At 34.8% G+C, this 129,569-nt stretch overlaps 5 protein-coding genes across 33 annotated transcripts; all 5 read right to left on the reverse strand.

The window, feature by feature from the left end:
• Nucleotides 1–2,694: 2,694 nt before the first annotated feature.
• Nucleotides 2,695–101,505, reverse strand: LOC126717097 (disease resistance protein RUN1-like). Of its 25 annotated transcripts, none has more exons than XM_050418337.1 (10): nt 100,592–101,505; nt 98,138–99,239; nt 97,683–97,955; nt 96,784–97,581; nt 95,716–96,663; nt 95,226–95,394; nt 92,334–92,465; nt 92,044–92,121; nt 91,393–91,540; nt 89,846–90,318 (listed from the first exon to the last, which is right to left on the reverse strand). In XM_050418337.1, the coding sequence occupies exons 1-5, from the start codon at nt 101,080–101,082 to the stop codon at nt 95,896–95,898; spliced, it is 3,432 nt and encodes a 1,143-aa protein (XP_050274294.1). In that variant the 5' UTR covers nt 101,083–101,505; the 3' UTR covers nt 89,846–90,318; nt 91,393–91,540; nt 92,044–92,121; nt 92,334–92,465; nt 95,226–95,394; nt 95,716–95,895. The 25 variants fall into 25 exon arrangements, with proteins under 25 accessions (XP_050274316.1, XP_050274293.1, XP_050274303.1 ...); XM_050418344.1 differs by lacking the exon at nt 91,393–91,540 and adding an exon at nt 90,471–90,541 and having other exon boundaries at nt 92,044–92,126; XM_050418343.1 differs by lacking the exon at nt 91,393–91,540 and adding an exon at nt 90,471–90,580 and having other exon boundaries at nt 92,044–92,126.
• On the reverse strand, nt 22,062–28,361 carry LOC126719261 (disease resistance protein RUN1-like). The gene is made up of 5 exons (XM_050421834.1): nt 27,719–28,361; nt 24,307–25,408; nt 23,853–24,125; nt 22,957–23,751; nt 22,062–22,856 (listed from the first exon to the last, which is right to left on the reverse strand). The coding sequence occupies exons 1-5, from the start codon at nt 28,210–28,212 to the stop codon at nt 22,062–22,064; spliced, it is 3,459 nt and encodes a 1,152-aa protein (XP_050277791.1). The 5' UTR covers nt 28,213–28,361.
• On the reverse strand, nt 45,846–51,151 carry LOC126719262 (disease resistance protein RUN1-like). The gene is made up of 7 exons (XM_050421835.1): nt 51,145–51,151; nt 49,854–50,013; nt 47,522–47,837; nt 47,282–47,464; nt 46,443–46,600; nt 46,043–46,170; nt 45,846–45,973 (listed from the first exon to the last, which is right to left on the reverse strand). The coding sequence occupies exons 1-7, from the start codon at nt 51,149–51,151 to the stop codon at nt 45,846–45,848; spliced, it is 1,080 nt and encodes a 359-aa protein (XP_050277792.1).
• LOC126719263 (disease resistance protein RUN1-like) lies at nt 87,152–90,066 on the reverse strand. Its single transcript, XM_050421836.1, has 3 exons — nt 90,007–90,066; nt 88,400–88,665; nt 87,152–87,644 (listed from the first exon to the last, which is right to left on the reverse strand). The coding sequence occupies exons 1-3, from the start codon at nt 90,064–90,066 to the stop codon at nt 87,152–87,154; spliced, it is 819 nt and encodes a 272-aa protein (XP_050277793.1).
• A 566-nt stretch (nt 101,506–102,071) lies between the features above and the next one.
• LOC126717099 (uncharacterized) lies at nt 102,072–110,740 on the reverse strand. Of its 5 annotated transcripts, none has more exons than XM_050418362.1 (12): nt 108,476–110,740; nt 108,242–108,392; nt 107,125–107,465; nt 106,902–107,052; nt 105,938–106,278; nt 105,709–105,841; nt 104,995–105,335; nt 104,785–104,917; nt 104,091–104,335; nt 103,866–104,016; nt 103,049–103,392; nt 102,072–102,765 (listed from the first exon to the last, which is right to left on the reverse strand). In XM_050418362.1, exons 1-12 carry the CDS (start codon nt 108,806–108,808, stop codon nt 102,262–102,264), a joined length of 3,168 nt encoding a protein of 1,055 aa, XP_050274319.1. In that variant the 5' UTR covers nt 108,809–110,740; the 3' UTR covers nt 102,072–102,261. The 5 variants fall into 5 exon arrangements, with proteins under 5 accessions (XP_050274319.1, XP_050274318.1, XP_050274317.1 ...); XM_050418361.1 differs by having other exon boundaries at nt 103,049–103,386; nt 105,709–105,859; nt 108,476–110,739; XM_050418360.1 differs by having other exon boundaries at nt 105,709–105,859; nt 108,476–110,739.
• Between the last annotated feature and the right edge of the window lie 18,829 nt (nt 110,741–129,569).

Raw genomic sequence — 129,569 nt, forward strand, 5'->3', positions numbered from 1 at the left:
AATAAGGAAAATGGGTTGGCAAACTCTAAAGTACTCTAAAAAGAGAAATCCAGCATCTTTTTGTCAAATCCAGCATCACAATGTCCACATTTGTTCAATCAGCACATTCCAAACTGCCAATAACATAGTTCCTAGCAGCAACCACAAACTTATTTTGGCATGAGAAGAGAACCTACCTTATAGCCTTGAACACCTCCCAATACTCTCCCACCAAAGCGAAGTCACTTGAACCTATTTTCTTTTTTAATTTGGGAATTCAAAGCAAAGAAGCAGACGACTAAGGTAGCTTAGCTCAGATGTACATCCCCACAAGATGATGATAGGCTCATAGAGAAGTGTGAATCTCCTTTCCCTTTCCCACCTGGATACTGAACTAGATGCCTCTTGTTGCTCTAACAATCCCCTTTATACAAACCCTATAATGCTGAAGATGCCAGTTGGGGTTCTGTTCACAAGAACTGAGGATTTCACAGTGGAGAGTGGAGAGTGGAGACATAAGCTGAAGTCCATCTTGCCCTATAACTGTATCTCTTAAAAACAAAGAAATTAGACAAGAGTCAAAAAACAAAAAACTAAAAAAGAGAGCATCCAGAATGCAATCCAAATCAACATTCATGTATCACAAGTTACACTTTGCCATTCTTCTCAATAGACCCATATCACTGGCTACCATTGTGTTCTTATTTCCAAAAATAATTTAAAGAAAAAGGATAATTTACAAATGAATTTTTTTCCAAATTTTCAAAGGTAAGAAAAGTTAGTTTCCTAACTTAAATAACCCATTACCTATCTCACACATCCATCCTTCCACCCATAAATCCATATATATAAAATATTCAAAATATGTTTTAACTTTTTAAATATTATGCTTGTATCTTAGAAGAGGACATGCCAATAACCGCTTAACCGCATATTGTTTCCTTCATAAGATTTTAAGCTACTCCTAGTTAAATGCTGCCAAATCCCGCAGGCCTTGGTTGGCAACTACCACTCTACCCATTCAAATCTCATAAGAAAATTTGCTCAACTAATTAAACCAATAATTCAAATTCAGTACAACTAATCTCTTGAGTATGACCAAGAAATGTTGATCTTCATCAATATAAAATATTATTTTCATTTTGGATTTACTTGTCCATTAAGTTGCACAAGTTTGTGCTTTTTGCTAAAAGAATTTTGGAAACATCTTTGCCATTAAAACGAATGCAACTTAGCAACAGATCAAATTACTAATTTCTTTCATTAATCCTGCTCTTTTGTTTGCATTACAATATCCTTTCAAATTGGCTTAGTGCTCCTTAATGATGAGCAGTTTAATTTAATGAAAGAGAGTGAGAAGTGACAAAGATGCAAATCAAACAAGACCACTAAAAAGGGAGACATAATTTGGCATTCAACAACTCAAAAGAAATCGAACAAAGATAATGCAAAGGAAAACAATTTTAAAGTAACAAATAAAATATTGTACCAACAATTGTCTTTCATTCTTAGTTGCATCTGAATGACAAAAGATCAAGAATACTCTACATACCTCTATTGATCACCTGATTTACTAATAATCTCAACTCTTTTTCTTTTCATGGTAAATCATGTACTAATAGGCCTTGCCTTAACTGAATAAAAATCTGACACTTTATAGATGTCACAAAAACACCATGATAAGAATAACTACACAAAACCCAGAAATAACTTGACCCAAACATAGATGTTACTCAATCCAGGTATTGATAATTAAAGGTCAGTCACATACAAAAATCTCCTCCTTTAATTAAGATGTTGTATGGCCTAATATTGAATGAGAAAGAAGAGGAATCCAGTCTAGCAAAAAATAAATAAAAAGAGCAATCCACATTGCTATTGTGAAAGAAAAATTTTGTTCATACTAGAACCATGTCCAACTAAGAAAAAAAAAAGCTGAGAAAAAAAAAGTATACTAAAAACAAAATTGTTAGTTCGAAGTCTGCAGAGTTTAAATAAAAAGAAGGGTAGCTTGATTCTTAAGGCAACATCTTAAGCAGAAAATGTATAAATAAATAAATAAAAGTCCAACTAGTAAAAACACCGACCCATGAATAAGATTTCTCACTTGATAGAAGCATAGTTACATATTTGTTTATATACCTAATTAGAGGCCATCTTCTAGGAGTGACAACTCACCAATACCAAGTATTGTTACCCTGCAAAGCAATAAGCCATGTGATGATATTTATTGATCATATTACTAATTTGCTTTCATTAATATTCTTTTCTTTCGCATTACCATATCCTTTCAAATTGGGTTGGGACTCCTTTATGAGTGAGGGCATTAATTTAGTGAAAGAGAGAGAGAAGTGATAAAGATACCCAAAGATGCAAATCAAACAATACAACTAAAGAGGGTGACTTGCTTTGTCAATGAACAAGGCAGAAGAAATTGAACAAAAACAATGCAAAGGAAAACAATTTCAATTTAACAAGAGTACCTTGCCATATTTTCTAGGAATTTGATCAAGAGGTTCTTATTTTCTTCAAATGTGGATATGGATTGAAGTTGGAATCATAGTTTACAAAGGGATAGGCCATTGAAGAGGAAGCTAAATCAAACCCATCTCCAACAGTTGAGTCAGATCCCAAATCCAAGTCAGACCCATTTTTCACATCTATTGGAAGCCCTGAATCAGTTGGCAGAGAAAGGTTAACATTGTGTTACAGCTGAGTCAATATATGAAAAGCACTCCGAGTTGACCACTTGGTATTGTACAGCCTACGCATTTAAGACAATTAAAATCATAAACTATTCAAATAAAATAAGAAACCATGATTTTTCCCTTTTTGAAGGGAGCAAAATCTAATGAAATGCTTAGTTCTCCTGAATGCTTAACCCTCAAACGACTTTGAAATTGTACCAAATTTAACAGGGCAATGACTTTATGAGTAGACTATATAATTCTAAAATTTCAACCCAGCGATCCACTCCTACTCCAACTTCTGAATTTTTCTTTTATATATATTCATGATACACAGTGCATTGTTTTGAATTAAGTCTTCTAGCAGAAAATCAAAGGCACCGTGACCATTCCATCGATCAAACCTTAACTTCCTAGCAACATTCATTCAAGCAGTCTATTTCAGAACTAATACCACTGAGCCCCTTCAAAAACCCATAGCTAAAATGCTTAACTAATTAAAACCAATAATTCTAATCACTATAGGTAATCTCTTGACTATGGCCAAATAGATGTTGATCTTTGTGAGTCTAAAAAAGTATAGGCATTTGGACTTTATTTGTCCATTAACTTGATAAATTTAATGTTTTTCTCTTAGATAATATTGGAATCTCTTTTATCCTAACAAGAAATAGAATTCAACAACAATATGACTATCGATTCTGCTTTTTCTTTGGGGTTCTTTGTCACTAGGTTCTATTTCTCTGAATTATGAAAAAAATGCCATTTAATTTAGAGAAAGAGAATGGGAAGTGAGAAAGACCCCCAAAGATGCAAATCAAGCAATGCAAAACACAGGAGCGAATTTTCAATGGAAAATAGTTTCAATGTAAAAATAATACCTGGGCATATTTCTTCGAAATTTAATAAAGAGATTCTCAGTTTCTTTGACTGTGGATATGGATTGAAAATGGAGTCATCTTTTTAAAAAGAGATTGGCTATTGAAGAAGAAACTAAATCAAACCCATTACCTTCAATACCCCCAAACATAAGTCAACCCATTTGCTATATAAGTACAAGTTGAAGGGTCTCTTGCATCTAAGTTCGTTAAGACACTAGAAGTGGAGCAAGGAGGTTGTGAAGGTGTGAACATAGTGTATTCATCAACATTTTGAGAATTGTGTTGGATGATAACGGAATTTTGAAGAGGAGCGTATTTATTGTTATCATAGGAGCGCATTCATCATGTTCGTTAGTCTTTGGTCTTTCTTTTGACGATGCTTGCTTCGCGATCTCGTTTGCTATCATGTTCTGGCTTCTGGGGATCTACACGAATTCCACCCTATCAAATTCTTATGTTAAGTGCTTCGTCAGCCTGAGATATTTTTGCATTCTCTCCTCCTTTGCTTCATATTCCTCCTTTATCTGCCCTATTACCAGCTTAGAATCACTAGAGGAGCAAGCTTTTAGCTCCTAGAGCTTTTCCGACCCTTAGCCCCGTCAATATTCCCTCGTATTCGACTTCGTTATTGGTGGCCAGAAATTTTAGTTGGACCCTGTATTTAAGCATTTCTCCATCTGGGGTGATGATGACGACCCATACTCCTCCCCTCTTTTGGGCTGACGAACCATCAGTTTGTATCGTCCATTGTTCTGCTTCGTTGGGAAGGCTATCCTCGTCTGGGATGGTGAACTCGGCGATGAAGTCCGCCAATGTCTGTGCTTTAATAGCTGTCCTGGGGTGGTATTTAATGTCGAACTGGCTAAGCTCGATTGCCTACTGAACCATTCTCCTTATTGCCTTGGGCTTGTTCATGGACTTCTTAATGGGTTGGTTCGTCGTTACCAGGATGGGGTTCGCTTGAAAATAAGGTCGCAGTTTACACGAAGCTACTATTAATGTGAATGCGATCTTCTCAATTCTCGAGTACTTGGCTTCTGCCCCTGGGAAAGCTTAGCTGACGTAATAGACTGAGAGCTGTTTCTTGTCCTCTTCTCGAATTAGGGCTGCACTCACAGCTGTGACTGATACTGCTAGATACAAATACAAGTTTTCCCCCTCCTTGGACGGACTTAGAAGGGGTGGATTGCTCAGGTAGCGCTTGATTTCTTAAAAAGCTACCTCACATTCATCAGTCCAAGCAAAAGCTCGCTTCAATGTCTTGAAGAAGGGTAACCGTCACTTTAGAGACGAACCTGTTGAGTGCCGTTATCCTTCCTGTGAGCTTCTAGATTTCTTTGACGGTCTTTGGTGACGTCATGTCAAGTATGGCTCACACGTTCTCTGGGTTTGCTTCTATCCCCTTTTGGGACACCATGAACCCTAAGAACTTCCCCGAGACTACTCCAAAGGCACATTTGCTGGGATTCAACTTCATCTGGTACTGCTTGAGCGTGGTGAACGTCTCTTTGAGATCGTCCAGATGAGCAAGCTCTTCTTTACTCTTGACAAGCATGTCATCCACATATACTTCCATTTTTCTCCCGATCTGCTTATTGAACATTTTATTCACTAGCCTCTGGTAGGTTGCTCCTGCATTTTTCAGCCTGAAGGGCATTACCTTATAGCAATAGAGCCCTTAGCTTGTGATGAAAGCAGTTTTCTCCTGGTCTTCTTCGGTCATCTTTATTTGATTGTACCCCGAGAATGCATCCATGAACGTCAGTAGTTTATGCCCGGCTGTGGAATCAACCAACTAATCTATCCTTGATAGAGGGAAACTGTCCTTTAGACAAGATTTGTTGAGGTCCGTGAAGTCCACGCACATTCTCCATTTTCCATTCGCTTTCTTCACTAGGACAACATTTGCGAGCCAATCTAGGTAGTAGACCTCTCGAATAAAGCCTGCTAATAACAGCTTGTTGACCTCATCTGTAATTGCTTGATTTCGTTCTAGAGCGAAGACCCGTCATCTCTGCTGGACGGGCTTCTTCTCGGGGTCCACATTCAGCCTATGCTGGATGACCTTTAGGCATATACCTGGCATGTCCTCGTGACTCCATGCGAAGACATCCAGGTTCTCTTTAAGGAACTGGATGAGTCTTGTCCTCATCTCGAAGCTCAATGTCGTCCATATTCTAGTTGTTCTTGCTAGTTCTCCTTCGACCAGCTTCACTGTCTCCAGGGGTTCCACTTTATCTTCTTCCTTCTCCTTAATCAACCACGTATGATTTTCTTTTGCAGCTAATACGGCCTGATAACATTTCTTGGCCAGTACTTGATCTCCTTTTACCTCACCTACACCGTTTTCTGTTGGGAATTTTACCTTCAAACAATAGGTGGACAGAATTTTACCTTCTAGTAGTTGAGTGTGGGTCTCCCAATAATCACATTATATGAGGGACAGTCTACTACCAAGAAGTCCAATTGATGAGTCAATTGCCTCGAGTAAGTTCCCACTATGACCGTCAATGTCACTATACCTTTAGGATACACTCTGTCTCCACTGAAGCTGATGAGGGGAGAGTCAAATGGGCGTAGCCTTCCTGGATCTAGCTTCAACTACTGAAAAGCAGAGAGGTAGATGATGTCCGCGGAGCTGCCAATATCCACAAGGATTCTTCGGGTGTTGAACCCTTCTATCGTTAACATTATGACTAAGGGGTCATCATGAGGCTGCTTCACCCCTCTAGCATCTTCTTCAGAGAAAAACATGTCCCTGTTCATTTGTCTTTGTTTCATCAGGGGCATCTTGTGGACACTATTCACCTACCTTTAATATGACTTATTGAGGGACTTGAATGACCCTCCTGTGGATGGCCCACCTGTGATCGTCTTTATCTCCTCGATCATGCTTGGTGGATGTTGGGGCGTACGATCCTCATCCCTTGGTGAGGCTTCACGCTTATCCTTGTCATCGTCCCTAGACCTACTATGCTCCCCCTTCTTCACAAATCTCTGCAATTTCCCTTTTCGTATGAGCTCCTCTATCTGCTCCTTCAAGTCTCTGCAATCCTCTGTGTAATGGTCGTGATCCTTGTGGAAACGGCAATACTTCTTCTTATCACGCTCGTTGGGTGACGAATGTAATGGCCTAGGCCATTTGAAATAGTGTTTATCTTTAATCTGTACCAAAATTTTGTCAACATGCATAACTAAGGGAGTGAATTTTACCATCCGATGAGCTTTTTCGTCTTTCTTTTTACCCCTATCATTAGTCTGACGATCCGAACGCTCCTTTTTTTTTCCTCTACGGTCGTCTTCTTTCCTTCCCTTCTTGCTAGTTTTCTCTTCGTCTTTTATCACAACTAAGGCGTCCTCAGCATCCATGTACTTCTGTGCCTTCAAGAGCATTTCCGCCATCGTTTTTGGAGGATTTTTCTCGAGTGAGACCACGAACTCCCTAGACTTCAATCCGGCTTTAAAGGTTGTTAGCTGCATCTTGTCATCAATTTCGTCTACCTCCAAAGTTTCCCGAGTGAAACGCTTTACGTACGACCTCAGGGTCTCCTTCTCTCCCTGCCTGATGGTGAGTAAGTGGTCTGCTGGCCTCCTCAGGCACTGTCCTCCAATGAAGTGATGTAGAAAAGAACTGCTCAACTACTCGAAGCTGTTGATAAATGATGTTGGTAACTTCATGAACCATTTCCTCGCAGCTTCTTTGAGAGTGGTGGGGAAAGAGCGACACAATATTTCATCAGGGGGTTGTTGGAGACCTATTGTCGTCTTGAAAGTGTTGAGATGGTCCAGGGGGTCTTTAAGTCCGTCAAACGGTTCAAGCTAAGGCAAGCGAAATTTTGACGGCACTGGGCATTGTAGGACTACCACTGTAAAGGGTGAATCCATCGTCCTGACCATTCTGTCCAAGTTTTGATCGGTTTTCCCTTTGATGGCGTTCCTTAACTCGTCCATCTCCTTTTTCATTTCCCAAAGAAGATCTGAGCTCGATTCATCTGGAGTGGCTCGCTTTCGACGGACCAGTTCTCCTCTTGTTGAAGTCGCAGCCTCATCTCATGGTTCTACATGGTGAGTTCTTCCACGCTAGCTATAAATGCTTGGATTTGCAGGGCTAGTGCTGCAAGATCTTGGTTGGACTCCATCTGAATTTGGGAATTGACTGGAACCACGCTTTCGAACCTTAGTGCAAAAATGTCGTCCCCATAGATGGCGCCAAACTGATGATATGTAAGATCGTTAGCCCTGTTGGTTCTTCAAATGGAAATGAATTCTAGTCACTATCCCTGCAATCCTAAGGCAAAGTCTCTCCAAAAATGGTCACCGATGTGGTGCCTGCCACAATGTCTTCAATGCCAAAGTCAGTATACAAAAGCTTTTTGTAGAATAATAAGAGAGTGCTGAATATCAAAGTATTTTTGAGTGAATCATGTGTACCTTCCTTGTCTCTGATCAGTGTATATATACAGCTTCATGGTTTCTAGCCGTTGGTGCCTTGATTGTGGTTTTAGTGTCCTTTTTGTACGCCTCAAGGCTCATGAATATGGGTTTTGATGAGGTCCCAACGGTCTGCCAACTGATTGGTAACTGTCCGAGGCATTGAATGCTCTTATTAATGACTTGCCTGTGCTTGTCCGTGTTCAACCAAGTTGGACGAGTATATTTGATGAGGTTGTCCAGGGAGGAAGGTCTCGTCAGTCCCAACACTTATGCTTTAATTTTACATTGCAATATCAGGGAAGTTTCTATGTTAAAAGTTCAACCATATATTCATGTGTTGAGAATATGGTAAGTAGTAAATAGCTAACTTCTTATCAGTACTATTCTTTTTTTTTTCTTTTTTAGAAACTTGTTATCAGTACTTTATTAGTCAATCTGAGTTTTTTCTTTTTTTGGAAATAGAAAATTTTATTCAAAAATAGAGAAAATCACAAAGGAGAAAACAAAAGAGCCTCTCCTTGAGAACATCGCTCATATCGGGGGGACGGGGCAATTGAAGGTGAGTTGTAACAACTTTTTTATTTTTTTTTTTAGATAGTTACAATAATCGAACTCTAAACCTCTAAGCATTTTGTACATAAAGAAGTGTCAATTAAGTTACAAGACTCTTGATAAATGAATTATAATATCTATCAAAGGTGAGCATGCATTTACCCATAAGAAAACAACTTTTTTTTGGTAAACCATAGAACCCTTTTTTTTCTTTTTTTGAGAAGGACCATAGAACCCAACTTATATGATGGTGAGAGTAATCAGTAATGTTAGGAAGGGGTAAAATCAACCACAAACCTAAACGAATCAATCAAAAAAGAAAAAAAAAGAAAAAAGTAATTTACATTCACTTATTATGTTATTTAATTGACATTAATTAAATTCTTGTCATATCTAATTATAAGAATTTTTTAAATAAAATTTGTTATAACTTTGATACAAATTTTATAATTAAAAAATTATAAATTAATATGATAATAAATAAAATTAGTATTATTTTGACAAAATAATATATAAATGTTTGAACTATTTTTCATTATCAGTAACAGATTTACGTATTAAAATTTCTAATATCACTGGCACCATTTTTCTCCCAAGATCAAACAAAAGTGGATGGTGCCAACTCCCAAGGACACCTTTTTTCACGCAATCCTACAAAGTTCAAAGAGAGGGCCACATGTTTTTTTACTTTTGTGGAAATGTAGCTTCTCTTTAGTCGTGCACCATGACTCGGATATATCAAGCAAAGAACTTTTTAGTTTTTCCCACAAATTTTGCGGTTCTGTTAGGATATCATTTTATAATTTTCCAAATATCAAACAAAACTAGATGAGTGAACCAGGGATACCCATACCCTCTTGCCCGCAATCCTACAAAGTTCAAAGAGAGCCCCACATGTTTTTGACTTTTGTGGAAATAGAAGGCCTTCGTGTGTTTGGACGTAGAGGGAAAGAAAAATATTTAGGTTTGGTACACTGAATGAGAATTACGATAGGAATTGTAATTTTTATTATTAGTAATAAAGTGTATTATAATGTAATAATTAAACATATTTATTAGTCTGGTTGTGAGTTATAACATTAAAGTGAAACTCAACATTTATTTTAGGAAATATCTTACTCATACAATTATATCTCCTTAAAAATTGTTAGTTTTAAATTTAAGAGAGATATATGTTATTTTTTATAATTTTTTATTTTTATAATTGTTAGATGTATATGGAAAGTTTGCTTATTTAGAAATATATTAAGTTTTGAAATTATTGCACTTATTAAAGAATGGCTAATACAATCTTTTAAAGATGAATAATTATTTCTCATTTTGAAAAATATCTATTCATAAGGAATGACTACTCCTTGTAATAAAAATATAACCAAACTAAAGAATAACTAAATTATAGAAATAACTATTACATTACAGCGTTTATTATAGTCTACCAAACATGCCTTTATTAATGTGTTTGGACCCTCTTGCCCGCAATCCTACAAGGTTCAAAAAGAGCCCCACATGTTTTTGACTTTTGTGGCAACAGAAGGCCTTCGTGTGTTTGGACATAAAGGGAAAGAAAAATATTTATTCATATGGTTGGATGTAGAGGGGAAAAAAAATGAAAGAAAGATAATAAAAAAATTAGTTTACTACTTTATCCTTATAAATTATAAGTTAATATTTAATTATGAAAATATAAATGTAATTTCACAAAATATTTAAAAAATTTCATGTGTATAAGTGTAAGAGTAATTTTGTGGATTTGGAGGAAATGATTTTCTTTTAAAATATATATATATATATATATATATATATATAAATTGGTGAGACCCATAAAAACCAATTATTTCCATATTTTATTTCTCTCATCTCTTTCATTACATGCAAAGGAAAAAGAATTCTTTCTCGTTCCATCTATAATTGACCATGTTTCAAATTTTTTTTGGGGGGGGGGGGGGGGGGGGGGGGGGATATTGACAGCTGATTTTCTCTTTCATTGAGATTCACAAAATCAATTCTGCTAAAAATAAAATGAGTGAAAAGTCATTTAAAAGACTGAGTCCCTATGGATCTATAGTATATCAATATGTTAGCTAAAAAGCCAAGATATATATATATATATATATATATTCATTTATTTGATTTTTTTTCCCCTGTGGATAAAATTTTACAAAAAATCTTATTACACACTTTATCTACACTACATTTTCTCTTTCATTGAGATTCACAAAATCAATTCTGCTAAAAATAAAACAAGTGAAAAGTCATTTCAAAGACTGAGTCCCTATGAATCTATAATATATCAATATGTTAGCTAAAAAGCCAATATATATATACATATATATATATATATATATACATATATATATATATATATATTTGATTTTTTCCCCTGTGGATAAAATTTTACAAAAAATCTTATTACACACTTTATCTACACTACATTTTAATTAAAATTATAAAATCAAGTTTTAAAAAACACAAAATCAATTCTGCTAAAAATGAAATGAGTGAAAAGTCATTTCAAAGATTAGGTTCCTATGGATCTATAGTATATCAATATGTCAACTGAAACGGTAAAGATCCAGATCCGGATCTATGGAAGAGAGAAAGGCTGTATGCCACGAGAAGGATTCACAAATGTCTCTCTTTGTTTTTTTGTTTTTTTGTTTTTTTTTTTTTTTAATATTTTTATTTAGCGATGTGGGTATGACAATTTTGTGCCTTCTCTCCACACTTTCTTTGGGCTTTCTCTAACATTTTTTTTTTTTTTTTGGTCGGGCTAGATTGTACTGACCCATTAGTATATAAGATAGTTCCGATGTTTATGCTTTATTTTAAAAGAAAATAATTCCCCCTTTTATTTATTTATTTATTTTTAAATTTTATTTGTTTATATTGTATCCAAAGTCACACTAAATTAACCTTAATAGTTAATACCACAAGACTTTGTTAATCAGTTATTTTATATTTTTATTATTCAGATTTTTGTGTAATTTGTTCTTTTGGCTTATAAAAAATGACATCTATTGCCTCTTGATATAAGGATAAATTGCTTAGCTCATAGGGGTAAAAAGCCCCTAGATTATCCGATAACTGGTTCCGGTGATCAGTTGCCCACAGGACTTTGATTAACAATGAAGATTGTTATATAGTATGCTATGCGACATATAACTAATCTGAGTGGAGTTCTTCTATGTCATAAAAAATTAAAAAAAATGACATCTATTTATATAGAGTTCTATCCAACTCAACAGAAGCCTTGACCATCCAAAAATTATCTTAGAATTATGATTGATTGAGTATAAAATAATATTTTATAATTTATGTTATTTTTCCTTTCTTAGTTGAATTAGGATTTTGCTAGCTTTCTTGTTGAATCAAGATTTAGATTATGCTCTTTCCTTTTTCCTAGTTGAATTTGGATTTTTTTCTTTTCCCTTCCTCTAGTAGAAAATAGAAATAGAACTATTATATATTTTTCTAAAAGTGGTAGGAGAAAGTCTCTTCTTATAAATACTTTTTAGAATGAGGTGGTGATTATTATTTTTACAGTTTCAATGTAATAAATAATAATAGTACTTGTGTATATTTCTTCAAATTTTAGTCAAGTGATAAATCAGTCATTGTCCACAGAGTGATGGGCCACTAAAGAAAAACCCAAATTAAACCCATCATCATCCCTTTGAGTCAATACCCAAATTTAGCCAACCCAAACTTAAGTCAGATCTATCTGCCATATCCATTGGAAGCCCTGAATCAGATTGCTGAAAAAGGTGCCTAGTGTCATTAGTTACATAGGAAAGTTATGAAAATTCTATATTATTAGCCTTCTAAGACATTTAAAAAAAAAATGGTGATTATTCTATCCATGAAATAGAATAATCAAACCAAAAATTTAGAGAAAGCCAAATCAATGTTTGATACAGCTGAAATTGAAAGAAACCAGACAAACGGATCAGTTTGAGTAAAAGCATTCCCATTTCAACTTAAACACATATTAGTACTTACATCATCACCACCATTAGGATCAACGTTAACTTTGGTTACCACAGTTAAATTTGCTATTTGGTTAGGTTAAAACCTTTAAATGAGGTGGAATGTTGTAGACCTTAGATTTGTTTTAGACAGATCCTAAGTCCTAACCCTTAACTGGACACTCTCAATTTCAACTGAAACAGTAAAGATCTGGATCCGTGGAAGAGAGGACCCACAATTTTATGCCTTATCTCCACACTTTCTTTGGGCTTTCTCTAACATTATTTTTAGTGGGACTAAATCGTACTAACCCATTAGTATATAAGACAGTTTTGATGTTTCTGCGTTATTTCAAAAGAAAAAAATGCTCCCTTTTATTTATTTGTTTATTGTAAATTTATTTATTTATTTTGTATCCAAACCCACACTATATTAACTTTAATATTTAATACCCATCAGACTTTGTTAATTAGTCATTTTATATTTTTATTATTCAAATTGTTATATAATTTGTTCTTTTGACTTATAAATAATGGCATCTATTGCCTCTTGGATATAAGGATAAACTGCTTAGATCATTAGGAGTTAAAAGTCCCCGAATTATCTGGTAATTGGTTTTAACATGTGGGGTCAGTTGCCCATAGGAGTTTAATTAACAATGAGAATTTTATATAGTATGCTCTACGACATGTAACTAATGTAAAGTGAAGTTCTTCTATGTCATTAAAAAAATGACATCTATTTGTATAGAGTTCTATCCAACTCAATGGAAGCCTTGACCATCCGAAAATTATCTTAGAATAATAAAAAATTTCTGATTAGTAAGTACAATGAAGGGAATGGGGTTGCCGACCCAACTGATGTTTTGATATATTATATTAATAATAATATTTCTTTTTAAATAAATAATTAATAATTTTTTCCCACTAAGACAAGAAACGTAAAAGATTTGACTTTTGAGGTTTGATCATCATCTACACTAAAAACTAATTGTTGTCTTAATATGGTAACAAAGAGACAATCATCATTGAAACTCTTTTTAAAAAATAAAAAACAACAAAAAAGTTTATACACATTATTTATTTATTTTGTTTGATTAATATATATTTTTATCAAATTCCTATCATCTCACTCAGTGAAAAACACTCGCTAAATAGAACTGCTCTATTTCATTGAACGAGAAAATAAAATGAGAGAGAATGTACAGTCAATACTCAATAGGTTACACCTCTGCTCTATATATATAGTGAAACAGAGTAAAATAAGAAAGAAAAGGGAAAAAATGAAGAAGCAGGGGAAGAAAATAGCTGTAAGTCTGTAACAGAATAAAAGCAACTTTTTCTCTCATTAAAAAAAAAAAAAAAAAAAAAAAAAAAAAAGAAGAAGAAGAATAAAAGCAACTCAACCTCTACAAAGAAAATGACAAACAATCAGGCTTTATTATAACAGGAAATTAAACTGGTTTCTTACTTTAGCGTGTATCTCATAAGCAAAACGGCACCGTTTTGCACTTGTTCATTAAAAGTTGAACGACGACGTTTCATTTAAATGAGGATCTCTGGAGTAAAACGATAGCGTTTTGCAGCCGCCTTTCTTTGCTGAGATCGGAATGAGAGTTGAGAATGCTCGATGATCTATCTTCAACAAGTTAATGCTTATATTCACATTGTCGCATCTCACTCAGTAGTCAGTACTACAGATCCCATCAGGCTCAATACCAAGAAGACAAATGCAGTCACGATTCCCATAATCATTTCCATAAATATTGGTTGTTCTGTATCGTTAAAGTTGTTCCAACTCCAAGCCCAACAGGCTATAATCAAATTCCCCACATTCCAAACATTGGCTCAACTATACATTATATTGAGCTATGTATAGCCTATAGTCTTTGGCACAATTATACGAATGTGTATGCGTGTGTGCACACTTGTTTACCATACTATGGCGTGCTCAGTGCGAAATGAAATGGTAAAACCCTTTAACCTAGCAACATTAATAATGAGAAAAAATAGCACCTTGATATAAGCTTCCCAAACATCATCATCATCAACTATCACTGTTTGCTAAATTTCATTCCAAGCAAAGCCATTATAATTGAGAATATCTGTAATATCAGTACTCTTTCATCAAGCTCCAATATTGATCTTTTAGTACATCTTTGTCACAAAGGAGTCCATTTTTTTTTCCCTGAATGATGCATTCATCCGGGTCCAAGCTTAAGCATTTGTATCTATGACCAATCTTATTCCCTCTGTGCAACTGTTCTAACATAAGATCAATAAAAGAACGATCCATTTCCCTTGTCCAATTTATCCTCAAAGGATTATTATTAGCAGGGAACTGGTAATCCTCTTCACCTAAAACTTCAAAACTAAACTACCATTACATGAGAGAATTTGTTCTAGAGGCATATGTTAGAAAGAAAAAATGAAATAATAATGTTTCTTCATATTATTTAACAAATACAATAAATTAAAGCATTACATGACATGGGTAAATTCAATTCTTTTGTATTAAACTTCCCAGAAAACTGAGTCAAGTAGTTGTTTTAGCATCAAATTAATACTTTTTTTGCAATGTTGGCAACAAAGTAATGCTTATCACAACACAAAAGTAGGGTATTGACTAGCTGCCAATTATCAATAGTTGTGCACACCCTAACAGGCCTCTTTGGTCTTTCCAAGGCACTTGCCTAAGTCAATAACCCCGGTCTTCTAATTTTCGGCAAATAGGTTCTTCTTTTTCACATTTAAATGTTCATGCTAGTGAGTTATACACATGAAAAAAAAAAAAAAAAGGATTTTTTCTTTTCCTATAGTTCCTAAGCATTTGGACAAAAACTAAATGTTTGTCTGATCAAAGCAATTCCAAGCCCAACAGGCACATTAAACATTGCCCTAGCAAAGTAGCCAGCCATGGACATTCCTGCTGACCTGCCTTGGCAACTTCCATATCAGCAATCAGATCCCTCACTGAATTTCCCAATTTTTAGTGCTGTGAGCCCGACAAGTGCAGGCAGCAATTCCAGAAGTGCTCCAAGCAATGCAAGTCAGTTAAGCAGTTCCCCAGAAGTAGTGGATATTCAGAACACAATCATACCAATTGCCATGAGCAGTACAGGCATCTGCTCAGTTTTTGGGGGGCCTCTTCCTCTATTATGAAGTGAAGAACTGCAAGAGAGGAGCTGGCCAAGATCAGTATCAACTAGTGAGAGAAGTGGGTATGTGGAAGGGGGAAATCAAGGGGATGATCAAGTGGCATGAATTAGTTGCAAGTATTTAAATAGCCTAGGGGGCATAGAGCAATATTGGTTCATGCATACAATTTTCTCCATTCTAAAAGTGTGGTTTGCACTATTGTGAGCCTTAAAAGAAACGAGAGAGGAACCACTCATACTTGAGATTGCATATGCAATTAAAAGAGAACACCAGCACCTATCAATTAAACAAATGTACATTATTTCTGTAAAAATAATGTGAGGACTGGTAAGTATATGTATGTCCTTTAGCTTATACATGCATGCATGTAGAGTTTCCCTTCCATATTGCATTTATTTCCTAGTTGATTAATGAAGTAAGAAGTGAAATGAACTAAAATCACTTCCAGAAAAATAAACCGTCAGGCCAGTCCAAAGAAGTATTCACAAGGCCATGTAGCTTGTGCTCATTTCTCTGTAACATTTTTATTTTTTTTTTATTTTGTATCTGTGTGTCTATTTGGGGGGGGGGAAGGGTGTTATGGGCGCTTATTTCTCCTCTAATATGAACAAGTTTGCAAACATGTCTTATCAACAGGAGCTACTTAAGTCATAACTGGCTTTGCTTACATTCAGCAGAAACCATTTTACTGATTCTTGTAGAAAGCAACAAATGGTTGGTGATCCAAAGAGTGGCTAAAAGCGAGATGCGAGATGGGGGTATATAAATGTTGGAGATAGTAAAGGGTTATTTTCTAAAAAAATTTATGAAATTCTAGTGGGGATAGAGCTCCAGCTATCTTTGCATAGACTAATAAGAAGGAAAAGGGGGGAGGGGGAAGTTTGGTTACCTATAACTCTTTCCTGTTTAATGCACTACCTAGAAAAATAAATAAGTAATTAGATCTTTGCTTAAACAAGATAATCACTACTAAAAAAAGCTCAATATAAGCACAATACTAGTAGCATACATAAAAATGCAAATGACAAATGCAACATTTCTGCAGATCCATGGCGGGATATAAAAACACACCCATATTCACTTCTTGACTCATCGTCAAGGTCTATATCACGACTTGTTCGGCGGTTTCTTTCATCTGATGTTGTATTTGCATGTATCAAGCACAATTCATTGAAGACCATGAAGGCTTTATTCTGTACAATTGCACCTCCAGGTGATCCTGCATGTGTATTATGTCAGTTCACTATCACCCCAAAGGTAGAGGTCAAATCAAAATGTGAACAAAAAACGAGTGTAACAATCACTTGCATTGACCATTTGTTTAGTATCATCCCAAGAAAATCCATTTTGACTAAGGACGATTCTTTGTGTTTATCCCTATTTTTCTACCGTCTTGCATCATGTCTCATCCTTTGTCTCTCTCTCTCCAATGACACCATTTTATGTCTTACATCTAAAATACTTCACTTCTATTCTTTTTTATTTTTATATTAGTGACGTGACAGGTTAAGATCATTTTGCAAAGTATTCAATAAAAACCCAAAATATGTTTGAATAAATTCCATCTATATAACAAGCTAATCAAATAATTGCCCATGTATGTGCACATATGTCAAAGCAATAGTCTTTCAATCTTGGTGCCACCTGAATAACAAAAGCCATAAGAATATTATAGGTACATCTGACAATCTTGTCATTTGCTAACAAGCTACTTTTTCTTTTCATTTTATGGTAAGTGGTTTGCTAATCAGCCTTGCCTGTACTAAAGCAAAATCAGACACATTCTTGATGTTGCACATACACCATTATAATAGAATCTGCAAATCCCAGAATTAATCAAAAAATAGACACCAGTCAATCTGGATGCAGAAAATCAAAGGTCATTAGCATCCAAAAATCTCCTCCTTCTAATTAGAGTATTGTATAGCGGTTATAGCCTAATAGCAAACTACTAAGAAGATCAACTCACATTGACAGTGCAGAAGAATAAGATTTATTTTCAACTTCCAGCAGAAACAAAGCTACTACATCTTGATTTGATGCATGGAAATTTAAGCACATATTTATCTGTATAAAAGCCTTTCCCTGCCTTTTTCATTATGTTACCAACTCAAAATTTTTGACAAGCTTCTCTAGTTGTAATTATGAACCAAACCCAAAAAACTCTTCCTTATCACTGACTAGCTAACATGATTACAAATGCATGCACACAAACCAATAACTAAAGCTTTCTAATAATAACATTTAAACAGGTACCGTTAGTCTCTTTCAAAGAAAAAAGGGTACTGTTAGGGATTAAAGACAAGTGCATCTGAGATGGTGCATTTCCACCTCCAAGCTTATGTCAGGACAGGACAAGAAATTTTTTTGTAGAGAATTAGGCTTTTTTTCTTTGTCCAAAATTTTCACGGTATGACATGATACATAGAAAGTAACAAAACATAATTATCAAATTAAATCACAAAGAAGTTGCACGTCAATATATCTTACATATAAGCCACATGGATCAGCATATCAAAGATAGAAGATAAGTGGGTTGGCAACTCTTAAAAGAAAATTCCTGCCCCCCTTTTGACAAATTCAACTTTTTCAAACCTCAATGTCCAATCTGATCAAAGCAATTTCCAAATTGTCAAGATAAAGATCCTAGCCACATCCACAAAAGTAATTTGGCAGAAAGAGATCCTATCTTACAACCTAGAAGACTTGCCAATCCTTCTCCAACCAAACCAATTTTGAAAAATGACTCAAATGAAAATTTTTTTGATATCATAATAGTACCTTCTCATTTTTTTTTTTCAGTCATGAAGTCAAGTTTTAAACAAGTTCTAGGCAAGAATATATAACCAAGACCGATGAAAGGTCACCTTGGAATTCTCTTTGAATGACTGGAGTTATGGAGGAAAGAACTTGTTTGCTGTTGTGGATCTTGTGGGAGTCTGATGGTCCTGAAGTGGTGGTATGGTGTGATGGTGTGAAGAGTGGTTCTATAGGAGAAAAAAATGGATACGGGTTGAACAAGAGAAGATGAAAGAATGTAATTTGATGCCCCTAAAACGAATTTCATCGTAAACAATCATACATATATAACTTAAATAAATTTAGAATCTCAATACACATAGTAAAAAGCAACTTTAATTTCTCAAATTTAGTATGAAGTACTAACATAATTATTGTTTTTATATGTAAAGTACAAACATAAATTTTGAATGGAAAGAAGAAGAAACACCAACTGCACAACTGTTTGTCTTTTTCCCTCCTTTTGTTATCTGACTGAATCAAGCCTATAAAAAAAAACTCCCTTCCTGTGAGCCCTTAAAAAAATATTCCATGTCCTCAGCCTGCAAAGACAGAATCTTTTCTATTAAAACTCAACAGGGAGAAGATCATATAAATACCTATAAAGAAAATATTGTGGTGCTGGTTTGCACAGAAAAGAAAAGAACAGAGAATTTACATCAAAATAGAGGAAACAAATTGTTAATTCAAAGTCTGAAAATTTTTAATAGAAAGAAAGGGCTTAGTAATGAGTTCTAAGGCAAAAAACTTAAGCAGAAAGTTTATCAAATCTATGTTCGACCAGCAAACAACTGACCCATGCATTCAATTCCTCACTAGGCAGAAACATCATTACAAGTTATTTAAAAAATCAGGTTGGAGGCCAACTTCTAGGAGTGACCGGTCACCAGGACCAATAACATCCTCACCTTTCAAAGAAACAATCTAAAGCCTTATACTTACCAAGTAAATGCAAAAGCATAATTCTTCAAACAGATTGTGAAATAGAAATTTTGAAAGAACAACCAATTCATAATCTTGCAATTCGTCTGCATGTTAAGACAATTAAAATCATAAAATAGTCAAAGAAAATAAGAGCCATTATTTTCCCCCATTTTTTGATGGGAGAAAAATTTATTCCTAAAATTTTAAGTTAATCCTAGTTAAATGCTTACTTCTGCCAAATCTGGCAGGCCTCAGTAGCCAAATACCACTCTGCCCCTTCAAAATCCCGTAGAAAATATGCTTAAATAATTAAGCCAATAAATCCAATTCAATACATGTAATCTCAAGTATGACCAAGTAGATGTTGATCATCATCAATATAAAATATTATAATCATTTTAACCTCACTTGTCCATTAAGTTGCACAACTTAGTGCCTTTTTCTAGAAGCATTTGTGGGAACTTCTTGGCCATTAAAAGCAACAAAACTCAGGACAGATCAAATTACTAATTTCTTTCTTTAGTTCTGTTCCTTTTTTTTTTCTTTTTTTTTTTTTTTTTTTTTTCTTTTTTTGCATTACTATATCCTTCAAGTTGGCCTAGTATTTCTTTATTAATGAGTGTGTTAAATTAGTGAAAAAAAAATGGAAAAAAAAAAAAAATGGAAGAAGAAGAAGAGTGAAGTCACAAAGATGCAAATCAAACAATACAACTAAAGAGGGAGATATACATTGGCATTCAACAACTCAAAAAGAAATCAAACAAGGATGATGCAAAAGAAAACAGTTTCAATGTAATAACAGTACCTTGCCATGTTTCTTTGAAATTTGATCGAATGAAGAGGTTTTCATTTTCCTCAACTGTGGATATGGATTGAAGTCGAAATCATCGTTTACAGAGGGATAGACCAATGAAGAGGAACCCAAATTAAACCCATGACCAACAGTTAAGTCAAATCCCAAACCAAAGTCAGACCCTTTTGTCACATTTATTGGGATCCCTGAATCTGATGGCAAAGAAAGGTTCTCAATATAATGAGGAGGTTGACTTTCTGTTAAATATGAGTCATTATATGCAGTGTTCAAAGAGATGGGCAATTGATGATAATACCAAATCACAGCCATCATTGTGAAAGCCCATCAAACTTGAGTGAAGCCCCCTATTTGTATCGTCCATTGAAAGCCCCAAAGTTTCGACACTGTTGAAACTGTAAGAAGCTGGCAAAGGAGGCAATAAAGTTGGCCTGCCACCATCCATAGTGTTTGGGATAGTTTTCGGAGGGTGACATTGACACTGTTTTTCTGGTGTATCTTGTATCTCTGAAACACTGGTTATGTTCAAGTCAGAAATAACTAGCATATCCCTGATTAGACCATCTGAATTGCTCGAATGCACTGAAGAAGCGCCCACTGAATACATGGAGCCACCACCTTTAAACATTGGAAACAGTTTTGAGATCCGCACAAACATGAGCAGCTACTTGCTACTAATGGCCTGTGCCAACGAAAAGTACTCCAAGTTGGCCACTTCGTATTGTACAGCTTACGCAGGATAAAACTTGGACCTTGGAGAAGATACGGTTCCTATTCAACTGCGTTTAAGACAATTAAAATCATAAATATTCATATAAATAAGAACCGTGATTTTCCCCTTGTAAAATCAACGGGAGCAAAATCTATTCTTGAGATTTTAAGTCACTCCTGGTGAAATTCCTAGTTCTGCCAAATCCTGCATACCAGACAAATTTGTAAAATTGTTTAACCCTCAAACAACTTTGAATTGTACCAAATTAACAGGGCAATGACTTTATGACTGGACCATATAATTTGAATTTGAATTCAACAACAAATCAAATGTCCATCGATTCTGCTTTTTCTTTGCATAAATGTCCTGTCAAATTGAATTAGTACCCCGTATGAATTTAGAGAAAGAGATTGGGTAGTGACAAATCAAACAATTCAAAAGAAGGAGACATACTCTAGCATTCAACAACGAAGAAAAAAAATCAAATAAAGACGACGCAAGATAAAATGGTTTCAATGTAAAATTAATACCTGGGCAAATTTCTTAAGAGATTCTCAGTTTCTTTGACGGTGGATATGGATTGAAGATGAAGTCAACTTTTTATAAGAGGATGGGCCATTGAAGAAGAACCCAAAGCAAACCCATCACCATTAATTGAGTCAATACCCAAATTTCGTCAAACCCATTTGCTATATCCATTGAATCAGATGTCAAGGAAAGCACCTAGTGTCATCAGGGACTAGAGGACATTGAGGAACTGCTGCATCCGAGTCCGTTGAAACTGCCATGATCCTTATGTGAACCATTAGAAGTGGAGAAAGGAAGTAGTAAAGGCGTGAGCTCTGTGTCAACAGAGTTATCATCAACATTTTTAGAGTTATCGCCAGAAATAGAATTCAGCAACAATACGAGAAAGACTCTCAAAGATGCAAATCAAACAATGCAAAACATAGGAGCTAATTTTCAATGTAAAGATGATGCAATGGAAAATAGTTTCAATGTAAAAATAAAGAGACTGAAAATGGAGTCATATTTTTATAACGGGGTTGGCTATTGAAGAAGAACCAAAATCAAACCCATTACCATCTACTGAGTCAATACCCAAACATAAATCAAGCCCATTTGCTATATCCACTGGACGCCTTGAATCAAATGCCATCAAGGACTAGAGGAGGTTGAAGGGTCTCCCGCGTCTGAGACTGTTGAGACACTAGAAGCGGAGCAAGGAGGAAGTAAAGGTGTGAACATAGTGTCTTCATCAATATTTTGAGAATTATGTTGGATGATAACGGAATTCTGAGGAGGACATATGCATTCCACATGTACACCCATCCTAGCAATCACAGGCGCGTATTTTCCATTTCCACTTGTCCAATGAGAGATTTTACATGAAATCTCAACGTGATTCCGACCACCTTGTATCAAGTCTCCGAAATTCCTCTGTAATCGGCTGTGAGGTTCACCGTAAAACCACAAATGATCACACTTCAAATCATAAAAATGCCCCGTAACCATGCAACGTCGCCTACGGCTATCGGTAAAAATGTGGATATCACAAACCCAATCAATTATATCATCACAAATAGAACCGTACTTATCATTATTAGTAGAACTATCCTTCAACGGAACTAGATGAAAAGCAACACAAACAGCAATTGATAGAAATTCAGGACCAACCCAAAATGATATGGAACTTTCAATGCTTTGATGATTAATCCAATTCGGAATCTTCTTTCCTGGTACTTTAATATCATATATATCTCCACAATCAATCAGATGCGTATCTAGAGTGGGAAATAACTCATCTTGAATTGCCATTATCTTGGAGAGGGAGACATGGGAAGAGTAATCAATTTGATGCAATAATTTGCAATGTGAATGCGAATCCATTAATACATTGCCTTTCATAGCTGAACATTTCATATTTGTTGAAAGCTCTAAATTTCTTCCAAACTGCAGGAATTTGGAGAAATTGAAGTTTAGCAAATCTAGTAAATGTATTGGAAAAGGTAACCAAAATTGTTTCTATTATTACTTTAAGAGAGAGAGTTACCTGAAGGATTAATTTTTTTAATGATTCTGAATTCACCGAGATACAATTTCGTGCATCTACTTGTCTTATACTTTCTGGAAGCTTTGGAATATTCTTAAGGAACTTGGAATCCTTAATTAGAAGCCAATTTAATCTATTAAATCTGATAATGCTTTCTTGGAGGTTCAAATCATCACACCCTGATAATAAACATTTCTTTGAATGGGTGAAACAAGAAGTCAACTTTTTTAGAAAATTCAACTTTGGAAAACAATATTTTGAAAAGCCACCGTAAGAATTGCATGCTGCTTGTCTACCAATCCCCACACCCTTTGGAAATTGGACATTACCAAAAAGCAAGAGATTGCGAAGATGTTGCAATTTATAAATGCTACTTGAAAGCTGACACGAATAGAAATAGGAACCTATATCTAATCGCTCAAGCCCAGTGAGATTCCCAATTGATGGAGGAAGCTCTCTAATGGCAGTGAGTGCCAGATTTAGATACTTTAAATTTTCCATTTCCTGTGGAATATCGGGGAATCTCTTAACCCTTTTGCAACTACGAAGATGTAAATATTTAAGAGATTTCATCACAATACAGCTTGGAAGAATTTGAAGTTCAACGCAACCCTGGAGGTCCCAGCTTTCGAGCTTATCAAGATATCCAATAGAGTTAGGAACCTTGACTAATTTTCTACAGTTTTGGAGATCCAATTTCTTTATGTTTGGAGTGGCACTCGATAAGTCGGACAATTCCCTAATGTATTGATTGGAATTGAAATTCATATATGTCAAGTTTTTGCATTGTATCCTCTGTAGAAAAAGAAAATCAAAATTTTTAACTCCAACAAACGTTATTAAAATATAGTTCAATAAAGTAATAATAATTTATAAATAAATAAAAATGATTATACCTTGAAAAGCTTGCCCAATGTAACCCGACTTTCTGGCATGTTGAGTGCAATGAGTTTTTGAGGATCAAAATCGGACGGTAAGGAAGATAAAGGAAATCCAGACCAATCAAGAACCCTTAATTCATTAGGAAGATATTTGAGACCTCTACAAATATTTACATTACTAAACATGAGGAACTTGAGATTTTTCATCTTTTCAAGACATTTAGGTTCTAATTTCATCTTTGATGGTTTAGGTGAGCATATCATTATGCCTCGAATTTTTTCAGATCCCTAATTAAACAAAGCATCAAGTCAATCACTCTATACAATAAAATTCACTAAAAGTATAACGATGGTTAAATTTAAGCAAGAACTAAACTATTAAACTTAAATTTTCAACATTTAAATGGAAAATAATCACTACATTTGCCATTTGAAAAAAAGGTAGAAAATGAACCAAGAAAATGCATACCGTATTTTGTGTTAGTACTTTATGAACATCCTCATAATACCATAACCTACTACGCTCTCCAGGCATTTGTGGTGATTCTCGTCGAATAATGTCCCTACCCATTTGTTGTAGTAAGTCATGCATCAACAATCTATCATATTGATCAACAGTTATTACACACTTATTGATAAGTTTTTGAATTCCATAAAGTGGATGTAAATCACAAGCATTCAATATATCCATGACATACTCCTTAAAAAATCCCTTAAAGAAGCATGCAATGTCAAGGAAAATATCTTTTTTAGTTTCATCCAATCCTTCATAACTTATTTCGAGTATTTTTTGAATTTCTTCATTAGGAATTCTTTCATACTTATCTACTGCACTTCTCCATTGAGGTTTTGTTCTTCCATTCAAATCAGCACCCATTATTACTAGAGCTAATGGGAGTCCCCTGGCATATTGTATAACTCTATTTGCAAGTTCCAAATAATCTTCTTTAGGTTTGTTGCTTTGGAAGGCATGCATACTAAGGAGTTCCAGAGCTTCCTCTTGATCTAATTCCTTAACCTCATAGGTTGAACAACATTTCCTAAGAGTAGATACCAAGTGTTTGTCTCTTGTTGTTATAATGATTTTGCTTCCAAAAGCAAACCAATCACATTTTCCAAGCAAATTTTCTATTTGGATCCATTTATCCACATCATCAAGAACTAAAAGGATCCTCATAAATGAAAGTCTTTCCTTTATCATATTGATTCCTCTAGATCTATTACCCACCTTTAAATTTGTATCTCTTAAAATCTCAAAAAGAAGTGTCTGTTGTAGTTCAATTACACTAGCATTTGTCCCTGATCTTTCTCTTAAATTTTCTAAATAACAAAATCCATCAAAATGCTCACAAATTCTATTAAAAATAGCTTTTGCGATTGTTGTTTTACCAATTCCACCAGGGCCATAGATACCTATTATATGACCATCATTTGACTCAATATCTAAAAGAATGGTCTTTACACGATAATTTATTCCAACAGGGTATCGTGCAACAAATAGTGGTGTTCGATTAAATTTAGAATTTGAGATCTCTTCAACAATTCCTTGGATAAATTTGAACTCGTTGCAACTGTCATTCACATAACATTAAAAAATATTTATAACGAGTTAGACTAGAAAATAGAAATGTGAAGATCAACTAAATTTAAGATATTTGGCTTGTGCATAAAAGTTTTAAATATTGACAATTAAAGTAAGTGGCTTGTATTAATTCCCATATATATGACATTCAATTTAAACATAAATATGCTTGTATAACATAAATTGAAATTAATAGGATATTATTATAGAAAATTTATTCATATATATAATTTATATGTGTTTATATTTAAAAATTGACTAAATATTAAGATACTTGAGTTGATTATTTGACTACTTATTTTAAGTTTAAAAGTTAAAGATTTAAAAGACCGTAAATAAAAGTGTAAAATTGATGGAAAGTATGGTTATTTGATCAAATTGACATAACATTAAAAACCAAACCGTTCGAGTAAAATCATGTGTTTTGATATATATATATAAGCCAAAGCTAAAGTTTCTGTCATTACAATCCGAACTTTCTTATGGTTTACCAATTTGATAGTTCAACCCTTGAATTCGGTGAGATTCTGAGTACTATACGTCTAGAATGAAGTTTCATTGAAAATCTAAAAGTTACTGATAATTGAAACTGGTTAAAACTCACTTTTAATACTAGAACTAAATTATTAGGGATATTTTTGGGAAATTTTTTAAATAAATAATATGTAGGAGAAAGAAGCTCCTTTTATATATATATATATATATATATATATATATATATATGACACTCCTATTTAATTAGTAAGGTTTATTTTACTTTTTTAAAATCCTTCTATTTCAACATTGCTAGCTAATTAATCTCTATAGTGGGATGTTTATCCCACTTTGGTTGTGTATGTCTACTGTCCACTATTTATAACCCCAGTCTACAACTACAAATGTTAAGCATTTTTGTAGTTGTACTCTGGTTATGTAATGTATTATAAACCCGGTATAAAACACTATTATTACTATTTTCGTGTGTGTTCTAATAAGTATTACTGTTTACTCAAAAAAAATTAGGATGTTTATCCTACATTGGTTGTGTGTGTTTAGTGTCCGTTGTTTATAACCACAACCTATAACTACAAATGTTAGGCTCTTTTGTAGTTATACTTTGGTTATGTAATGTATTATAAACTCGGTTTAAAACACTATTATTACTATTTTCGTGTGTATTCTAATAAGTATTATTATTTATTCAAAAAAAAAAAAAAAGGATGTTTATCTTACAGTGGTTGTGTATGTCTAGTGTTCGCTGTTTATAACTCCAGTCTGGATTGAGATCTTCTAGAGTTCTTAGGGTACTCTACTGTATAAAGTTCTATTAATCTTAACCATTAATTTATAATAAAAGGTCCAGATTTTTCCATATCATTAATCCACTAATAAATCCCCTAAAATAATGGTTTAAAAAATAACTACTCATAAATGATAATTATTACCTTACCTCTTTTGCCTAAATCAGGTCTCTAAGAAAACGTAAAGTCATCTTTTCCTTTCCCTCTTCATTTTTCAATTTGTTCCACAAATTGTTTTGGTTGTTAATTTCAAAGCATAGGTTTGACTGAAATGGGACATAGAAAAATCATATTTTATGATCCTAAGTGCCAATCATGTACTTGAAAAGAAAAAAAAAATGCATATGCTTAATTTTAATAAAATTAATAGAAGACTAAAAAAATTGGAATGAAAACCCAAGTGTCTCTACCATTCATATATCATATATATATATATATATATATATGCTTCTTGGTCTATGTGCATAATAATCAATTTTATAAATATCCAAATTTCTTTTGCATTTAATGCTGCAATGTCATAGCCACTATTTGCATTTAAGGTAATAACTATCATTTATGAGCAGTTATTTTTTTAAATCATTATTTTTGTAGATTTGTTAGTAAATTAATGATATGACAAAATCTAGACCATTTATTATAAATGAAAGGTTCAGATTAAAAGAACTCTACATGGTAGAGTACCCTATGAACTTTAGAGGATCTCAATCCCTCCAGTCTACAACTATAAAGGTTAGACCCTTTTATAGTTGTATTATGTTTTGTAATGTATTATAAACTCGGTTTAATACACTATTATTACTATTTTTGTGTGTGTTCTAATAAGTATTCCTGTTTACTCACAAAAAAAAAAAAAAAAAACCTCTACAATCATAGATATGAAGAGAAAAAAAAAAACATAATTTGACCAAAAGACTAACACTAATAAATTAGTGGTAATTGTTGTTTAACAATAAAATTAATGATCATACTAGCCCAATGAAAGTTATACAGTACAATAGTTGTCATCAAATACATACCTATGCTTGTAATGCCAACCCGATATATTAGCGGTTTCATGGAGAGCTTTTCTCCATCTTTCCACTTTCTTGCTATCCTTAAGTTTTCTTTCATGTTTAGCTAGGGCTTCTCCAAACTTTCCATTTTGGCTACGTATTTTTGATGGATCCACCTTGTAAAAAATAGGTCGCACCAATTGGTCATTCTTCTTACACTCAACAATCTTGGCAAGCTCATCCAAACACCAAGTGGATGATGCATAGTTTTCAGAAAATACAATTATTGACATCATTGAATTCTCAATGGTTTTGAGAAGCTTTGTAGAAATTTCTTCTCCCCTTTGAAGCTTATCATCAATGAAGGTGTGAATACCTCTCAAACACAAAGCCTCATACAAATGGCTTATAAAACCAAAACGGGTATCTTCACCTCTGAAACTCAAGAAAACATCAAACTTCTTGGGTTGGTGGGTGAAAGAAGAAGATGAGCCTCCTTCGCAAGTCACAAGAGCCATTGAGATTTATGAGCAAACTGTTGTAAAGATCTAAAAGGAGGAGAAAGAAAAATGTGAAGGGATTGCAATATAACTCAGGAAAGTGAATGACAAATTAGGAAGAGGGTGAATGCAAGCAAGAGGAGCCTTTAAAGGTGGCTTGCGTTCAGTGTGTCCTGCAACTCTTTGACCTTTAAGTGCCATATTGATGCTTTTTACATTGTTTTTGGTGTGGTCAATAACTCTGGAACTTTCCAAGAACCACCTATGCGTTTTTCATCGCAATATCATGCGACTTTCCGTGTGAACTTTCTAATCACAATTACCGGTTATTGTGGTCAAACAAAATGGTAATGTCTTATCTTATTAGTCATTCGGAAAGTGGTGTAATAATCAAATGGTAATAAATGGAGATATGAAAATGTTCCACACGTTTTTGACTTTCTGGAAAAGTGGCTATCTTTAGTCTAGCAGCATGCCAAGTAAGACTTTCCATTTAACTACAGATTTCCCCTCCTTCTCCGTGACATTGATGGTGGACAGAAGAGACATGGGAAGGGAAAAATTAGCTCTAACATGGACATATATAAGCCCATTTTACTGTCATATATGCATTAATTAAAATATATAAAACGTGCAACACATGAGATTCAATGTATTTTATTTGGGAACAAATATCGATTGAGAGTGTATTTCATCAACATTCTAGGCAATCAACCAAAAAAATAAATTCAATTCCCTTTTTTTTTCCCCCAATTTCAACTAGGAAATCATACAGGATATTGCATAGAAAAAATGCCTTTACATATATTATCGTATTTTATTTGCATTGGAAAAACTCCACACAAAAAAAAAAAAAAAAGTACTAAAATTATATCTCACATTTACAAGAAAAATAAACGCTACTGACGAAGCTTTTTCAATAACCACTTCCTCCGTGCTGTGACATCCATGGCCACAAACATCTTGGCCTTTCTCTCATCTTCTAAAAGTTCACAAGCCTCCAAGAAGATCTCATCATCTATGTTAGGAATGGTTTGAAGTGCTGCAACTATACAATATATAGAGCTGTAGTCTTTGTCTTCCTCAGTACCCAAATATGTTTTTACTTTTTGGAAACTTTATGAGGTTGCTGAAGGAGCAAATTTTCGCTTTCTTCTCCCTATCTCCATTCAATTTAGGAGATACTATTAGATCAATCTATTTTTTTTATCTTGTGTTGTATTTAGTAGAATTTCACGTACAATGATTGTGAATTGATATTGTATATTTTGTATCCAATAGTGATTTTCAAAATTATATACATAATAGCAATATAATGAAAAACTTAGCATAACTAATATCATAAAAATTGCTAGGAAAAACCATTTTAGTACCTTTAAATGTCCGGATCGAACTAATATCCAGTATGTTTTATAAACCAAGTTAACATCGATAACATCACTTCAATTTATCATTCATGTGCATAAGCATGACTTACATACTAGTTTTACATAGATAAAGCTATTAAACTTAAAGTCAAAATCCCCCATGAAATGAGTAATTTGATACCAATCTTTTGATCTTTTGACCATTTACAACTGTAGAGTGTTATAAAAGTAAATTATTGTCAAACAATGTCTTAGAAGGGAGATTCGGTGGCTTTTTTCTTCAGTTTGTAAGCATAAGCCCAAGCCCTGCTAAAAAAATACGTTAAACTAGAATGGACATACAAGTAATTTTTGTATTAATACAACGAAAGGGGCTGGTAAAACGAAGAACTCTAAACTCAGTAAATACCCTGTTATGAACCGCAAAACACTTGCACCCACTGCTTAAGCAAGTCAAAACTGTCTTCCACAATCACTCTCTCTCTCTACAGCTTGGAAGAAGCTTGCCAACTATCAGGAGGTGTGCACACTCTAACAGGCCTCTCTGGTCTTGAGATTGCAAAGCCTGAGTTGTTTTATAAGCACCTGGGTACCTACAAAACAGAGAGATAGAGAGCATTAAGACAGATTGCATAGAGCTTTCTAGGAAAAATTTGCTAAATAGCATCCAATCAAAATTATTTAGTTATGTACGTAGTATTTTTTTTTGAAACTCGAGTTCCAAGTGAAACTCGAGTTTGGCCCAGTGCTTTTTTCCTAAATTATAAGTCAAAAGTGCTGATGGTGAGACCAAATTTTCCATTGAACAGTCTGACCTTTTCAATCCAAGCCTTAACCACGAATCCATCACCAACTTTATTCCCATTAAGCACTTGGTATCGTAACAATTCAATGAGGTAAAGATCCATTTTTTGTGTCTGATTTATTCTCGGACATTCACCATCAGCACAGGAATGGCGTTCTTTTATGCACCAACAGGAAAGATAAAATTTATTTATGGGGGAATAACAATTCATTTAACAAAGCATTTAAGAATGCACTTGCCTGGACAGGGCTATTCATTGCAACATCTAATTGGTAAAGTATTTTTTATCACAGATTGACTAAAATGATCAAAAATACATGTGAAAATAGCAATAGCTAAAGCTTCAAATTAACTAGGGATGACAAGTGGTTCTGAGAAAAGGGACCTCCTTCTCCAAACCTATGTCAAGGAAAGACAGGAAATCTATTAGAGAAAAGCTTTTTTTTTTTTTTTAATTCGATTTTACAACTATTTGATTTGATTCTTAGAGAGGAAGAAAATATAATTTATCAAATGAATCAAACAAAAAAATGGAAATTGCAATTCAGTTTATCTTTACATATTTACCACATGATGATGATAGGTCCATAGAGAAGTGTGAATCTCCATTCCCTTTCCCACCTGGAAACTGGATTAGATGCCTCCTGTTGCTCCTACAATCCCCTTACTCAAACCCCTATAATGCTGAAAATTCCAGTCAGGGGCCTGTTCACAAGAACTGAGAATTTCACAGTAGAGAGTAGAGACATAAGCTGAGATTTCACAAGTGTCACACAAGTACACAAAAAATAAAACAAAAGAAACCATGCAGAATGCAATCTAATCAACGTTCATGTATCCCAAGTTCCACTTTGCCATTCTTCTCGACAGACCCATATTACTGGCTACCACTGTGTTCTTATTTCCTTTTTTTTTTTAAATAAAGAAAAGGCTAATTTAAGAAAGAATTTTTTTTCTTTTCCAAACTTTCTATGGTAAGAAAAGTTAGTTTCACACAGTAGTGAAGTGATTTGTATAAGCATTAAATTTTACAAAAGGCGTCTTCTCATTCTTATTTTTTTAATATAGGGATAATTTAAATTTATTAATAATTACAAATAACTGTACAATGGAGGCATTTAAGCATTGTATGCAGGGTGGAATCTCCTCCAACCACATATAATCCCAACCAAATTTAAAGCAAATGACAGAGATTTCTAATCCATACTAATATATTCCAAAAAAAAATAAAAGGTTTACACCATTTCATGATACTAAACTATTTCTTACTTATCACCAAATTTTGTAGATCCATTACTCCTAGGTTGGAGCATTGCATGAATTTTAATAATTAATTCTATTATTTATTTTACCTTGTCATTTTCATAAGTTCCCAATGTCGCTTAAATTTTTTTTAGTATCAATGTAAGACTTGTGCAGATTATCAAAAAAATATTATAGTGTAAGACTTGTGCAGAGTGCACATTGGAAATCTAAGTCATATGCTTAAAAGACCATTCCATAATTATATATGTTCATTATAATATTTTTCAACAAGCTATTAAAACCTAGAAGGGTATGTAAATGAGTTGATGTGCTATGGTAAATTTTAGAATTCCTAATACAGTTCTTGTTTCAATAACTCCAAATACAAATACACATCTCCCTCTTCCTTCATTAACTTTGAAAAATGGCTTATGTACAAGTCCTTTCACCATCTCCAAAGTAGAATTTTTCTTCCATAAGCCATTTCCTATCTCACATATCCATCCGTATATCCATAAATCCATATATATAAAATATTCAAAATAATTTGCTTTAACTTCTTACATGTTATGCTTATTGTATCTTAGAAAAGGACTTGTCAATAACCTCTTATTGTAAGATTTTAAACTACTCCTAGTTAAATTCATATTTCGACCAAATCTAGTAGGCCTCAGCTGGCAACTACCACTCTGGCCCTTCAAATCCCATAAGAAAATATGCTCAACTAATTAAACCAATAATTTCAACTCAGTACAAGTAATCTCTTGAGTATGACCAAGCAAGGTTGATCTTCATCAATATAACTTTTTTTTAAAATTTTTTTTTTTTTTAATTTTGGCTTTACTTGTCCATTGAGTTGCAGAACTTTATGCTTTTTCCATAAGAATTTTGAAAACTTCTTTGCCATTAAAAGGAATGCAACTCAGCAACAGATCATATCACTAATTTCTTTCCTTAGTTCTATTCTTTTGTTTGTATTACTACATCCTTTCAAATTGGCTTAATACCCCTTTAATGATGGGCATGTTAATTTAATGAAAGAGAGTGTGAAGTGACAAAGATGCAAATCAAACAATACAACTAAAGAGGAGAAATACTCTGGCATTCAACAACTCAAAAGAAATCAAACAAAGATGATGCAAAGGTAAACAGTTTCAAAGTAATAACAATACCTTGTCATGTTTCCATGAAATTTGATCAAGAGGTTTTAATTTTCTTTGACTGTGGCTATGAATTGAAATTGGAATCATCATTCACCAAAGGATAGGCCAGTGAAGAGGAACCCAAAATAAACCCATTTCCAAAACTTAAGTCTAATCCCAAATCAAAGTCAGACCCATTTGTGACATCTATTGGAAGCCCTGAATCAGATGGCAAAGAAAGGTGCACAATGTCATCAGGGACAATCTAAGTCATTAGATGATTTGCATTAATAGGGATAGGCAGTTGATGACAATACAAAATCACAGCCATCATTGTGAAAACCTTTCAAACTTGACAAAACCAAATCACAAATGCATTCTATACCCTATCACTTCTTTAATTTTTGTGCTTCTGAACGTTTGTTTACTTACCACTGATGGAAATGACAACATGATATTAGATCCAATGGGAAAGAGACTTCCGTCTAGGTATATGATTAGGGGCCTGCATTTGGTACCCCCACCATATCTACACATTGAATGACATGATGTAAAAACACACCAATAGACTCAAATTAGTTAATGACTTTTCAAGACCTTTGCATGCACTGCTGTCTCGCCTCTCTTTACTATTTTCTCTCCACTACCCAAAAAAAAACACATTGTTCTTTGACATCTAAAACTTCACATATAATTACAAATCATTTAGGAAAGTCTTAATATATAAAAACAATATATCTTTGTGTAAATTCCATCAGTTAACTAACAAGTAAAATATTATACAAACGTCTTTCATTCTTATTCCCACCTAAATGACCAAAGAACAACAATGTTCTATGTACCTTAATTTACTAATCATCTCATCTCTTTTTCTTTTCATGGTAAGTCATTCCTTAACTGAATAAAAATCTGGCACTTTCTAGATGCTGCAAAAACACCATGAAAAGAATAACTACACAAAACCCACAAATAACTTGACATAAACATAGATGTCACTCGATTTGGGCATTGATAATGAAAGGTCATTCACATACAAAAATATCGTCCTTTAATTAAGATGTTGTACAGCCTAATATTGAATGAGAATGAAGAGCAATCCAGTCTAGGGAAAAAAAAGAAAAAGAAAAAGAGCAATCCACATTGCTAGTATGAAAGAACTAAATTTATTTTCAAATTTGACTAGAAGCAGATGCAACTACATCTTAACGCAATTCAGGAAACTTTAAGCACATTTTTACTCATACTAAAAAATTGTCCAACTAGGAAAAAACAAAGCTGAAAACAAAATGTTAGTTCGAAGTCTGCAATGTTTGAATAAAAAGAAGGGTAGCCATGATTCTTAAGGCAACATCTTAAGTGATCAGAGGCCTAGCTACCCCGGATTAGTCACAAAATTTTTGGTTTTTCTCTATTGTTATGGGAGGTTCCATTTTCTTTTTTGTCGAGTCCAAGACTTTGGAATTCTCCCTTGAGGAGGGAGGTAATTATCACATGTTAAGAATTTTGGAGAGAAATCAGGATTGTCTTCGATCAATTTTCATGGGCAAAGAGAGTGCAAATTGTTTGCTAGCTATTGTGGAGGATCTCATGTCCAATGTAACTCCTAGAAATTTCGCATGAACCTTCAGGGATGGTGATAAAGTATTTATTCTGCAATTGGGTTCCAATGCACATTGCAGCTTTTTTATGATCTCAGAACTTGTCCATGGCCGTCGGAAAGGCTTTATCATGGTGCCGGAAGGAAAATTGGGTAATGGGTAGAGAGGATTTGGGTTTCATCTATGGAAGGCTATTGCTCCTGAGACACTAGCCGTCAAACCGCCATCACAATTTGTCTTGAAACCGACAGTGGAGAAGTACTGACAGCAAAATTCCAAATCTATTTTGTTGGCAACAGCGGAGGGTGATTGGAGAGATGGTTGTGGTAGCAAGAAAGGAAAGCAATTAATGCCAAAATTTCAAAATTCAAAGAAAACAATTTTGAGCAATCAAAACCATGATTCGCCCGATATGGATGCTCAGAAGGAAAGAGCGATGCTTGAGGCTAAAATTACATTTGAGTTTAAAGATAACTTTAGCAGCTGTGGCACTGTTTCTCTTTTAACGTTGGATGTCTGCTTGAGATTGGATCATGGGCCGGATGATTGGTGGGAAGTTAAGTGGTCCAGAGTCCAGGAAGTGGGCCAAAATGTAAAGCCCACAGAGGGTTTTTTTTTAAACCCACAGCTCCCTTCAAAGCCGAACCTTTCAAACCAGTCAACACTTTTAACCCCAAGCCCATCTCCATCTGGCAGCCCAAAACAAAAAAAGCTCACCTCCTCTTCTTTTCCAACTCGTGAGACCCAAAACCCAAGGAACTCTTTGCCGGATTTTATTAAAAAATAACTATAAAACCCAAACTATATTATTAGTTAGACAAGGTTTGAAACAAATTTCATTTCTAACAAATCGAGTCCAGAGGACTCGATTTTCCTCTGAGAAAATCGAGTGTGAGACACTCGATTTCCAAGTGAGTATGGAAATTGAGTGTCTGACACTCGATTTCCAAGTGCAAATTCACTAGGCAAAATCGAGTGCAGAACTTGCCTAACTAATAATATAGTTTGGGTTTTATAGTTATTTTTTAATAAAATCCCTCTTTGCCATTGGTCTTGATGAGTTCTGTGAGAGTTAATAAGAGCTCCAATGCAGTGGTTGTCAAGCGATGCATCCTCAAGTTGATCTACATAGCTCACTGACGCTAGCCTAGTCGATGAAGGTCTTTGACAAAGCCGATACTAAGATTCTCAGCTCCGATGAGGCTAATGAGACCAAAAATGAAGAGAACTTGCAGCGAGACAATCCAATTGATACTTCAGGAGCATTTTAGAAATGCTATCAAGAAATGGGGGAATTTGGAGCAGTGGATGCTTGAATTGAGAGACTAAAGGAGGGTGGCGGTTCCGATTCAAATCTCCTTGCCGCCGGGTGAAGCCACAAAGGTTTTGGCAGAGCTAAATCAGAAGGCCTTAGTTTCGTCGAAGTCTTCAGACTCTTTGGAGGTGTCATCAGCTTAGTTTGACAGGGATGAAGTACTTGTGGAGGATTGGGTTTCGAACACCTATTCAGAGGATGCTAAGCTATCTAACGAAGGGTGTTTGCTGCCTCTAGCAGTGGAACCACTAGTCTTTTCTTTACCCTTAGCCATGGAAAGACAGGAAGTTATGGGTATGGAGAGTCCAGTGAGGGAAGAACCTTACTCAGAGTGGTTCCAAAGTAGATTCAACGGGTTTGATAACTTCCTGGGCATGTCTCTAAAAGGTTTGGAAAATCAAGCAACCAATTTTTTGTTAGCTGTTGAGGTTGAATTACATCATAGGGATGCTTTGGAGAAGAAAGCACGTAACTTAAAGAGGTCAAGAGTGATAGGTATAAGATAGTTGGAGGGTCTATTTAGTTCTATAAATTATGGTTTTACTTCAACTAGGCGCAGTGGTAATAATAGGGAGTAGACTTTCTTTGTTTCTAAATGAATTTGAAGTTGATTTCTTGGAATATCAAAGGGTTGAATAAGGTTGAGAAGAATCTTCAGATTCGTAATTTGCTGTGTACCTAGAGGCCTGATATTGTATGTTTGTAGGAGACTAAACTTGAACAGATTACTAGAGGAATTGTTCGAAGTATATGGAGTTGTCCATATGTAGATTGGTTGTACCTAGGTTCTAAAGGTGCTTCTAGAGTTATTGTATTAATGTGGGATCGAAGGGTTGTGGAAAGGGTGGAGGAAGTGGTGGGGTATTTTTTTGTTTTATGCAAATATAAGAATGTTGGTGATCAATTTGAGTAGGCTTTTACAGGTGTATATGGGCCAAATTTGAACAAGAGACGTAGGAAAATGTGGAAGGAGTTGACTAGATTGATTAGTTGGTGGGATTTTCCATGGTATCTAGGAGGTAACTTTAATATAATCTGCTTCCCATTAGAGAGATTAGGGGTAACAAGTTGTACTTGGGCTACGTAAGGATTTTCTGATTTCCTCTCTCTTCGTGGGCTGATGGATATACCCATGGAAGGGGACCTTAATACTTGGTCCAATACTTCCTCCACTTCTAGAATAGATCGGTTTCTTTTCTCTCCGCTCTTGGTGGATCACTTCACTCTGTTTTCCCAAAAAAGGCTGTCCAGAGTACTTTCAAACCACTTTCCAATTTTGTTGGAGGGGGGGAGTCATTGGAGAGGTAGAATTCCTTTGCGTTTTGAAAATATGTGGTTGAAGGTAGAGAATTTTGTTGACAAAGTGAAGGATTGGTGGGCATATTATTTGTTCCAAGGAACTTCTAGTTTTATACTAGCTAAGAAGTTGGTAGCTTTGAAGTTGGATCGAAAAAAGTGGAACGAAACGGAGTTTGGCAATGTCCCTTTTAAGAAAAAGCAACTGTGGAGCAAGTTGAATGATTTGGATGTCAGAGAGGAGACTCATCCTTTAACAGCTGAGGAAAAGTTTGAACAAGTTAATCTCCATACTGATATTGAAAAGCTGACTCTTTTAGAAAAGATTAGTTGGAAGCAGAAGTCTAGGGTGCTGCACTTGAGGGAGGGGGATGCCAATACCAAAATTTTCCACAGGATGGCTAATTCTAATAGAAGAAATAACGGTTGATGGCAGCTTGTCTTTTGACTAGGGTATGATTGCAAATTGTATTACCCAATTCTTCATGAATTTATATTCTAAGCAGCAAGTTGATCGACCATTCCAGATGTCTTGATATTTCCAATGATATCAGACGATAATGCAGAATGGTTAGAGAAACCTTTTAAGGAGGCAGAAATTTTTGATGTCATACAAAATTTTAATGGTGATAAATCGCTTGGACCAAATGGCTTTTTCCAAGCTTGTTGGGGGATTCTCAAACCTGATCTTATGGCTATGTTTCATCCTTTTTTTTGCTAAAGGTTAGTTTGAGAAAAATTTGAATGCAACATTCATTACTCACATCCCTAAAAAAATGCAGCAATTGAAGTCAAGGATTTTTGCCTCATTAGTCTTGTTGTGGGGGGGGGGGGGTGGTTTATAAATTTATTGCTAAGGTCTTGACCACTCGACTTCGCACGGTCATGGAAAATATAATTTCAGCTTCACATAATGCTTTTGTGAGGAACAAACAGATTGTTGACCATGTACTTATTACTAATGAATGCCTTGATAGTAGATTGAAAACTGGTTTGCCATGCCTACTTTGTAAACTAGATGTAGAGAAGGCTTTTGATCATGTAAACTGGGGATTTCTTATGTAGTTGCTAGAACAGGGTGGGTTCTCTGCTAAGAGGAGGCGGTGGATTTTCTTTTATCTATCTAGTGGATTTTCTTTTATCTATCTACAATTTGCTTCTCTATTTTGATTAATGGCTCTCCTTGTGGGTTTTTTTGAGAGCTATAGAGGGTTGAGACAAGGTGACCCATTGTCTCCTTTGTTGTTTATCTTGGTTATGGAAGCCCTTGGAAGAATGTTGGATAAAGCTGTCCATGAAGGTCGCATGTCAAGCTTTAATGTGGGTAATTTAGAGGGAAGATCCATGGCAGTGTCTCTCTCCTCTTTGTGGACAACACTCTAATTTTTTGTGATGCTAATCTAGATCAGATTTTGTTTCTCTATATGATCCTTATTTGGTTTAGGGCAGTCTCTGGTCTAAAGATAAATATGGGCAAGTTAGAGTTGGTTCCTGTTGGTGTGGTGCATAATTTTGACTTATTGTTGAATGTCCTTGGCTGCAAGCAAGGTACTCTTCCAATGAAATATCTGGGTCTTCCTTTGGGAGCTAAATTCATGGATAAGACAATATGGAACCAAATTCTAGAGAAGATGGAATGGAGATTAGCGGGATGGAAATGTTTGTACTTATCCAAGGGAGGTAGAATCACTTTAAGTAAGAGCACTTTATCTAATTTACCCACTTATTTTCTATCTTTGTTTCCTATACCTGCTATTATGGCTAATTAAATTGTGAAACTTCATCGGAATTTCTTATGGGGTGGCATTGGTGATGAACCCAAATTTCACTTGGTTAAATGGGCTACTGTTTGCTCTCCCATTTCTTTGGGTGGTTTAGGGATAAGGAAGGTAAGATTTTTTAATGAAGCTTTACTTGGGAAGTGGCTATGGAGATTTGGAATTAAGAAGGCTGCCATTTGGAGGCAAGTGACAGAGGTGAAATATAGCAGCGTATAGGGTGGCTTGTCACGACCCAAACCCATGGAACATGAATTTAGATGGATGACTAACTTGCTGATCTTACAAAACTCAATAAACATAATTAATTTACACATAATTCAGTAAACTCCAAATAAAAAAATGCTCGACAATTTAGAAATAATCTCCAAATATTGTAAAATCTTAAGTGAAATAAAAATAACTAAAAATCGTTAAAAGCTTCAAGCATTATTGACATCGCCAAAAAACTCCCACGCCCTACCTTGCACCTTATGAAGAGATCCAAAGTTTCTGTTTCCCAACTAAACTTTAATCTGAAAATTGTAATTGATGGGGTAAGCCACACATCTAGTAAGCAATTATACACAATACACAACAGAATAAAGTCAAGCAAAGCACGAGTATTTTGATTTTTCACAAACTCATTCAATAATATCAAATACAATTATTCCAAAACATATAATGAACCACTTAATACATATGTAATCAAATCTTAAAATAATTCGAAAACACATACAAATAATTTATCAAAGCACAGTATCATATATACACATATCACATATTCTCACATGCAATCCTGTGAGCGGATACCAACATCTACCCCCTCCTGGTGAGGGATCAATACTTATTCTCACATACAACCTTGTGAGCGGGCTTACACATATACCTGATCAATTTTAAAAACATTTATTTTGAGTCACATATCATAAAAGCAAAGTTTATTCAAAATAGAATAATTTTCTTCATATTAACAATTATTCCAAATATAAAGGCATATCGAATATCACAATATCGAATTGAAACATAAATCAAAGGATGCTTGACTCTCTTAGGGAATGAGTAGGAACTGAGGAGTTTATACAAGTATTTGACAATTTTTGAGTAAATCTGAAAATTCAATTTGCCAAAAGAAACATTTTAAATACCATTTGGAGAATAGGAATATGACTTTGATATCACTTGGTTTTACACAAATTTAAAGAACAAGAACCTTTTTAGAAAATTACATCGAAACTCAATTCTTTTCAGAAAATAGTTTAGTTTAGAAATCATCTTTTAAACAAGATTCAAACATTCAAAATGTTATTTAAAATTCAAAGTTTCTCTTTAAAAAATTATTTAAAAGTCGAATTTTATCTTTCAATGATGTAAAAATGCTTTCGATAAACTTTAGAAAACGTAAGCTTAAAAACATAACTTTTGAAAACCTTTTAATTTCTAAGAACCTAACCAACAAAACTTACGTATATTATGCATAATTACTTACAGCATTTGAATCACTCTGAAAGTCCAGCTGAAACACCCTTTAAATAGTCTCAAAAATACTCTTAAGTAGGACCTATAATCAATCATGGAAATTACTTAATATCCTCCACAAAATATAAAGCTTATTGAACTATGCAAATTGTTTCAAGAGACTTGTACTTTGATGAATCAATTAATAACACTGATGCAAGGAATCTCTAACCAAAAATGTTTCCTTGAATTTATCATACCTTAGAGGCAGTAACCAATATACTGTAAATCAGGATTTGATATATGTCCCAACGAAAAGTAAACTCTTATACATAATTTAAGCTTTATAATCATGACTTTTGTTCTAGAATCAAGTTGTAAGCACCCTAGGATTTAATATATATAGATATATATAACCCAAAGAAAGTCTTGTAATCCGTGGCTTTATAATCCCGAAGTTAAAAAAACAAAACAAAAACAAAACGTTAAGCCCATCTAATCTATATAACCACAAGGAAACGTAAAAGCCATGTTATCCTTGAATTAGGATTTGCAACCTAGGAGTTAATATATATATATATATATATATATATATATATATATATATAAAACCCAATGAAGAACGTAAAAGTATCTACGCGAATTAAGATTTAAAACCATGACTTTTGTTCTTGAATGCCAATTATAGGCAACTTAACGTTATAATGTAAACAATCCCCTTTTAAACAATCTACACATCACTACCGATTCCATGATAAGGTTCTAACCTTTTAATTCTTTGATTCTAACAAATGAGCAATCATACCTTAAACAATTTGGTTGCCTCTTCAATTGTATGTGTTCTAAACTCCGAGTGAAACAATACACCTCCTAGCCTCCTTAGTGGTGAAACCCTTCTTACTATGAAAACCCTAATTTATCTCTTCCTCTACCCTATATTTAGCGCATCAGAGATGTGAGCTTGGTGGGATAGTGGGCTGGAGTTACTAACAAAAAGTACTTATGGCCCATCAATTTATATATATATATATATAATAACCTCAAATAAAGATATGTGAGGTATTAATGGCTGGTGTACTAGGTCCATATGATGTTGATTTGTGGAAAAATATTAGTCAAGGATGGCCTTCTTTTTCTCATCACATTCTATATGATATTGGGGGTGGTTTTAGGGTGACCTTTTGGCATGACTGTTCGTGTGGTGAGACATCTCTTAGAGTCAGTTATCCTGAATTGTTTAGATTTTGCCAAGATAAGGAGGCTAGTGTGGCTAAGCTTATGAAGTCCACTAATGGAGTCCTTTTTTGGGATGTAAGTTTCTTTAGGGGTGTGCATGCTCGAGAATTAAAGGCTATGTCAGGTTTCATGGATACCATATATGGTTCTTTAGTAAGGGGGTTTAGTGATGATAAGATTTGTTGGAAACCTAATAGAGATAAGGGGTTGATGGTTAAGGATTGTTATAGTATTTTAGTGGGCTCTAATGATTACTGTTTTTCTTGGAAAATTATTTGGAAATAGAAGATTCCTTCTCGAGTAGCTTTCTTTGTTTGGAATGTTACTTTAGAGAAATGCTTAACGATTGACAATTTACAAAAAAGGAAGTTTTGAATATTGGATTGGTGCTACATATGCAAGTTTAATGGTGAATCAGTTGACCATCTCTTTCTTCATTGTCCGGTTGCTATAGATCTATGGTCTATGGTGTTTGGTTTATTTGGAGTAAGCTGGGTTATGCCGCAATCTATTGTGGGGCTTCTAGAATGTTGGCAATGCAGGGCTTGATCGTCATTGAAAAGGGTATATATGGTTAATTGTTCCCCATTACTTATTGTGGTGTCTTTGGAGGGAGAGAAATAGTAGGTGTTTTAAAGATAAAGAGAGATTTATACCAGACCTGAAATTATTTTTCTTTAGAATTTTATTGGATTGGTTGGCTGCTATGCAAAACCAATCATTCTTTTCTTTTCTTGATTTCTTAAATTCTTGTAATTTATGTTCTTCAATTGTTTGACCCCTTGTACACTCCCAGTGTACTAGGGCATTCCATTTTTTTAATATTAATAAAACTTATTACTTATTAAAAAAATTTATTAAGAAAATGTCCAACTAGTAAAAAAACCTGGCCTATGCATAAGATTTCTCACTTGGTAGAAGCATAGTTACATATTTATTTAAATACCCAATTAGAGGCCAACTTCTAGGAGTGACAGCTTACCAATGCCAACTATTCTTACCCCGCAAAGCTATAAGCCATGCGATGATATTTATTGAAGAGGAAGACAAATTAAATCCATCTCCAACCGTTGAGTCAAATCCCAAACCCAAGTCAGGCCCATTTGTCACATCTATTGGAAGCCCTGAATCAGTTGGCAAAGAAAGGTGCCCAGTTTCAGGAGGGACTTGAGGAGGTTGACATTGTGTTACAACTGAGTTATTATATGAAACGTACTCCGAGTTGGCCACTCGGTATTATACAGCCTAGGCATTTAAGACAATTAAAATCATAAATTATTCAAATAAAATAAGAAACCATGATTTTTCCTTTTTCTAAGGGAGAAAAATCTATTCCTGAGATTTTAAGTCACTCCTAATGAAATGCTTAGTTCTCCCAAATCCTTAACTCTCAAACGACCTTGAAATTGTACCAAATTTAACAGGGCAATGACTTTATGATTAGATTATATAATTCTAAAATTTCAATTCAGCGATCCACACCTACTCTAACTTCTGAATTTTTTTTTTTTTTTTTTTTTTTTTTGATAGGATGAATTTTTCTTTTATATGTATTCATAATAAATAATGCATTGTTTTGAATTAAGTCTTTTAGCATAAAATCAAAGGGACTATGACCATTCTATGGATCAAACCCTAACTTCCTAGCAACATTCATTCAAGCTATCTATTTTAGAACTAATACCACTGAGCCCCTCCAAAAACCCATAACTAAAATGATTAACTAATTAAAACCAATAATTCTAATCACTATAGGTAATCTCTTGACTATGGCCAAATAGATGTTGATCTTTGTGAGTCTAAAAAAGTAAAGGCATTTGGACTTTATTTGTCCATTAACTTGGTAAATTTAATTTTTTTTCTCTTAGATAATATTGGAATCTCTTTTATTATAACAAAAAATAGAATTCAACAACAATATGATTATAGATTTTGCTTTTTCTTTGGGGTTCTTTGTCACTAGGTTTTATTTCTCTAAATTATGAAATAAGGCCATTTAATTTAGAGAAAGAGAATGGGAAGTGAGAAAGACCCCCAAAGATGCAAATCAAGCAATGCAAAACATAGGAGGAAATTTTCAATGTAAAGATGACGGAATGGAAAATAGTTTCAATGTAAAAATAATACCTGGGCATATTTCTTCGAAATTTAATAAAGAGATTCTCAGTTTCTTTGACTATGGATATGGATTGAAAATGGAGTCATCTTTTTAAAAGGGATTGGCTATTGAAGAAGAAACCAAATCAAACCCATTACCATCAATACCCAAACATAAGTCAACCCATTTGCTATATAAGTATAGGTTGAAGGGTCTTCTGCATCTAAGTCTGTTAAGACATTAGAAGTGGAGCAAGGAGGTAGTGAAGGTGTGAACATAGTGTCTATATCAACATTTTGAGAATTGTGTTGGATGATAACAAAAATTTTGAGGAGGACATCTACATTCTACATGTACCCTCATCCTTGCTATCATAGGAGCGTATTTTCCATTTTCACTTGCCCAATGACTGATTTTACATGAAGAGGCCGTTTGGATTCCACTGAATCCGGCGTCTGCGTTTTACAAGTTTTACGTTTTCCCTTTTTTTTTTCTTTTTTTTTTTTTTTTTTCCGCATTTGTTGACTTTGGGTGACAGAATTTACTGTTATGAACAGTGTATGCACTGTTCACGCACTGTGCATACACTGTTTACGTATTAAAAAATATTAAAAATAGGTCCCACGGCACTATTTACACATTTAAAAATTATTTTGCTACAGTGTTTTCAGTTTTCAGTTTTCAGTTTTCAGTTTCAGCAACAATAAATTCAATCCATACGGACCCGAAATCTCAACATGATTCCTCTCACCTTGCATCAAGTATCCGAATTCCCTCTGTAATTCACTATGAGGTTCTCCGTAAAACAACAAATGATCACACTTTAAATCATATAAATGCACCCCATTCTTGTGTCGTTGCTTATGACCATTTGAAATTTAATAAAAAGATTCTCAGTTTCTTTGACTGTGGATATGGATTGAAAATGGAGTCATCTTTTTAAAAAGAGATTGGCTATTGAAGAAGAGATCAAATCAAACCCATTACCATCAATACCCAAACGTAAGTCAACCCATTTGCTATATAAGTACAGGTTGAAGGGTCTTCTGCATCTAAGTCCGTTAAGACATTAGAAGTGGAGCAAGGAGGTAGTGAAGGTGTGAACATAGTGTCTTCATCAACATTTTGAGAATTGTGTTGGATGATAACGGAATTCTAAGGAGGACATCTGCATTCCACATGTACCCCTATCCTTGCTATCACAAGAGCGTATTTTCCGATTTCACTTGCCCAATGACTGATTTTACATGAAATCTCAACATGATTCCTCTTACCTTGCATCAAGCATCCGAATTCCCTCTGTAGTTCACTATGAGGTTCTCCGTAAAACAACAAATGATCACACTTCAAATCATATAAACGCACCCCATTCTTGTGTCATTGCTTATGACCATTGGTAGAGATGTCAATATCACACACACAATTGATTTTATCATCACAAAGAGAACCTTACTTATTGTTATTAGTGTAACTGTCCTTTAATGGAATTAGATGAAGAGCAACAAAAATGGCAATTGTTGGAAATTTAGCACCAACCCAGAATGATATGGAACTTCCAATGCTGATGATTGATCCAATTTGGAATCTTCTTTCTTGGTACTTTAATATCATATCTCTCCCCAAAATCAAACAGATACGCATCTAGAGTGGGAAAGGACTCATCATAAATTGTGTTGAGCTTGGAGAGGGAAACCTGGGAAGAGCAATCAATCTGATTCGATAATTTGCAATGTGAATGCAAAACCATTAATACGTTGTCTTTCGCACCTAAACATTTCATATTTGTTGAAAGCCTTAAATTTCTTCCAAATTGCAGGAATTTGGAGAAATTAATGCTCAGCAAATCTAGTAAATGTATTTACAAAGGTAACCAAAATTATTTCTATTATTACTTTAAGAGAGAAGGAGAGAGAGTTACCTGAAGGATTAATTTTCTGAATGATTCTGAATTCAACAAGATTAAATTTGATGCATCTACTTGTCTTATATGTCTAGAAGCTTTGGAATTTTCTTAAGGAATTTGCAACCATCAATTTGAAGCCAATTTAATCTATTGAATCTGATAATGCTTTCTCAGAGGTTCAAATCTTCACTCCCTGATAATAAACATTTATTTTAGTGGATGAAGCTAGAAGTCAATTTTTTTTGAAAATTCACCATTGGATAACAATATTTTGAAAAGCCACCATAAGAATTGCACGTTGCTGCTTGTCTACCAATCCCCACATCCTTCAAAAATTTGACATTACCATAAAGGGAGAGTATGCAAAGTTGTTGTAATTTATATATGCTACTTGGAAGATGACACAAATAGAAACTGGAACCTATATCTAATCACTCAAGCCCAGTGAGATTTCCAATTGATGGAGGAAGCTCTGTAATGGTAGTGTATCCCAAACTTAGAAACTTTAAATTTTCCATTTCTTGTGGAATATTGGGGAACCTCTTAATCCTTTTGCAACCTAAAAGATGTAAATATTTAAGAGATTTTATCACGATACAACTTGGAAAAATTTGAAGTTCATTGCAACCTCGGAGGTCCCAGCATTCAAGCTTATCAAGATGTCCAACAGAGTCATGAATCTTGACTAATTTTGTATAGTCACGGAGATCCAAATTTTTTATGTTTGGGGTGGCACTTGATAAGTCAGGTAATTCCCTAATGTATTGATTGTAATTGAAATTCATATATGTCAAGTTTTTGCATTGTATCCTTTGTAGAAAAAGAAAATAAATTTTTTTAACTCCAATTAATGTTATTAAAATATAGTTTAATAAAGTAATAGTAATTTATAAATAAATAAAAATGATTATACCTTGAAAAGCTTGTCCAATATAACCCGACTTTATGGCATGTTGAGTGCAATGAGTTTTTGAGGACGAAAATTGGATGGTAAGGAAGATAAAGTACATCCACGTCATTCAAGTAACCTTAAATCATTGGGATAATAATCAAGAATTCCACAAATTTCTACATTATCAATTATAAGGAATTTGAGATTTTCCACATTTTCAAGACATTTTGCTTCTAATTGCAACTTTGTTGGTTCTGGTGAGCGTAACACTATGCCTCGAATTTTATCTGACCCCTAATTGGACAAAACATTAAATGAATCACATTAGTTAAAAGGAATTCATTAAAAACAAATGCTATGTCAACAATATTTTCACAACACTTTCACAACAAATCATAAGTGGTAGGTTATTATTTGTTGTGAAAATGTTGTGAATATAACACTTCTAAAAAAATGACTATTAATCTTTATCCATAGTAATTGGCTTGAATTTTCTTCCATGTCCAAAAAAAAAAAAAAAAGATCAAATAAAATAAAAATTCATTCAAGATGCCTAATTAAGAAAATGTAAAAGATGAATGAATTCAACTTATACGTTATTTTAAGTTAGAACTTCAAAAGCATCCACATAACACCAATGCCTGCTACGTGTTCCAAGTATTTGTGGTGATTCTTGCAGAACAATTTCCCTACCCATTTGTTGTATCAAGTTATGCATCCATAATTTGTCAAATTGATCAACAATTACAAGACACTTCTCGATAAGTCTTTGAATACCAATATTTGCATGTAAATTTCAAGAATCCAGCATAGCTTTGACATATTCCTTGTCAAGTCCCTTGAAGAAAAATGCAATATCAAGGAAAATAATTTGTTCAACTTGCTCCAATCCTTCATAACTTATTTGGAGTGCATTTTGAATATTTTTGTCGAGAATTTTCTCATATTTTTCTAATGCACTTTCCCAAACAGTACAAGAGCTTCATCATCATCTAGCTCCTTAACCTCATTGGTTGAATAGCCTTTTCCAGAAGTGGCTAGCAAGTGTTTTTCTCTTGTTGTTATAATGATTCTACTTCCAGGAGCAAACAAATCATAATTTCCAAGCAATTTTTCTATTTGGTCCAATTTATCCACATCTTCAAGAACTGTAAAAACCTTCTTTCAGCAAAGGCTTTTATTTATCATATTGGTTCCTTTACATATGTTTCACACCTTCAAATCCTTAATCCCTAATATCTCAAAAAGAAGTTTCTCTTGGAGGCGGATTATGCCTTCATTTGTCTCTGACATCTCTCTAACATGCTCTAGAAAAATTCTTACTTTGAAATGATTAAAAATTTTATTATAAAGAACTTTTGCAATTGTAGTTTTACCCACACAAACATCATTTGATTCTCTATCTAAAAGCAACTGTATGTCCTCTACACGAGAATTTATTCCAACTGGATATTTAGCGACATGTAATGACATTTGATCTAAATTAGACTTTAAGATATCTTCAACTATTATTTGGACAAGTTCAGCTTCACTACAACAGCCATTCACAGAACATTTAACAATGTAACGAGTTAGACTATAGAAAAGAAATAAGAGCATTTACTAAATTAAATGCAAGATGATTAATATGTATATCATAATTGAAGTTTTCCTAAATAAAGTAAGCCACATAGATTGAAGAAATATCATTTTATTCACTTTTTTGGGGTAGCAAATTAGCTTTTGGGATTGAGATCCTCTAGAGTTCCTAGGGTACTCTACTGTATAGAATTCTATTAATTTTAACCATTCATTTATAATAAAAGGTCCAGATTTTTCCATATCATTAATCCACTAACAAATCCCCTAAAATAATGGTTTAAAAAATAACTACTCATAAATGATAATTATTGCCTTACCTCTTTTACCTAAATCAGGTCTCTAAGAAAACGTGAAGTCATCTTCTCCTTCCCCTCTTCATTTTTCAATTTGTTCCACAAATCGTTTTGGTTGTTAATTTCAAAGCATAGATTTGACTAAAATGGGATATTGAAAAGTCATATTTTATGATCCTAAGTGCCAATCATGTACTTGAAAAGAAAAAAAAAAACATGTATATGCTTAATTTTAATAAAATTAATAGAAGACTAAAAAAATTGGAATGAAAACCCAAGTGTCTCTACCATTCATATATGATATATGTATATATATATATATATATATATATATATATATATATGCTTCTTGGTCTATGTGCATAATAATCAATTTTCTAAATAAGAAAATTTATTTGCATTTAATGCTGCAATGTCATAGCCACTATTCGCATTTAAGGTAATAACTATCATTTATGAGTAGTTATTTTTTGAAATCATTATTTTTGTAGATTTGTTAGTGGATTAATGATATGGCAAAATCTAGACCTTTTATTATAAATGAAAGGTTAAGATTAAAAGAACTCTACATGGTAGAGTACCCTAGGAACTCTAGAAGATCTCAATCCTAGCTTTTGGCATGAAGTTGCATGAAAAGTCCGGTTAGATGAGAACTTAATCTTATTGGGATCCCATTACTTTACTATAATACATTAAGTTTTTCTTTTTAATTTTTCTAAATATTATGAGGATGAAATTCCTAATTAATAATTGATAAGATAATCTAATATTAAGTTCTTTTATTTTCATCTTTAATTAACCTGTAGCCAGGGGCGGAGCCAGAGGGGGGCGAGGGGGGGCACCTGCCCCCTCTGACTCCTAAAATATCCTTGCATATGTAGTCCTCTAGTTACTCCCTGGCATTGAGAAAAAAAGAAAAAGAAAAAAAAGGACACCCACTTGAAAGTGACCCAGGAAAAAGAAAGGAAGGAGAAGTTATTCTCAAAGAACAAACCATGTAACCTTTTCACCATTTCACTATTCTCATAAGCAGTTTTTGTCTGTCTTGCACCTATTTCACCACTTTTTCTTTTTTATTTAATATCATTATTTTCACCGTGATATATTTTACAGCATTTTATTATTAAGTGATGCTATAGATATTACAAATTTTACTACTTATGTCTTACAAATTAGCATCTCACCAATCACAAAAAATAATTTCAAACATATATTCATTATATTGTTTAAGTAACACTACTCACATTTTTATTTTACCACATCAATTTGTAAAATTTGTAGTAGCTATGACTATGAATTGGTTATTTTTGTTTATTTATTTTAATACTATGAAATATATTCATATTTTCTTACAATTGTTTTGTTATTATTATTGATTAATATTTTTTAGATTAATTTTACTTTTAATATTGTTTTTTTAATTTTGCCCCCTCTAGACTAAAATTCTAGCTCCGCCACTGCCTGTAGCTAACTAGATTAGTTAGAAGATATGACAAGAAAATAATACTTTCATAATTTAGTTAAATTTAAAGAAAAATAATAACTTTCATAAAAAATAAAAAAAAATAAAAAATTAATGGAAGTTGTTATATAACGAATAAAATTTAATGGTCATCACAAAAACATTAAAACTGTTAAAGAACAACTAAGAGGAGTAGTCACTAGATAAATACCTATTCTTGTAGTCCCAACCAGAAAGATTGGCTGCTTCATGTAGAGCTTCCCTCCATCTTTGTACCTTGTTATCATTAAATTTTTCTTCATGCTTGATCAATGCTTCCCCAAACTTTCCTTTTTGCTTACGAACTTCTGATGGATCCACATTGGAAAAAACTGGTCACACCAATTGGTTATTTTTCTTTCACTCAATAATCTTAGCAAGTTCATCCAAACACTAAGTGAAGGATGCATAGTTTTCAGAAAATATAATTATTGACATTGTTGAGTTCTTAATGGTTTTGAGAAGTTTTGCAGAAATTTCTTCTTCCCTTAGGAGCTTATCATCGATGAAGGTGTGAATACCCCTTTGACACAAAGCCTCATACAAATTACTTATAAAGCCACGACGAGTATCTTCACTTCTAAAACTCAAAGAAAACATGAAAGTTCTTGATTTGGTGGGTGAAAGAGGAAGATGAGGCTCCTTTGCTGGTTACAAGTAGTGTAGTCGATATTGTACCCGTACCGGCCGGTATGTACCGTATTGGTACGTATACCGGTATCAAAACGCCAATGTTTCATACCGGTTTAAATACCGGTATCAAAACACCAATGTTTCATACCGGTTTAAATACCGACCATACCGGTCAATTTTGGGCAATACCGGTCGGTACAGTAAAAAGCTTTTTTTTTTTTTTAGTTTTGTAATTTTTGAATTTTTGTAAGAGCAGAATGATAACTTATTTGCATTAACTTATTAGTATTATTTGTTTTCTTTGTATGCAATGAACAATTAAGCTTTCTATTTTTTATATTGCGTTTTTTTTTTTTTTTTAATTGATGCTAAAGTCTAAAACCATGAATAATTTGTTCTAAATTGAGGTAATGTTTTATGGTAAACTTTTATATTTATTATAATAGACACACACACACACACACACACACACACACACATATATATATATATATATATTTATAAATATAAAAAATAATGGTAAACCCAAAACGGCACACTGGTATTGACTGATATCGAAATATATCGTTTCACTGGTCAAACCGGTACAGCCTCCGATACGAGATTGACTCCCTTGGTTACAAGAGCCATCAGAATTTATGAACAGAGGGATGAGATTATCTGAAACTAAAAGGAGTAAAAGGAAAGCTGTGAAAGAGGTTGTAACTTGTAAATGTAACTGAGGAAAGTGAACCACGAATTAGGATGGGGATCAGTGAATGCAGGCAAGATATCATGGAAGTTTATGAGTGAAACCCAAAATATATCTTTGAACATTATTACAACCATACCTGTCATTGCGGTCTAACATTTCACATTGCAAAATCTACTCCTCATGCGTAAATTAAATCGGCCCTTATAAAAAATTCAACCTTATTGTGAATTCATTTTCTGAGAACAGTAGATAGTTAATTGGATTCAGTAAGTTGAAGTTGAGTTAGTAACATCTATCGAATACTTCCCATATAAGAATTTTTTTTTTTTTTTGAGAAACAAACGCACGCACAAGGGAAAAGGAAATAGGTTCTAACTTCTAACAAACTCCACTCAAAAACCATATAAAAAATGTAAAAAGTTATAATCTATATTACTATAAAGTATAAATTAATGTGATTGATGAATTTTTTAAATATAATAAATGAATATCTAAATTGCTTTAATTGTGGTTGTTGACCATGACACTTCAATATATAAAAATTGTCTAATAATACTAGTGTGTAATCCCATGCATATGCACAGGCACAATTATAAAAAAAATCAAAATTACATAATTTAAATTTTACCTCTTTTTTAAGAAGAGTTTCAAATTATATATGTTTTTAATTCACACATTTTTTAAGCTATAGATTTCCAAAATATGTAATGGTTTCTCATATATATATATTGGATTAATGCTCTTCCGTTTTTGCATCCAATAATTCACTTGCCACAAAAATTAAAAACTTAGATGGATACAGTGACGAAAAATTAGACTCCAATTTAAAATCTAATTAGATTTGGACTCTTTGATTTTTACACTCAATAATTTACTTAGCACAAAATTAAAAATTTAATGAGACATGTGGCACAAACTTGAAAAATCAATCAAAATTTAATTGAATTTTCTCTAAGTTTTTGCTATAATAATAATAATAATAATAATAATACTTTTAATGTCACTCACACCATAAATCCCACCTCTTTTTTTAATGGGCCATGAACTCAACCTTGACTCTGACCCAAACGGTAGATAAAAGTAAAATAGATGTAAAATCTTAAGAGAATCTCATTATATGCCTACAAACAAAGTTCAAAGAGAGGCCCACACGTTTTTAACTTGCATCAATCCCTCATGAATATATCAAAGATTTTCTACGGATTTCCTCTCTTTTCCTTGAGATTTTCCACCATCGATTCTGCTGTAGGCACACTACTTTTTGTCGAAATTTTCACTCTCTCAACTCAATTGGAACTTGGAACTACCATAAAAATAAATAAATAAATAAAAAGCAAAAAACTGAACTTTCATTTTTTTTTCCTTGTAAATAAAATTTTACAATAAATTTAGAGTCACAACACAACATATTTCACAATAAATTTAACAATTATCTAGATAACAACTATGCCATAAACTTTTTATCCTATATCTTGTGAAAAGCATTTCCCAAGCCCGAAGAAATGACGTTTGTGATAGATCAAGGAAATTACCATTTCATGTGTAATTACTTAAAGTAATTAAGGAAATTACCATACCATGTGTAATTACTTAAAGTAATTAATGTCTCGGCCTCTCTTTTCCTTTTCCTTGAGATTCCCCCAAATCAATTCTGCTAAAAGGAACGCACAGTACCTTTCGTTGATAATTTCAAGCCCATTTGGTAATGTTGTTTTAGTAACGTTGTTTAAGTATTATGGAAATACGTGTGAGTGAAAAAGTGTTGTGAAAATACGTATTATGTTGTTTAAACAACGAAAGCTATTGTTTAGACCACACTACCAAAGAGGCCCTCAATCACTTACAACTCAATTGGACCTACCACAAGGAAAAAAGGGAATGTGTGACAACTCTATAGTCTATACTGAATCTAATGATTGTATATGGATACGCCAGCTAAAAAGAGCAAAAGATTAAACTTTGATCCTCTTTTTCTCGTAGATAAAGTTTTATAATAAGTTTATATCACAATATATTTCCTAATAAATCTCACAACTATTTGAGATAATAAGTTACTAATGACAGATAATAAAATAGTGTTAGTAGTGGACTCATGGGAATTAATAATATATATTCTACCAATTCAAAATTTCTGAAATTTAGGGTCTGTTTGGGATCCATTTATTTTGCTGAAATTGAAATCTTTTTGCTAAAAGTACTGTAGATAAAGGTAAAAGTTAGCTGAAATAGTACAGTAAGACCCATGAATAATAGCAAAAATAAGCTGAATAGTAAAACAAGCTGGCAAAATTGAGCCATTGAGCCATGCTAAACGGACACTTATTGTGAAAATTGTGTCGATAAAATTATGCAAAATTTTACGCCTACTAACATGGACACAAATTAGTCCACTTATTGTCATATATGCGTTGAAAGATATAAGCATGCAACACATGAAATGCAATTTTCAAAGCTTCGGTCTTTTTTCTTTTTTTTTTTTTGGGGTGGGGGGGGGGGGGGGGGGGGATATCAGTAGAAAATGTATTTCATCAACAATCAACACTCTGCCTATATCATAATTTTTTTTTTTTTGTTTCATCTAACATCTTGTCTCTGTATGCAATTGCATCTGGATTCTTCTGCAAAATGTCATTTTTAAATGAAAGATGCTCTAGATTATATAGTTTTTTCCTATAGATTTTGTGGTTCTTCTAGGACATCATTTTATATTTTTCCCAATATCAAACAAAAGAAGATGAGTGAGCCTGGGATACCCTCTTGCTCGCAATCCTACAAAGTTTAAAGAGAGGTCCATCACATTTTTTACTTTTCTGGAAAGGTTTTTTTTTTTTTTTTTTGGTAAATAAAAAAATGGGTAGAGAGGAGCAACCAATGTGACTTCCCTAAAGAGAGAGAAGAATGAAAGAAAGGTAATAAAAAATTACTTTACTATTTTATCTTTATAAATTATAAGTTAATAATTAATTATGAGAATAAAAAGTAATTTCACAAAAAATATTTAAAAATTTTCAATGTTTACATAAGAGTAATTTTGTAGATTTGGAAGGAAAGTAAAAAAATATAAAATTGGTGTAAACCATAAAACCCATTTATCTTCACATTTTTTTTTCTCTCATCTCCCTTCTTATAACCAAACAAAGGAAAAAGGAATTCTTTCTCCTCTGTTCTATCTCATTCCCTCTAACGCGTTTTGGCTGCAACTCACTACTTTTTCTCAACAATTTATAATTGATCATGTTAGAATTATGGGGAAAAAAATTCATAGATACAAAATTTGTTGCCCAAATTTTCACCTTCCTTGAGATTCACAAAATCAATTTTGCCAAAAAGGAAATGAGTTAAAAGTTTGTTCAAAGAATTGGTCCCTATAGTCTATAGATTTACTTTATATCAATATGTCAGCTAAAAAGAAAAAAAAAAATCTTTGATCTTTTTTCTTCCTTGTAAATAAATTTTTATAGAAAATCTTATTATACACTTTCTATTGCATATTCCATACACACTGCCTTTTGAAATTGTATTTTCAAAACACATTATCAAATAAAATGTGTTTTGAAAATACAGTTACTCAAAACTTTATACCTCCTCGTTAACACGAACACAGATAAGTCCATTTACATGCATGCAAAATATATATGAGATGCAGAGCTAAAGCATCAATCTATTTTTGTTTTGGAAAAACAATCAATTGAGAATGCATTTCATCAACAATCAACACAATCAAAATACTTTGGCAAATTCTGCCTATATATGTCATAGACTCATAAACTTTGTATCCTATATTTTGTCAAAGCATGTTCCAGGCAGAAAAAAAAATGAGGTTTGTGATAGATTATGTCAATTACCATCACCATGCGCCCAGCAAAAACAAGTTGAGTTCTTTTTCTCTTATTTATATTTAAAAATTTTAACAAGGTGTTAGGTTCTAAAGTTTAGGACTTTATGTATTTAGAACTCTAATTTGTATTGTTGGCAAACCATGATCAAAACAATGTGTTTAGAAGTGTTTAAAGCTAGCTCAAAGTTGTATGTCAATGTAAATTTGGAATCGAGTTTAAAGCAGGAAGCACTGTGGCTTTCGGCCTGGCTCGATCGATCGAAGCTTAGGCTCAACAGATCGAAGCTCGGGCAGATCGCTTTTCTCCAGAATTTTCCAACTCAGCCCTAGTTGTTTTAAAACGTTTTTAGGGTTTCTTATTTGTCCTAAGTATAAAAGGCAAACCCTAGCCACGTTTTAGTGTTGCTCATATTGCGGTTTGTGTAAATCTCTTGTGAGATCTAGAGGAGTTTTCCTTTACACAAACTTAGGGTTTTCAAGGAGGAGATATTTTCTACACCTTGATGATCAATTCAGTTGCTATCATTAAAGCTTAAAGAATACACAAGCGGGGGTGCTTGTAGTTGGTGGGAATTCAAGAAAGAAGGAGTCCGTGGATTCGGAGCTTGCACGTTGTCGTGTCAGTAAGTTCTACTGGTTGGTAGCATTAGGAATTCAAGCGGGGGTGCTTGTAAGTCCTTTTGTATGAACTTCGATTCTTTCAAGATAGTGAATACAAGTTTACCTTGAGGATAGCTAGGTCAAATCCTCCCCAGGTTTTTACCGGTTTGGTTTCCTGGGTGATCATATCGTGTGTTATTTATTTTCCGCTACTTTGCATGATTTGATCTTTATTATTGTGATAACCTAGATTTGTTTAATTGGACTAAGTAACAACTTGGCTAATTACCTAGGTTTAATCAATTGTTTAAGGGGTCTAAAAACTGTCAAGTGGTATCAGAGCGGGTAGCTCTTTTATTGTTGATCCTTTGATCACTGAGCTGATCCTTGACCCCTGTTGTCATGGAACACGGACACTCTCTAGTTATTCCTCCTCACTTTGATGGGAATAATTATGCTTACTGGAAAATAAGGATGAAAGCTTTCCTGAAATCCATTGATGAGAGGGTGTGAAACTCCGTTGAATACGAATGGGAGAAGCCCACTACTCCTGTTAGTGAATGGCAAACTTCTCAGAAAGAAGCAGCTTCGTTTAATAGCAAGGCTATGAATGCGATTTTTAACGCTGTTTCTATGCAGGAATTTAAGAGAATCTCGAATATGAGATTGCTCATACTGCTTGGAATATCCTCCAGACTGTGTATGAAGGCACAAAGGCTGTCAAAATAAATAAATTGCAGCAATTGACTTCTAAATTTGAAAGCATTAGGATGTCTGATGATGAATCTTTTGATGAATTCTATGCTAAACTAAATGATATTGTTAATTCTGCTTTTAACTTGGGTGAAATCTATGATCAACCTAAAATTGTTAGGAAGATTCTTAGATCTTTGACTGAAGACTTTAGACCCAAGGTGACTGCCATTACTGAAAGTAAGGATGTGGACTCCATCCCTGTTGATGAGCTTGTAGGATCTCTTCAATCCTATGAGTTGGATCTACCCAAAACTACCAAATCCAAATCAATGGCTCTTAAGTCAGTTGATGATGTTGATAATGGTGGATTTGATGATGAGCTCTCTGCTACAGAGATTGCCTATCTTGCCAAGAACTTTAGAAACTTTCTCAAGAATAAAAATAGAAAGGCAAAAGGCACAAACACTACTGAACTTAGAAATTTTAGGAAGCATGATCCCACTAAGGTTAATAACAATGATAAACCTAGAGAAAGAGTAGGTCAATCTTCCAATAATTCTTTGGGCTCTCAATGTTTTGGATATCAAAGGTATGGACACATGAAATCTAAATGTCCAACCTATTTGAAGTCTATGGGTAAGGCTATGGCTGTAACCCTTAGTGATGGTGAAGTTTCTGATCATAAGTCTGATTGTGATGAGGATGGAAACTTCATTGCTTTCACTGCTACTGCTGTAGTTGATGAGAGCGTATCTGTTGAAGAGAACCTTTCTGATGAGGAACTCTCTGAAGATGCAGATCTTCAAGAGGCCTATAACAAACTTTGCAAAGTTGCTACAAAGGATGCTATGAATGTTGAACTTGGCCTAAAGAAAATTAAATCTCTTGAGCTTGAAAAGAAAAATTTGCTTGTTAAATTGGTTGATGCTAATGATCTTTTGAACAATGTGAAAACTGAAAACATGCTTTTGCTTGATAAAGTTAAATCTTTGGAACTTGATTTATCTGTTGCTAGATCTGCTAGTTCTAAACTTGATCAAATGCTGAGTGTTCAAAAATCATCTTCTGACAAAACTGGTTTAGGTTATGTTGATAGCATCTGTGTGTCCGCTCCCCATTCCACTAAGTTTGTTCCTTCATCTTCTTCTTCTGAACCTTCAGTGAGTGAGACTGTCAAACCCTCTGTGAGTGAGGTTGCTAAACCCTTAGAAGGTTCATCATCTAGGAAGATTAGGGTTGATCTGAAAGAATCTAAGCCTAAGAAGCCTACCCTATCTAAGGACAAGACACATGATAAACCTGCATGGGTTTGTCACTTTTGTGGAAAGACTAGACACATACGTCCAAATTGCTACAAGCTGCAAGCTGCAAAGAGAGCAAACAAACCAAAAGTACCTGTGCCTCAAGCACTTAATCCTATGGTACTTATTGGTGATTTGGTAAAGGCTTTAAACCTTTATTCCAATCCTGGAGTTGGTAATTATTCTCAAGTGAATAAGAACTCCAATGCTCGTGGTGCATTTAAAAAGTTTTGGATGCAAAAGACTCGACCTAACTGAGTCTTTCTAACATGGTCCTTATGCTTCATTGCTCTACCCTTTTGTGACCATTATTCTTTGGTTGTTTTTTTTTTTTTTTTTTTTTTTTTTTTTTTTTGTCTCTAGGATTTGCATAGCATAACATTCATGCATTTCATTCTAGGTGTTTTTTTTTTTTTTTTATTAAAAAAAAAAAAAAAAAAAAAAAAAAAGGAAAAGGAAGCACATTTTGTTTTTGCACTATTCTTCTTGGTTTTTAAAGAACAATGTTGGTCAATTTATTTTCACATAACATGTTTTTTGTACCTTGTTTAGCTTTGATGAGCTTATTTATTGCACTCTACTAGTTGAAGATTTGTAGTGCATGTTGTGTGGGAAAGATGTGTATGGTTTTTGATTACTATGTCTTAATCTTGAAGTCACATGTTTTTAAATGTTGGACTTGAACTTTTAGAGAAAGGCATAAATAACCATCTCACCACTGTTCACTAGCCAATCATGAACACCTTAGTGCATATCATAAGATTTTGTGCTCGAGAAAGTGTAGCACATGCACAAAAAGAACATAAGATGAAGCCTCGGTAAAAGTGCTTAATTCTTAAAATCTAATTGGTGTGTACTATTAGGCTTGATGCCAAACTCACATAACTTAAAATTGGAATGTATATTATGAGGCATAAATACAAAAAAAAAAAAAAAACTTACATGATTGCAAGCTTATGATCTAGGAGATGTGGGAGCTATATGATGTAACTCTTTAGGTGATAGTCTCTTTTAAATTCTTTGTGATGAATTGTGTAGACTTTGTGATTGATTGCTATTCACATATCACCTCACATGTATCTCAAGTCTTTGCTAGTCGCACACACTACACAAGTTACTCTTTGCTAAACATTGTACATGTTATTGTGTGTGTTTATGGTCTGACCAACCAAGTTTTTGCAATCACTTTGAATTATGTGCAAACTAAATTTGTTGCTTGAAAATTTGTGGAGAATGCAAAATTTTGTTTTTGGGAATATTGGGCTTAAAATTCTTGTTTGGAAAATCATATCATCTCATTCTCATGCATTTTTGTTCTTAAATTTCAATGCTTTGAGTTAAATCAACTTGTTTTTCAAAAATTGTGTTTTTCCTGAAAAATATGGTGAGCCTCTGCCTGATTCGATCGGTCCATTCTGTTTTTCGACCGATCGAAATATTTAATATTTTTTAAAATTTAAGAGAGGGAGTCTCTGTTTGTTTCGACTAGTCGAGGCTGATTTTCGACCGATCGAAACTCGTATATCAGGTTTTTTTAAAAAGCAGAATTGGACTTTTTCAAAGTCACAATTCAAACTTTTTCTTGCTTTTCTTTCTCTCCGCGTTGGCTCTTGGCTCCACCAGTCAATTTTTGTCGTTTTCCTTCAAGATTTATGCAAGGTTTTTGTCCTTGGAAGCCGGTAAGACCCTTTTGCCCTTCTTTTTCAAGTTTATTTCTTGATTTCATGCATTTTTCATGCATTATCATGGGTATTTTCGGCATCTTCAAAATTATTGGGGTTTTTGATGATTCAAGCCAATTCTTGTGTAATTGATCAATGGGTTTTTGTGCCATGATATTATATTGATGTTCCCTATAGTTTAATTTGATCAATTTTGTGGTTTTTGAAAAATTGAAAATTCTAGGGTTTTGAATTTGTTCCGAATTGGGGATTTTGTCAAATTGGCTTAAATTGATGAAATTGGCTTATCCAATTGATGTATTTGGTCATTATTTTTGTTATTATATCTTGTGTAATGATCAATTCTTCAATTTTTTTAAATTGATCAAGTGGTTTTTATATTTTGGGGTTTTTTGTGCTAAAAACCTTAATGTGCAAGCCAATTGTGTAATTTGAACCTTTGTGACTTAATTCACTGCATTAGAACATGCATCATGACATTTAAACTTATTCATGCATCATATAGATTTTGTTTCTATATTTTGTTTTTGTGCTAACTTGCAGTCAGCCCTTGGTTTTTGGTTTTGTGGTTTTTTGTTCTTTCGCTCTGTGTTTTGATCCTTATCTTAGCACCATGCCTAGGAAAACTAGAGCTCATAGGACCACTTCCACTTCCTCTGAGTCTCCACCTAGAGTAGAGCTGTTTAAGAATGATAAGTGTAGAGAAGCCTATGACATCTTGAATTGTAGGCGTAAGATCTGGTCTGAGCGAGCTGTTGTGTTAGATGCGCTTGATCCGGCCATTAGGGCCAATTTTGAGTCTAGGAGTTGGTTGCCTCTTGTAGAGATAGATCATCCACCTCCGACTGCCCTGATTAGAGAGTTCTACTCAAACCTCTCTTGCCACATCTATGATTCCAACACCCTTGTTAGGAGTTGGACACAAGGTGTAGAGTTCACCATTACCCCTCGGGTAGTGGTTGAGGCTCTTGGGGTGCCGGTTGTTCGGGATGCTGACTATCCCTATGATGAGTCACCCTCTTTAGATGTTGTCATGTCTTACATCACTAGGTCATCTATCTAGTGGGGTTCTGATCCTCGGATCACGTCCGCTGAGTTTACCGAGACTGCCTATCTCTTCTTTAGGATTGCGTGTCATTCCTTGTGGCCTATCTCTCACTTCCACACCATCCCTTTAGAGCGATGTGTGTTTTTGTATGCATTTGCTTCTGGAGCATCCATCAGTTTTCCTCACTTGTTCCTTCGTTCTTTGAACGAGGTTCATAGGAGTTCTGCCGTAGGGTATGCGCTGATTCATCCTATTTTCATTCATAGGATTCTGCTCTATTTAGGTCTAGATGGTTTTCTGTCGAGTGAGCCTGTTCATGTGATAGCTCCCATAGGTGCCACTTTTCTTCGTCAGAGGGCTGCTCAGTTGAGAGTTCCTCCTTCTCGTTCTAGAAGTGCGTCATCTAGTAGTGTTCCCCCTCCTCCCTCTTCTATAGGTACAGCTGCTGTTGAGACTTCAGGTGCTGTTGCTGATGCTGATGCTGCTGTTCCTCCACCGATTGCTTCGGATGATTCCAACATCCGTCGCACATTGGATCATGTCTTGACCGTTCAGGCGGCTCAAGGACAGATTTTGGTGGATGTACTTGATGAGATTTGTGTCTTGCGTGCGGAGTTGGCACAGTTTAGACCACCTCCCTTTTGATGATGGATATCTTGTTTGCCCTTTGGCATTCCGTCACAAAAAGGGGGAGTACTTGTAGGTTTTTGTTTTCAGGGGGAGACTATTTGTTTTTGGTTGGAGCTTGTGGAGTTTTAGATTGTATCTAGGTGCTTCACTGTGTACTTAACATTTTTAGCTCTTACCTTGTTTTTGATGGAATATTCATGTTAAGGGGAGTTTTATGTTTTTGTTGGTACTTTATTTGTTTCTTGTTTCAAACTGCTTATTGATTTATATTTATGAGTTATTCATTGATATATGTTTTTATTTGTGTGTTGTTTGAAATCAAGAAGTTATTTTGTTTACTTGTATTATTTCCACACATGCGGTTATGCATTTTGTTTAGTGTTTCGGGAAATATACAGGTTGATTCAATTGAGCTGCTGTCTACACTTACAACTGGTGGATAGTAGTTAGGACTGAATTTGGTTTATGGGCATTATTTTGTAAAGGGCTTTTCATTTTGTAAACTTTGAGCTTCTGAGTTGTGTTTTGTCACAGATTGCCAAAGGGGGAGTTTGTTAGGTTCTAAAGTTTAGGACTTTATGTATTTAGAACTCTAATTTGTATTGTTGGCAAACCATGATCAAAACAATGTGTTTAGAAGTGTTTAAAGCTAGCTCAGAGTTTTATGTCAATGTAAAGTTGGAATCGAGTTTAAAGCAGGAAGCACTGTGGCTTTCGGCCTGGCTCGATCGATCGAAGCTTAGGCTCGACCGATCGAAACTCAGGCAGATCGCTTTTCTGCAGAATTTTCCAACTCAGTCCTAGTTGTTTTAAAACGTTTTTAGGGTTTCTTATTTGTCCTAAGTATAAAAGGCAAACCCTAACCACGTTTTAGTGTTGCTCATATTGCGGTTTGTGTAAATCTCTTGTGAGATCTAGAGGAGCTTTCCTTTACACAAACTTAGGGTTTTCAAGGAGGAGATATTTTCTACACCTTAATGATCAATTCAGTTGCTGCCATTAAAGCTTAAAGAATACACAAGCGGGGGTGCTTGTAGCTGGTGGGAATCCAAGAAAGAAGGAGTCTGTGGATTCGGAGCTTGCACGTGGTCGTGTCAGTAAGTTCTACTGGTTGGTAGCATTAGGAAGTCAAGCGGGGGTGCTTGTAAGTCCTTTTGTATGAACTTCGATTCTTTCAAGATAGTGGATTCAAGTTTACCTTGAGGATAGCTAGGTCAAGTCCTCCCCAGGTTTTTACCGATTTGGTTTCCTGGGTGATCATATCGTTTGTTATTTATTTTCCGCTGCTTTGCATAATTTGATCTTTATTATTGTGATAACCTAAATTTGTTTAATTGGACTAAGTAACAACTTGGCTAATTACCTAGGTTTAATCAATTGTTTAAGGGGTCTAAAAACTGTCACAAGGAAATCATATGGGAAATTGCATTGAAAAATGCCTTTACATTGATTTTGGATCTGATTAACATTGACAAAACTCCACCCAAAAAAAAAAAGAAAAAAAATACCAAAATTATATCTCACATAAACAAGCGAAATAGATGCTACTGTCGAAGCTTTTTCAATAACCACTTCCACCATGATCTCCATGGCCACGAACATTTTGGTATTTCTCTCATCTTCTAAAAGTTCACAAGCCTCCAAGAAGAGCTCATCATCCATGTCTTTGAAGTGCTGCAACTATACAGTCTATTGAACCATTTAGTCTTGTCCTCACTCTACCCAAATACTACTTTTTTACTATACATGGCTTCCCCTAGCTCAACCGCCTCTTGTATCTCTTAATTTCTTGATGGTTCTCTACACTTTTTATATAAATGCTGAGGTTGACAAAAGTTGCAGATTTACAAATTCCCTAGCTGAAGATTAAATAGCTCCAATTTTTTTATATCATCAATCCCCAAATATCCCAAGCTGGGTGTTATTAATTATTATCAAACTACGTGTCGCACTCATTACTTCCTAAATGATCCGTGTCGTTTACATAGAAATCAGCATTGGTTCCGCATACTACAGGTCCATGAATATTTATTTATGGTTTGGTTAAGTCTGACACATGTCAGACTTATATTGGATAATTAGTAGAGTTAGTTAGAAACTGATTTATGGTTTCATAATTCAGTTATTACTGTTCATTGTGCAACGCCATTCATTTCTGCCTTTCTGGTATATAAACTCTACCGTATCCCTAATTCCGTAATTTACCATAATGAGAACACAGCCATAACTTTCACTCTCATTTTATTTCGTCTACTTCAATTTCTCTCTCATCCCCAACTTCTCCTTTTTTTTTTCTTTTTTTGAGGAAATCATCCCCAACTCAGCATCACTCAATTTTTCAGATATATATTATAGCTTCCCATGAGACCTTCCTTTGTTAAGTGCTCTCTCTCTCAGTTATGTGAAACCAAAAAAAAATATATAGTTTACATCATTAAAAAATCACTTTATCTATTTTACATGATCGATTTTATAACACACTATACAACTGTTCTTCATTTTTAGGTTCATCATATTAAAATAATACTTTTTTTCTTGCTCACAGAAATTTTTATTTTTTTATTTCCCTTCTCACAGACAAATCACCCATCACAATAGTTCATTTTCTATGTTAGCATTTCAAAAGTGCGCGACAAGTAACTTTTTAAACTTTTTAGAAACCATACTTATGCTTTAATTTTACATTGCAATATCATGGAAGTTTTTGTGTTAAAAGTTCAACCTTATATTCATGTGTTGAGAATATAGTAAGGAGTAAATAGCTAACTTCTTATCAGTACTATTTTTTTTTTCTTTTCTAGAAATTATTGTTTTCAGTATTTTATTAGTCAATCTGAGTTTTTTTTCCTTTTTTTTTTTTTTTTGAACTAGAAAATTTTATTAAAAAATAGATAAAATAACAAAGGAGAAAACAAAAAATAGGGAAGGATTCACAAATGTCTCTCTTTGTTTTTTTGTTTTTTTTTTAATATTTTTATTTAGCAATGTGGGTACGACAATTTTGTGCCTTCTCTCCACACTTTCTTTGGGCTTTCTCCAACATTTTTTTTTGGTCGGGCTAAATTGTACTAACCCATTAGTATATAAGACAGTTCCAATGTTTATGCTTTATTTTAAAAGAAAATAATGCCCCCTTTTTTTATTTATTTTTTTAAAAAAATTTTATTTGTTTATATTATATCCAAACCCACACTAAATTAACCTTAATAGTTAATATCCACGAGACTTTGTTAATTAGTTATTTTATATTTTTATTATTCAAATTGTTGTGTAATTTGTTCTTTTGGCTTATAAAAATGACATCTATTGCCTCTTGATATAAGGATAAACTGCTTAGCTCATAGGGGTAAAAAGCCCCTAGATTATTTGATAACTGGTTCTGACGGTCAATTGCCCATAGGAGTTTGATTAACAATGAAGATTGTTATATAGTATGTATGTGACATGTAACTAATCTGAGTGGAGTTCTTCTATGTCATAAAAAAAATGACATCTACTTATAAAGAGTTCTATCCAACTCAATAGCAGCCTTGACCATCCAAAAATTATCTTAGAATGATGATTGATTGAGTATAAAATAACTTTTAATAATTTATGTTATTTTTCCTTTCTTAGTTGAATTAGGATTTTGCTAGCTTTCTAGTTGAATCAAGATTTAGATGATGCTCTTTCCTTTTACCTGGTTGAATTTGGATTTTTTTTTTCCTTCCACTAATAGAAAATAGAAATAGGACTATTATATATTTTTCTAAAAGTAGTAGGAGAAAGTCTCTTCTTATAAATACTTTTTAGAATGAGGTGGTGATTATTATTTTCACAATTTCAATGTAATAAATAATAATAGTACCTGGGTATATTTCTTCAAATTTTAGTTAAGAGATAAATCAATCGTTGTCTACAGAGTGATGGGCCACTGAAGAAAAACCCAAATTAAAACCATCATCCTCCCTTTGAGTCAATACCCAAATTCAGCCAACCCAAACTTAAGTCAGACCAATCTGCCATATCCATTGGAAGCCCTGAATCAGATTGCTGAAAAAGGTGCCTAGTGTCATTAGTTACATAGGAAAGTTATGAAAATTCTATATTATTAGCCTTCTTAAAGTGGTAATTATTCTATCCATGAAATAGAATAATCAAACCAAAAATTTAGAGCAAGCCAAATCAATGTTTGATATGGTTGAAATTGAAAGAAACCAGACAAATGGATCAATTTGAGTAAAAGCATTCCCATTTCAACTTAAACGCATATCATTACTTACATCACCACCACCATTAGGATCAATGTTAACTCTGGTTACCACAGTTAAATTTGCTATTTGGTTAAGTTGAAGCCTTTAAATGAGGTGGAATGTTGTAGACCTTAGATTTGTTTTAGACAATCCTAACTCTTAACTAGACACTCTCAATTTCAACTGAAATGGTAAATATCCAAATCTGTGGAAGAGAGGACCCACAATTTTGTGCCTTATCTCCACACTTTCTTTGGGCTTTCTCTAACATTTTTTTTAGTGGAGCTAAATTGTACTAACCCATTAGTATGTATGACAGTTTCGATGTTTCCGCTTTATTTCAAAAGAAAATGATGCCCCCTTTTATTTATTTATTTATTTGTTTGTTTATTGTAAATTTATTTATTTATTTTGTATTAAAACCCACACTAAATTACCTTTAATAGTTAATACCCACCAGACTTTGTTAATCAGTCATTTTATATTTTTATTATTCAAATTGTTATATAATTTGTTCCTTTGACTTATAAAAAATGGTCATCTATTGCCTGTTGGATATAAGGATAAACTGCTTAGCTCAGTAGAGGTGAAAAGCCCCTGGATTATTTGGTAACTGGTTCTAACATGTGGGGTTAGTTGTTCATAGGATTTAATTAACAATAAGAATTGTTATATAGTATGCTTTGCGACATATAACTAATCTAAAGTGAAGTTCTTCTATGTCATTAAAAAAATGACATCTATTTATATAGAGTTCTATCCAACTCAATGGAGGCCTTGACCATCCGAAGTCTTAGAATGCCAATTGATTGAGCATAAAATAATTTTTAATAGTTTATGTTATTTCTCCTTTCTTAGTTGATTAGGATTTTGCTTGCTTTCTAGTTGAATCAAGATTTAGATGATGCTCTTTCCTTTTCCTGGCTGAATTTGGATTTTTTTTTTTCTCCCTTTTTAGAGTAGAAAATAGAAATAGGACTTTATTATTTATTTTTCTAAAAGTAATAGGAGAAAGTCTCTTCTTATAAATACTTTATAGAATGAGCTGTTGATTATTAAGTCCTTATTAATAAAAGTCTCTTTTAAGAGGTTCATTCCCTCTATTATTTTGTCCACTAACCTTGTTTTCTTCAAAATTTAGGTTTTGTGACAGAGTTGTAGATTGTAATTATTATGTGTAACAAATTCTGCTTTTAGAGATCTAATCTACATCAGTTAGTATTAAAGTCACGTTAGGCTACATCAGACAATCTTATAAGACCACTCTCTCCCCGCATGTGTGCATTGCATGAGATACCACCCCCTACCACCAACCATTATCAAAAGAACTGTGAATACAATCAACATTGTTTTGTGCAACACAACATTTACTAAAGTTACCATTTAAAAATAAAATAAAATAAAACTTGCTAAGTCACCAATAATTCTAGCACCCAATCCACCGTCATCATGTTTACTACTTGAGCTAGGATAGAAACCGACACAATGTTTATGAATCTCAAAGGATTTGGATTAGGATAAAAATGGCACAATTTTGATGATATACAATGTGGCATAATTAAAAGGATACAATTTTTCAAATCCATGATGATAAACGATATACCGTTTTTCATATTAGAACACTTTGCACATTTAGGGCCACTCCCAGAACGTTTGGGTTGTTCATGGCCCAAATCTAAATGCAAAATGCAAAATTCTGGAAAGGGCAAGCAAATTATTTGTATTGGGCTCAAACAACACCATCATTGCCACTTCATCATGAATTATGAAGGACAGATTATTACTCAAAGTATTACCTCAGAGTTAGGAGCTCCTCTACTTAATAGAACCCTAGGTTAACTAAGCTGCTCCCTGATCTTGCTCTTGCTCTTATTATTGTAAATCCATCCAAATCTACCTTCGAACGAGTAGTCTGATAGGAAATGACATACAATTAATCTTTTGATGATTTCACAATTTATGATTGTAAGGTGCTCTAAAAGTCAATTACTGTCAAACAATGTGTTAAAAGGGAGAATTGGTAACTTTATATTCTTGGTTTGAAGCTTATAAGCATAAGCCCAAACCCATCAATAAAAAGTACCTGTATTTGGAAATGATAGACATTTTTTTTTCAATAGTTGTGCACACCCTAATAGGCCTCTCCGGTCTTTGTTCTTGAGGTTGCTAAGCTTGAGTTGTTTCGAAAGCACTTGAGTACCTTCAAAAGAGACTTAGAGAGCATTAGGACAGATTGCATAGAGCTTTGGGTCATTTCTACAAGTGCAGAGTGCTTAAGTAATTCACTCTTTAGACACTATATTAGAAAGTAAGGTCAATAACATTTTGCCTTCTGGGGTTATACCAACTAATAAGCTTCCCAACTCCTCCCCAATACTCGCATATGTTTTGAGCCGTTTGACTACACATGGCTTCTCCTCCAATACCAGTAACTTTTCCTTGATGGTTCTCTGAACTTTTTGAGAACATGCTGAGGACTATGAAGTTGCAGATTTTTTTTTTTTTTTTCCTCAGATAATATTTTTGAACTCTGCAGATGTATATTGCATATCCTCAAATATCACAATCCCCATCTGAAGGACACCATTGTTGATCTTCAATTTTATGTCCAGTCAACTTGACCTACCATTTTGACATTTAATACCAGAAATCAAGCCCAAATCACAAATCTAAGATGCAATGTCTGTATGCAATTGCATCTGGATGCTCTAACAAAATGAAATTTTTAAGTGAAAGCTACATAAAACTTTCCAGTTCAATGTTGAACAGTGAACAATAAATATGATTATGTTATGCACCCGTTGTTACCCACTAACACCCAGTTTACTTCAAGAAGACAGTATTAACATCATTTCATCAAGGGAAAATATACAAGTGTGTAAGAACCAAGTACAAGAATTCTGGGCCTTAGATCACTTGGGCTCACAATTTATTTGTAGTGGGTTTAAGGATTTCCTACAATGGGTCGTTCTCGGCAGAGGGACTCAAAGCAACACTCAGTAGATACTCTCTCCTTGACTATTTTCTCTCAATTTTTCTGAACCCCTTCTTCTCCCAACTTTCTTCTATTTATAGCCAAGGTTAGTGGGGAGATCATGATTACAGTCACCGTTAGTGCTATTGAAGGTCCAGTATTATCTGGTTAAAGTGGTTGTTTAGGTGAAAGGGCGGTGCAGCATTTATGATCTTGGAACTTGGTTCCATTTTCACCGATTATGTTCGGCAACTCACGTTCCCGTGCATATCATGACCTTCCCGGATATGACTCATGCGCTCTACTGGGAAAGATTAACCGGTCAACCCCGGGAACTTAATACCCAAAACTTGTTTTTGCTCTAAGGCAGTTTCAAGAAGGGCATAAGGTAACTGGAACTTTCTGCTGGGCCTGCGCCCAAGGCCGGTATGGGCTTGGGCCCGGGGCCTAGATGGGTCTGGGCCCAAGGCCAGTATGGGCTTTGGGAGCTCGGTGCCGTACAATAGCCCCCCCTTGATTCATACTCGATCGCCGAGGAGAATCAAGGAGCTGCCTGGGCCTTTCGACCTCGGGAATCTTCTTAGTCTGGGACTTCTGGCTGTCACTTCTCATTAATAGTCATCTCAAAAGACGCGCCGTTTCGCGGCGCCAGGCACAATCGTCATTATTGCCTGACGGTTCGCGAACCGAAGCGGCGCGCAAATCGGTTACGCTTGGCATTTGTTGGGTCGCTCGTAGGCTGTGCCCATTTATTGCTTGATTAAGCGTTTCTTCTTTCCCCATTTCTTCTGGCTCTATAAATAGTCCTTCTCCAAACGTCATTCCATTTTTCCTTCGCCTCTGATTTTTAGTGCCTACTCTCTGCCGACCACATTTCTGTGCGCTTGCTTGCTCAGCGTTCTTTTCCTCCTTAGAACCCAAAGTAAGTCTTTCTTCCCCTTCCTGTTCCTTCAGCTTTGTTTCTTTGAGTTCATTCTTGTAGTTTTAGGCTTTATAGATGGGTTATTCTTACCTTCTAGATACCCCGGCTGCTTTGGCCACCTTTAGGAGTAAATTTAGTATTCCCAATGACGTGGACGTGGCTTACTGCCATGAGAGTGATATGGAACTCCACCGAGGGCAGGGTACAGCCTTCTTTCCTTTGATGTCCATTTTAGAAGGTGGGGTTAGGTTCCCGGTAGATCCCCTCCTGATAAGCACACTCACCTACTATGGGCTGTGCCCCGACCAGCTTCCCCCCAATTTTTACCGGGTAGTTAGTTGTGTCGGCCAGTTGAACCATACTTTTGACTTACAATTAGACCACCATGATATTAACCAAATGTACAGCCTCTGTGGGAGCAAATCCACAAATTATTACTTAAAGACGAGGGATGCTCGGGTACGGCTGATATCGTGCCTACCCGATTCGAACAGGAACTCCGCTGGGGAGTTCGTCAGGGTGCGCGGCAATTGGTTTGCCCGGGAGATCCCTTGCCCCCTCACACGGCGTGAAGTGGGTTCGTACCATCCCCTTCTTATAATTGTTTGAGTAAAAGAAATTTTTTATCGTTAAAAGCTAATGCGTTATCTGTTCTTTTGCAGACGGCAAAGTGTTTGTTCAGGACCTCAGAGCCGTCCACATCAGGGACTTAAACTTCGTCCTCCGTTCCGAGATCTACGTGCATTGGGACGGGCAACTCCGGGCCTCACACCTGATCCTCGGCGTGGAACCGGTTTACTCTACTTGGCAGCCTTTCAAGCAGGCGTTGATAGTTGACAGCCCCCTGCTATCGTACATAGACGTCCGGTACGTGAATTTCTTGCCGCCGAAGCTCACAACCGGGGAAGCGAGGGAATTTGGTCGGCGGTTCACTGCCGCGGACGAACTAGTTCCCCTGCGAGACGATTCCGCGGAACAGGTGTCTCGGCGCCTTAGAGAGAGAGCTCACGAAGCCATACAACAAGGGGACCAAGCCCAAGAGCAGCCCCATCCCGAGGATCCACCCGCCGAGCATCAACAGCAAGTGACAGACGCGGCTAACTTGCTAGCTGAAGCGATCCAGCCCGGTGCAAGAATGGTGGCAAGGAGAGTAATGACCCTTGACAGGTTCGTGCCTGGTGCCCGGCCGACCAACCAGCCCCCGCCTACTCAGGGTCGGGGTCCAGTTTCTCAACCTCCTCCCCCCTCGCAGTCCGGACGTGCCCGGAAGAAACAGAAAGTAACCGAGCAACATTCCACGGGCCTGGGGGATGCCGCTGTCCAGACTCCTCCCCGACCAACAGGGGGAATTGTTATCCGCGAGCCGCCAACCGAAGCCGGCACGGGGGGCGCGTCTTCCTCCCAAGTGGCTCCAGCGTGGGAGCCAAAGTTTCTTCTGGACGGCAAGCCATTGCCATCGACGGCCTCTGTTCGGATGTAGGATAAGGGCGAGGGCGGCCGTATTGCCCAAACCTTGGCCGGAGCTCTCCAACTTCCCGAGGACGTGCACGCCTTTGATGATGGGTCCGAGGAGTCCGTGGGCCGCCGGTTAGAGTGGCACGCCATTGCGGTAATTCTTTTGTCCATTTGCTCCATGTAGATTTCCTTTTGTCACTTTGCTAACCTTCGTGCTTGCTAGGCCGCTCAACTGGCTCACATTGTGGCTGCCCGGGCACGGGAGCTTGATGAGGAAAATGAGCGCGAGAAGGGGGCGCGGGAGTCAGTAGTAAAAACGGCTAAGGAAAAGGCAAAGATTGCTGAGGCTGCCGAGAAGAAGGCTGCTGCCGCGGAGAAGTTCCGAGCATCGGCTGAAAATAGGTGTGCAGACCTCCTGGCCAGGCAAAATGAGACGGAACTCAAACTAGCCGAAGCCCTCAGCCTCAACACTTCCCATGCCGACGAGATAGCTGATCTCAGGGCAGGCCTGGCGGCCGCGGAGCAAAAGTGGTACGACGTAGGCTTTGCCGACGCCGAGAACTCCGCAGAGCCGGTGGTGGCTCGGGCTCGGCATATGGGTTTCGAGGCCGGGTGGTTTGCTGCTCTTCAGGCAATGGGAGTTCCTGAAGACTCGCCGCTGAGAGACCCCGGCCAGATTCCATTTCCGAACCCTGTACCTGCCGTCCAGAACGCCCCGGCTGCTTTTGACGAGGAGGAGACGGCCAGTATGAGGGAGTTGGTTGAGCAAATCGACTCTCATGCCAAGCCCGAGGATATGGAGGCCACGAGCATACCTACCGTGCAGGAGCTTCTTGGTGAGGGCCAGCCTTTTCCTCTGACCGTCCAGCAGGAAGTGCCAACACCGACTCAACCTCCCAGCTGATTTTATTTTTACTTGTTAGCTTATTTTTATTTTGTTTTTATTTGCCTATGTCACCGGGATGTGGTGATTGAACAATTGCTTTAGTTTGTCGGTTTTATTTGCCCATGTCACCGGGATGTGGTGATTGAACAATTGCTTTTACCTGTTTAATTAGTAGTCCGTTTTCTTCTTCCGTTCCAATTTGTTGAATGAAATTATCTTTGTTTTGTGTTTTGCTTGAATTATACCAGTGCTATGGCTGCTTAATAGAATGGTACCCCCGAAAACCTGTTGTGCGGCGCTGTGGGAAATTTGAGAGCGCTATTGGACTTAGTTTTTGCAAAAAGGGTTAGGTTTTTCTTAGGATTTGATTTAACCGAGGATTGTGCTTTCGTCCTTATAGATTTGATTGTAAGGTTCTCACCTGTTCGGCGATATTGATCGAGCCGAGGATCAGTTTTCTGTCCTTAAGATTTACTCGTAAGGTCTTCACCTGCTCGGTGACATTGATCGAGCCGAGGGTCAGGTTTCTGTCCTTAGGATTTATTCGTAAGGTTTTCACCTGCTCGGCGATGTTGATCGAGCCGAGGGTCAGGTTTCTGTCCTTAGGATTTATTCGTAAGGTTTTCACCTGCTCGGCGATATTGATCGAGCCGAGGGTCAGGTTTCTGTCCTTAGGATTTATTCGTAAGGTTTTCACCTGCTCGGCGATATTGATCGAGCCGAGGGTCAGGTTTCTGTCCTTAGGATTTATTCGTAAGGTTTTCACCTGCTCGGCGATATTGATCGAGCCGAGGGTCAGGTTTCTGTCCTTAGGATTTATTCGTAAGGTTTTCACCTGCTCGGCGATATTGATCGAGCCGAGGGTCAGGTTTCTGTCCTTAGGCTTTATTAGCGATTCTCTTGGTGTGGTTACAGGGTCAAAAAAACAGCACAAACAAAAAAGTTCATCATGCTCTTAATCTTAATAGAATACAAGTTTTGGCTTACATCGATGGTTACGCGTAGAATTTCTTCAGGTTGTTGGCGTTCCATGGTCGGGGGAGCGACCTCTCGTCCAGGTCCTCCAAGTAGTAGGCCCCTGCACCTGCGACAGCTGTGACTCTGTATGGTCCCTCCCAACTCTGAGCAAGCTTCCCTGCAGCCATGTCCCGCATGTGTCCCACTACCCTTCTTAACACTAATTCCCCGGCACTGAATTCCCTGGTCTTTACATTTCGGTTGTACCTTTGCGCCAGCTTCTGCTGATACTCGGCAAGACGTACGATCGCGGCCTCCCTGCACTCTTCTAGCCAATCCAAATGCTCCATCATAAGGTCGGCGTTCTGTACGGGGTCAAACCCGGCGACCCGTGCACTGCATAAGCTCACCTCGGTTGGTATCACTGCTTCTGCTCCGTATGCCAGAGAAAATGGGGTTTCCCCCGTGGATCTCCTGGGGGTCGTGCGGTAGGCCCATAAAACACTGGGTAGTTCTTCTGCCCATCTTCCTTTCGCTCCATCCAACCTTCTCTTGAGCCCGTTCAAAATAGTCTTGTTTACTGCTTCAGCTTGGCCGTTGCTCTGGGGGTATGCCGGGGTTGAATACTTGTTCTTGATGCCGAGCTCGCTGCAAAAAGTCCGAAAAGCGTTGCTGTCGAATTGTAGACCGTTGTCTGTCACTAGTGAATTCGGCACCCCAAACCTTGTAACTATGTTTTTCCACACAAATTTTTTCACGTCAGTATCCCGGATATTGGCCAAGGCTTCAGCTTCAGCCCACTTTGTGAAGTAATCCACAGCCACCAGTACAAAACGGCGGTTCCCCGTTGCTCGGGGGAACGGCCCGAGGATGTCAAGCCCCCATTGTGCAAATGGCCACGGGCTGCTGACAGGATTTAGATGTCCTGCCGGCTGATGGATCATTGGGGCGTGCTTTTGACATTGCTCGCAACTCCGAACGTATTCGGCGGCGTCCTTCTGCATCTGTGGCCACCAAAACCCCTGCGTCATTGCTCTGTGTGCTAAAGATCGTCCCCCAGCATGACCGCCGCATACTCCTTCATGCAGCTCGGTTAGAAGCTCCTTGACTCTTTCAGGGTGCAGGCACAAGAGGTAAGGGCCCGCGAAGGACCTTTTGTACAATTTTCGGTCCGAAGACAACCAGTACCTGGGAGCCATTCGTCGAATCTTGTTGGCCTCGGCCTCATCCTCTGGAATTTTATCTTCGGAAAGAAAGTCTATGATCGGGTTCATCCAGCATGATCCGGCCACCGCCACCTGCGCGACCTCTACTCCGGCCTGGTCGAGAGCAGTCTTCACACAGATGCTTGGCTCCCTTACAAGTTCAATCGTGATAAGCCTCGGGGTGTCCTCGGTAGCAGATGAGGCTAACATGGCAAGAGAGTCAGCATGCCTGTTTTGTGACCGGGCTACCTGGGATATCTTCACCGTTCCAAACTGACCGATAATTTGCTTTGCCGTACTTAGATAAGCTTTCATTCGGGGATCCCGAGCCTCGAAGTCCCCAGTGATCTGACAAACAACCAGCCGAGAGTCCGAGTAGATTTCCACGTCCTTGGCGCCCAGATGCAATACTGCCCTCAGTCCGGCCAGCAGGGCTTCGTATTCGGCTTCGTTGTTCGAGGCTTTGAACCCCAATCGGAAGGAGTGTTCCAGTCGCATACCTTCAGGGGTGACTATGACAATACCAGCCCCAGCCCCCATAGCATTTGATGCGCCGTCCACAAATAACCTCCACGGGCGAATCTCCGCACTACAGATTACCTTGCCTTCACTCTTAGGTGTAAATTCCGCGATGAAATCAGCGAGAACCTGCCCTTTCACCGAGCTTCTAGGTCGGTATCTTATGTCAAACGATCCCAACCGAGTCCCCCATTTAGCAATCCGTCCTGTGAAATCGGATCTTTTCAACAGTGATTGCAATGGATACTTGGTGAGGACGAACACTGTGTGTGCCTGGAAGTAGTGTGGTAACTTCCTCGTGGCGTGTACCAAGGCCAGAACCAACTTTTCAAGAGGCAGGTACCTTGTCTCGGCATCGACCAAGGTCTTGCTCACGTAATACACCGGCATTTGCACTCCCCGGTCCCTTAGTAACACAGCACTTACGGCATGATTGGTGACTGCAAGGTACATAAACAGATCCTCCCCGGGCTCCGGGGCCGTCAACCTCGGCGCCTTTGCCAAATATTCCTTTAGTTCTCGAAAAGCTTCATCGCAGCTCTCGTCCCACTGAAACCCCTTCCACTTCTTCAGAAGTTGATAGAATGGCCGGCAGCGATCGGCAAACTTGGAGATGAATCGGTTCAGGGCGGCCAACATCCCGGTGAGCACTTGCACCTCCTTAGGATTGCTCGGTGGTTGGAGGCGATTGACGGCCTCTATTTGGTCGGGGTTAGCCTCTATTCCCCGAGTGGAGATCAGATAACCCAGGAACTTGCCAGCCCCCACTCCGAAAGTGCACTTTTCGGCATTGAGGCGCAGCCTGTGTCGCCGTAGTATCTCGAATACTCCCCGAAGGTCTTCAGTATGCAGCGACTCTTTTCTGCTTTTTACTACCATGTCGTCGATATAAACTTCAACCGTGCACCCAATTTTTTCCCGGAACATCCTTGTCATCATACGCTGGTAGGTGGCCCCGGCATTCTTCAATCCAAACGGCATGACCTCGTAGTGATAGTTTGCGTTCGGGGATATAAATGCTGTCTTCTCTCGGTCCTCGGGCGCCAAGGCAATCTGGTGGTAGCCTTGGAAGGCATCCAGGAAACTCATTCTCGGGTGCCCGTACGTGGCATCCACTAGCTGATCAATCTTGGGCATCGGGAATGGATCCTTGGGACACGCTCTGTTTAGATCGGTGAAGTCCACGCAAACTCTCCATTTCCCGCTCTTCTTCTTCACTACGACAGTGTTTGCTAGCCATCTCGGGAAGAATATTTCTTTTATGACCCCGGCTTCCTTCAGTCGCTGGACCTCCAGGTTTACTGCATCGACGTGTTCCTTTGATGCTCTTCTCGGCTTCTGCTTTTTCGGGGGAAACGATGGGTCCACATTGAGTTTGTGAACAATGAACTCGGGGTCTACGCCGGGCACTTCATACGGGTTCCACGCGAAGACATCTATGTTCTGCAACAGGAACAACAACATCTCTACCCTTTCCCGGTCATTCATGCTTGTACCTATCTGGAAGTATTTGCCACTATCTGGGAGAATTCTTACCTTCAGCATCTCCTCGGCAACGTCCGCCCCATTTTCCTGGGGTATCTGTAATTGCTATGCAGTCTCTTTCTCGGCGTGCTCAGCTTGGCCGAGCTGTTCCTTTTCCCACTGGACCGCGGCTACGAGGCATTGCTTCGCCACCTGCTGATTCCCCCTTACCTCTACAACTCCGTACTCAGTAGGAAATTTTACTTTCACATGAAGGGTGGACGGAACAGCCCCCATGGCGTGAATCCACGGCCTCCCCAGGATTGCGGTGTAAGGTGCGAATGATCGGACTACTATGAACGTAACTACAACTTCCTTGCCCTCCATGTCCACTGGGAGAGAGATTTGCCCCTCGGGAATCACAATTCTCCCGTCAAACGAGACCAATGGCGTGTTATACTTCGCCAAATCCTGGGTTTTTAACCCGAGCCCTTGGAAGAGGTCCGGGTACATGACGTCAGCCCCGCTACCCTGATCAATCATCACCCTCTTCACCAGGAATCCGCCTATCCGGGCTGTCACCACCAAAGCGTCGTCGTGAGGTTGGATGGTTCCTTCGAAATCATCTTCTCCGAACGAGATGTCTAGCCGTCCAACTCTCTTTTGCTTCTTGGATGATTCTCCCTCCGCGCAAGCCACTGTCATCACCATCCTTGCCGCTGCTGCCCTTCTCGGTGCGGCATGAATGACGTTGATTACCCCCCGGGGTGGTGGAAGGGGATTCCTTTTCTGTTGGGCGCCCTGCTCGGTCTCCCGGTCAGTGGAATCTGCTACAAACTCTTTCAGGTGCCCTGCCTTCACTAACTGCCCGAGATGATCTTTCAATACCCTACACTGCTCGGTGGTGTGCCCCTTGTCTCTGTGATAAGTGCAGTATAGGCTTTGGTTCCTCCGAGATGGGTCGCCCCCCATTTTGTTTGGCCATCTGAGGAATGGCTCGTTCCTTATCCGTTCCAGTATCTTGTGCACGGGCTCTTTAAACAACACATTAACCCCTTCGATCTGCACCTCTGGTTCCTGCATTCTGAAGTCCCTTTTCGGCTTTGGCGGCAAGTTGCTTTACCGAGATCTCCCCGTAAAAGGGGCTTTCCCCCTGCTTTGCAGCCGGTCATCCTCCAGGCGTTTGTACTCCTCTATGCGTCTCATCAGTTGCCTCATATCCTCCGGGGGTCTTCTCGTCAGCGACTCCCGCAGTTCAGAATCCTCGGGGAGCCCCATCCTGAAGGTGCTAGCCGCGATTTTCTCGTTTCCCCCACCAATCTCATTGTAGAGTTCCCAGTATCGGCTGGCATAACTCCGAAGGGTTTCCCCGACCCTCATTTTCATGGAAAGCAACGCGTCGACCGGTTGTTGCACTCGGCTGCATGTTACGAACCTGCTGCCGAACTCCTGAATCAGCTCGGCGAAGCTGTGTATAGAACCTTTTCGCAACCCATTGAACCATCTCAGTGCGGTAGAGCCGAGACTAGAGGGGAATACTTTACACATCAATGCATCGTTGTGCGCATGCAACGACATCATGTGGATGTAATGACTGACATGCTCCACGGGGTCTGTCCTCCCCTCATAGGAATTGAATGGTGGACGCGTGAATCTGCTCGGCATGGGTGCCCGTTCAATCTCATCAGAGAATGGAGACCGGGCTGCCATCCGCAAGGCCCTGCTCATGGCGTCTATCGCGGCGTTGTGGGGCCGCCGCTCCTCTGGCGTCTCTGACCCTTAGTTATCATATCCATGCGACCGGGAACGGTCCCGTCTACGACGCGTCTCCCGGGAGTGACGACGTGACTCTTGAGAACGTGATCGGTCTCGGTGTTGTTGTGTAACAGATCGGTTGGAACCTTCCTCGCCACGGTTCCTCCTGGGTTGGGGGTTGTGGTTCCTTTCGTGGCGCCGACCCCTTGCTTCCAGCTCCAAGTCCATTACCAATCTGCGCAACCGCTCCAGCTCCCGGTCTCTATCATCATGTTGCCGATGTGCTGAAACGTTTGAAATCGTCCGGTCTCTATCATCATGTTGCCGATGTGCTGAAACGTTTGAAATCGTCCGGTGTGTCTGGGCCGATCCTTCTCCCAATCCGGACCTTTCCTCTCCTCTTGGATGCTCCCTATCCTCCAGCCGCTTCTGCCTTCTCTCCCTCCACGTCGATCCCCGAGAAGATCCTGCGGAATTGCTCGGAACGTGCCCTCCTGAACGCTCCTCAGACATCTTCTTTGCTTGAGTCTCACTCGAACCACAGCTTCGTAGGATAGCCCCACGGTGGGCGCCAATTGTAAGAACCAAGTACAAGAATTCTGGGCCTTAGATCACTTGGGCTCACAATTTATTTGTAGTGGGTTTAAGGATTTCCTACAATGGGTCGTTCTCGGCAGAGGGACTCAAAGCAACACTCAGTAGATACTCTCTCCTTGACTATTTTCTCTCAATTTTTCTGAACCCCTTCTTCTCCCAACTTTCTTCTATTTATAGCCAAGGTTAGTGGGGAGATCATGATTACAGTCACCGTTAGTGCTATTGAAGGTCCAGTATTATCTGGTTAAAGTGGTTGTTTAGGTGAAAGGGCGGTGCAGCATTTATGATCTTGGAACTTGGTTCCATTTTCACCGATTATGTTCGGCAACTCACGTTCCCGTGCATATCATGACCTTCCCGGATATGACTCATGCGCTCTACCGGGAAAGATTAACCGGTCAACCTCAGGAACTTAATACCCAAAACTTGTTTTTGCTCTAAGGCAGTTTCAAGAAGGGCATAAGGTAACTGGAACTTTCTGCTGGGCCTGCGCCCAAGGCCGGTATGGGCTTGGGCCCGGGGCCTAGATGGGTCTGGGCCCAAGGCCAGTATGGGCTTTGGGAGCTCGGTGCCGTACAAAGTGAAAGAAAGAAAAGTGTGTGTTTGTGCACACCCCATGCCATGGGCTACAATTCAATGATAACCAGAGGAAATAAATTAGGAAAACCTATTATCCCATCAAGATTTCTAATAAAAAGAATGATACCATGATATAAGTCTCCTAAAGATCATAATCTTCTGTCAGTGTTTGGAAAATTTCATCCCAGCAAAGCCAATCTATTTGAGGTGAATTAGGTAATCCTTGATTTATGTATACTCTTTCATTTAGCTTAAAGACTAATCTTCTAGTACATTTTGCCACCAAGAAGTCTAAATTTTTTACTGAATAATGCAATCATCCAAGTCAAATCTTGCGCATTTTATTCAGGTCCAATTTATTGCTTCTGTGCAACTGCTCTAACATAAGGTCAATAAAATAATGGACCATGAGAATGACCATTAGCAAATAATTGGTCATCCTCTTCATCTAAAACTTCAAAATAACTCTCATTATTATGAGAAAATTTATTCTACATGTATAAGGTACCAAAGAAAAAATGGTACACTTATTTTCATTTCATATAGCTTTAAAAAAATCAATAATCTTGAACATTACCAGAAATTGGGAGATATCACTACTTTTACATGACACTTTCAGGAAAACCTAATGAAGTCATGAAGTCATTGCATTATGGTGAAGTTAAAACTTATCACAACACTCCTTTGACAAATTTGTACACTAACCATAATAGCATGTGGACAACTAATGCACCTGTATTTTAAACATGCTAGTATAGTTTTCACATGGCCTTCATCTATAAATCTGCATGTAGTCATAAATTATGTAGAGTCGTAAATTGATCGTACCAATCCTATCTACCTATATGTAGTATTGTGAGAGAGAGAAAGAGAGAGAGAGAGATCATTACTCCCAGCTCATAGTCCTCCATGTCCTGAGAGTGATTTTAGTATTTGCTCACTGACTACTGTCCAGAGTGACTTGACAAAATACTATTGTAATCAATGCAATCTGAACAAGCACACATATATTTAGACACATTGAACACTTTCACCAAATTGCTCATTAACTACAGTCCAAATAAACTTTTTTTTTTGGGTGGAGTGGAAGGCTGACAAAAGAAACACACTTAACAACATTACAGCTGATATCTTGACCCACTTGGTTATACCCTCTATAAGAAGTTGGAATTCCATAAATCAAGCACAAATAAACTTTATTTAGACTGAAAATTGTGGGTTCAACAACATCAGATTTTGGATGACAAAAACTGAGATAATGCAACTGAAAGGACTCTGATATTGTAGATTAAGAAACAATACTACGAAAATACAAAAATATGAGCAGACAATACATTCTTGAATTATTTTGAAAGCACTTGATGCTGAACAAACATACCAATCATCAGATCTGGATCTTCACTGTTGAAATCTGCACTCCATACAGAAATGTTTTCTCTGTTAGTAACGTCTTCACCATCTATAACAAATAATTTCAGACAGCTTGGCACATATTTATTTCTTTATGACAAAAAATTAGGATGCACCTGGATATTTTATAAATAAGCAACAAAATTGAGAAAATAAGAATCCTAGACAAAATCTCAGAGGTTACCATTCACCTTTCTATCATTACATTGCTTCCTCAAATATTTGTATCTATGCCTTGGAGCATCTTTGTGATGGTGAGACCAAATTTCCCATTGAACAGTCTCACTATTTCAATTCAAGCCATCGCATGAATCCATCACCAACTTTATTCCTGTTAAGCACTTGGTATCATAACAATTCAATGAGGTAATGATCCATTTTTTGTAGGATTTATTCTTGGACATCCACTGTCAGCCACAGGAATGGCCTTCTTTTATGCACCAACAGAAATGATAAAATTTATTTATGGGGGGATAACAATTCATTTAACAAAGCATTTGAGAATGCACTTGCTGGGACAGGGCTATTCATTACAACACCTAATTGGAAAAAGTAGTTTTTATCACTGACAAACTAAAATGATCAAAAATACATGTCAACAAAGCAATAGCTAAAGCTTCAAAATAACTAGGGATGACAAATTTGATTTTAAATTCAGGGAAAGACAGGAAAACTAATAGAGATTTTTTTTTTTTTTTTTTCCTTATTTTATAACTATTTGATATGATTCTTAGAAAGAACAAAATATAACTATCAAATGAATCAAAAAAAAAAAAAAAAAATTTGGAAATTGCACTTCAGTTTATCTTACATATCTACCACATGGATCAGCATACTCAAGAGATTAGGAAAATGGGTCGGCAAACTCTAAACTACTCTAAGAAGAGAAATCCAGTTTCCTTTCGATGAATATAATTTCTGGCAATCACAATGTCCTTTGCACTGCTGCCTCTTCTCTCTCTTCACTATTTTTTTTTTTTTTTAAAAAAAAAACCCATTTATTCTTTGACATCTAAAACTTCAAATACAATTACAAATTATTTTGAAAGGTCATAATAAAATAAAAAATAATATATCTTTGTTTAAATTCCATCAATTAACTAACAAATAAAACATTGTACCAACAATTGTCTTTCATACTTAGTTCCACCTGAATGACAAAAGAGCAAGAATATTCTACGTACCTCTATTGATCCCGTGATTTACTAGTAATCTTCTCTCCTTTTCTTTTCAAGGTAAGTCATTTGCTAATAAGCCCTGTCTTAACTGAATCAAAATCTGACACTTTCTATATGCTGCAAAAACACCATGATAAGAAGAACTACACAAAACCCACAAATAATTTGACCCAAACATGGATGTCACAATCTGTGCGGTGATAATCAAAGGTCATTCATATACAAAACTCTGCTCCTTCAATTAAGATGTTGTGCAGCCTAGTATTGAATGAGAAAGAAGAGCAATCTAGTGTAGCAAAAAAAATAGAGAGCGTGTGAAAGAACTAGATTTATTTTCAAATTCAACTAGAAGCAGATGCAACTAAACCTTAGCTTAATGCAGGAAACTTTAGAACACATTTTATTCATACTAAAAACATGTCCAACTAGGAAAAAAAAAAGCAGAGAAAACAAAAAAGTATAATAACAACAAAATTGTTAATTCGAAGTCTGCAAAATTTGAATAAAATGAAGGGTAGCCATGATTCTTAAGGCAAAATCAAAAGCAGAAAACATATTTAAAAAATGTCCAACTAGTAAAAAAACCGACCCATGCATAAGATTTCTCACTTGTTAGAAGCATAGTTACATATTTATCTAAATACCCAATTAGAGGCAAACTTGAAAGAGTGACAGATCACCAACGTCAAGCATTCTTACCCTGCAAAGCTATAAGCCATGAGATGATATTTGTTCATCAAATCACTAATTTCCTTCCACTAATACTATTATTTTCTTTGCATTACCATATCCTTTCAAATTGGGTTGGTACCCCTTTATGAATGAGGGCGTTAATTTAGTGAGACAGACCGAAAAGTGAAAAAGATACCCAAAGATGCAAATCAAACAATACAACTAAAGTGAGTGACATACTTTGTTCATTCAACAAGGCAAAAAAAAAATTGAACTAAAACAATGCAAAGGAAAACAGTTTCAATTTAATAAACAGTACCTTGTAATGTTTTCTAGGAATTTGATCAATAGGTTCACATTTCCTTGAACTGTGGATATGATTTGAAGTGTGAATCATAGTTTACAGAAGGATAGGCCATTGAAGAGGGAGCTAAATCAAACCCATCTCCAACAGTTGAGTCAGATCCCAAACCCAAGTCAGACCCATTTTTCACATCTAATTGAAGCCCTGAATCAGTTGGCAAAGAGAAGTGCGCAGTTTCATGGTGGACATTGGGTTGCAGCTGAGTCATTATATGCAATGCATTCAAAGGGATTGGCAATTGAACGCACTGAAGATGGCCCCACTGAATAAGTGGAGCCCACCACCTTTAAACACTGGCAACGGGTTTGAGCTCCACAGAAACATGAGCAGCTCCTTGCTACTAAGTGCCCGTGACGATGAAAAGTACTGTTAACTGGGTAATGACTTTATGGGTCGGCTATATAATTCTAAAATTTCAACTAAACGATCCACTCCTAATCCGACTTTGAATTTTTCTAATATATATATAATGCATTGTTTTGAATTAAGTCTTCTGGAGGAAAATCAAAAGAAGCACAGGCGCACCCGGATACACCATCATGCGGCCGTGGACCGGCTGCACGTGCATCCGTGGCAGAATTTTTTGCTGGATACCGATTCAGCCCAATTCAGGCCGGTTCGGTCCAAAACGAGCTGAAACAGGCTCCTAATCAGTCCGATATGGGCCGAAATAATTGTTTTAAAAAAAAAAAAAACGTAAAACATTTCATCAAAACACACCGTTTTGACAACCTACTTAGAAATAATCCTAAAATCATCTCAAAGTCTCTCTCATTCTCTAACCCACGACTCCAGCAATTCAGCTCTCCTTCAAACTCCCTCCATCTCTCACTTTATTATCTGCTAATGCTCTTAAATTGGTATATGTTTACCATTATATGAAAAACAAAATGCTTAGCAATATATAGAAAATATAAATAAAAATATATTTATTAATTTTTATTAATAAACATATCCCACCACACCTATATCCTATTTTTTCAAAATTGTCATGTTGTCGCACCGCACCCGCATATGCACCCAAACCTGTGCTTCCTAGGTCCATTCCATCAATCAAACCTTAACTTTTTAGCAACATTCGTTCAAGCTATCTATTTTAGAACTAATACCATTGAGCCCCTTCAAAAACCCATAACTAAAATGCTTAACTAATTAAAAAATAATTCTAATCACTACAAGTAATCTCCTGACTATGGCCAAATAGATGTTGATCTTTGTAAGTCTAAAAAAGTATAGGCCTTTGGACTTGTTTGTCCATTAACTTGATAAATTAAATGCTTTTTCTTTTAGATAATATTGAAATCTCTTTTGCCATCACAAGAAATATAATTCAACAACAATATGACTTTCCATTCTCTTTCTTTGAATTAGTACCATGTATGAAAAAAGCCCTAAAGAGAAAGAGAATGCGAAGTGAGAAAGACCCCTAAAGATGTGAATCAAACAATGCAAAACACAGGAGTGAATTTTCAATGTAAAGATGACTTAATAGAAAATAGTTTTAATGTAAAAATAATACCTGGGCATATTTCTTCGAAATTTTAATAAAGAGATTCTCAGTTTCTTTGATGGGGGATATAGATTGAAAATGATTTCATCTTTTTAAAAAGAGATTGGCTATTGAAGAAGAACCCAAATCAAACCCATTACCATCAATACCCAAACGTAAGTCAACCCATTTGCTATATAATTAGAGGTTGAAGGGTCTTCTGTGTCTGAGTCTGTTAAGACACTAGAAGTGGAGCAAGGAGGTAGTAAAGGTGTGAACTCTTTGTCGTCATCAATATTTTGAGAATTTTCTTGGATGATAATGGAATTCTGAGGAGGACATATGCATTCCACATGTACCCCCATCCTTGCAATCATAGGCGCGTATTTTCCATTTCTACTTGACCAATGATAGATTTTACATGAAATCTCAACATGATTCCGATCACCTTGCATCAAGTCTCTGAATTTCCTCTATAATCAGCTATGAGGTACACCATAAAACCATAGATGATCGCACCTCAAATCATATAAATGCATCCTACCTATGCGATGTCGCTTATGACTATTCGTAAAAATGTGGATATCACAAACCCAATCGATTTTATCATCACGAATAGAACCGTACTTATCATTATTAGAATAACTATCCTTCAATGGAATTAGATGAAAAGCAACACAAACAGCGATTGTTGGAAACTCCAGACCAACCCAAAATGATATGGAACTTTCAATGCTTTAATGATTGATCCAATCCGGTGTCTTCTTTCCTGGTACAATAATACTATATCTCTCTCCCAAATCAATCAGATATGCATCTGGAGTGGGAAAGGACTCCTGTTGAATTGTGTTGAACTTGGAGAGGGAGAGGTGGGAATAGTAATCAATCTGCTGCTATAATTTGCGATGTGAATGCGAATCCATTAATACGTTGCCTTTCACACCTGAACATTTCTTATTTTGTGGAAGCCTTAACATTCTTCCAAACTGCATGCAATTTATTATGAATTTTGAGAAATTGAAGTTTAGCAAATCTAGTAAAGCATTTCCAAAGGTAACCAAAATTATTTCTATTATTACTCTAATAAAGAGAGAGTTACCTGAAGGATTAATTTTCCTAAAGATTCTGAATTCAACAAGATGCAGTTGGTTGCATCTACTTGTCTTATACTTTTTGGCAGCTTTGGAATTTTCTTAAGGAACTTGGAATCCTCAATAACAAGGAATTCTAAACTGTCAAATTTGATAATGCTTTCTCGGAGGTTCAAATCTTCACTTCTTGATAATAAACATTTCTCTGAGTGGGTGTAGCAAGAAGTCAACTTTTTTAGAAAATTCAACCTTGGAAAACAATATTTTGAAAAGCCACCATAAGAATTGCACGTTGCTGCTTGTCTACCGATCCCCGCGTCCATTTGGAAATTGGACATTACCATAAAGCAAGAGTTGGCGAAGATGTTGCAATTTATAAATGCTACTTGGAAGCTAACACAAATAGAAATAGGAACCTATACATATCGCTCAAGCCCAATGAAATTCCTAATTGATGGAGGAAGCTCTCTAATGGCAATGCATCCCAGACTTAGATACTTTAAATTTTCTAGTTCTTGTGGAATATCGGGGAACCTCTTAACCCATTTGCGATTAAGAAGATATAAATATTTAAGAGATTTCATCACAATACAACTTGGAAGAATTTGAACTTCAACATAACCCCAGAGATCCCAGCTTTCAAGCTTATTAAGACATCCAACAGATTCATGAATCTTGACAAATTTTCTACACTTTTGGAGATCCAATTTCTTTATGTTTGGGGTGGCACTCAATAAGTCAGGTAATTTCTTTATGTATTGATTGGAATTGAAATTTATATATGTCAAGTTTTTGCATTCTATCCTCCGTAGAAAAATAAAATAAAAAATTTTAACTCCAACAAACGTTATTAAAATATAGTTTAATAAAGTAATAATAATTTATAAATAAATAAAAATGATTATACCTTGAAAAGCTTGTCCAATACAACCCGACTTTCAGGCATGTTGAGTGCAATGAGTTTTTGAGAATGAAAATTGGATGGTAAGGAAGATAAAGGAAACCCTAGCAATTGTTGGTGCAAACACAATAATAATGGAAACAACACAAAGAGAAACTGAATAATATGCTGAATATTATTAATTTAAAGAGAGAAATTACACAACACTATTTGGACTAAAGCGCGACACTCGTTCTCTTTAAGGAGATTCAAGCCCTTGGTTGGCTAATCTTTGTAACCGGTGCAGGCCTTCTCTGACTTGTCTCCCCCAGGATACAACAGCCCAACAAATGTTATATAGCTAGAACAGCTTCTGCACAAAGTGTTCAAGCCCAAAGCTCCACCAGAAGAACACCTTTCTTTGGCCCAAAATTTCTCGATTATTTAGGAATATTATAGAATTCACTTTCTCACACAATACACTTTGCTTTTAACTATTTTCTTCATTCACTCTTGATATGAAATTAGTCCATAGCATAGCCATATATATAGTCTTCCAACCCTTCACATAACCTACATGTTATTTATTAATTTAGAAAACTTCTCTTAATTTATTTAATCTAACTTACATACAAGTAACTCTTTCTTTAACAAATTATAACTCATCTCTTTATTCATCTTCAGTTATTTTGAGTTTCAACATATTTAATTTAAAATGTACTAATAGAAATCAAGCACCCTTAATCCATTGGGAAGATATTCAAGACCTCTACAAATATCTACATTACCAACCCTTAGGAACTTGAGATTTTTCATCTTTTCAAAACATTTAGCTTCTAGTTGCAACTTTGTTGGTTCAAGCAAGACTAGCATCTGCCTTGAATGTTGTCTGATCCCTAATTGGACAAAACATTTAGTGAATTACATCATACAAAAGAATTCACTAAAAATATAATAACTATTAAATTTTAACCTCGTTGACAGACTTGAATTTTCTTCCATAACTAAAGAAAAAAAATTATGTCAAGGAAAAAACCAGAAATAAAAAATCATTAACTTTTCCCTATGAAGAAAAGGGAAAAGGTGAATGAGACCAAGTTGTAACTTATGTTCCGTTAGTACTTCAAAAGTACCATCATAATCCCATAGTCTACCACGTAGTTCGGGTTTTTGTGGTGATTCCTGTCAGACAATCTCTCTACCCATTTGTTGTAGCAAGTCATGCATCCATAATTTGTTAAATCGATCAATAGTTATGAGACACTTATAAATAAATTTTTGAATACTAATAACTGGGTATAGATTGCAAGAATTTAGTATATCCACAACATAATCCTTGAAAAGACCCTTGAAGAAACATGCAAGATCGAGAAAAATATTTTGTTTTGTTTCATCCAATCCTTGATAACTTACTTGGAGTACTTTTTGAATATCTTTGTCAGGAATCCTTTCATACTTATCTAATGCACTTTTCCATTCCATTTCACTTCTTCCGCTCAAATTGGCACCAATTATTGATAGAGCTAATGGAATGCCATTGGCATAACATATAACCTGATTAGTAAGTTCAAAATAATCATCCTCAAGTTTGCTTTTTTGAAAGGCGTGCATACTAAATAGTTCAAGAGCTTCATGATCACCTAATTTCTTAACCATGTAAGTTGAATGACATATTCTTAAAGTATGTAACAAATGTTTATTTCTGGTTGTTATAATGATTCAACTTCCAGAAGCAAACCAATCACATCCTCCAATCAATCTTTCTATTTGGTCTGATTTATCCACATCATCAAGAATTAGAAGAATTCTTTTATTGCCAAGTAGGTTCTCTATCGCAATGGTTCCTTTCGATTCACTGCACACCTTCAGTTGTCTATTCCCTAGGGTCTCACAAAGAAGTGTCTCTTGTAGTTGGATGATGCCATCAAATGTCCTTAACTTGTCTCTAACATTTTCCAAAAAATAGCTTCTTTTGAAACAGTAAAAATTTTTGTTATAAACAACTTTTGCAATGGTTGTTTTACCCATTCCACTAGGGCCATACATACCTAACATACGAACATCATTTGACCCAATATCTAATTGCAATATTATGGTCTCTACGCGAGAATTTATTCCAACTGGACATTTAGCAACAAATAATGGCATCCGATTTAATTTAGAATTTGATATCTCTTCAACAATTACTTGGATAAATTCAAATTCAATACAGCTGTCATTCACAAAGCATATAAGACATGTAAATAGTTAGACTATAAAATTGAAATATGAACTTGAACAAAATTCAAGATGTTCAGTTTGGGCATTACAACTAAAGTTTTTTATTTTTATTTTTTAAAGTAAGCCTAATGTAATTTATAGATCTAAGAACTATAATTTGATTAGGATTTTTTCTAATTATTGTTTTCTAGGAAATTAGTTTTAGGTTTTTGTGAAGAAATTGCATGGATAATCTAGTTAGATGAGGGGCACAAACTTATTGAATCCCTACTTAATACTTGAACAAAATTATTAAGAATCTCTTCTAAAAAAATTTTAAACCATATGTTAGAGAAACTCCTAATTATTTGGTAAGATAATCTAATATTTTGTTATCTTATTTTTACTACTGACCGATGGCTAATTGCCTTAGTAGAAAATATGACCAAAAAAATCCATAGTAGTCATTAAATATGGGAACATACTCATGCATATTAGAACCTTTTTTTTTTTTTTTTAATGAGAAAAACCATTAGAAATTGTAAGAGCATAAACCTATTCAGTGCATAAAATTTGTCATTAAATATAGGAACATACTCATGCTTATAATTGCCTTAGTAGAAAATATGACCAAAAAAATCCATAGTAGTCATTAAATATAGGAACATACTCATGCATATTAGAACTTTTTTTTTTTTTTTCAATTTGTTATCTCATTAGAACTTTTTTTTTATGAGAAAAACCATTAGAACTTGTAAGAGCATAAACCTGTTAAGTGCATAAAAGTAGTCATTAAATATAGGAACATACTCATGCTTATAATGCCAACCAGATATATTGGCAGCTTCATGTAAAGCTTCCCTCCAGCTTTGCACCTTCTTGTTATCTTTTAATTTTTCTTCATGTTTAGACAATGCATCTCCAAACTTTCCTTTTTGATTACGAACTTCTGATGGATCTATGTTATAAAAAACTGGTTGCACTAATTGGTCATTCTTCTTACACTCAACAATTTTGGCAAGTTCATCCAAGCACTATGTGGAGGATGTATAGTTTTCAGAGAATACAATTATCGAAATCCTTGAACTTTCAATGATTTTGATAAAACCTGCAAAAATTTCTTCTCCCCTTTAAAGGTTATCATCAATAAAGGTGTTCATACCCTGTTGACTCAAAGCATTATACAAATGGCCTATAAAACCAAGACGAGTATCTTCACCTTTGAAACTTAAGAAGACATCAAAGTTCTTGGGTTGATGGGTGAAGGAGGAAGATGAGGCTTCAGTGACAAGAGCCATGAAGATTTAGGTGCAGATGGTTGAGAAGAGCAGAAAAAGAAAGATATTGATGAAATGGGATTTGGAAGAGACCCTAGGGCTTGTTTGGATTGAGGGAAGAAAGAGGAGGAGTGGAGGGAAGTAAAGTAGAATTGGCTAAAAATAGGTTAATTTTGGACCAAATCTACTCTACTCTCCCTCAATCCAAATGGACCATAAGGAGTCTTCAGCTGTTTGGGTGAGGAAAGTCAATATGCAAGTTACACCTAGACCAAGTAACGCCTGGACACGCATGTCAACTTCAGTAAAAGAGGATGGATTTGATATACAGTTTATAAACTAATATAGATAGCAATTTCCTAGTAGTTTGTGCGAACGAAAAAGCAAATAATTTTTTTTTCCTTTTTTCTTTTCACATTGCGGGATCTTGGATGTTTCTGTATAAAACCAATAAAAAAAATTAAAAAATATGTAAAATATTTTAAGAAAATTCCTTACGCTTAACCTGGGGCTCTTTTAGACTATAGTGTAATTTCCCCTTCGACCTTATGGTGAATGATGTTTTGAGAATAATAAAAAAAAATTGATTAGTAAGTACAATGAAGGGAATGGGGTTGCCGACCCAACTGATGGTTTTTATATATTATATTAATAATAATATTTCTTTTGAAATAGATAATTAATAATTTTTTTCCCATTAAGACCAAAAACATAAAAGATTTGACTTTTGAGGTTTGATCATCGTCTACACTAAGTTATTGTTGTCTTAATATGATAACAGAAAGCAATTATTATTGAAACTCTTTTTAAAAAATAAAAAACAACAAAAAAAATTTATACACATTATTTATTTATTTATTTTGTTTCATTAATATATATTTTTATCAAATTCCTATCATCTCACTCAGTGAAACACTCGCTAAATAGAACTGCTCTCTAGGTCAATAACCCCGGCCTTCTAATTGTTGGCAAATAGGTTCCTCTTTTTCACGTTTAAATGTTCATGTCAGTGAGTTATACACACATGAAGAAAAAAAAGGATTTTTTCTTTTCCTATAGTTCATAAGAATTTGGACAAAAACTAAATGTTTGTATGACCAAAGCAGTTTGAAGGCCAACAGGCACGTTAAACATTGCCCTAGCAAAGTAGTCAGCCATGGACATTCCTGCTGACCTGCTTTGGCAACTTCCATATCAGCAATCAGATCCCTCACTGAAGTTCCCAATTTTAAGTGCTGCGAGCCCAACAAGTGCAGGCAGCAATTCCAGAAGTGCTCCAAGCGATGATAGTCAGTTAAGCAGTTCCCCAGAAGTAGTGGATATCCATGACACAATCATAACAAATGCCATGAGCAGTACAGGCATCTGCTCTGTTTGGGGGGGCCTCTTCTTCTATTATAAAGTGAAGAACTGCGAGAGAGGAGCTGGCCAAGATTAGTATCAACTAGTGAGAGAAGTGGGTGTGTGGAAGGGGAAAATCAAGGGGATGATCAAATGGCATGAACCAGTTGCAAGCATTTAAATAGCCTAGGGGGCATAGAGCAATATTGGTTCATGCATACAATTTTCTCCATTCTGAAAGTGTTGTTTGCACAATTGTGAGCTTTAAAAGAAACGAGAGGAACCACCCATACTTGAGATTGCATATGCAATTAAAAGAGAACATCAGCACCTATCAATTAAACAAATGTACTTATTTCTGTAAAAATAAAACAATCTCAAATATACATGATACTTTAATAAAAACAGATGATACTTCCTGAAATAAATATTGCTATAAGATAAAATAGAACATATGTAATTTATATCAGCCTTACTGCATTTACTTCCTAGTTAATTAATGAAGTAAGAAGTGAAATGAACTACAATCACTTACAGAAAAATAAACCATCAGGCCAGTCCGAGTAAGTATTCACAAGGCCATGTAGCTTGTGCTCATTTCTCTGCAACATTTATTTATATTGTGTCTGTGTGTATATTGGGGGGGGGAGGGTGTTAGGGGTGCTTATTTCTCCTCTAATATGAACAAGTTTGCAAACATGTCTCATCAACAGGAGCTACTTAAGTCATAACTGGCTTTGCTTACATTCAGCAGAAACCATTTTACGGATTCTTGTAGAAAGCAGCAAATGGTTGGTGATCCAAAGAGTGGCTAAAAGGAAGATAGGGGTATATAAATGTTGGTGATAGTAAAGGGTTATTTTTCTAAAAAAATTTATGAAATTCTAGTGGGGATAGAGCTCCAGCTATCTTTGCATAGACTAATAAGAAGGAAAAGGGGGGAGGGGGAAGTTTGGTTGCCAATAACTCTTTCCTGTTTTATGCACTACCTAGAATAATAAATACATAATTAGATCTTTGCGTAAACAAGATAATCACTACTGAAAACAAGCTCAATATAAGCACAATACCAGTAGCATACATTAAAAAGCAAATGACAAATGCAACATTTTTGCAGATCCATGACAGAATATAAAAACACACCCATATTTACTTCTTGACTCATCATCAAGGTCTATATCATGACTTGTTCGGCGGTTTCTTTCATCTGATGTTGTATTTGCATGTATCAAGCACAATTCATTGAAGATCATAAAGGCTTTATTTTGTACAACTGCACCTCCAGGTGATCCTGCATGTATGTTATGTCAGTTCACTATCACCCCAAAGGTAGAGATCAAATCAAAATGTGAACAAAAAACTACTGTAACAATCACTTGCTATGACCATTTGTTTAGTATCATCCCAAGAAAATCCATTTTGACTAAGGACGATTCTTTCTGTTTATCCCTAATTTTCTACCGTCCTGCATCATGTCTCATCCTTTATCCCAAATTCCACCCCCCCTTTCTCTCTCTCTCTCTCTCTCTCTCTCTCTCTCTCCAATGGCATCATTTTATGTCCTACATCTAAAATACTTCACTTCTTTTCTTTTTTATTTTTATATTAGTGACGTGACAGGTTAAGATCAGTTTGCAAAGTATTCAATAAAACCCCAAAATATGTTTTAATAAATTCCATCTAGATAACAAGCTAATCATATAATTGCCCATGTATGCGTACATATGTCAAAGCAATAGTCTTTCAGTCTTAGTGCCACCTGAATAACAAAAGCCACAAGAATATTATAGGTACCTCTGACAATCTTGTCATTTGCTAAGAAGCTACTTTTTCTTTTCGTTTTATGGTAAGTGGTTTGCTAATAAGCCTTGCCTGCACTAAAGCAAAATCAGACACATTCTTGATGTTGCACAAATACCATTATAATGGAATCTGCAAACCCCAGAATTAATCCAAACATAGACACCAGTCAATCTGGATGCAGATAATCAAAGGTCATTAGCATCCAAAAATCCCCTCCTTTTAATTTGAGTATTGTATAGCAGTTATAGCCTAATAGCAAACTACTAAGAAGAGCAACTCACAATGACAGTGTAGAAGAATAAGATTTATTTTCAACTTCCAGCAGAAACAAAGCAACTACATCTTGATTTGATGCATGGAACTTTAAGTACATATTTATCTGTATAAAAGCCTTTTCCACTTAATGCCCAGCCCTACAAACAAATGAAAAGAATATGTTTATACACTTTATTTTTATATTTTATGAATAGTTTACACTCTTTATATCACTTGCGATCTTCAACTCATGTTGATAATTTTTACCGCTTGATGTGGTTATATAGTCTGGAGTTATTTGGTGGAGCTAATGTGCTGTAGTTATCTTATCTGTAGACTAACCAATACACATCTTCTTCGTTAAGCCCGCTTCCAGTCTTACATATTCAACCTTCTACCTATGACCTTTTCAGTATAAACAAAATACAGATTTAGACCTGCTTTGACAATGGCCGTTGTTTGTATTTGGATAAACATTGAACTCGAAATCAGTACAGGCCCCATCAAGCTCAATAACAGGAAGACAATGCAGTCACCATTCCCGTAAGCATTTGGATAAACATTGGTTTTTGTATTGTCAAAGCTGTTCCAAGCCCAACAAGCATGTCAAACATTGGCTCAGCAAAGCAGCTAGCCATGGCCACTGTTGGCTGACCTGCTTTTGCAATGGTCATATTGGCAACAAAAAGCCTGATCCAATTTGCCCATAACAAACTCATAACACATGCTATGAATAGTACAAGCATCTGCTCAGTTTTTAGGGGCTAAAGTGAACAACTTCAAGAGGAGCTGGCAAAAGACTACCCTAGATCAGAGAGGAAAACAGGTGCATTAAAGGAGGACAACAATAGGATGATCAAATTATTTGCAAGAATATGGAAGGGATAAGGGCCAAAGAGCAATATTGGCTGATATAAATAACTTGCTTCATTCTAAAGGTGCAGCTTGAGGAATTGTGAGCTTTAAAAGAAATGAGAAAAGAAGCCACCAAAGTTTTAAGATCTGAATATGCAATTTAAAGAAAAAAATTAGCCAAATCATTTGAAGAAAGCTACTTGCAGTTGATTCCTCTAAATATAAAACATTCTGAACCTGAACATTAGTTTCATGGTATGTCCCTATGCAAGGAGATTAGAAGAGAAGTACTAATAATATATAAAGTAACAGTTCCAAAATTAATAGCATTTTCCTTTATCACTTTTCTGTTGCTTGCTTGATTTGGGGAATATTAGGGTGGAATTTGGAAGGGATTCTTAGCTGAGGGTGAAATATATCAAGATAATAAAATAAAATTTTAAAAAATTATTGTTTTGTTAACCTTCATTTCATTAATATAAGTCTATATTAAAAAAATTATTGTTTTGTTAACCTTCATTTCATTAATATAAGTCTATACATCACCACAAGCTCCCATATACAAACTCAAAAGCAGGCAAGTAATAAAATTTAATGACTCAAACAAAGTAAGTGAAGTTACTAATCAGGAGACCCCACTGACATTTCAAGGCCAATACATTGACCAAGCACTTAAGGAACATTTCAAGAAGTTTATTTGATGCATACACGTATTCTACCAGCAGTTCCAAATAGGCATCTAGCTTTGTTGATCATTATCAACAAACAACAGAGTTACATCTGTTTTTTCTTCTTCTGATAAATGAGTAACAAGGTATAGCAGAAGCTATAGTTAACAACTAAAGTAGGACTAAAGTCTTAGCAGTTATGCCAAACTGCAACACATAACCAGTCACAAGCTGAATCTGAGAACAGAATAGGAGATATCCCACAGGCTACAAAGCACCTTGTTTTAAATGGAATTACAGTAGCCTCCATTATCAAATTTAATTCTACCCTTTATCTCCCATGCCTTCCACACTTCTTCATAATGTCATTCCAATTTTCATAGACTCAGTACACAAAAAACCAAAATTCCGAAATAGTTTCCGCTGAATCAGCATCAGAGCAGATTAACAATGTTCCACATGATCCAGTGCATGAGGCCTACTTCTAATATTTCAAGTGAAAATTCTCTTATTAACGTTTATTCTATCTACTTAGTCAAGCTTGGCATATCTAGGAGCAAGAAAATATCATGGTACACCTTTCAAAATCACCTTACAGCTGCATTCTTTCTTCAGACCCTAAATCTCAAAAATTAAGAAAAATATTTTCACCATAGAACTGCCTCTTCTTGAATCCATCTAAAGAATAAGCCTTCAATTTATATTGCACACCAGGTACTTTAACGATGTTTTACCTCAAATAATATATTGAATAACATTGTGTTGTTTCCATGACCCTCGTATACAGAGAGACCTAAAAATTGAATTATCGTTCACGCTTTGGCTCCAAAGAATCACATATGCCCTTGTTCATATTTTCTTTAGTCAAAGAAGAACCTTCTTTTTTCCCCTGCATTAGCATCATTTACATAGTCAACTTGATGTTCCTAATTTCTCTACTACTCAACATCCTGCATTTGATAGTCTTAATTTTACAATAATTCAGAGGATTTAAAAGCCTTATTATGGAACTGCCTTTAAGAAAATAACATTCACCTATATACCAAAACAAAAAGGCAGATATACATAGAAATACATACATGTATGCATGTCTGTGTGTGTGAAAGAGAGAGGGAATCAGACTGTCGAGTTTGTAACGATTGAATATATTTAGCAAGATCTCATTTAACATAGACTCCATCTCCAAACTTTTTTCCACTCCAATAGCCGGGTTACCAAGTAATGTAATTATGTAACTCCCATCTAATTCCCCAAAGCCAGTTTCCAAAGGACACATCATTACTAAATTAAGCTCATTCTCATAGAAAATAAAGCAGTAGAACACATAGAGCACCAGATATATACATAAACTCTAAAAACATTCAAACAAAAACAAAAGTCACATCTCAAACATACCATTCCAAGAGCTTGACAGGACCTAAACCAGGTTTCACTTCCTCCAAATTTCCTGAAACCTCTCTGATCTAGCAGTCTTGTTCAACCAAACCTCTCTCCACCTCACCTTCCCCTGATGAAACTTGCCTCAGCACCCCTCCTCTATCATAATGACAATCCACACTCCACACTAAAACAGAGGAAAAAATTGTTAGTTCAAAGTCTAAAAAGTTTTAATGGAAAGAAAAGACCTAGGAATGAGCTCTAAGGCTAACAACTTATGCAGAGTTAGTTCTACCGAATGCTTAACCCTCAAATGACTTTGAAATTGTACCAAATTTAACAGGGCAATGACTTTATGAGCACACTATATAATTCTAAAATTTCAACTCAGCAATCCACTCCTACTCCAACTTCTGAATTTTTCTTATATATATTCATAAATAATACACGGTGCATTGTTTTGAATTAAGTCTTCAAGCAGAAAATAGTTTCAATGTAAAAATAATACCTGGGCATATTTCTTCGCATCGGACTCGGTTTCTTTGACGGTGGATACAGATTGAAAATGGAGTCATCTTTTTATAAAGGGATTGGCTATTGAAGAAGAACCCAAATCAAACCCATTACCATCTGCTGAGTCAATGCCCAAACATAAGTCAAGCCCATTTGCTATATCCACTGGACGCCTTCAAGAAGTGTCTCCTGCGTCTGAGTCCGTCTGTGAACCATTTGGAGATAGTAAAGGTGCGAGCTCTGTATCGTTAGCAACATTTTGAGAATTGTGTTGGATGATAATGGAATTCTGAGGACATACGCATTCCACATGTACTCCCATCCTTGCAATCACAGGAGCGTAGTTTCCGTTTCTACTTGCCCAATGATGGATTTTACATGAAATCTCAACATGATTCCGATCACCTTGCATCAAGTCTCCAAATTTCCTCTGTAATCGGCTGTGAGGTTCACCGTAAAACCACAGATGATCACACTTCAAATCATATAAATATTGGCCACCCATGAGACGTCGCTTACGACTATCAGTAGAAATGTGAATATCCAAATAACAATCGATTAAATCATCACGAATAGAACCGTACTTATCATTATTAGCGTAACTGTCCTTCAACGGAATTAGATGAATAGCAACACAAACAGCAATTGATGGAAACTCAGGACCAACCCAGAATGATATGGAACTTTCAATGCTTTGATGATTGATCCGATTCGGAATCTTCTTTCCTGGTACTGTAATATCATATCTCTCTCCATAATCAACCAGATACGCATCTAGAGTGGGAAAGGACTCATCTTGAATTGCGTTGAGCTTGGAGAGGGAGACCCGGGAAGAACAATCAATCTGATTCGATAATTTGCGATGTGAATGCGAATCCATTAATACTTTGTTTTTCACACCTGAACATTTCATATTTGGTGAAAGCCCTATATTTCTTCCAAACTGCAAGAAATTAGGAATTTTAAGAAATTGAAGTTTAGCAAATCTAGTAAATGTATTTGCAAAGGTAACCAAAATTGTTTCTATTATTACTTTAAGAGAGAGAGAGAGAGAGAGGGGTACCTGAAGGATTAATTTTCTTAATGATTCTGAATTCAACGAGATGCAGTTTGTTGCATTTACTTGTCTTATACTTTCTGGAAGCTTTGGAATTTTCTTAATGAACTTGGAATCCTGAATTCGAAGATAATTTAATCTATTGAATCTGGTAATGCTTTCTCTGAGGTTCAAATCTTTACTCCCTGATAATAAACATTTCTCTGAGGGGGTGAAGCAAGAAGTCAACTTTTTTAGAAAATTCAACTTTGGAAAACAATATTTTGAAAAGCCACCATAAGAATTGCACGCTGCTGCTTGTCTACCAATCCCCACGTCCTTTGGAAATTTGACATTACCAAAAAGCAAGAGCTTGCGAAGATGTTGCAATTTATAAATGCTACTAGGAAGTTGACACGAATAGAAACTGGAACCTATTTCTAATCGCTCAAGCCCAGTAAGATTCTCAATTGATGGAGGAAGCTCTCTAATAGCAGTGCCTCTCAGACATAAAAACTTTAAATTTTCCATTTCTTGTAGAATATCGGGGAACCTTTTAACCCTTTTGCAATCAAAAAGAAATAAATGTTTAAGGGATTTCATCACAATACAACTTGGAAGAATTTGAAGTTCATTGCAACCCCAAAGGTCCCAGCTTTCAAGCTTATCAAGATATCCAACAGAGTCATGAATCTTGACTAATTTTTTACAACTTCGGAGATCCAATTTCTTTACATTTGGGGTGGCACTCAATAAGTCGGGTAATTCCCTAACGTATTGATTGAAATTGAAATTCATATATGTCAAGTTTTTGCATTGTATCCTCTGTAGAAAAAAGAAAATCAAAATTTTTAACTCCAACAAATGTTATTAAAATATAGTTTAATAAAATAATAATAATTATAAATAAATAAAAATGATTATACCTTGAAAAGCTTGTCCAATGTAACTCGACTTTCTGGCATGTTCAGTGCAATGAGATTTTGAGGATCAAAATTAGGTGGTAAGGAAGATAAAGGAAATCCGGACCAATCAAGAACCCTTAATTCGTTAGGAAGATATTTAAGACCTCTGCAAATATCTACATTACTAACTATGAGGAACTTGAGATTTTTCATCTTTTCAAGACATTTAGGTTCTAATTTCATCTTTGATGATTCAGGTGAGCATATCCTTATGCCTCGAATTTTTTCTGATCCCTAATTAGACAAAGCATCAAGTCAATCACACTATACAATAAAATTCACTAATGTGTAATGACGGTTAATTTAAACAAGAACTAAACTAATAAACTTAAATTTTCTTCAAAATTTAAATGAAAAATAATCACTACATTTACCATTTGAAAAAAAGGTAGAAAATGAACCAAGATAATGCATACCGTATTTTGTGTTAGTACTTTATGAACATCCTCATAACACCATAGCCTACTACGCTCTCCGGGCATTTGTGGCGATTCCCGTCGAATAATGTCCCTACCCATTTGTTGGAGTAAGTCATGCATCAACAATCTATCATATTGATCAACAGTTATTAGGCACTTATCAAAAAGTTTTTGTATTCCATAAATTGGATGTAAATCGCAAGCATTCAATATATCCATGACATACTCCTTAAAATATCCCTTAAAGAAGCATGCGATATCAAGGAAAATATCTTTTTCAGTTTCATCCAATCCTTTATAGCTTATTTCGAGAATTTTTTGAATTTCTTCATTAGGAATTCTTTCATACTTATCTACTGCACTTCCCCACTGAGGTTTAGTTCTTCCATTCAAATCAGCACCCATTATTACCAGAGCTAGTGGGAGTCCCCTAGCATGTTGTATAACTCTATTTGCAAGTTCCGAATAATCTTCTTTAGGTTTGTTGCTTTGGAAAGCATGCATACTAAGGAGTTCCAGAGCTTCATCTTGATCTAATCCCTTAACCTTGTAGGTTGAACAACATTTTCCAAGAGTAGTTAATAAGTGTTTGTCTCTTGTTGTTATAATGATTTTGCTTCCAGAAGCAAACCAATCACATCTTCCAAGCAAATTTTCTATTTGGATCCGTTTATCCACATCATCAAGAACTAAAAGGATCCTCATAAATGAAAGTCTTTCCTTTATCATATTGATTCCTCTCGATTTGTTACCCACCTTTAAATTTGTATTCCTTAAGATCTCAAAAAGAAGCGTCTCTTGTAGTTCGATTACACCAGCATTTGTCCCCGATCTTTCTCTTAAATTTTCTAGATAACAAAATCCATCAAATTCATCACAAATTCTATTAAAAATAGCTTTTGCGATTGTTGTCTTACCAATTCCACCAGGGCCATAGATACCTATTATATGACCATCATTTGACTTAATATCTGAAAGTATGGTCTTTACACGATAATTTATTCCAACTGGGTATTGTGCGACAAATAACGGTGAGCAGTTTAATTTGAAATTTGAGATCTTTTCAACAATTCTTTGGATAAATTCAAACTCGCTGCAACTGTCATTCACAGAATATGAAAACAATATACGATTTAGATTTTTATTATATATACACACACAAAATTTAGAAAAGAAAATAGAAATATGAAAATGAACTAAATTTAAGATGTTCAGCTTGTGAATTAAATTTGAATAATTATCAAATAAAGTAAGTGGCATGTACAAATTCATAAATCTATAACTATCATTATGTTAGCATATATATATATATATATATTTATATATATTAGTTTTAGGGATCTAGATATAGTTGTCATGACGTATTGAGCATTCAATCATCAAGGTGGTATGGTAATTCATTGGTTCAACCATTAGATGATTGACTCAACCGTTGTACTAATGATAAATTTATTTTAAATATAAACAAATTAAAATAAATTAAAAAATACAAAAAGAATAGAAATTATAAAAAGATGAACTTACATTCACTTTAAACATAAATATATAGGCATTACATAGATTGAAATTAATAGGATATTATTGTTCATATATTGAATTTATATATGTTTATATAAATAATTACTAAATAATAAGATACTTAAATTGATCATTTGACTACTCATTTCAAAGTTTAAAAGCTAAAGACTTAAAAGACCATAAATAAAAGTGCATAATTGAAGGAAAGTATAGTAACTAATTTGATAAAAAAAATTAACATTAAAGACCAAACGATTTGAAAAAAACCATGTGATTCAGTATTTTTCTCTTTCTTTTTTTTTTTTTTTTTTTTAATAAAAAAACCATCAATTTTCATGATTTAATCAACTTTTTGGTTGTGAAACTAACGTTTCTGTCATAACGTCCGGATTTTCATATTGTTTACCAATTTGAGGGTTCAACCATTGTTTGACTCAACAAAAAAAAAAAAAAAACCATTGTTTTGGTACGATTATGATAACTATACATTTAGCATAAAGTTGCAATGAAAATCTTTTTCTTTTTTTTGAGTGTGAGTTGCAATGAAAATCTAGTTACTGATAATTGAAACTTGTTATAACTTACAACTCATTTTTAATAATAGAACTAAATCATTAAGGAGGAAACGTTTTTTAAATAAATAATATGTGGGAGAAACACCTATCTAATTGGTAAGGTAATTTTTTATTTTATTTTTAAAATCTTTCTATTTCTACATTGCCAACTAACTTCTATAGTAGTGTTTTCTCAAAAAAAAAAAAAAAAAAAACCTTCTATAGGAGTACATATGAAGAAAAAAAAAATTCATTCATAATTTGGCCAAAAATCTAACACTGATAAATTAGTGGTAATTGTTGTTTAACAATAAAATCAGTTATCATAACAAACCAGTGAAACTCATAAAAAGTACAATAGTTATCATTAAATTCATACCTACGCTGGTAATGCCAACCAGATATATTTGCAACTTCAAATAAAGCTTCCCTCCAGCTTTGCACCTTGTAATCCTTTAATTTTTCTTCATGTTTAGATAGTGCTTCTCCAAACTTTCCTTTTTGGTTACGAACCTCTGATGGATCTATGTTGTAAAAAATCGGTAGCACTAACTGGTCTTTTTTCTTACACTCAACAATCTTGGCAAGTTCGTCCAAGCACCATTTGGAGGATGCATAGTTTTCAGAGAATACAATTATTGAAATCCTTGAACTTTCAATGACTTTGAAAAGTCCTACAGAAATTTCTTCTCCCCTTTGAAGGTTATTATCAATAAAAGTGTTAATACCCCGTTGACACAAGGCATTATACAAATGACCTACAAAACCAAGACGGGTATCTTCACCTCTAAAACTCAAGAAGACATCAAATTTCTTGGGTTGGTGGGTGAAAGAAGAAGATGAGGCTTCTTTGCAGGTCACAAGAGCCATCAAGATTTATGAGCAAACAGCTGTAAAGATCTGAAAGGAAGAGAAAGAAAACTGTGAAGGGATTGCAATATAACTCCGGAAAGTGAGACAAATTAGGAAGAAGGTGAATGCAAGCAAGAGGAGCCTTTAAAGGTGGATTGCTTTCGGTGTGTCCAGCAACTCTTTGAACTTTAAAGTCCCATATTGATGCTTTTTACATTGCTTTTGGTGTGACTCTCTGAACTTTCCAAGAACCACAGATGCTTTTTTTTATTGTAATATCATGCAAGTTTCCGTGTGAAACCTAAAATAAATCTTGGAACTTTCTAAGCAACATACTGGTCATTGTGGTCAAACAAAATGGTAATTTCTTATCTTATTAGTCATTCGAAAGTGAGATGTAATAAACAAATGGTAATAAAAGTAGGTAGCCATCTTCCATGCAATTTAACAAAGTTCAAAGAGAGGTCCACACGTTTTTGACTTTCTGAAAAAGTAGCTATCTTTTGTCCACACGTTTCTCATTTTCCTACAAATTGCCCCTCTTTTTCCATGACATTGATTGCGTAAAGAAGAGAGAAGGGAAGGGAAATATTAAACTTTCCTTTGTTTGGTTGTTCGGAGATGAGAAAAATGAAAAAGTGAAGAAAGTATAATCCACTCAGCACAATAATTTTTTATCAAAAATCTCACTCAAAAAGGGAAAGGGGAAGTTTGAAAAGTCCAATTAAAAGATTTAGTGCATATAGATTTATTGCATATCAATATGCTAAATGGCAAAAAATCCTTTTCACTTGTAGATAAAATTTTATGCCCTAACATGAACAGAAATAAGTCCATTTACCGTCATATATGCATTAAAAGATATAAACGTGCAACAAATGTTGAAGCTTCAATCTATTTTCGTTTTTGGGAAAAATATCGATTGAGAATGTATTTTTCATCAACATTCCAGGCAATCAACCATAAATCCAGCTACATTACAATCAACCATCACCATGCGCAGGACCTCCCAGCAAAAGCAAATTCAATTCCCCTTTTTTTCCAATTTCAATAAGGAAATCATACAGGAAATTGCATTGAAAAATGCCTTTACATTAATATAGGATCTGATTTACATTGGAAAAACTCCACAATAAAAAAGTACCAAAATTATATCTGACATTAACAAGAAAAATAGATGCTACCGTCGAATCTTTTTCAATAACCACTTCCTCCGTGCTGCAACATCCATGGCCACAAACATCTTGGCCTTCTCTCATCTTCTAAAAGTTCACAAGCCTCCAAGAAGATCTCATCATCCATGTCAGGAACGGTTTGAAGTGCTGCAACTATACATTCTATTGAGCTGTAATCTTTGTCTTCCTCAGTACCCAAATATGTTTTTACTACACATGGCTTCCCCTCAACTGCCTCTTGTGTCTCTTTCTTGATGGTTCTCCTAACCTTTTGGATACATGCTGAGGTTGACAAAGGAGCAGATTTTCGCTTTCTTTTCTGATGAGATATTTCAAACTCAGTAGCTGGAGATAGCGCCTCTCCATTTATATCGTCAATCCCCATCCCCAAGGTGTTGGTGTTGATCCCCATTTTTCCGTTGAAATAACTTGATCTACTATGCTGACTTTCATTACCATAAATCAAGCACAAATCACAATAATCACCCAATATCTCATTTCTGTATGTAACTGCATCTGGATGATCCTGCAAAATGCCATTTTTAAACAAAAGCTGATCAAAACTATACAGTTCAATGTTCAACTATCGATAAGATTATGTTCTGCACCCTACGTTATGCACCAACATATAGTTTACTTCATGCAGACTGTTTATCATTTCATCAAGCGGGAGAGAAAGAAAGAATGTGTGTGCACGCACACATGTTTACCATACTGTGGCATGCTCAGTGCTCTTTAGTCATAACCAAGGGAAACAAAAAGAGATAACCCTTTATCCTAACAACATTACAAATAAGAAAAAATAGCACCTTGATATAAGCTTCCCAAACATCATCATCAGCTGTCATTGTTTGGCGAATTCCATCCCAAGCAAAGCCATTATGATTGAGGATATCTGTGATGTCCATATACTCTTTCCTCAAGCTCCAATACCGATCTTCTAGTACATCTTTGTCACAAAGGAATCCAAATTTTTTACTAAATGATGCATTCATCCAGGTCCAAGCTTGAGCATTGTATTTACAACCAATCTTATTCCCTCTGTGCAACTGTTCTAACAGAAGGACAATAAAATAACGGTCCATTTCCCTTGTCCAATTTATCCTCAGAGGATCATTATTAGCAGGGGACTGGTAATCCTCTTCACCTACAACTTTAAAAATAACTGTCATTACATGAGAGGATTTATTCTGGAGGCATACAGTACCAAAAAAAAAGTAATTAATAATAATGTTGTTTCATACTGTTTGACAAAATTAATAGCTTCAAACATTACTTGAAATGGACAAATTTCAGTTCTTTTGTATCAAACTTTCAGGAAAACTGAGTCAAGTAGTTGTATTAGCATCAAATTAAAACTTCCTTTTTGCATGGATAGTAACAAATTAATACTTATTGCAACAACAAAGTTGACAATTTATTTATGGTAATTATACTAGCAAATGGACAACTATTGCACCTGTAAATTAAACATGCTAGTGCAGTTTTCAGATGGTCCTCCTCTAATATCACACTTGTAGTTCAAACATTTTCTGAGAATTTCTTAACTGATTGTACCAATCTTGTCTACCTAAAGGTAATATTGCAATAAGAGAGAGAGAGAGAGAGAGAGAGAGAGAGAGAGACCAATATTTACTCCCAGCTCATAGTCCTCAGCATCCATAGAGTGACCAGAGTAATTTTGCCTTTGCTCAGTGTTGTCATTTCCATATATCAAAAACAAATCATTGACATTTGGGAGAGCTCTATTGCGGTATGTTCTTGCATCAGGATGTACCTACAGAAATTATCTATAAGCTGTTGGGACCAAAAAGAATATTTATGTAATGGAAATTCAGAAGAAAATATCACCTTAACATAAGCATCCCAGACATCATCTTCAGCACGTATCATATCTTGCATTTCATTCCAAGAAAAACCACTCTGGTCAAGTAGAGTTTTCATATCATTGAACCGCTTCCTCAAATTCATAAAACGACTTTTTAGGACATCTTTGTCATGCTGAGACCCAAATTGTGCACTAAACTTTGCAATCATATCACTCCAGGCTAGCTTGTTGAATTTTTGATCAACCATACTTCCATTGCGAACTTGCTCTAACATTAGATCAATAAAATATCAGTCCATCAATGGTGTCCAATCAGTTCTTTGGTGATAGCTATTGTTAAGTCTGGCACCTTCAGAAAATTCTAAAATAACGTAAATATGGGGAAAGGTAATCTTTATTTGCTCGTTTAAAAAAAAAAAAAAAAAAAAAAAAAAAAAAAATCCTATTTTGACTTCAATGATCACTATGTTTCATGTTAAAGAGGGAGTAGGGACTTTTTCTCTTTCTGTTTTTTTCCCTTGGTTCAAGAAAGCATTTAAACATATCTTGACAAAATGCTATAGCAATCAATGCAATATGAAAGAGCACAGGTATATGTATCCAGAAACATTGAACACATATATCTAATTGCTCATTGATTAAAGACCAAATACTTGAAGAGGAAAAAAATAGGCAAATGCTGAGATTGCTTATAAGCTTGTCGAACCAAAATCTCACCAAAACCATTACATCCTAGATCTTGATGCGCTTCATTACATCGTTCATCAGAAGCTGGATTTCCATAAATCAAGCACAAGTCATTATAATTTGGCATCGGCATGATTCGGTATGGTTTTGCATCTGGGTTTTCCTACATAAACAAAGTCTTAGCCAATAGTTATGTATACTCGAACTGACATTTAAGACTAAAATAAGTTGACAAAGCACCTTCACATATGCATCCCAAACATCATCAAAAGCTGCGACCATTTGCTGTGTTTCATCCCATGAAAATTGTCTCTGTTCAAGAAGATTTTTCATATCAAAGTACTGCTTTTCCAAACTTCTATAATGACTTTTCAGAAAATCTTTGTCATGTTGTAATGAGAATCGTTCCTTGAACAACATAAACATATCTATCCATGCTTGATTGTTGAAGGTGTAGTCAATCTTCTTCCCCTTATGCACTTCCTCTAGCATTACATCTATGAGGTAACGGTCCATTGAAGGTGTCCAATCTGTTGTCAAACAACCACTGTTTGCATAGCATTGGATATTCATATCCTCCCCTATTACAAAGCAAAGATTTTGTTAATTCATGCAATAAGAAATATGTATTTCAAAGATGATAAGTCCAATGAGACAACTTATGCTTCATTTTTTTTAATTAAATGCTGTGGTAACACTCGTTTTAGCCAAAGTTAGACAGATCAGCATTGTCAACCCCAGTCAACAACCATTTAGAAATATTTAGAATGATAATTGCATGGGTTCTAGTACATCAGAATTAGGATAGCAATGAAAGAAAAGGAAATAATGCAACTGAAAGGAGACTGATATAGTAGGTTAAGAACAAAACAAAGAAAATAAGACAATAAATAAGCAGGTAATAACTACCTTAAATTATTTGGGAAGCTCTTGCTGCTGAAACAAGAAACCTACCAATTCTCAAATCTGGTTCTTCACTGTCAAGATCTGCATTGCATGTCGAAATGTTGTATCTTCCATTACAAACTTCTTCACCATATATAACACATAATTTGTGATAGCTGGGAACAGATTTATTTCTATATGACTGAGCATTGGCATGCACCTGCATATTTTATACATAAGTCACATGATAAAACTACAAATATCTAAAGGATACAAGAATGAGTAAATAGAAATTCACCTTGGTATAAGAATCCCAGACATAATCCTCAGCAGTTACCATTTCTCCTGTTTCATCCCAAGAAAACCCACTCTGATCAAGAAGAACCTTTATATCATTATATTGTCCCCTTAAATGTTTGTATCTATTCCTCAGACCATCTTTGTCATGGTGAGATCCAAATTTTGCATTGAACAGTCTAACCATTTCAATCCATGCCTCGGCCACAAATCCATGACCAATTTTATTCCCTCTAAGCACCTGGTCTTGTAACAATTCAATAAGGTAACGATCCATTGTTGATGTCCAATTTGTTCTCCGACATTCACTATCAGAAGAGGCATGGCCCTCCTTTTCTTCAGCTACAGGATAGGTAAAACTGACTGATTTATAAGGATAATAGATAACTTCTATTCATCAAAACGTTTCAGACTTCTAAACATAAATTAAGCTAGAAGAACATTATACTTGCCATCCATTAACAAAAAGTAATTCATATAATTCAACATCATCGAATAGCAATAAGATGGGGTAGAGAACAATATCCACAGCCCAGTAAATCTGTCCTAACCCTAAGAGAAAATTTAAACAAATTATTAAAATGAATTAAAATCTCATGGATCTTAATGAACTGGGCATGCCTACAGGCACATAATGAAAAAACTAGAACCTATAAATCAAATTTCCATTTAAGGAATGCAAACATGAGAAAAAAATAACTGTAATACAGAATACGAATCTCTCTAATTAAACATATCTGATAAAATTCCATTTTGTGAAGCTTAAAGACCTACTGGACATCCGAATATTAACCAAAGTCTTAACTGTGATTATCAATAAATCCCAAGTGGCATGTATAAAGACGAAACCAGATTTTTTATTTCGATAAGTAAACAGAATTATACTAATAAATTGGAGAGGAGTGTCCTCAAGAATACAGGCTCCCTCTAAAGGTCCTCCTTTTATTTCAAGAAATGAACCTCACCCATCTTGATCTGTATGATATCATCTTCAAAGTTTCTCCCCTGCAATAAATGACTGCAATGTCCATTGCTTACTGCATTTCCAAATATCAATTTCAAATTGCAATAGTTTAGCAAGGTCTTCCTACGATACGAATGCGCATCTGGGTGTGCCTACATCAGCAATTGCACGCATGAAATACAGAAAAAATGAATACCAATAACCAAATATATATGATAGTGTACCTTGATGTAATTATCCCATACATAATCATCTGCTGATATCTTTTGTTGAATTTCATCCCAAGAAAATCCCTTTACCTCAAGTAGACTCTTCACATCAGTATAATATTTCAATAATTTCTTAAAGCGGTGTTTTAAGAAACTCTTTCCATATTTAGAGCCAAATTTTCCATTGAACAAGGTAAGCATATCATTCCATGCTTGTTTCTTGAATGTATTACAGATCTTATTGCCTTTTTTAAGTTGGTCCAGCAAAAGCTTGACAAAATATCGGTCCATGGCTGGTGTCCAATCTATTTTTGAATGCTCTTTACTTGCCAGTACAAGGCTATTCATTGCAACACCTAATCAGTAAAAGTAGTTTTTATTCATCAAAAATAGATTATACTTCTCGAAATACTTATTACTATAAGCTAACATAGAACATATGTAATTTCAATCAATCTTGCTGCACCCAATTCCTAGCTATCAAATGAAGTAAGATATGCAAATTCCCAAAAAATAAACCATCAGGACCAGTTCAGTCAAGTGTTCACACAAAGCCAAGAACAATGTTCTCATTTCTCTGCAACATTTTTTTCTCTTTTCCGTGGATGGGAATAAAGGTGGTTGTTTCTCCCATAATACAGACAGGTTTGCAAAACAACAGCAACTACAAGTCTTATAATTAGGTACTACTTAGGTCATAATTGGCTAAGCTCAGAATCAGCAGTAACCACAATTCTGATTGGGAATAAAGGTGCTTGTGGAAAGCATACCATGGTTGACTGCCAAATGATTGGCTAAAAGAGAGATTGCAGTGTACAAATTTCAAAGATCGTAGAAGGCCATTATTACTTCAAAATTTATTTAATTCTAAGGGGCATAGAGTCCCATCTATCTCTGGATAGACTCAAGAGAAAAAGGGGGAGGGGGTTGCTGCTTATGGCCCTTTCTTGTTTTATGCATACTCTCTAGAATAAAATGGTAGTAATAATAAATAATAAAGAATTAGATAGTATAATCAAATGAATCACAATGAAAAATGGTAATTTAAGCAAAAAAACCCAATAGCATACATTCCAATGCCAATGGCATATGCATCATTTCTGCTGATCCATGACAGGATATAAAAACACACCAGTATTCACTCCTTGAATGTCATCATCAAAGTCTATATCACGACTTGATAAGCTGTATCTTCCATCTGCTGTTGTATGTGCATATATCAAGCACAAATCATTGAAGTTCATCAAGGCTTTGTTTCTATAAAACTGTGCCTCTGGGTGAGCCTGCATGTATATAATGTCAAGTCACCACTCACTATGACACCAAAGGTGTAGATCAAATCAAAACATTAACAAAACTAATGCACCTTGATGTAAGCATCCCAAACATGATGACTGGCAACCACCATTTGTTTAGTATCATCCCATGAAAATCCATTCTGATCAAGTAGACTCTTTACATCATTGAATTGAGTCCATAAATTGGTGTAATGACTTTTCAAGACCTTTTCATCATATGGGGATCCAAAATAGGCATTGAACATGGTCAGCATATCAGTCCATGCTTGTTTGTTGAAAGTATGGCCCATCCTATTCCCCCTATGCACCTGATCTAATAAAAGATCAATAAAATAACACTCCATTGCTGGTGTCCAGTTTGTCCATGTCCGATCGCTACATGTAGGCATTTGGGTGCCCATTTCTTCCCCTACAACATTGAGACTATCATTCTAGTGATAGAGTCCTTTTACATGCTATGCTTCCAATACATAAACAATAAGTCAACCTAGTCCTTAGCTGTAGAGGTGGAAAATTCAAATTCACCAGAAATATCTGAAACCCATAAATAAGATTGCATACCTGTTTCAATTCATTTAACAACTCAAACTCAAACTAGTGATCACTGAGGCTAACACACTGATTAAACCAATGTTTAGGATCCTCTAGAGTTCTTAGGCAAACTTCATCATGTAATTCCTAAAATCTTATCTATTTGTTCTGAATTGAGTGGATTGCTTATGGCACATCATCAATAATTTAAATAGATACCAAAATGGTGATAGTCAATACTTTCTTAAAATTTACATCATAAAATCTAATCTACTCATTTAAAAATGAATGTAAAATATTTTGGGAACTCTATAATTGCAAAATAAAAATTCGAACCCAAATCAGCTATCAAAATGAAGATAATAAAGAGATACTACCGTAAAATTCCAGCTCAAATTATACATACTAACACCTCGTTTAATTCCCAAGAAAACTGATAGAAAATGAAAGAGGGGGAAAATATTCAATTATATCTGGTACACAAAAGGATGAGTTAAGCCAAAATTCCAATACAAGTATGTCAAAGGTCTGCACACTGTTTCAACATGCTTAACTCTTTCAAAAATCAAGAGTACATTTTAAATGAGTGATGCTACAAATTTTACAACATAAGTCTTACAAATGGATATGTCACCTTTTAAACACACACACACACACAAAAAGTTGAAAAATTCATTTATTATGTTGTTGTGGCACTAAACACATTCATTATCGTGTCCATTTGCAAGCCTTTATAGTAAATTTAGCAGTAGCTTTAGTGTTTTCCCAATTTAAATACTACTTAGTTGATTAAATGAAAAAAATACACTAAGAACACACTAATCCAAGCTAATATTCAAAACACTAAACCCTCTCTCACATTTGGTTTCGAATATCAATTTCAAATATATTATAGGGTAAATTTCATTAACTTACCCTGAGGTTTGAGTTAATGTCAACCAGGTCCAAGACATTTCAAAACTGACCAATTTGGTGCCTAAACAATAAACATTGTTAGGTTCATTAGTCATTTTTCTCTTCTCTCTTAGGGACCAAATTGGTTAGTTTGAAATGTCTTGGACCTGTTTAGTATTAGCCCAAACCTTAGGGTGGGTTAATGTAATTCACACTATATTATAAGACTACAATTTAGAACTCCAATTAGTCTATCAAATAAGCAAATACACCGAAAACGTACCAATCCAAAATTGCAAGATTACATCTAATTACAACTTAAAATCCTAATTAGTTCAATCAAATAAAGAGATTAACTAAAATTCTAACACTAACCCTCTGTAGCATGTAAAAAATCACAACACTACAACTCTAATTAGCCGATCAAATGAAGCAGATACACCCAGAATATACTAATCCAAGCTACAATTCTAACATTGGCCCTCTGTTTGGTAGCCAAGAAAACCAAAACGAAAACAAAAGGATTTTTTTAAAATATAATTTTACACCAAAAAAAAAAAAAATTAGAGATTCCATTAACAAAATTGGTGAACTGTTTCGTTTACCTACTGCTAGATTAAAATTTTCGAATTCCGCTTCCAAAAATAAATAAATAAATAAATCCAGAATAAGTGAAGCTATTTAGAGAACTAGACGAATAGTATAACGAAGATGAAATAAAAATTTCAGATTCAAGTTTTTTTTTTCTTTTTTCTTTTTAAGTTTTTTTTTTTTTTTTTTTTCATTTCCTACTGTTTCTCAGTAACCAAACAGAACATAAGCTAATTCCATACTTTTATTATGTAACATATATGTGCGTGTGTGTTGATATGGAGAGATAGATAGAGATTAGGGTTTGGTACCTTTGATTTGTGGAAAGAAATCGCACAGAGAGAGAGAGAGAGAGAGAGTGAAGAAGCAAAACTTCGAGGTGTGACTTGTTAGAATGGATTTACGAAGAACACTGTCGCGGCTGTTTGGATGTTTTGACAGACATACTCCTCTCCGTGGATAGCTATATCCTGCACCTGTTCAATGATATATTAGTACTCTAGGAAAGGATGTGTCATATGTGTGAGAGTGGTCCACAGGTTGTTGTTGTTTTTTTGTTTTTTTTTTTTTAACTAGTTAAAAGAAAAACTCTTCAAACTCTTTTTTTTTTAATGTGAATTTTGAAAATTTGACCTTTAGATTGTATGTTCTTTATGTTATTAACATATAAATTTTGAAATTTAAAATTTTTATTTTCTTGAAATTTTGCAAGCATGGGAAAATAATAAGAACATATAATCTAATGATTAGATTTTCAAAATTCACATTTAATATATATATATATATATATAAGAAGTTTGAAGAGTTTCAAACTTTTTCCATTATCTTTTGAGTCACATTTAAGATTTATAAAATTTTTTTATTTCACAATACATGCTGCAAAATGGAGAATAGTAATATATATATTTGAAAAAATTTTGCAACAAACTTGGTAGTAGTTTAAGGCCTTGTTTAGGAGGAAAGAATGGAATGGAACGGAAATGAATAAAAAGAATAATTTTAGAATATTTTTCCCTTCCCTTATTTGGGAATTTTTTACTAAAACTCCCAAAATGCCTCTATATATTCAATTCTTTATTTTAAAATAAGAGTCTAATAGTAATATTGTCATAAAATGATTACATTACATTCTCTTCATGTTACTCCCAAATAAGATTACTTACATTTCATTCATTTTCATTCATTTCCATTCCTTTATTTTAAAACATCCAACCAAGGTTACTTAATTCCATTCCATTCGATTCTTTTTCATTCTTTTCCCTTACTTAAATACATTTCATTCCATTCTATTCTTTTCCATTCCCTTATGATCATTACATTTCATTCCCTTATGAACTCCCAAACGAAGCCTAAGCTTACTACTCCACTCAATATCTTTTTATTAGATACGAATTTTGATAAATCCATATTTGGATTATATTTTTTTTTTATATTCTCTATGTTTACAAAATTTTTAGAAGATCAAAAATCAATAACTATGTTATCAATCAAATATTTAAATTTCAAGTTTTTGTAATCTAAAATATACATAAAATATAAATTTATAGATTGAATAGAGAATAAAATCTTATTGACATGAAATTTTATGTGTGTTAAGAATATTAAGAACTTGCAATTTAACGGTTAGATTTTTGAAATATATTACCATGTTAATTTTTTAAATAGGAGTTGTAATCTTAAACTACAACCAAGTTTGTAGCCAAACACTTTGTTCATACATATATATATCTCGTGCATGAGATTTTTTTTATTTTTTTTATAGTCTTATTATCAATTGTAAATCAATATGTCCTTAGAAAAAGTATATTACACTTTTTAATTAAATTTAATGCAACTAGGTGATGGAAAATTTGAATTTAATTAAGGAAGTTAGTATATTGCATTTGAACCTAAGAATGTGTATTTAAATTTTGTCCATATAGTAAGTTTAAAATGGCTCCTCTTATAAAGAAAACGAATTTTCTTAGCAGTTGGCATTGGTCAATGCATTATGTTTTACACAAAATATTTTATACAATAATACTATAGCCTTCTGAGAGGTTAAGGCAGGAGGAATCCGCTTGGAAGAATATTGACATTGTCCTATGTTTGTAAATATTTTATGAATTCCTTTTAGTTAAAAAGAAAATTTGGCTATAGACTTGATTGTAATTTAAGATTACAACTCCTCCTTATCAAAAACAAAAAAGATTATAACTCCTACTTTAAAAATTAACATGATTACTGTGGGAGGGACGAACCTCTCCCCAAGAAGGAATTATCTACTTTGGGTTCAGGAGCGACCCTCACGGATTTGTTCAGTCCCACATCGAGGAGAGACGCCTCCCACCCTTGCCTTATAAGCATTAAGCCTAAGAAAGAGTGTACCAATCATGTGTAGGACCTTCGTGATCGAGACCTAGAAGCATACCCCTTATCAAGGGCTACTCTTCCAACTTCTGGTACATAGGCATAGACAGATCCATCCATTAAAGTAAGGGTAGACGCTTCATAAGTTGATAAGTTTGAGCACCAGCTTACCTTCGTTGGGTTCCTTCTATCTGTTTAAGCACCACCCACACCACCGAGCCTTCTTGTACCCTTGAATCCACAAGTACCATTGCGAACCAAGATCCATAATATGAAAACAAAAATGAGTACAGGGAAAAGGATCAAAACCAAATTAAGGAAATTTGGGCTGATCGAGGGCAAGATTCTCAAAAGGAAATTATCTAGCTCAGATTTCAATTTTCGCAACCTAGACCAGTTTGTGGGGGAGGTCATCGGCAAGCATGCACCAAACTTTGCTCCGAATGATCCACTTCAAAAGAAACATAAATATGTTTCCTGGCTGTTAACGCAACTGGTACACATGATTGGTACACCCCTTCTTAGGCTCAATGTTTATAAGGTAAGGGTGGAAGGCGTCTCTCCTCGATGTGGGATTGAACAAATCCGTGAGGGTCACTCCTGAACCTAAAGCGGACAATTCCTTCCTGGGGAGAGGTTCGTCCCTCCCACAATTACATATATGAAAATTTAGCCATTAGAATACATGTTCTTTATGTTTTTAATACATGTAAAATATTTTCATGTTAATTGGATTTTATTTACTATTTGATTTATAAACTTTTTTTTTGAATAATTTTAAACTACAAAAATTTGAAATTTAAACATTTAATTGATGACATAATTTTTTATTTTTGATCTTTTGTAAATTTTGCAAATATGGAGGATATAAGAAGAAAATGTAATCTAACGGTAGATTTATCAAAATTTGCATCTAATAAAAATATAACAAAATTTGCTACAATCTTAGATACAACCTACTAGCCTCTGAGCACGCACTCACGCGCGTGCTCAATGGCTCTTCTATTTTTTAGGTAAAGGTTAATTTAGAATATTTATTATAATTTGGGATTGCTACATTTTCCAATCACAAAAAAAAAAAAAAAAAAAAAAAAAAAAAAAAAAAAAACCTAGGGGTGTGATGAAAAATTATTTCACCACACATAATACTTTTTCCTCAAGCTCCAATACTGATCTTCTAGTACATCTTTGTCACAAAGGAATCCAAATTTTTTACTAAACTAGTTGCAGACCCGCGTGTTGTGCATGATAATTTTTTAGATAAAATACTATTTTAGTCCCTAAACTTTATAAAGAGTTAAAAAAAAAAAAAGTTTTATCATATTTTTCTTAGTCTTGTCTATAATGTTTTTTACCATTATCATATATTTATTGGTTGATGATTTGCATAACATAGACATTATATAAGAGATAGAACTATTCATTAACTTTTTTTAAGTCATGGTGAATGAAGATTATGATTTTATATATATATATATATATATATATATATATATATATATAATTTCCCTAGTTAGAGTTTGATTAGTTTTAAGTTTAAATTTTGTATTATTATATTTAATTTATTATTATTGATTTAATTAAGTGAATGTAATGGTTGATTTTATTGCACTATAAAGTTTTCAATGTCCTCTGTATAGCCATCTCTATTTTATTTCTTACTCCTCTTGACCACCTTTTTATTTTCCAAATAATGGTTATTAATTGAAGTTTGATTTCATTTCTTTTTTTTCTTCCTTCATTTATTCTTTATTACTTTGTATGTTCCTAGCTAGTTATAAATTTTATGATTATCAATAAGAAATAGATATCATAGATTGCTTAAATAGTTATAGATGTAGTTATGTTAATGGTTCGTCAAAAGTTTTTTTTTGTTTTTTTTTTCTTTCTGAATTTTCAAGGAAATATGAAAGGAATTTCTCTAGTTTGGTCTCAATCAATTAAGATATTCATAATATATTAACGGAAGCAATAATGAGCCTTAAATTTTTTTTAATGTATGAAGTGGTTAGGTTAGTGGTATGTCAAAGGTTTTATAAAAAAATTTTAAAAATAACTCCAAGGAAATGTAAAAGGCCTTTTTTTGAAAAAAGAAATTGTGACCTTTTGAATTGTAGAAATATGATTGTTTTAATTACCTTGTTTATAGATTTTATTATTAAGTTATAAACATCTAAATTAAAGTAGATGAATGTATAAATGCAAAATTATATGTAAAGTTACAATCACACAAGATAAATATGTATAGATTTTTTTTTTATTATTCATGAATCATTGTTTCATTGTTTACTTATAAATATCTAAATTAAAGTTTTTTTTGAAAAAAAAAATCTAATTAAAATAGATGAATATGTAAAGATAAAATTATAAGAAAATTTAAAACTACCCAAGATGAACATTTAACCACTAGTAGATGTATGTTTTTCGAAGACTAAAAGTATACACAATTGCTTTAGTTGGAACTATATAACTATACAAATATTGTTGCGAGTGGTTCCATCATTTGCAAATTATCAAGTTTGGTGGCCTTACAAAACAGATATTTCATTTTGCAAAAAACTTTACATGAACTCCTACTTCATGACAACCTTTTTTTTTTTTTTTTTTGCCGAACAACTTAAAAATATTAAGACTTAAATTAACACATGAGGTAGTTGTAAAACACGTCGGCGATATGAAAAATAGAAAGATTTAAATATTTAAAAAACATTTTTACTAGATTGTAATATAAAACATTTTTTCCTTATTTTATGTAACTTTTCCCATAAGATCAATATTGTTGGTGTAGGGTCAATTTTTGGGGCCCAGGTCCAGCAGGTAGGTGATTCTGGCCCAAGGAACCCTAGACAATAAATTTGCAGAGAGCGGGTTACAGAACTAGGCCCTAACGAAGTGAATGTTAGTTAACTTTGGGCCATGCAACGATTGAACGTAAGAATATCTCCTTCATGTCCACTGAATACCCGGTCCGAGGAGACGTGTGGGTGCACTTTTGTTCCAGATCAAAGGCTTTGGTCTTTCTCTCTCTCTTTTGTTCTTTCTTTTCTTTTTTCCCCCTCCCTTCTTCATGGGGACTCCCTTCTCTTATATAGCTTCCTTAAAGTCATCAGAGCCTTACACTTGTTGGTCATCTGGACCTTCACTTGAGTGTCCGTCCCATCGAACATCTCCCCTATCTTTCTGTGAGTTGTAGTGGCCAAGGTAACACTGTTCGCCTGTCCTCTCCACATTAATGCGGCCAGAAAAGTAGCTTCCCTGCATTTAATGCAGCAGCTGTAATCTCTCCCTTGACATCCTATACTCTCCCCCTTCTCCCGGGCTTGTGAGGCTCGTCATTGCTACCAATATTCGTTGGAGTGATTCCTTATTGTTGGTAGGGTGCATGTTTGGTCCATATTTGGCACGTCCGAGGAGACATTCCTCCTCGGACCACCTTTTAAATAAGTTTGAGCTCATAAGAGTTGGGCCGGAAGTCCTCTTGGCGCCCCACTTTCTCCTCGGATGCGGCTGGACTCTGTATGGGGCCCAAGGCCCATTGTTTGATTTGGGAACTTTACCCCTACAGTTGGCATCCTTGAAAGATGATACATAATATTTTTGAGAAGAAGAAGAAGAAGTAGAAACGATGCTAACATATAATATAAAACTATTAAGTTTGTGTGATTTAAATTTGTGGTTAAAAAAGTATTAATGTATCTATGATAAAAGTTTTTTATCTAAATGATATATAGTAGTTCATTTTTTTTTAGACTTGACTAAAAAAGTTCATTCTCAATAGCCTTTGAAGTCTACAAATTGCTCATTCTATGGGCCTAGACACCTTCAAAGGGTGCTATCTAAATTATAAATTATATGCCCTTTATCACACAAATATTTTGATTCCCCAAATGTACAGTAAAGGAAAGCAGGTTTGTGTCTAGCCATTTTTTTGATTTGTGCTGCATAATTTAATAGTATGAAGGATGTGACTAGATTTAAATGTTGAATAAAATAAGATGAGATGAAAAAAGAGTAAAAATAATATATATAGCAATAAACATCAAATTATCTAAGTCATTCTATGTAATATAATAACATTATATTATTATATACTATATGTATAATGTAGTAGGATAATATTTAATCAAAGAGAATATAAAAGATAACAACTTAAAACACAAAACTAAATTGCATCAACCCAAAGTAGAATTCTAATTAACACAAAAATTCATCAACCTAAAGAATTGATGCAATAAAAAAAAATCAAACAAAAAATGAAAAACAAATTGAGAGAGAGAGAGAGAGAGAGAAATAACATTTTTTGTGTGGGAAAACTATGTACAAAATGAAAAAGAAAATGTCAAATTTATAGTAAGATGTTGAGAATAAGAAGAGTCAAATAAAGGAAGATAAAAAGGTAGAGAAAGAATGATATTAAGGTAGAAAGTAGTAGGGAGATGAAAAGGTAAAAGGGAGGGAGAGTTTTGGAAAATTAATAATAAAAATAATAATTAAAAGATATTTTAATTTTTAAATAACGGAGTTTTTAAATCACCTTAAATAAGAAAATGTTTAAAAAAAATATAAGAAAAATTGGAAACAAAAAATAATGACGTGACTGTGCTAATGTGGCCTAACGTGAGTATAACAATATCAAACGCTACGCTTCAGCTTTTAGTAAAATATAGAATATAGATGACGCATTCATCCGGGTCCAAGCTTGAGCATTGTATATGTACGACCAATCTTATTCCCTCTGTGCAACTGTTCTAACATAAGGTCAATAGAATAACGGTCCATTTCCCTTGTCCAAAGGATCATTTTCAGCAGGGGACTGGTAATCATCTTCACCTACAACTTTAAAAATAACTGTCATTACATGAGAGGATTTATTCTGGAGGCATACAGTACCATAAAAAAAATAAAAATAATAACGTTGTTTCATACTGTTTGACAAAATTAATAGCTTCAAACATTACTTGAAATGGGCAAAATTCAGTTCTTTTGTATAAAACTTTCAGGAACACCGAATCAAGTAGTTGTATTAGCATCAAATCAAAACTTCCTTTTTGCTTGGTTAGCGAAAAATTAATACTTACTAATAACACAAAAGTTGACAACTTATTTATATTAATTATACTAGCAAATGGACAACTACTGCACCTGTAAATAAAACATGCTATAGTGCAGTTTTGAGATGGTCCTCCTCTAATATCACTCGTGTAGTTCAAACATTTTCTGAGAAGTCCTTAACTGATTGTACCAATCTTGTCTACCTAAAGGTAATATTGCAAAGAGAGAGAGAGAGAATCCAATATTTACTCCCAGCTCACAGTCCTCAGCATCCATAGAGTGACCAGAGTAATTTTGTCTTTGATCAGTGTAGACAACCATACTTCCATTGCGAACTTGCTCTAACATTAGATCAATAAAATATCGGTCCATCGATGGTGTCCAATCAATTCTTTGGTTATAGCTATTGTTAAGTCTGGCACCTTCAGAAAATTCTAAAATAACGTAAATATGGGAAAAAGTAATCTTTATTTGCTTATTTAAAATAAAATAAAAAATCTTCTTTTGACTTCAAATATCACTATGTTTCATATTAAAGAGGGAGTAGGGACTCGTTCTCTTTCTGTTTTTTTTCCCATGGTTCAAGAAAGGATCAAACATATTCTGACTTTCCCATGGTTCAAGAAAGCATTAAACATATTCCGACTGATTTAAGACAAAATTTTCAAATTAATTTATGTAATTTGTTATTTTTGGTATTTTTATGTAATTTCGTTATTTTAGGTTTAGGGCATTTATTTCTTATTTTTTAGGTGCTTTTAATGTATTTTAGGTCAAATTTGGTTCTTGTTATGGTTAGATATTAATTAGTACTTATTTTAAAATATATTTTCTTGTCTATCAAGTTTTACAGAGCCCTTAAATAGGCCCCTAAATCTGTAAACGTTTTTTCAGAGATTATTATCAGTAAAATAAAGATGTTTTGTCAATTTCTTTTTTTGGTGAATTTTAGTTTATCACCTTGTGGATTCGAGGTTTATTACCAGAAACAAACAGTTTAGTTTCTGTCCATCAAAGAGAGTATCGTGTGTTCTTTCTTCAGACTTCTGCAACTTTAGTTTGTATTAGAGCCTTGACATGCCTTGGTTTGATGACTAACCGACGAGATGGTGACCAACACAACAACAACAACATCAACAACACAGTCCTCACTAGGGCTAAGTTCCTCAAGTTGCGTGAAGAGCTAGACTCGTGATAAGAATCACCAATTTCGTAAAAAGATTGGTGAAATCAAGCAAAAGATTGCTACTTTTCTTGCTAGGAAATCATCACACAACAACAATGATTAGGGACGGAGTCAGGACTTTGAGTTAAGGGAGGCGACTTTGACCTCTAGCTCAATGGCTTCTTAGCTGCTAAGTTGTTTTTTTTTTTTTTTTTTTAATGAGTTTTTGATGTGTGCACCTGCTTGGTTAATTGGACTTAATTTTTTTTAGTTTTGCTATAGGTGATTTTTGTTGTTGCACAAATGTTTTTGGGCTAGTATATGTTGTTTTAAATTTTAGATCTATAAATTTTTTAATGGCCTTTAAAATGAGGAAAGTGCTAGAGGTATATTGTTGATATAGTGAGTGATTATTTATAAGTAAAAAAGTGATGTAAGTGATAGGCTTAGATGCGAACCAATAAGAATTTGTACTCAACAGTATATAAAAATGTTGTAGATAAGTTTATAACTGTAACATTACTCTAAAAAGAATCAAAAATATTGTTAAAGGGGCAAAATATAATTTTATAGAACAAAATTGTTAAATTTAATATATATATACTAATATATATTTTTTTAAAAATTTAAGGGGCCTCCATCCCTAACAATGATCATGTTAGAGATATATATTAGACATATATTAGCCCAATATAATAGGCCCAAGCCCAGTCCTACTTGTACTAGTAGTCTAGGGTTTAGTTGCCTATATATATACATGTTAGGGTTCATTGTAACACAGGTTATTGTACTACACTCTTATACAATAAAGATGTAGCCCTTAAGGGATTCCTCTGTAGATGTAGGCCGTCAAGGTTGAACCACGTAACCTTCGTGTTCTCAGTGTTCCTATTCTATGCTTCCTCTTCCACATCCACTCTAGCATATACAACATGGTATAACATATTACATTGCTAATAATATATTTAACAGATCAATATATTGAAGACACATTCCTAACTACAAGAAAATTACATTCTTTGATGGAGATAAGTGTAAGTCAGATTTTATTGACTGGCTTCTTGATTTGGAAGAGTATTTTAATTTTTGGAATATTTGTAATGAAAAAAAAGTGCGGTTTGCATCTAATAAATTGGACAATGAAGCAGAGGAATGGTGAGAAGACATTCAAATCAATAAAAAGTGGTGAGGTAAGCATCCAATATGCTCTTGGCAAAGAATGAAAAGGGTGTTAATTGATTTATGGTTTCCTAATGACTATTATAATATACTAGATTGTACAAGTGTTGATTATAAAGAAGTAATTTTTTTCAAAAATAATAATATTAATCACATACCACTAACATTATGTTTGTCAATTAAGTTTGACGTTATAATTAGATAAAGTTTCAATTGTTTTTGTTAAGGCCATTGTATATGAACGTCATATATATATATATATATATATATATATATATATATATATATATATTGTAAGGACACAAAAATCTGGCAGCCTAGACTCACTTAGAATAGTGAAATTTGTGCTATCTAGTTAGGCCCAAACCAATAGATATTTGTAAAGAGAGTGGGGTAAAGCAAGTTGGGCTTAGCCCAAGGATTCAGACAGAGAAGGAATGAACAAAAGCCAAAGATTAAGTATATAAATGGTTCTTTACAATCTCACCCGAGGACGATGTTCTTGCACAAGGATGTACACACTCTCTCTCTCTCTCTCTCTATATATATATATATATATATATATATATATTCTTGTTCTAATCTCTTTTTCTTGATTTTTCTGGGATCCCCTCACTCATCTGGAGTCCTCTTTCTTTATATATTCCCCAACTAATTGCTCCTAGCCCTCTATCTACAATCCCTCAAACTCTCTTTAGGACACTTGTCCTTTTAAACTTTTGTTGAAGATGGTAGAAGGAGATGCAAGGAGATGCTTATTTGTGAATTCTATTGGTCAGGTCACTTCCTCATTAATGCAGCTGATAAAAGCAGTTGCCAATCATTTAATGTGGAGGTAGTAGGTGAGCTTTCACTATAAACTTCCTTCACCTACCTTGACTCTCACTGAACACCATCCTCTCCATTTGGCCTTCCAAGAAGCATGTTGTCCCCTCTCCTCCTATCCTTAGGCAAGTCCCCTTCTCGAGCTTAGAATGCTTTTATAATGATAGTCACAGCTTGTATCCTTCCTCGGTCCTTGAGTCCCCCCCCCCCCCTCCCCAAACACACACACATATATATATATATATATTTGAATGGTGTTATCTAAAAAAGTTAAAGAAGTATTTTTTTTTTCAAAAATAATATTATCAATCATGTACCACTAACATTATGTTTGTCGTTTCTCAAAAAAAAAAAAAAAGCATTATGTTTGTCAATTGAGTTTGACTTGTGCATTGTAAAGTCCAAAACAAACAAGTAAACCAACCATGTCTTAATATTATTTGTTTTATTCCAACAAAAATTAAATTAAATTAAAAATAAGTTGACCTGCAAAAAATTGGTTGGGTAACTTGCCAAACCATTTTTACTTTAGGTCAAATAATTTGGGTTTGGGTTGGGTTGGGTTGGCAGGTCCCAACCTGTTTTTCCAAGTCTAACAATACTGCAAATTACATGTGTTTTTATGTAAGGGTTTTTTAAAAATTGATGTTTACTATATGAAGCAAAATACTACCCAAAAAAAAAAAAAAAATTCTATAATTTTTATTTTTTATAATTCAATTGTTACGAAAGTTGCAAGTGGAGTAGGTATTCAAACGTTGGATATTCTTATAAGGTAGATCACTCAATGCCTCTTAACTACAAGGTTCTTGAAATATTTTTCAAAATTGAATGTATAAAAGATATATTAAGTATTTCATGTATTATATACTTTTACAAGAATACTTCAACTAAACTTAACTTCTTCTAAAAAAAAAAACCGTAACATAACTTCAATACTTTTATCAACGGCTCATTCATATTATATATATATAAATATATATATATATATATATATATATATATATATATATATGTATGTGTGTGTTTGTATTATATTTTAAATAAAAAATATTTTAAATTATAGTAATACGAGAAAATAATACTTTTTGTTATTTTGCCTTTTTGTTTGCTATGTATTTGAATGGAGGAATATATGAAATATAATCTTCTTTATTTTTCTTTTCTTTTTGTATAAAAATATCAGTTTCTTTATTAACTGCTATATATTTTTCCTGAAAACACAACTAAAATTTGGAAAAAAAATTAAATAAGCTACTAAAAGAAATAATTTAACATATATATTAGCAATAAAAATAACACACACAAAACAGTGATAGTTGGGTTGTTATTTAACCCTAAAAGAACAAAATTTTGCAACAAACTTAGTTGGATAGGCTTTAAACTACTATAAGAAGTTGGCATGTTTACTTGTCATGTGTATAATGCATATAACTCACTTAACCCAACTATATAACATGACTCACTAAGAGCATCCACATTGGTGGAGGCAAAAATTTAGCAATTTAACATCTTAAAAAGTCATTTTATCTATTTTATCACTTCATTTTACAAAATACCCAACATCAGTGGTTTTATTTTAGTATTCAATACAATAAAATAATATTAACAACACAATAAAATAATATATCTACTACAATAAACAATAACCACTACCGCTAACACAATAAAATAATATATCTTTTAATAAAAAAACTTTTTTTTCTTTTTTTTTTTACCTTCTTAGCTACAATGATGGTTGTGCACTGTAGCACAACAGCTAAATGATATGGCTCCACCAATGCACTAGCTTTTTGTGCCACTTATGTTAAATCTAGTTGCTAAATTTAGCATTTTAACTATATGCCTCCACCAATACAAATGCTCTAAGAGAGAGTCATTATCATTGCACTTGAAAACTACACATTGAATATTTTATAGTACATACTTTGAAGCCTAAAGGTCCAACCAAGTTTGTAGTTAAATTTTGTCCAACTTAAAATTAGTGGTCATAGCAAGCACTATGACTCATAAAAAGTATAGGTGATGTTTTTAAATAAAAGACAAAGTATGACTCCAAACATTTTGAATCCTTGAACTCCAACCATCAATAGGAAGTTGATATTAATCATTGTCATGTGCATCGATCGCACATGAGTCACCTAACTTAACAAATTTAGAAAGTTATGTGCAAAATGAGACACATGTCATATTCCCATTGATGGTTGGAGCCTAAAGTTCCAAACATATTTGAAGCCAAACGTTTTCCTTAAATACATACCTATGATTGTAGTGCCAGCTAGATACACCTTTGCACCTTCTTGTCATCCTTAAATTTTTCTTCATGTTTAGCTAGTGCTTCCCCAAAATTTCCCTTTCAATTAGGAACTTCTGATGGATCTACATCATAGAAAATTGGCCGCACTAATTGGTCATACTTCTTACACTCAACAATCTTGGCGAGCTCATCCAAACACCAAGTGGATGATACATAGTTTTTAGATAATACAATTATTGAAATCATTGACCTCTTAATAGTTTTGAGAAGTTCAGTAGAAATTTGTTCTCCCTTGGGCTGATTATCATTAATGAAAGTGTGAATACCTCGCTAAGTCAAAGCGTTATACAAATGGCTTATGAAACCAAGGTGGGTATCTTCACCTCTAAAACTCAAGAAGACATCAAAGTTCTTGGGCCGGTGAGTGAAAGTAGAAGATGAGGCTTCATTGTAGGTCACAAGAGCCATTGAAGTTAAGGAGCATATGGTCGAGAAGAACTGAAAGGAGGAGAAACCGAGAAAGAAAGATAGACGTGGATGAAAGTGGATGTGCAAATTAAATGACTCCTGGAACTAAATTATATATAACCTTTTAAATGACTTTTCAAATTTTCGAGATGCCGTTGACCAGAATATAATTGCAATTTTCTTGTAACTTCTAAGGGAAATGCTAACGGATGCTCTTAGGGCATTGATTAATAATCCATTTAAAGAAAAATTTTATGGGAAAAGAAAAAAAATTAATATTTTGACAATTTTTTTCATTTCCCATCAAAGTGATGTCAAAATTTTTCTAAAATGGATTGTTAACTATTGCCCTAAGAGCACTCATTAATATGACCCAACTTCTAAATATTCCTTACACATTATTTTCATGTCAGTTTGGATGAGGAAAGTCAATGCTCACATAATTCCTAGTATAAATGGATATGTAATAAACTTGTAAATGAGATGGATTTGAATGACTTTTTAATATTGGCAAAAATATTATTTTGGTTCATACAATTTGGAGCTCATAGTCATTTTGGTTTTGACATTTTAGTAGTAGTCAATTTGATACATGTTATTTTCAACTTGTAGTCAATTTAGTCTTTATCGTTAACTTACTAACGAAAAATGCTTACGAATTGCACAGTTTGCATACTTGAAGCTTATACATGGCTAATGGATTGTACAGTTGACATACTTGAAGATTATGTGGCTTATAAAATGATATTTTAAAAGCCACCTCAGCATTTTAATATATTAAAAAAGCCACATCCGAAAAAGAAAAAAAAATAAAAAATAAAATAAAACCTCGAAAAACTAAAAAATCTGGCTGAAAATAAATGAATAAAAAAGAAAAACTCAAAATTTCCTATCATAATTTCTTGCTATCCAAACACACAAACAAATAAACAAAGAGAAATAGGCTCGCCAAAATCACATTAAAAAATGAAATGAATTAAAACCTCAACAAAAACCTCAACAATACTTTTTCATGCAATACCCACACAATCCAGCACTAAAATGAAATGAATTAATAAAAAAAATTATTAAATTTTATTTTATAAGCCATGTAAGTTTTAAATATGCCAACTGTACATGCATTCTGATAGCACACTAAAATAACGGTATGGAGCAAATTTATGAATGACCCTAAAATGTAGGGGCTTAAATGTTATTTTTCCCTTCAAACTTTCTAATGGCCGTTGATCTTAATAAATATAAACTGCAACTTCGAAGTAGCTTTTTAATATTCCTCACGCATTATCAAATAATAATAATAATAATAAACCGTTGACCCTGTTGTGATTATCTGTGAAAGAAAAGAATGATGCTTTGAGAATGGTAGTATATATAATTTCTGAAAGTAACAAGCAGAAATTTTAAATGGTCCTACTCAGGTTGAAATGACCCGGTACAAACTTTGACTTTGAGAATGTCAAGGATGTACAGCTCTTGGGCGAGCGTATTTTACAATTAAGGGAATGTGTTACTTATAAATTAATAAATAAAACCATGTTTAGTATACTATAATAGACCCTATAATAGAATAGTTATTACATAAGAATATAATAAAAACTAAAATATAAAACTTACTTTTTAACTTTCAATAAAATTCATTTTAGTTCTCTAACTTTACATTCATTTAATTCAATCTTCTAATTTTCAAAACTGTTCAATTAAATCCTTATTTAGACCTTCGTTTATCTTTGCCGTTAACTTTTTTTTTTAATTTATTATTAAATTTAGTATTTTATTATTTATTTCTAAACTTAAAAAAAAATGCTAATTAAATAATAATAAATAAAAAAAGACAGAACCCATAAATTAAAAACGATATCACGCCAAACCAAGCCTAAATCAGAGAGAGAGAGAGAGAGAGAGAGAGAGAGAGAGAGAGAGAGAGAGAGAGAGAGAGAGAGAGAGAGAGAGAGAAGGATATCTAGAGTTTGTCAATTGAGTTGGGTTTGGAAAAGATAGGGTTCAATGGATGAAGAGTGGCTAAAACAAAGAAGGATAGGTAGCATGACCAACAGAATTAAGGATTTAAGGGATTGTTTTAAATGGTGATATGAAGTTCCAAAATTTGGGAAAATTTAGGCTTTTTGAGGTTTCAAATCTGTCCTACGTCAAAGCTCTTCCTTAGAAGTGGAGGTTTTGACCCTTTTATGGTGTAACTGTTATGGAGGAAGAAAATATAAATTTGATTTTAATGGTGCTTACCAAAAAAATAAAATATCATATAATAACTAAGATTATTATGTGCTGGCATAAGTTTGGATGTAGAAGAGCAGTATTAATGTGATATGAAGTTCTCAATATCTCTCTCTCTACGTTTGGATTGAGAGGGAGGAAAATGGAATAGAGTAGAGTAGAGTAAAATTGACCCAAAATTAGTATATTTTCAACCAACTTTACTTTACTAATTCCTACTCTCCCCTCCCTCCCCCCTCAATCCAAACAGGCCCTTAGTCGTAGGGTTTAGGGGTTTGGTGGGAGTAGGTTTTTTTTTTTTTTTTTTTTTTTTTTTTTTTTCCTTCAGATTTAAGCTCAGTTGGGTACAATACTCCTTCTATGTTCATTGCACGAACACCAGAATGTGAAAGAGAATGAGACCCAAGAATGAGATTACTTGATTTACCACTATTAATGAATGATCATACTTATCTTTTTTGGTGAGAGTAGGCTTTTTTTTTTCTTCAGATTTAGGCTCGGTTGGGTACGATGCTCCTATGTTCATTGCACGAGCACCAGAATGTGAAAGAGAATGAGACCCAAGAATGAGATTACTTGATTTACCACTATTAATGAATGATCATACTTATCTTTTTTGGTTTCAGGCACACATAAGAAGAAGACATTGAAGCAACTGGAGAGGAACCAAATCTTTATTTTTGTTCTTTAAGAAAAAAGATATTTATTTCTTTTTTTTAAATAAATAATTTAATAATAAAATATTTTAAAAACACTAAAACTACTTCGTTTGGAGGGAATTAATTGTAGATATAAACAGAGGTTTAACGGAGGATTGAATTGAACATTTTTTAAACTTAGACAATTGAATTAAATGAAAGTAGATTTAGAAAATTGAAATAAATTCTAGTGAAACTTAAAGGGTGAGTTTTGCATTTTAGTCTATAATTAATATAGTAATTTGGTTGTATTTCAATTACAAGGTATAACAATTTCTTGAAATAAAGAATAACTATTATTTACCAAAATTGTTGTGATTGTTGTTCCAAAATGCTCAATGCTATTGCGGCTTTGCTCTTCTATGTAGGTACTCTCTCTCTCTCTCAAACAATAATAATTTTTTCAATCCTTTAGATAGGGATTTCAGATTTTGACTTCGTATTACCTGTTACTTACTGGACCAAGTATTTTGGTATTAATTAATTTCTGACATGTAAAATAATTTTTGTAATATTTTCATTATAAAAATGCCACATTATTAAAAAAAAAAAATTCAGGTTACTATTCTGTTAGACATGTAAGCAATATCATTAATGGCTATTAACATAAGTACTACTAATACTACTCATTTTTAAAATTTGAGAGACCAGTAATACTTACTTGCAACTTGAGGAACCAATTATGCCATGTAGTTTCGCTTTTGAATTTTAAATGTCACCTAAATTTAGGCATTTTTTAAAGAGAAAATTTAAATGTTTGAAATATATTATTTTTCTTATTTGATCATATTATTTGATTTTTTAATAAAATTTTATTGTGATTGATGGTTGAGGGTATTTTGGATCATTTAAAAATTAATGCCAATGGATTCTTATTCTCTTAATAATAAGTTGATGACTAGCATTCAGGGGCGAAGCCACATAGTGGCTTGGGGGGGCCATGGCCCCTGCAAAAAAAAAAAAAAAAAAATTCCCATTAGCCTATGAAGAAAAAATAAATGGGCCCCTCAACATTAGACAGCCGGCCCCCCTACCCATTTCTCACCCATTCTCCCAGCCCTCAACCAAAAATTAGGAACACCTCAAATTAAAAATTTTAAAAAAAAAAATTATTTGTTCTACTTTCAAGCAAAAAAAAAAAAAATTAACAGAGCCCAGCCCACGGCAAGCCAAGCCCACAGTGAGCCCAATAGATGACAGAGGTAGCTCACTCACGGCAAGCCCACGAATTCTCAACAAAAAAAAAAAAAAAAAAAAATCAATACAGAGAATCAGAAAATGAACCCATCACGTCGCTGGTCACGTCCCTACCACAAAAATCAAACCCCAATATTACTGCCTATACAGAGCAAATCAACCAAAGCAAATCAAACTCCAGCAAAACCAAACACAGACTCACAGAGTGACAGGGGTGTTTATCTAAAAAAAAAAAAAAAAATCCCCAATACACAAACCAAAACCAAACCCAAAAACCCACGGTCACGTCGCCGCGACACCGCAGCTCGTCGTCACTCGCCCCTCATCGCAAATCGGAGATTGGAGATTGCTCTGCCTCTGCTCCGGTGCTCGGTGCTTGATGCTCCCTTCGGCCCTCCCTCAGGGTATTTCTCTCTTTTTCTCTCACTGAAATGAAAAAATGAAATGAAATGAAATTTTCGCAGACGACAGATCGTAGATCGGTCATCGGAGATCGGCTCTGCCTCTGCTCTGGTGCAGCGGTGCTCGTTGCCGGTTGCTCCCTCCTGCAGTCCGGCCCTCCCTTAAGGTTTTTCTCTCTGACTCTCTCTCAGTCTCTCTCTCTCTCTATCTCACTGAAATACTGAATGAAAAAATGAAATGTAATTTTTGAACGTTTCTCTCTTTATTCTTTAACTTTAATAGCCTATCTGAATATCTGATCTCACATCTCAGTAAATCTCTCTCTCTTTTGAGCGGTCTCTTATTGGCTGGCTTTTACTTTCTTCTTTTTTTTTCTTTTTTTTTTTTTTTCCTGTTTTTGTCTTTTTTTAATTTGGCTTTATCTTATCCCTTTTTGTTGGTCAGTGTGTTGGTCTTTTTTTTTTTTTTTTTTTTTTTTTTTTTTTTTTTTTTTTTTGCTAAAAGTCAGTGTGTTGGTCTTTAGTGTAACGTATGTTGTGATTTGTGATTGGCATTGCGAAATTTTCTGATTGCAGCTGGCTATTGTGATTAGGGCGCATGTTGTGCTTGTCTGTTGTCTGTTGAGTGGGGTGGGGAGGGGGTAGATGGGCTCATGGGGTCGGGTAAACAAGAATTAAAGCAATGTAATGTGCAACACATTACACTACTTTAATTATTGTGCTGCACATGTAATGTATAATGTTCGGCTCTTTTAATGTAATATGTACAAGGGGCTAAACAATATAACAAATTAAAGCAGTATAATTAATGACAAATAAATTAAAGCAATATAGTTTATTGTTACGCTAAACAACAATAATTAAAGCTATATAATTAAATTAACCAATACATTATAAAAGACAAATTAATTAAATTATTTTTGTTTTTGTTTGAGGGGTTATTATTAATTAAAGTTGTATTAAAAATGGGTTGACTGTTTAAATTATAGTGGAAATTTTGTTTTTTTCTTGAGTATGAATAACATTCATATAACTAAATTAAAATTTCTAATTAATATTTTATTTTTTAAAATTCTTTTCAGGTTAATTTTTGAGTCATATTCTTAAAGGTAAAAGAATTATGAGCAAACGAAAAACAATTGATGCATTCTTTAAGAAAAAAGATGTTAGCAATTCAGAAATTAGAACATCTGTAACTGTAGAAACAAATGTTAATACTTAAAAATTATATTTAGTATATCTCTGTCACAACCTGGCCCTCCCAAGTATGTATTCCTGATTATACCCCTGCTAGCATTATTGTACATTCAATGTGTGCTCATA

This window comes from Quercus robur, chromosome 3, assembly GCF_932294415.1.
Source record: "Quercus robur chromosome 3, dhQueRobu3.1, whole genome shotgun sequence".
Taxonomy (NCBI): Eukaryota; Viridiplantae; Streptophyta; class Magnoliopsida; order Fagales; family Fagaceae; genus Quercus; species Quercus robur.

Bases quoted from the DNA above. Each gene is read 5' to 3' on its own strand.
- LOC126719261 (XM_050421834.1), bottom strand. From the start codon at position 28,212: ATGGCTCTTGTGACTTGCGAAGGAGGCTCATCTTCTTCTTTCACCCAC. The intron at 25,409-27,718 runs GTATGTATTTGA...TGTGAATGACAG, and splicing joins GGTTGGCATTACAAGCATAG to TTGCAACGAGTTCAAATTTA. The intron at 22,857-22,956 runs GTAACTCTCTCT...AAATTCCTGCAG, and splicing joins TAAAAAAATTAATCCTTCAG to TTTGGAAGAAATTTAGAGCT.
- LOC126719262 (XM_050421835.1), bottom strand. The intron at 47,838-49,853 runs GTATTTATCTAG...TGGCTGTTGTAG, and splicing joins GGTTGGGACTACAAGAATAG to TGAAGCTGAACTTGTCCAAA. The intron at 46,171-46,442 runs GTTACTTGAATG...TCAATACATTAG, and splicing joins TATTATCCCAATGATTTAAG to GGAATTACCTGACTTATCAA.
- LOC126719263 (XM_050421836.1), bottom strand. From the start codon at position 90,066: ATGGCTGACTACTTTGCTAGGGCAATGTTTAACGTGCCTGTTGGCCTT. The intron at 88,666-90,006 runs GTCATACAAACA...TCCTCCACATAG, and splicing joins TTGGCCTTCAAACTGCTTTG to TGCTTGGATGAACTTGCCAA. The intron at 87,645-88,399 runs GTTTATGCTCTT...TGTGAATGACAG, and splicing joins TACTTTTATGCACTTAACAG to CTGTATTGAATTTGAATTTA.
- LOC126717097 (XM_050418359.1), bottom strand. From the start codon at position 101,082: ATGGCTCTTGTGACCTGCAAAGAAGCCTCATCTTCTTCTTTCACCCAC. The intron at 99,240-100,591 runs GTATGAATTTAA...TGTGAATGACAG, and splicing joins GGTTGGCATTACCAGCGTAG to TTGCAGCGAGTTTGAATTTA. The intron at 97,956-98,137 runs GTATGCATTATC...TTGTCTAATTAG, and splicing joins AAGTACTAACACAAAATACG to GGATCAGAAAAAATTCGAGG.
- LOC126717099 (XM_050418360.1), bottom strand. From the start codon at position 108,808: ATGGGCACCCAAATGCCTACATGTAGCGATCGGACATGGACAAACTGG. The intron at 106,279-106,901 runs GTGAGGTTCATT...CCTATCCTGTAG, and splicing joins TATCATACAGATCAAGATGG to CTGAAGAAAAGGAGGGCCAT. The intron at 104,017-104,090 runs GTGATATTTTCT...TAATTTCTGTAG, and splicing joins TCTGGGATGCTTATGTTAAG to GTACATCCTGATGCAAGAAC.